The sequence below is a fragment of the Dipodomys spectabilis genome, unplaced genomic scaffold (genome assembly GCF_019054845.1).
Source record: "Dipodomys spectabilis isolate Male_0828 unplaced genomic scaffold, ASM1905484v1 ptg000125l, whole genome shotgun sequence".
Lineage (NCBI taxonomy): Eukaryota > Metazoa > Chordata > Mammalia > Rodentia > Heteromyidae > Dipodomys > Dipodomys spectabilis.
The window spans coordinates 10,201,806-10,318,833 of NW_024870802.1; the positions used below are offsets into that span (position 1 = coordinate 10,201,806).

At 44.4% G+C, this 117,028-nt stretch overlaps 6 protein-coding genes across 13 annotated transcripts in view; 4 read left to right on the forward strand and 2 right to left on the reverse strand.

Moving 5' to 3' along the window:
* The window catches only part of Calhm3 (calcium homeostasis modulator 3), a 3,557-nt gene extending 2,552 nt beyond the window's left edge, over positions 1–1,005 (forward strand). Inside the window, exon 3 of the mRNA XM_042689086.1 lies at positions 488–1,005. Within this exon, the coding sequence (XP_042545020.1) occupies positions 488–979 (492 nt within the window). The 3' untranslated portion in view covers positions 980–1,005. The remainder of the gene's footprint in view (positions 1–487) is intronic.
* Positions 1,006–10,015: 9,010 nt separating this feature from the next.
* Positions 10,016–12,861, forward strand: Calhm1 (calcium homeostasis modulator 1). Its single transcript, XM_042689657.1, has 2 exons — positions 10,016–10,567; positions 12,368–12,861. The coding sequence occupies exons 1-2, from the start codon at positions 10,016–10,018 to the stop codon at positions 12,848–12,850; spliced, it is 1,035 nt and encodes a 344-aa protein (XP_042545591.1). The 3' UTR covers positions 12,851–12,861.
* A 2,543-nt stretch (positions 12,862–15,404) lies between these two features.
* Positions 15,405–21,126, forward strand: Calhm2 (calcium homeostasis modulator family member 2). Its single transcript, XM_042689646.1, has 3 exons — positions 15,405–15,714; positions 17,440–18,157; positions 20,308–21,126. Exons 2-3 carry the CDS (start codon positions 17,603–17,605, stop codon positions 20,722–20,724), a joined length of 972 nt encoding a protein of 323 aa, XP_042545580.1. The 5' UTR covers positions 15,405–15,714; positions 17,440–17,602; the 3' UTR covers positions 20,725–21,126.
* A 1,540-nt stretch (positions 21,127–22,666) lies between these two features.
* On the reverse strand, positions 22,667–68,672 carry Pdcd11 (programmed cell death 11). Of its 6 annotated transcripts, XM_042689258.1 has the most exons (37): positions 68,613–68,672; positions 68,366–68,373; positions 66,933–67,046; positions 65,516–65,647; positions 62,901–63,068; positions 59,615–59,776; positions 58,233–58,356; positions 57,087–57,268; positions 55,602–55,709; positions 53,177–53,383; positions 51,962–52,086; positions 51,498–51,558; positions 50,789–50,935; positions 48,527–48,778; positions 47,645–47,785; positions 46,974–47,168; positions 46,380–46,550; positions 45,004–45,223; positions 44,047–44,199; positions 43,533–43,648; positions 41,822–42,366; positions 40,677–40,739; positions 38,280–38,388; positions 36,316–36,405; positions 36,017–36,119; positions 35,422–35,599; positions 30,785–30,841; positions 28,991–29,113; positions 28,450–28,572; positions 27,779–28,040; positions 27,471–27,587; positions 26,454–26,603; positions 26,037–26,287; positions 25,192–25,360; positions 24,019–24,172; positions 23,587–23,752; positions 22,667–23,008 (listed from the first exon to the last, which is right to left on the reverse strand). In XM_042689258.1, exons 3-37 carry the CDS (start codon positions 67,032–67,034, stop codon positions 22,837–22,839), a joined length of 5,598 nt encoding a protein of 1,865 aa, XP_042545192.1. In that variant the 5' UTR covers positions 67,035–67,046; positions 68,366–68,373; positions 68,613–68,672; the 3' UTR covers positions 22,667–22,836. The 6 variants fall into 6 exon arrangements, with proteins under 6 accessions (XP_042545192.1, XP_042545193.1, XP_042545196.1 ...); XM_042689259.1 differs by lacking the exon at positions 68,366–68,373 and having other exon boundaries at positions 66,933–67,044; positions 68,580–68,671; XM_042689262.1 differs by lacking the exon at positions 68,366–68,373 and having other exon boundaries at positions 26,037–26,284; positions 44,047–44,196; positions 66,933–67,044; positions 68,574–68,671.
* Positions 68,673–68,813: 141 nt separating this feature from the next.
* On the forward strand, positions 68,814–77,042 carry Atp5mk (ATP synthase membrane subunit k). Of its 3 annotated transcripts, none has more exons than XM_042689456.1 (5): positions 68,814–68,903; positions 71,484–71,521; positions 74,670–74,765; positions 74,931–75,023; positions 76,935–77,042. In XM_042689456.1, the coding sequence occupies exons 3-4, from the start codon at positions 74,679–74,681 to the stop codon at positions 75,018–75,020; spliced, it is 177 nt and encodes a 58-aa protein (XP_042545390.1). In that variant the 5' UTR covers positions 68,814–68,903; positions 71,484–71,521; positions 74,670–74,678; the 3' UTR covers positions 75,021–75,023; positions 76,935–77,042. The 3 variants fall into 3 exon arrangements, with proteins under 3 accessions (XP_042545390.1, XP_042545389.1, XP_042545388.1); XM_042689454.1 differs by having other exon boundaries at positions 68,885–68,903; positions 71,484–71,541; XM_042689455.1 differs by lacking the exon at positions 71,484–71,521.
* Positions 77,043–77,534: 492 nt separating this feature from the next.
* On the reverse strand, positions 77,535–98,134 carry Taf5 (TATA-box binding protein associated factor 5). Its single transcript, XM_042689453.1, has 11 exons — positions 97,216–98,134; positions 91,620–91,857; positions 86,331–86,646; positions 85,164–85,327; positions 84,921–85,056; positions 84,058–84,178; positions 83,227–83,356; positions 79,799–79,963; positions 79,231–79,408; positions 78,351–78,528; positions 77,535–78,060 (listed from the first exon to the last, which is right to left on the reverse strand). The coding sequence occupies exons 1-11, from the start codon at positions 97,775–97,777 to the stop codon at positions 77,843–77,845; spliced, it is 2,406 nt and encodes an 801-aa protein (XP_042545387.1). The 5' UTR covers positions 97,778–98,134; the 3' UTR covers positions 77,535–77,842.
* Positions 98,135–117,028: the final 18,894 nt, after the last annotated feature.

Below are 117,028 nucleotides of genomic sequence, written 5' to 3' on the forward strand. Positions count from 1 at the left end.
AGAAGTCTGAGTTTTGAGGATCTCAATTTGAAGTCATCCTAAGCAAGAAAGTCCATGAGACTCTTGTCTCCAATTAACCACCAAAAAAGCTGAATAGAGAGTTGTGGTTTAACTGGTACAGTGCTGGCCTTGAGCAAAACAAGCTCAGGGACAGCACCCAGGTCCTGAATTTAAACCCCAGAACTAATACCCAAAAAAGTTCTAGAAGTATGAATGGATAGGTGGATGGCTAAGAGGATGGATGGATGATGGCCAGATGAGAGGATGGCCAAATGGGAGAGACGATGGACATATAAGCAGAGGAGAGGATAGATGAATGGATCCAAGAAAGGAAGAATGGAGGGAGAATGACTGGGAGAATAGATATCTGAACAGGAAGGTAGATAGATCTGATGAAAGATGAAAGGAGAGAAGTAAAGGAAGGGACTTCACACTGTCTAGTATCCAAGCCTTGCCACGCCCCACCTTGTACCTTGTCACCCTCCAGGCCATCGGCTGGAGTATCACCCTGTTTCTGATTGTGGTGGCCTTCCTGGCTCGCTGTCTGAGACCATGTTTCGACCAGACAGTCTTCCTGCAGCGTAGATACTGGAGCAACTACGTGGACCTAGAGCAGAAGCTCTTTGATGAGACCTGTTGTGAGCATGCGCGGGACTTCGCTCACCGCTGTGTGCTGCACTTCTTCGCCAGCATGCAGAGTGAGCTGTGGGTTCGGGGGCTGCATCGGGACCCTGTAGACCAAAGCCTGGAGCCCCTCAAGTCTTCAGAGTCCCCAGAGGACCTTGAAGGAGGAAGCGGGAAGGCCCACCTGCGTGCAGTCTGCAGTCGAGAGAAGATGGACCATCTTCTAAGCACCTGGTACTCCAGCAAACCACCACTGGACCTTGTAGCATCCTCTAGGCGCTGGGGGGCTAGCCTCAACCACCGTGTCCCCATGGTGGTCCCCAGAACCAGGCTATCCCAGCACACAGATGTGTAGAGACCTCTTGAGCTTGAACAGCAGCAATGTTCCCAAGTGACACATATCTGGGGTCAGCCTACCCTTGTTGCCTCTTCAAATAGCTCAGTCGCTGCTTGGTTTTCAGAATGTGGCCTGCTGTGTAGGCATCATTCCCTTTGGGCTCTAGAGAAATGCAGGCTCTGATCCAGTGCCTCCAATGCTGGGTACCACAATTACATTTTTTTGGCCAGTCCTGGGGCTTGAACTCAGAGCCTGAGTACTGTCCCTGAGCCTGCTCAAGGCTAGCACTCTAGCACTTGAACCACAGCATCACTTCTGGCTTTTTCTGTTTATGTGGTGCTGAGGAATCGAACCCAGGGCCTCATGCATACAAGGCAAGCACGCTACCACTGAGCCACCTTCCCAGCCCCATATAATCTCATTTCTAAGCAAACTCCTAGGTCACGCCAGTGCTTCTGGTCTATAGATCAAACCTGGAATATCAAGAGCCTGCATAGATGGACAAGGGTTCTAGGTTTTAGACATCTAGTCTAAGTAATAAAAATAATAATAAGTTCCACAATGTACTGTGCTCTGTTGAAACAAGATGAAAGATTTATGTCCTCTGATGTAATAAAAGGAAAATGCTAGAGACACTTCCATTCATATTAGGAAGAACAGAGCAAATGGTCACTGAAGACGACAGTAAGACAGAAGTAGTGGCAGCTGGTGGCTCACATGTGCAATCTTAATTATTTGGAAAGTTGAGTTCTAGAAGATCAAGGTTTGAGGCCATCCCTGACAGAAAAGCTAGAAAGACTCCTTCATATAGTGTTATATGCCTATCATCCCAAATTATAAGGGAGGCTGAGATAGGAACCGACAGGAAGCTGATCAAGGTCCCAGGGCATGTTAAGTTCCTCTTAGAGCACTAGTTGGTGCTTCTTGCCAATCTCTTCACATGAATGCCTTTTCTGTGTTTGAAGGTCAGGGCAAGCTGACCCCTTGTCAGCTCCCACCTAGGTGTGTCTCGAGCTAGCATGGGGACAACCTTCTCAAGTGCAGTTTCTTCCTCAGATCTGCCTTCTGCTCCTCTCTAACCGGCAGGGCTACACCTATGCCGGACCTGTCCACCACCAGCAGCACTGACCCCCAATCTCACCATGATCCCTTTCTAAGCCTCCTTCCCAGTTAGTGCCAGGAGTGTCTGCTTGCCCCTCCCAATGAAAGGCTGGCATCTTGATGAGGATTTCTCCAGGAAGAGGGTAGGAGGTCCAGCTCATGGACAAACCCCCTCAAACACCAGTATGAGACCTGCTGGGGAAAACACTACCAGTATCTGGCAGCCCAAATAGGAAGAACTCAGAAATTCAGAATTCAGGCTTTATGCTTCTCTGGGCCTCCCTGATGACTCAACATCACAGGATGTGTGTGTGTGTGTGTGTGTGTGTGTGCATGCGCGCGTGCGCGCGCGCGCACACACACACACACACAATTCCTTTCATTAGCACAGACATATTTAGAACTTGAGTCACCCCAGATTTTTCCTCAGTGCCCCAGGCCAGTGAAGAAGCCCCTGCTTGCACCCCTGGAGTCCAGCCCTCTCCATCAGACCATATCTGCTCTCCTGGGCTCTGTCCAAGGGATTGGTTGAGACCAAAAAAATCCCTGCGGTTCAACCTCCCCACCTCCTGGCTTCGTTCAGGCTATGCAAATGTCTGAAATGGCACTGGGGTGGGGCAGGATCTAAGCAAATTGTTAGCAGAGATTGAGGGAGAGAATGAGGAAAGACTTTGGTGAACTTCCAGCCTAGGGAAAGGAGGCTGAGAGACTCTGCCTTAGACTCCAAGAAAAGCAGCGTTCAGACTAGCAAAAAGCCAACGCTATGGACACATGGGACTTTTTTTTTTTGGTCAGAGTCTTGCTATGTAGCCCAGGCTGGCCACCAATCTCAAAATCCTCCTTCCTCTACTTACCAAGGGCTAGGATTACCGGTGTGCAACATCATGCCCAGCTCACTCTTACATTCCTGTTGTGTACAGAACACCTCAGTGCATAGGAAGGGCTGCATGCAGGGAGCAGAACCTCAAGGAGCTCATTAATAGAGTAAGAGACAGATATTTGACCCCAGTTAGGTATAAAAGGCAACTGCACGCAGGCCCACACAGTGGGAAACAAAGAAAGGACATAAAGTACCCTTCTTGTTTCCTGCAAATGTGCAGAGACCAGAAGTAAAAGCAGGAGGCAAGCTCTTCCACTTTCACCCAGGATGGGAGGGGTCCAAGCAGACAAAAGCTTATATCCAATCAGAAGGACCTTCTACAGTGATTGACCACTGCTTAACAAATCAAAGCAAAGATACAGCCCCCAAGAGGGAGGGGACAAAAGACCAAATATCTAGCAAGAACAGGCAAAGATGCCTTGGACTTTCCCTCAAGGGGTGACAGAGAGGTCTCCTTCCCACTTGGGGAATCTGCTAATCCTTCCTACTTTCATGCTCTTATCTTCAAATAAACTAATTCTGTTTTCCTTAAACACTTTCCTGCCTTTTAATTCTTTAAGGGGCAGAGGAAAGAACCTGAGCTGCACCTGGACCACATCATCAGGCACAGGGCTGGGTACAGAAATACTGCTAACCTGATGGAAACGGTGCAGTGTCATAGAGTTACCAGGTGCCAGGTGCCACTGAGCTTTTGCAGTATGATGCCTAGCTGAGGAATCAGGAAAGGGCTCATTTGAATGGGTCTGGAAGATGTAGCATGTGCCATGTGGAAAGCTAAATGGAGGAGAAGGTATAGAGGAAAATCAAATGCAGAATCAGCAAGAACAAAGGCATGGAGTAGGTACAGGCCCACATCTGTTGTACTTTCCCACTTAGCAAATACTGGATGCCTCGGGGAGGGGATCAGAGAGCAATATGGATGCTATCTTGTCTTACTGGATAGTTCAGTCTAGAAGAGGAGACAGGACCATGGTAAATAAACTTTCAACCAAGTGAAGTGCCAGTCCCGCCTGACAGAAGGAAAGGACCTGACACTCTGGGCAAGTAATCCATCAAGCAGTGCTCCCTGAGCCCCAAGACAACAATACATTCCCTGGATCCTCTTCTGTTGATGACCTTCAAGTGCATCTCCCATCCTCTTTGGGCCCTAGATTTCAGACCCTAAAGATCTTTGCCATCATTCAGCCACACTACCATTGCTTGCATTCCTACAATAGATTCCTGGGGCCCAAGTTCCTGCCCCAAACCTCAACCAAGTCTGGATTTTAATTCCCCTTGGCTGAACCCTAGGTGTGGGATCTCTTCTGGAAGACACAACATCCAGCTGGGCGATGCAGAAATGTTCCAAAAACAGGCTTTGGTTGCACAAGTCAAGCTGGGTAGATGCAGTCCCACCTCCATCTGGGCTGCACCAGGAGAGGCGATGGAAGGAGACTTGAAGATTTCACTCAGGACTTACTTTGTCCCGCAAAGGCATGGCAAGTACCTGGTGGCGTACTATGAGAAGTACTCAGAATAGTGAGCAAATCCGATGTGTAGCCTGTATGGTCCAAGGGGAACCCTAGATCATAAATAAACAGTCCCTCAAAGTAATTAAGAGCAAAATCAGTCCTGTGAAGAGGAAGTCCATCGTGGGAGGATGAGAGGACTCAGCTGAGTGTTCAGGAAGACCTCTAGAATACAGGAGCATTAAATTGAGATCTTAAGGATGAAAGGGAATTTCTCAAGGGAGGGATAAGGGAGGAGCATTCCAGAAACATGCAAAGCATATGCAAAGGCTCTGAGGTAGGAAAAGGTCTGTCAGGTTTGGGGAGTTAAAAAGAGGCCGAGGAGCTGAAATGTGGAGCTGAGGGGGAGAGTTTACTAGCTCTCATGGGCTCATGTAGGTATCCTCTGAGGGAGGAAGATGGGGGTTTCCTTCCATCTCCCACTTCAGTACTAATTGAACCCCTCCACTCCCACGGCTTGTCTCAGAGCAAGCATGGGCCCAATTCCAGAATGTTGGCCACAGTCTCAGTTGTTTCCAATGAGCCACCCTTAGGAGATGGAGGGGTTTCTGAGGGGAATGGGTGGTCACAGAGATATGGGGACATGTAGCTTCCAGGTCCACATCTCAGGGGAGATTGAGCAGGAAGGTGGTAAGAGTGGGTGGGGGGAGTAGCCCCAGGAATCTGCCACTTACATGTCAGGCTGGGAATCGTGAGGAAACACATGGACTCTGACAAACACTGCCATATGTCACATATGTCACAGCCCGCTGCCCAGTGTCCTGTCCACAGGAATAGCCACATCCTCTTTTAAAAATCAGGACCCTGAGCAGGGCACCGGTGGCTCACGCCTGTAATCCTAGCTACTCAGGAGGCTGAGATCTGAGGATCATGGTTCAAAGCCGGCCCAGGTAGGAAAGTCTGGGAGACTCTTATCTCCAATAAACCACCAGAAAACGGGAAGTGGTACTGAGGCTCAAGTGGTAGAGCATTCACCTTGAGCTGAAGAGCTCAAGTGCCCAGGCCCAGAGTTCAAACCCTACAACTGACCAAGATAAAAAAAAAAAAAAAAAAAATCAGGAACCTGGGGCCGGGGTGGAGCTCAGGGGAAGAGTACATGTTCTGCCAGCCAAGAGGTCCAGCACTAAAAAAGACCGTGCCCTGCAATCACAGCCTGAGGGGACCTGAGCAGCCCGGGTAGCCACACCCTGCTGCAGCCGCCATCTCCCCCTCCCCCCCCCCCAGGCAGCTGGGTAGTGGGGGGAGGGTGGTACCCACTTGAGCACACTCCCCCTCACCCATGCAAATGAGCTATTTTCCTGAAGGTCTGGGGCACTCTCCCTGGGAGCAGCGCCCTAAGAGAGGTCTCACATAGACTTTCGATGCAAGACTAAAGAAAGCTTCACGTGAGGAAACTTCCTGTGCATCATCTCATCAAGTTCTCCTAGCGATGGCCTGGAGGGAGCTCTGTATCTCCTGTATTTCACAGATGAGAAAGCTGAGACACCAGAGGTTCAGTTGCTTAACCGATGTCCCTGGCTAGGATGTAGCAAAGTGGAGACTGCAAATCCGGGACCAGAGTGCCAGCGGGGCGGGGTTCTGGTAGGGGCCATCTTCCCAGTTACAGAAGGCCACCTCCTCAGTGCGTCCTGACATTGGTGGAGAGGGGGCAGGACAACTCCTAGGTCCCTTTTATTTCTTTTTTTTTTTTGGGGGGGGGGGTCCGGTCATGGGTCCTGAACTCTGGGCCTGGGCGCTGTCCCTCAGCTCTTCAGCTCAAGGCTAGCGCTCTACCACTTGAGCCACAGCGCCACTTCTGGCTTTTTTCTTTTTGTTTATGTGGTGCTGAGGAGTCTAACTTAGGGCCTCAGGCATGCAAGGCAAGCGCTCTACCACTGAGCCACCTTCCCAGCCCTAGGCCCCTTTTATTTCTATTTGCTTGTTTATGTCTGTTTGAGGGTTGGTTTAAAAAATTGTGGTTTTTGTGTGTGTTTGTTTAAGGGTTAGGGGGCATTTTTTACAGTCTCACTGGATCTCAGGCAATCTTCAAACTCACAGTCTTGTTGTTTCCACCTTTAGAGTGCTGAGATTACAGGTGTGCCTCATCAAACCCACTTTTGGGGTCTCTTTATGAGTGCTTTTCTTTGACTTCTTTTATTTATTTATTTATTTTTTGGTTGGTCGTGGGGCTGGAACTCTGGGCCTGGGCGCCGTCCCTCAGCTTTTCAGCTCAAGGTGAGTGCTTTACCACTTGAGCCAAAATACCACTTGCAGCTTTTTTGCTTATGTGGTGCTGAGGAATCAAACCCAGGACCTCATGCATGCAAGGCATTTATGAGTGCTTTCTACCTTCATGACCTTCTCATCTCCGGAAGACTCCACATCCTAGCACCTTGCAGTGGTGTTTATTTGAACATAAATTTTAGGGGAACACAAATGTTCAACCATAACTTCCTAGGTACTCATATTCATCTTCATTGTCACTGCCTCGCCTTATACTCATGAACACTCCCTCATTCCCACCTTCTGAGGCTCCTTCCCTTATCCCTTTACTCTTCAGAGATAGGGATCCCAACAGTCTAGGTACAGTGAGGCTATTGGTTTGACACTGGGGCAAACAGAGGGGATTGGAGACATCCATATGGAACCTAGGGAAAACAAGACAAAACAATTACATTTTATCTTATATAATTATGATAAGAAAAATGAAATACAGGCCAGGCATGGGTAGCTCACACCTGTAATCCAAGCTACTAAGGAGGCTAAGACTTGGATGGAGGATCGCTGTTAGTCCAAAGACAGCTCAGACAGAAAAGTCTTCAAGAGTTCATCTCCAATTAACCAGCAAAATGCTGGACAGGAGGCGTGGCTCAAGTGGTGGAGCACCAGCCTTGAGCAAGAAAGCTTAAAAGGGGGAAAAAAGAAATATAAAGTAGGAAAGATATTATACACTGGGCTATATAAAATATCCAAATGAAAACGTTAAAATGTCTCAAAATGAGAAACTTGTGGTTGTAATGCAACATATTGCTTTTGTTATTAAAAAAAAAATTTTTAAGCTGGGCACTGGTGGCTCATGCCTATCATCCTAGCTACTCAGGAGACTGAGATCTGAGTATTGCGGTTCAAAGCCAGCTCAGGCAGGAAAGTCCCTGAGACTCTTATCTCCAATTAACCTCCAGAAAACCAGAACTGGCACTGTGGCTCAAAGTGGTAGAGCACTAGCCTCCCACACAGGAAAGTCTATTGAAATTGAGAGTTTAAAAAAATCACTAAATTAAAGAAGTGCTAATAAAATAATTTTTTAAAAACACCAACTGGAAAAGTCACTCAATGGGGCTGGGAAGGTAGCTCAGTGGTAGAGCGCTTGCCTTGCATGCATGAGGCCCTGGGTTCGATTCCTCAGCACCACATAAGCAAAAAGAAAAAAGCCAGGAGTGGCGCTGTGGCTCAAGTGGTAGAGCGCTAGCCTTAGCTGAACAGCTGAGGGACAGCGCCCAGGCCCAGAGTTCAGGACCCACGACCGGACCCCCCCCCCCAAAAAAAAAAAGAAAAAAGAAAAGTCACTCAGTGGTAGAGCGCTTGCCTTGTATGCATGAGGCTGTGGGTTCGATTCCTCAGCACCACAGAATCAGAAAAAGCCGGAAGTGGTGCTGTGGCTCAAGTGGTAGAGCACTAGCCTTGGACTGAAGAGCCCAGACCCAGAGTTCCATAACTAACTAGCTATACATATATATATATATATATATAGAGAGAGAGAGAGAGAGACAGAGACAGAGACAGAGACAGAGACAGACAGAGACAGACAGAGACAGTCTCTATATGTGTGCCAGGCTCTGATCTCTGTCAGCCATGCTCATCTGCATTGTGGGAGACATAACCATTGCTTCCATTGCTGACTCTCCTTCATACAGTTCCCCACCTGTGGATATCCCCCAGAGGAACCCCTCACAAGGGTCTCCTGGGGACCACCAGCCTAGGGGCTCCAGTTAACCCCGGACCAGTCTGAATGCTGAGCGGGGCAATATTCTTCACCTGTATCCCACATGGACACGTTGATGTTTCCACCCCCTTCTCCACCACAGGCTCCACCTGTGAGAGCAGTTAAGCCCCTCTCCACTCACAAGCTGAGAGACCTCTAGCTGTAGAATGGGGATCCCAGTACCTTTTCCACAAGGTTGTATCCGGGTTACACATCATGCAAGGTGCTTAGCATAGAGCTAGTTCCAGAGAGAGGTGCAGACACAAAGGCCCCTATGTAGTATATACACTTACAGACCACGGCAAGCTCACACTTGGCCACAAACATAGGGACGCACAGATCTGAGGACCCTATGGACACGCCCTGTCTGGGTTTTGCCTCAGTTCCACCCCCACTCCCCTGCACCAGACAGGCGCCATCCCTTGGAGCCAGATCTGACCTGCCCTTCAGGGAGAGCTGCTCACTTCAAAGAGCTGCTCCCGCCCCTCCCCTTTGATGAGTGGATGGAGGGGCCTGGCCTGGGCCTGCAGACACTGCCAAGGCCCCACCCTTAGAGGTGGAAGGCATGAAATCCCACCTTGATCCCCCTTTACTGTTGTCCTTGAGGTTCGGGAGCTGAACCTAGAGTGTGCCTGCTAGGCAAGCACTCTACCACTAGCTACACTCTCAGTCCTAGTTTTGGTTTTATTGGGACAGGTTCTCAAAAACAAGTCAGGCTGGTCTCAAACTGACTAGCCCAGACTAGCCTCACACTCACAATCCTCCTGCTTCAGCCTCCCAAGTGCTGGAATTACAAATGTACACCACCACACCTGGCTCTCCACCCCTATATTTTTTAATCTGGAGAAGCAGAGTAAGAGATGAACCAGGAAAGTGTTGGTCATCTACAACTTATGGAAAAAAGACACAAACAATCAGGACACAAAAGACATCTTGCTGCATGATACTTACTGGTCACTGTCACTGCCCAGGCAACCTGACCGATCCAAGTCCTTAGACTCTAAGTCCAGGGCCTTTTTACCCTCTGAAATGCCCACATCTCCACTAACACAGCCCCCACCGGCCCCGCTGTATCTCACCATCGCCCATACCACCGCCATCATCACACAATCATCCCATTGGTATCTGAACCTTGGGGTCCCAACAGAGTGGAGGAATGACCCTCCCCCCCCTCCATGGAAGAGCAAAAAGAGAAGACATGCTTCCCAATCATGGATTCTCCGATTATGGAGCCACTGGAGACAGCATTTCCCTAGCCCAAGTCTGCCCTCTTCCCCTCCCTTCTGTACCCATAGATCACCGGTCCCCATCAGGTGTGGCCTGTGGCTTCCGAGGGCAGGAAGCAGCAGCTGGACGGTGGGGGGGGGGGGGGCCACAGTCCTGGCTGTACCCACAGGATTGGCCGCAGTGTGCCCTCTCAGCCAGCACCTGGCTAGAAGGTTCTTCAAAGCAACACTGACCTCGGCTAGTTTCCTGAGTGCTGCTGGCCCAGTCAGGAGGACAGAATCATGAGGCGGATGCCCAGTGGGCAGGGTAGGCCGCAAGAGCCATCTGGGAGGTAGCCGTGAGGCGGGAAGAGGCCACAGACTCCCGTGGGAGACACGATGGACAAATTCCGGATGATCTTCCAGTTCCTGCAATCTAACCAGGAGTCCTTCATGAATGGTATCTGCGGCATCATGGCACTGGCCAGCGCCCAGATGTACTCGGCCTTCGATTTCAACTGCCCCTGCCTGCCAGGCTACAACGCAGCCTACAGTGCTGGCATTCTGCTGGCGCCTCCCCTGGTACTCTTCCTGCTGGGCCTGGTCATGAACAACAACGTGTCCATGTTGGCCGAGGAGTGGAAACGACCCCCAGGCCGCCGGGCCAAGGACCCCGCCGTGCTTCGCTACATGTTCTGTTCCATGGCGCAGCGCGCCCTCATCGCCCCTGTCGTGTGGGTCGCTGTCACGCTGCTGGATGGCAAGTGCTTCCTCTGCGCCTTCTGCACGGCCGTGCCCGTGGCCACCCTGGGTAACGGCAGCCTGGCACCCAGCCTCCCTGCCCCTGAGCTCACCCGCCTGCTGGCACGGGTGCCCTGCCCTGAGATCTATGACGGGGACTGGCTGCTGGCCCGGGAAGTGGCCGTTCGCTACCTGCGCTGCATCTCCCAGGTGAGGGGCCCAGCCTCCTTCCAGACCAGGGTCCATCAGGGAAGGCCCTGACCCCCTCCTTCCTCACCTCTCAAAATGGGGCTTCCCTTCTGCAGAAGCATGGGTGGGCATGTTTTCCTGATTGCAACTGGGTCCCCCGGGAGGAAACGCTGTGACTCCTGCAGCCCAGAGGGCCTGACCTCTGCTGACCCCACTTCCTCCACCCCGAGCTCTGAGCATGGAAGCTGGGGAAATTTGCATTCTTTTTCCTCTCCGAGGCCCAGGCCAGTGGTGAGGCTGGTGGATGGTGAGGCCATTTGGCTACATTTCCCTGGCAAATACCCGCCAGTGGGTGGCTCCCTGCTAGGGGAGTGGGAGCAGGGGGTCTGGAGGTCTTGAAAAGGGGGTGTGTGATATGGGAGAAGTACTTGAGTTGTGACTTAAAGGAAACCCTGGGCATTGTGGGCCAGCCACTGGACCAGGTACTGTGGGGAGGGATTCTGTTCTGGCTAGCTAGTGTAGATTCCCCTCTACACACACACACACACACACACACACACACACACACACACACACACACACACACACACACACACACACACACACACACACACACACAGAACGCCTGTGTCCTGTGTTTCTTTCCCTATGATCCTCCAAGCCAAGATCTGCTTTCCTCCCAGACCTGCACCTCCTTTCCTGTGGGCTCTTGTGCCATTCATTGGCTCAGATCTCAGGGACTTGGGAAACTGTCCCTTCACCTGACTATTGGAGATTAAAAGGATACCCCCCCCCAAAAAAGGCTACAGGCAACTTGACATATAGATATATTTCATTTGACCTGCAAATACTGAATTCTGAAGTCAGAATGAATTGGCTTCATCTAAAACCAGAAATCTGCTGGGTGCCAGTGGCTCATGTCTGTAATCCTAGCTACTCAGGAGGCTAAATCTGAGGGTCAAGATTTGAGGCTAGGAGGGAGGGGGGAGGCTGGGAAGGGATGTGAAGGGTAAACAAAGGAGGAGGCTGCAATGCTTGGTAAGAAATGTACGCATTATCCTGCCCATGTAACTGTAACTCCTCTGTACAGTATGTTCACAAATAAAATTAAATTAAGTTAAAAAAAAAAAAAAAAGATTTGAGGCTAGCCTGGACAGAAAAGTTCATGAGGCTCAATCTCCATTTAATTAGTAATAAAAGAAAACAAGTGAAAACAAAACATAGAAAAACCTGGAAGTAGTATCTTGCCAGCTGTGATCTAAAAGAGTTCCACAAGAATGCCCTGAGTTCAAGCTCTTACAATGGTGCAAAACAAAAACAAAAACAAAACAACAAAAATCAGAAATCTTGGGGCTAAGCCGGGCGCTGGTGGCTCACGCCTGTAATCCTAGCTACTCAGGAGGCTGAGATCTGAGGATCACGGTTCAAAGCCAGCCCGGGCAGGAGAGACCGTGAGACTCCTATCTCCAATAAACCACCAGAAAACCGGAAGTGGCGCTGTAGCTCAAGTGGTAGAGCGCTCGCCTTGAGCTGAAGAGCTGAGGGACAGCGCCCAGGCCCAGAGTTCAAGCCCCACGACCAACCAAAAAAAAAAAAAAAAAAGAAATCTTGGGGCTAGAAGCCCTTGTGTTTTGAGCTTCACTCACATGATCCCATTCCTGAGAGGTAGAACCTAAGATTCCCATCTTACAGATGAGGAAACCAAGGGGAGCTCACTTCTAGTTTCTATTCTCCACCCTAAAGACCCTGGAGAGGGTTTGGAGGATCTGGACAGACTCGAGTCAGGGGCCTGTGTCTGCTGACGTGTTCCTCTCCCTGCAGGCACTGGGTTGGTCCTTTGTGCTGCTGACCACGCTGCTGGCATTCGTAGTGCGCTCAGTGCGGCCCTGCTTCACACAGGCTGCCTTCCTCAAGAGCAAGTATTGGTCTCACTATATTGACATCGAACGCAAGCTCTTTGATGAGACATGCACAGAACACGCCAAGGCCTTCGCTAAAATCTGCATCCAGCAGTTCTTTGAGGCTGTGAACCACGACCTGGAGCTGGGTCATGCCCATGGGGCACTGGCTACAGCTACCACCCATTCAGCCGTGCATAGCCCTTCTGATGGTGCTGAGGAGGAGAGAGAAAAGCTGCGTGGCATCACTGATCAGGGCACCATGAACAGGCTGCTCACGAGCTGGCACAAATGCAAACCACCTCTGCGGCTGGGCCAGGAGGAGCCACTGACGGGCAATGGCTGGGCTGGGGGTAGGCCCCAGCCTCCACGCAAGGAAGTGGCCACCTATATCAGCAAAGTGTGAGCTATGGTAGCCAACAGCCCTGTGCCCCTCAAACAAGACAGAAAGATGAAGGATTTAGGTGCAGGGGCAGAGGTGCAGGTCTGTGTACTCACCTGCCTGTGGGAAAGGGAATTTGGTGCTGATTCTTCTTCCTCCATCAGGTACACTGTCCTGGGCAACTGGCCCACAAACAGTATTAGTCAGAAGCATTCAGAAATGGCCTAGAGTACAGGGACAGAGGCCTTGAGTGTCACCTCCCAGGCCTTTCCTAGAGCTGGTACTGTCTCCCCTGGCTGATTGTCCCGTTTCAGGCCTTATAGGCTGGCCTGCCCAGTTCTAGCCCAGGCTGTTTGAGAATCTCTCTTCTCTCATTGGAAGAGAAAGTGCCAGGCACAGAGTCTGAGTCCTAGTCTTGGACCAAAAAGAAAAGGAAAGAAAAGAAAAGAGCCTCATCCAGGGACCAGGAGGGCATGCAAGCCTCTCATCATTTTGGAAGCAGCGGGAGCCAAAGTGGGCCATAAGACTATAACTGAAGGCTTCAGCTGGGGTGACACAGCTGAGGGACAGGTAATACGACAATACTGTATTCCAAGAGCTAGGTGCAAGTGAAAGAAGCCCGGCGTGCGATCACGGAGGCTACATAATTGTCCAGGTAGGCTTCGTGTTTGCTCAGTAGATGCAGAGGGCCTTCCATAGAGACCCACTGGTCATCCTTGCACCCACATCCCAAGGAGAAGTTAAACTATCCCCAGGGCCTGAAAAGTTAGAAACTGAAGCTGATGCCTCCCGATTTTCTCAAAGACTCCAGCTTCAGGGGAGGAGACTCTATCTGCTAAGGAGATGTGTAGGGAGGAGGTGCAATGGGCGTTAGCTAGGATGGAAATAAGCATAGTGGACCAATCTGGGCCAAATGCTGATTCTGCCACTTACCAAGTGTCCCTGAGCCAGGTGCTTCATTCTTCAGGGCCTCAGTTTCCTACTCTGCACAGTGGAGATGAGGGCCCCTGCCTCACAGGGTTGCTGTATGTGAAAACGCACATGTTACACGGTAGGCAGGCAGGACAGAGAGACTAATGGTCATTCCTGGTTGTGAGGGCCTCTCTCTTCCCCTGGGGAAGGGACCAGGGACATAAGGAACAGCAACACTAAAAACAGAAGACCTGATGGGTTTCTCACCCTACCCATCATATCTTTCAGCGCTAAGCCCCACCCCTCTGAACTAACTTTGGTCTTGGTCATGATTTTTGAGATTTCCATCCTCCTTCATTTCACTCTCCCTCTACTTCTACTTTTGAAACCCATTGCCCCTCTCTCGTATATGGGAGGAAGGCAGATACCTGCAGAGCTGGGAGAGCCCTGGAGGCAGTCAGTCTGGATCTGGTTCCCAAATGAAGAGGATTACAGTCCAGGGCAGAGAACCAAGGAGTCTAGAGGTATTGGGAGGGGCAAATGTGAAGCAAAGAGCAGAGCTTTGTTGTGCAAGCAGGGGTTCAAATCCCAGAGTATTGAGACCATGGCAAGTCACCTGATTTCTCTGAGCCTCCACAGTCTGTGAAGTGCTCCTTAAAAGACCTGCTTCTCAGATTGCTGTGAAGATAAAGGGAAATGGCTCCAGGGAAAGGCTTGGGACTGTGTTTTGGTGTTTGGTAGGGTCAAAAATACACAAAGCAACAAACCAACACTGGTCCCTTTCCATTTGTTCTTACCCGTGAAAAAGCCCAGCTCAGGGAGAACAACTTGTCACCCAACAGTTTCACCACCTGGAAGCCACAGCCTTGCACGGCTGATGGGGGGCCTGGAACCATGTCCCCCAGTCCTAGGGGCTATCTTAGGACTCACCTCTTTGGTACTTCTTTTGTTTGTTTGTTTTTGGGTCGGGTCATGGGCCTGAACTCTGGGCCTGGGCGCTGTCCTTCAGCTCTTCAGCTCAAAGCTAGCACTCTACTACTTGAGTCACAGCGCCACTTCCGGCTTTTTTCATTTTGCTTATGTGGTGCTGGGGAATCGAACCCAGGGCCTCAGGCATGCAAGGCAAGCACTCTACCACTGAGCCATCTTCCCAGCCCCAGCTCTTTGGTACTTCTGACTCATGACTTCAACCTGGGCTTGCACACTTCCACACTTGTGGAGCTCACAACCACTTCTGGGGACAGGCTGGGCACTAAACTGCCTCCTGGCAATTGCAACCAGGAGTGGGCTCTGCTGGCAGGTCCTCTGAGTGTTAGGCCTAGACTCCTGGATTCAATGCCAGCTGTGCAGGGAAAGGGGGAGTTAGGTGAACGGTGGACGGAAAAGCTGCACAGGAATGGATTGTTCACAGTGGCAAGATGCTCAGAGGAAGAGGAGCTCTGGGGTACTTCTGCCGGGTAGGGACAAGAAAGGGTGGGGGGCTCTTGAAATTGGCATGGAGCAAGCTGCTCAGTAGAGCTCAGCACCGTAGTGTGGACGCAGGGGGAAGGGTGGAGGGCCGGCCCCAAGCTGGCCCAGCTGCGGGCTGGGACAGGACGTGGTAGCTTGTAGCTGCTAACAAGCTCTTCCACTTCCTCTCCCCTTGCGCCTCCCTCCTCCCCCAGCCTGAGGCTGTTTTTCCATTCGCTGGCACGAATGTTCCATCCCACAGTTTCCTTTTCTCTTTTCGGGAGTTAAATTTGTCTGTAGAAGCTTGAGATTTGTCAGTGCACCCCTTGGAGTTAAATTTGTTGGTAAATGCTGGTGGCTGGTTGCACTTGGGGGGCTGCTGCCTATTGTCTGCGCCTGCACCCCACACCCGCCCCCTCGGCAGCAGGGCCTGCCTGTGCCCAGGAGTCTCCCCAAGCCAGCGATGCCTTTTCTGAGAGTGTTGTTCCGAAGAGGCCAAGGCCACAAGTGCCTGCAGCCAGCCTAAGGTAAGCATCTTGGGAGCGCCAGGTGTCAGATGAACTGGCAAGGTTGGCCTTGGGGTGGGGTCCTCCACTTGGGACCGGGCCGGTTGCTCCCACTCCTTGTAGCTGCCTGTCTGCTGTCCTCACAGATGCTAGAAGAGGCCCCACGCTCACTGGGCATTGCTTGTGCCTGGCATAATTTTCTCAGGAGGTGGCCATCCTCTGTCCCTCACCCACCCTGGTCAGATAGATATCTTCTACCCCACTTTGAGTGGGTTTATGAACACAAGGCCCCCACAGAAAGCTAATGTAGATGCTAGAAAGCAAGAAGGGAAGGGAAGGGAAGAAGTGTCAGGTGAGGCCACCATTGGCTGGTCCATTTATTTCCAACAACAGAATGAGGTTTCGTTCCCATGATGTTAGACCAGAGCTCCTGGGCAGGGAAGAATAAGACTTCTCCTCCTGGCGCCCACATGACCACATGGCCCAGCACTGGGCCCATCTGGCAGCCTTGGCACAGGCAGGCAGAAGCGGGCGTGCAGAGATCAGGCATGAAAAGAACGGGCATAGGCCTCTCCCCTCCCCACTCGGTTAGCTCTACAGCCCTTCCCTCGGCCTGGGGAGATTTTGTTTTTCATCCTTGTGTTGGTGGGGACTCGGGCCACACCCTGTCTCTCAAGCTGTGTGGGTGGAGCCTGGGGAGTTGAGCCCAACTTTGCCAGAGCCGGAGCTGCAGAGCATGGCCACTTGCTGGTAGTTCGCCAGCATTGCTGCCGCCCTGACCTAGGCTGTGGCCTTCTGGAGGGCTGAAGGGCTTAAGTCTTAGCAAGGCAGGACAATTCTCAGGCCCTGGCTCTGTGGAGCAGGGCTGATAGGAGACAGCTGGATAGAGAAATTTAGCTCAGACTTAACCATCTGTCCCTTTCCTGTCTCCCTTAGATGGTGGGCAGAGGTCCTGCCCAGGTGCCTCCATATTTGTCTGGCCTTGGACACTTTCTCCTCTTTAGAACTTCCATCCTGATCTTCGCAGCCAGAATTCTCTGTATTCTGAAGGTCTGATAGGGTGAGGACAATGCAGGGTTTCACAATTATCAGGCATCATTTATTTTTTCCCTCCAACATTCCAGAGAGTAGGGCTCAGAATGATTCATGTTCTTCACAGAGGAGGATGGAAGCCAAGCGGAAAGACATGATGTTGAGAACCCCTGAGGTCCAAGTGAAAAGCTCTTATGCTCCCAGGGCTGCTGGGGCCTCGCTGAGTCAGGCTCACCACAACTCGAGACCCCATTCCTTTCCCACTCCCCATTCCAGCCTCCACCCCTTTATTCACCAGGACAGCCACTCCAGCTCCATTCCTATGACACGCCAACCAAACGGTCTCAGACTCTTCAGCACATGACCACCACGTGGCCTCCCAGAGGGAGAACATCTTATATCCCCAGCACTCAGGGCCATCCTCAACCTATCCTGAGAGAAGGCTCAAATCTCAGCTCTGCCACTTAACATGTGACCTGACCAGTAGTTCACCCTGGGCAAGCTTTCACCTTCTCTGTATGCAAGGATATAATAGCTCAATGAGGGACTGTGGGGTGGGCAACAAGAGCTTCTGGCACACAGCAGGAACCTAGGGATGGTGACTAGCAGTTTTCTAGGGCCCAGGGCTTCTTTATTCACCAGCCGGGGCCACAGCAGCATCCTCTCAATCCCATGATCAGAGGCAAATGTTTATCAGTCATCTGTGTTCTGCAGGAAGCACCAGGCCGGCCGCTGTGGGCGATGAAATGGCACGATCGTGCCTTGCCTTGGGGTGTCTTCCAGCCTGCGCTCCTTTGTAGTCTCAGCAGGAGCCATCAGCCCTGCCCCCTCCTGCCTCCTCTCCTCCACTCAGTCCTTACCTAGCCCACCTGTCACTATGGCAGCCCTGATTGCAGAGAACTTCCGCTTCCTGTCACTCTTTTTCAAGAGCAAAGATGTGATGATTTTCAACGGGCTTGTAGCTCTGGGCACTGTGGGCAGCCAGGAACTGTTCTCCGTGGTGGCCTTCCACTGCCCCTGCTCGCCAGCCCGGAACTACCTTTATGGGCTGACGGCCATTGGAGTACCTGCCTTGGCACTCTTTCTCATCGGTGTCATCCTCAACAATCATACTTGGAACCTAGTTGCCGAGTGCCAGTATCGGAGGGCCAAGAACTGCTCAGCTGCCCCCAACTTCCTCCTCCTAAGCTCCATCCTGGGCCGTGCAGCTGTGGCCCCAGTGACTTGGTCCGTCATCTCCCTGCTACGCGGAGAGGCCTACGTCTGTGCTCTCAGCGAGTTTGTGGACCCGTCCTCACTCACAGCTGGGGAAGAGAGCTTCCCACCAGGCCACGCTACTGAGATCTTGGCCAGGTTCCCCTGTGGAGAGGGCCCTGACAATTTATCAGGGTTCCGGGAGGAGGTCAGCCGCAGGCTCAAGTACGAATCCCAGGTAAGGAACTAAGTAGATGGTAGTTGGTGGGGAGGTGCGGGGTCCCCAGTTATAAACCACTGGACAGTCATCAGGCATAACGGCAGGTTCACGTATAGGCTAGTGTTTGATGAAGATAATTGCTCGTCCCACAGATGAGGTTGTTTTGACATTGGGAATGAACCCAAGGCCTCTTGCATGTTAAGCATGCATTCTACCACTGAGCTCTAACCCTATCCCTAAGATAAACATTATGGGAGCATTCTGTCTTGACTATCACGTTAGCCCTTTGCCTTAGTTCAATGGCTTGAGCTCCTGCAGGTTACCTCAGAAGCATTTGCTGAGGGCCATGAGTTGACAGATAGCTCCAGGGATGGGCCCACATTCCTGTCCCAGGAAGAGCCTGGACCCAACACTGAGGCAGCCTGAGGGAAGCCCCTGGGAGTCCAAGAAGAAGCAGTCACTGCCTAAGTCTGCCAGCCGTTGTAGCCTATTGGAATGGAACAGACAAGAGAATGGGTAGAGCTGGATGTGTTAAAGAAACAGAGGTTGGGCTGGGAAGGTGGCTCAGTGGTTAAAGCGCTTGCCTTGCATGCCTGAGGCCCTGGGTTCGATTCCTCAGCACCACATAAGCAAAAAGAAAAAAGCCGGAAGTGGCGCTGTGGCTCAAGTGGTAGAGCGCTAGCCTTGAGCTGACGAGCTGAGGGACAGTGCCCGGGCCCAGAGTTCAGGCCCCATGACCGGACCCAAAAAAAAAAAAAAAAAAAGAAACAGGTTGAGGGCTGGGAATGTGGCTTAGTGGTAAAGTGCCTGCCTATCATACATGAAGCCCTGGGTTCCACATACACAGAAAAAGCCAGAAGTAGTGCTGTGGCTTACATGGTAGAGTGCTAGCCTTGAGCAAAAGAAACTCAGGGACAGTGCCCAGGCCCTGAGTTCAGCCCCAGGACTGGCAAAAACAAACAAAAAACCACAGAGGTTGAAGAGGGAGACAGGAAGGAAGCAACACACAATTCTCTAAAAGGTCTTTTCTCTTGGCAACACCAGAAATCAAAGTAAAAAGATCAACAGGGCTGAAGATACTGCCAGAGACAGAAGATGGTAAACCTGAAAAGTGCTGAGTAAACGTCTACAGATCTCTTTAGGAATACATGGCAGTTACTCTCCTTGGCCCTTGTCCTCAACAGGCTTCCATACAAGCATTTCAGATAAACCTATGGGTCAACTTAAATAAGGCAGATAAAGATGTGAGGAAAATACCAGCATAAAGGACTCAGAGGCAAGAGTGCTTCCAGAGGGGTCTTTAAAGGCATCCTGGGGGTGGCATCTCCTGGTGGTGGTGGTGGTGTGTGTGTGTGTGTGTGTGCGTGTGTACACACGTGGGTATCCAGGGCTGGGGGTCAAACCCAGGGCCTCCTCACAGGAACATGCTCTACATCCAAGCTACACCTGAGCCTAAGCCGAGGTATGACGAGGGGTAGGGGGGGCACCCTTGGGATTGAGTAGTAGTTATAGAAAATGTATAAGAGGTAGTTGGATGTGGGGGTCTCAAGTGTGGAAGCACATGGCTGAATAGGTGTGTCCCTATCACCCCAGAAACACAAAGCACAAATAGGATCCCAGACCAGGCTATCCTTGGCATAAAGTGAGACTGTTTCGTAAATCACCAACTTAAAAAGGGGATGGCAAATGTCAAGTGGTAGAGTGCCTGCTCAGCAAGTGCAAGGCCCTGAGTTCAAATTCCAGTACCACCAAATGACAAAATAAAACCCAGAGGAGTCAAGTCTTAAGAGTAGGGCATACGCTGGGCATTGGTAGCTCATGCCTGTAATCCCAGCTACTCAGGAGGCTGAGATCTGAGGATTGTGGATCAAAGCCAGCCTGGAGAAGGAAAGTCCATGAGACTCTTATCTCCAATAAGCCAGTCAGAAAACTGGAAGTGGTGCTGTGGTTCAAATGGTAGAGCTCCCACCCTAAGCTCAAGAGCTGATAGTGTTCAGGCCCAGAGTTCAAGCCCCACAACTGACAACAAAAGAGCCAGGCATGCGCTAAAAACGTACCACGTCGTTTCCCTCACAGCAGTAGGATCTGTTCCTCCTGCCACATCCCAGGGTGGTTGGGCTAAGTTAGCAGCTCCCTTCCCCTCCTGAACCTGCCTCTTCTCTGGCCAGCTCTTTGGGTGGCTGCTGATTGGTGTGGTGGCCATCCTGGTGTTCCTGACCAAGTGCCTCAAGCATTACTGTTCACCACTCAGCTACCGCCAGGAGGCCTACTGGGCACAGTACCGCACCAATGAGGACCAGCTGTTCCATCGCACAGCCGAGGTGCACTCGAAGGTGCTCGCCGCCAACAACGTGCGCCGCTTCTTTGGCTTTGTGGCACTTAATAAGGATGACGAGGAGCTGATCGCCAAATTCCCGGTGGAAGGCACACAGCCACGGCCGCAGTGGAATGCCATCACTGGTGTCTACCTGTACCGAGAGAACCAGGGCCTACCGCTCTACAGTCGCCTGCACAAGTGGGCCCAAGGTCTAGCAGGCAATGGTACCGCACCTGACAGCGTGGAGATGGCCCTGCTCACTTCCTAAGGGCCTGCTTGACCCCCTTTGCAAAAGGTTCTGTCCAAACAGAACCTCACTGCCTTACCCTCATGTTCTTGGCCATAGACCTTGGAGTGCATGGCCAGATGAAAGGAATCTTCAGACCTGAAGAACTCCCTCTCCTGTGGCCACTGGCCCACAGCTTTGAGGAAAGACTTCTAGTACAGAGAGGGTCTTTGGTGGGACTCCAAGCAGAGAAGACTCAGCCCACAGAGGCAGTGACAGTGGAAGTCACCAGTTTGTATAGAAATATGCACTGTGCAGTTAATTTGTGTCTAATTGCATAGAGGCAGCCCAGTGGTGCACGGCTGGGAAACTGCTCTCCACTGCTTACCTCTGGCCTAACTCTATATATTTAAATTTTTTGATAAAGCTTTTCTTTATAAAAGACTGGCTTAATGTCTATGCAACTGAATGGGCAGCACGGCTGTCATTCTGATAAGGCGCAAATCTTACACCCTGTGGGAACAAAGGGGCGGAACTAGGCTGGCCCACAGCATGGCAGCAGGGCAGGCAACATCAGGTGTCCTGAAGAGGAGAGTAAGGTTCTAGGGATGAGATGTTGGTAACTGTATTTGACGTGGCTGGTCACAGGGAGCCTGGCCTTTCTCAGAGTAGCTCAGTTGGAAATTCTGAGTCTGAGGATCTTGTAGTTGGAACTAACTTCCAAGAACCAGACAGGTGTGGTTCCTTATCTTCCTAGCCCCACCTAGCTATTTCCACCACCTCTAAACCTTTTGATGTTCTCCCTCATTTGTCCTGCGCCCTCAAGACTAAGCCATTTCCCATGGAAAAACTCAGGTCGTTTAAGGCTCCTCCAGAGAAAACTTAATTCCCTCAGGTCCAAGCCAAAAGAGAACTGGCTGTGACACCTCGGAGGGTCTACGCTGGCCTCCCAGAACCTTGGGATATACCAGCTTTGGAAGGTGAGGTCACCTGGCCAGAGATGACCTAGGATGAGACATCATGAGAAACAGACTTTCCTCAGTAACCTGTTTCCTAATTTTCACTTCTGGGCTTTGCCTCTGTCCTGACCCAGCTTCAAAGCTTCTGCAAAAGTGCAGAGGGCTAAGTGAACTGCGGTAATGCCAGACTCCCAGACTGTCCTGCTCCCTGAGCCCCACCAACACCTGGCTAGACTGCGGGCCAGCCAGGGACAAGGTGGGATCCTAACCGTGGGATTCACAGGAGTTGATTTTTTGTTCTTAGTCCTAAGGGAACATCCTGAAGGACATACACTTGTTTTTCTGGGAGCCCAACAGCGTATAACCATGGAGCAGTTCTAGAAAGGGAAAAGATTCCCACTGTTAAATAAACAAGCAAAGAGGAATTATTTAGTGGCAGAACACTGGTTTTCCATGAACCAGGCTCTGGGTTCAATATCTTTTTTTTTTTTGTCGGTTGTGGGGCTTGAACTCTGGGCCTGGGCGCTGTCCCTCAGCTCTTCAGCTCAAGGCGAGCGCTCTACCACTTGAGCTACAGCGCCACTTCCGGTTTTCTGGTGGTTTATTGGAGATAGGAGTCTCACGGTCTCTCCTGCCTGGGCTGGCTTTGAACCGCGATCCTCAGATCTCAGCCCCCTGAGTAGCTAGGATTACAGGCGTGAGCCACCAGCGCCCGGCTGGGTTCAATATCTTAAAATGGTAACATTATTTATTTATTTTTTTGTGGTAGTGATGTTTGAACTAAGAGGCCTGTACTTGCTAGACAGGCATTCTACCACTGAGATTTTTTTTTTTGTTGTTGGTTGTGGGGCCTGAATTCTGGGCCTGGGCGCTGTCCCTCAGCTCTTCAGCTCAAGGCTAGCACTCTACCACTTGAGCCACAGCACCATTTCCGGCTTTTTCTGCTTATGTGGTGCTGAGGAATCGAACCTGGGGCCTCATGCATATGCGGCAAGCGCTCTACCACTGAGTCACCTTCCTAGCTCTTGAGATTTTTTTAAATAAGAAAAATATAAACCACTTCAAATCCTTTTTCATTCAGACAGGATTATCCTGTTGTTGCTGCAGAAAAAGCAGCACTTAAGTCTTCAGGCAACAGTTGAGTGCCTAGATGTCTGGCTGGACACTGCTGATACTTCCATGAAGCCAGGCGCCACTAGTCCTCCAGCACTGAGCTCTTGGCCTCCACATATTCCAGGGCCTTCGCCTTGACTGCCTGCACATCCTTCTCGGTGCCATACTGCTTCTCATAGTCCAGGTAGCGCTTGAAAAAGAACTTCATTCTCTTGGGGGCCAGGCTCAGATGAATGACTCGCTGAAAAATGTCCCTGTAGAAAGAACAGCAAATGACGTGACATGCAGCTATGACCTTGACTGTGCTCAGCCACTTGCTCTCAGGCCCACTATCAGCCAGAGCCCCACTTCCATCTTCATCAATATGACCTCTGTGATACACCTGTCCCTCATTTTCTCAATGAGCAGATACTCGGATACCAAAGGACTAACTTGCCTAAAGTCGCATAGCTATCAAGGACCGTGATACAAGAACACACAATGATCTGTGACAGAAACAAAGGGTGAGGTACTTGAACTTCTAGGGCCTAGGTCCATCTACCTCCAGCCCTGCTCTGTGGGGATTCTGGGAACAAAAGTGAGACCCTGCCTGGGAAGCTTCTGCCTGAGAAGCAGGCACAATATGAATGAATAGTGAAGGAATCTGAAGTCTCCCAATTCCCAGGCCAGGGTCCAGGTGGCTTCCTGCCAGTGGGTTCAGACACTGGCCAAAGGTTGGCCTTTAGGGACTGGAATGAACATAGACCTGGAGGGTCATCCCAGAGCTGTTTTTTCAGGTTCTCTCCCACCCCACGCCCACTGGGATTCCGCCTAGTCTATGTTCCCCTCTTACCGGACTTCCTTCTGGCTGCCATGCTTGATGACCATGTCAATGTAGACTGACCAGACGTCTGTGCGCTTTGGGTAGGTGCTCAGCATGTTTTCAAAAATGGCTTTAGCCCGCTCTGCATCTCCCAGCTGGAACTCCAGCTGGGCAAACTTGGCAATCACATCCACATCTGCAGGGAGACGACAGCTCAGACACATGGTAAGCTGACAGTCCCCTCACCACAGAGCTAACAGGATACAGTGAGTCTCACTTCCTGCTCTTGGGCCAAGACCTATGTTATATAAGCCTCACACCCTACTCTCTAGATCTCTAAGAAGCAGGGGAGTCCCAGATGCAAAAGAATACATGCAAACTTGCTTTTAAATGAGAAGGCACCAATCCCTATGCCAGGCTATCAGAGGGCTTGTCTGTTCAGGAACTGGGAAGGAGACTCACGTTCCTTGGTGGGTAAGCACTCTAGGGCTCGCTGAAGCACACGGTGACTGGCCCCGGCCTGGTTTCTCCGCAGAACAAAGGCACCATACTTAATCCACACAACTTTGTCCTGCCGGAAACGCTTCAGCATCCGGTTATACAGATCACCAGCTTCCTATGGGAAAGACAAGGAGATAGTGGTAGAACAAAAGACAAACTGAGAAAATCGGTCAGGCATCAGAAATGTGATCCCTCCCCTTCGCCTTGTGAGTCGAATACAAACAAAAGGCAGTGTGAGATTCAAACAAACAAACAAAAAACAGACAAGCTGAAATGCTTGGAGAAACCAGATTGTGTTTGGTAAAACCAAGTCCCCACCCAGGCCTAATTCTAGAGGAAAGAGGAGGGGAGGAGGGGAGAGGAAGGAATGAAAAGGGAGGAAGGGTTAAAAAAAAAAAAAGAAAGAAAAGGGAGGAAGGGTACATAAGAGTAGGAAAGCCACTGATATCTGGGAACTGGGACTGTTACTTTTTTTCTTTTTTTGACAGTCCCGGGGCTTGGACTCTGGGCCTGGGTACTGTCCCTGAACTTCTTTTGCTCAAGGCTAGCACTTGACCACTTGAGCCACAGCACCACTTCCAGATTTTTCTGCTTATGTGATACTGAGGAACAAGCCCAGGCTTCATGCATGCTAGGCAAACAGTCTACCACTAAGCTACATTCCCAACCCTGGTGTCTTCTTATCTAGGGGTGGTATGTCTGCTACACTTCAAGTGCTGCACTCCCTAACTGCAAATCTGTCACCAAACAATGGGAGCTTCCCTACTAATCCTGCCTCATATGGAGATCCTGGACTAGAAACCAAAATGAGAATGAACGACAAGGAGACACTAGAAAGAGGAAAAGGACATGGAAGGCCTTATGCTACTTCTATCTATAATGTGGCCCAAGACATACACATAAGGGATTAATGTCCCTCTACTTCTGAAGCCATCGCTTCCCTCACCTCTACCTCACTTGCCCAAAAGAGAAAGTGCTTTCTCATTGGATGAGAAAGGCAGGGAGTGAGCCTGGGGTGGGACAGCACCCAGAATGTGGGGGTTCTCCCTGAGACTGACTGGACCTGAGATTCCCAGGATATCCTTTTAAGAAGCTGAGGGCTCTGGGCAGTCAGCCATTGGCCAAGCTTCCTACCTTGAACTTCTCAGACTTTGTGTAGATGTCAGCCAGATGGAGAAAGACCTTGAGAGGCTCATTGTATTGCACAGCCCGCTCGAAGACTTTGGTCAGGGACTCCTCAGAGCCATACATGTTTTCCAGGTTCAGCAGTGCCACCCACACATTCAGCTTCTCCTGTTCCTCTCTGGAGAAACAGTAGGCAGCACATGAGCTCCGCTGACTCAGTAAGCCCCACTTCCATCTGCAATGTTCAAGAACTACTCTTCCTCACTCCCCCACCTCTGCTCCCAGCTGGTTCAAATCATGATCCCCTAGGTCTCAGCCTCCTGAGTAACCAGGATTACAGGCATGAGCCACAGGTGTGAGCCACCAGTGCCTGGCTGCTCCCTTGGTCTCTCTCTACATTACTGGAAGGAAGTCTCCGGGATCTGAGTCTGGTTCTTTCCTCAAATGAATGCAATGAAAGAGGACTGCCTCTCCTCCACCCCCACCCCTTTCTCTGGGCTTCAGAAAAATGACCTGAACACCTGTAGGGTTCTGTCCTGAGTGAAGAGCTGTTGTCCCTATTCTACTGGTCTAAACTGGGAATCCTGTTGAAGTACAAAGACTCTAGGAAATACCATAACAGCAATTTCAGAGAAGAGGACAATAACATATTAATGCGTAACTGTTTCACACAGATGGTCACATCTAGGAGAGAAAGCCAAGGAGCCCAGGGACTGCTAGTGCAGCCATCCAGACTGCTGTTGGCCTGCCGAGGAGGAAATGACCCATGCTGGCCCACTCTGCTAGCCAGAGCTTGGGGAGATACACTATGATCTAAAGGCCCCTCCCCAGGATGGGGAAGTCAAAGTCTGGACCTGAAGGAGATGGTCTTCAGGGCCCTCTCAGCCACGGCCCGGGCCTTCTCGATCTCGGTGGCCTGCAGGTGGAAAGCCATATACTGCAGCCACAGGATGGAGCTGTTTGGGGAGCTCAGCACCAGCCGGTCAAAGTCATCAGCTGACTCTGGCTGGCGTCCAGGATCCATGAGTGCTTCCTCAATGTGGCACAGATCTTTCTCAGCCTTCTGCTTCTCCAACTCCCTTTCCTTTTTGCTTTTCTTTTTCTGCTTTGGAAGACAGAACAGTAAGTCAGTTTATCTGCTCCTTGTACCCAAGTCCATGCTAGAAGCCACAAGTTGACAGGGTAGTCCACAACCTCCATCCCACCCAGGCCAGTACAGGGTGCAGGAGTCTACTACCAACAGAGGACAAAGCTGTGGAAAAATACAAAACCGTGGCTTGGTGTGGCTTCTCCTCCTCCTCGCTGTCTGAGCTCTCTTCTCGAGGTGGCAAAGCTGGGGTCAGAGAATTGAGTCCCACATCCCAAATGAAGCCAGAAGAGAGCTGGAGCCGGGGCACTTCTGTGGAGTTGGTCTGCCTCCCCTGCAAGGGCACAGAGTTGCTGAAGGAAACATTCAGCTCACACTGTTCCTGCTCGCCAGCTCACCACACCAGAGACCCACACTAGCTGGGCCCCAGCTTGCTGAGGAAAACTTTATATAGCAGTGACAGAGAAGCTACCTTTGTAAACCAAATATTTAGGCAACAAAAAATTTTTTTGATGGTCATGGGGCTTGAATTCTGGGCCTGGGTGCTGTCCCTCAGCTCTTCAGCTCAAGGCGAGCACTCTACCACTTGAGCCACAGCGCCACTTCCAGTTTTCTGGTGGTTAATTGGAGATGAGAGTCTCATACTTTCCTGCCTGGGCTGGCTTTGAACTGTGATCCTCAGATCTCAGCCTCTTGAGTAGCTAGGATTACAGGCATGAGCCACTGGAACCCAGCTTAGGCAATCAATTTATAAAACGCAACCAGGCTCATGCATATATACATAACAGCAGCAAAATTGTGAGGGCAGAAGGGGTACGCTTGTACCCAAAAGCTGAGGAGTCCTGCCAACCTGCCCTGACTGCCCCCACCGCTCGTCCTCTCCAGTCAAGTAGCATTGCTTCTACTTGTCAGGAAGAACGCAGGCAGAGGCACCTTTCTTCATTTACCCACATCCTAATTTTATCCAATTCCTTTCCATGAACATGTGTTAGGGTTTATTTGGTATAGCCACTCTACAGATTCACAGTTCCCACCAAGGAGCTGATAACCAGCTGAGGGAACTAACCCCAATCCCTGGCTCCATATTACATGGGAAACGAGGTATGGGAGGCTAGGGCCGGAGACAGCCCAGCTCTGCGGGAGGAGGGTGAGGACCTCCCCCACTGCAGCCACTTTCCCTCCATTCAGTGGTGACCCTTACCTTGGGCAGCAACTTTGGCACCTCGATCTCCTCTTCTTCTTCCCGATAATACACTTCCACACTACTCTTGTCCTCCTCCAATGTACCAGCCTTCTTTAGCCTTTTGTTCACTCCTTCCTGAGATGGCAACAAGAAAATGCCCATGAGCTTCCTCTTGCACCCTGCTCCACACTGTCATCTTGGTCCCCATCATTTCGCCCCACGCCCACCACTATCTTCCCTTCCCCACTACCTTCATTCTAAAAGAAGCTAGGCAGCTTTTCTCAGTCAGATGAGATGAGTCTTGATCATCCCTGAGGGATTTTTACCTGCTCACTCTCAGACTGCTGGCGCTCCCGTTTGCCCTGCCTCTTCTGTGGCCTCTGGAGCTCTTTCTTCTCGCTGAGCAGCTTCACCTCCTCCTTCCCCTTCTGGCTCTTCTTCACTTTCTTTTTCTTCTTCTCTTCTTCTTCCTTTTGATCCTTCTTTTGATTCACAAGTGGCGGTTCCGGAGAGGCAGAAAATACATCTGGCTTCCCAGTATCACTGGGGAGGAATGACAGCTCTACCAGGTTCTTCTGGTAGTTTAGGCTATTGGTAGGGAAAGAGGCAGGGTAGAACGTGAAGACAGCAAAAGAAACAAACAAACAAAAACTGTACCCACAGTACCACAGGAAACTCTTCACAAGCCTGGCCCACCTACCTTGGGCCTACTCAGTATTCTCAACAAGGAATTGTGCACTTGACCTGCTTGGTTGAAAAGTTTAGGGGGTGGCTTAATGCTCTATTGCATCCCCCAAAACGGGCCATATCTGTACAGGGGCTAAGGTCAAGGCTCCAAACAACAGCTGTTCACTCATCTGAATACTATATGTGCCACTATCCAAGCCATTATATGTTCAAGTTTTGCCTTGAAATCTCTACCCAGGACTCCAAGAGAAGGGTTGTCAGTTGGAGAAGAGGTAGAGGGACAGAGAGAGCAGGGAGGGAAGGCACCTACCTTAGGATCCTGGCGGTAAGCAGCTTCCCTTCAGGGAGGTATTTGCTGTAAAGGTCTTTCCTGGGCTGGCTGCATCGAGAGACGTGTGAGTACTGGGCCAGGCCCTCAACGGAGGGGCCAAGGCTGCAAGGAGACAGCAAAGAGTCCTTGGGTCACAGATACAACAGAATCTCAGCCACATCTAGTGACTCCACTTTCATAGCATCCAAGCTGTGATGGGACTGGTGGCAGGTTTAAACTCCTGGCATTCGGCAGGATAAAGTGGAATTTGTAAAATGGAAGAATTATCAAGCATGATAAAGACATGACAAAGGATTTTGTTTGTTTGATGTACTAGCAGTAGAATCTAGGGCCTCAGGCATGCTGGGGAAGTGTCCTACATCCTGAGCCAAGTATATTTTTTATGCTACATCATAGCATAGCAGTGTAAATCACAAGCTGCTAGACAGACGCAGAGAAAAAGAGGAAACCCAATGGCAAGGAATAGTGCAGTGCTAGGTGGCTAGGAATATGAACTAAAGACAGGCTTCACACTACTCACCCTAAGAGCACACCATTCGGTTGGATGGATTTCACATAACCCCTCAGGAGTTGCCCTTCCTTAATGTCCTGGATGGAGTTAATCTCTGGATCTTCTATTTTGTTTTTTGTCTCTGGGTTTGTCCTAAAAGAGTAGAAGAAGGCTTATACGTGTACACCTTTAACTTTATTCCCTCACTATCCCCAACACACCTGCAATAATTGTGTATTGTATTTTATATGTAAGGATACACCTCTAAAAATTTAAGCAAAAAACAAATGCTGGCAAAGATGTGGGGAAAAAGGAACAGTATTACATTACTGGTGGAAATGTAAACTAGTATAACCATGCTGGAAGGTGGTTTGGAGATTCCTCAAAAAACAAAACAAAACAACAACAAAAAACCCCTCAACACAGAACCTGTGATCTAACGATACTATTCTTGGGCATCTACCCCCAGAGACTTGTAATCAAGTCAGGTTATAGTAAAGACCCTTGCACATCCATGTTCATTGCTGCACTATTCACAATAGCCAAGTTATGGAAACAGCCCAGATGCCCTACAACAGAGGAGTGGATCAAAAACTATGGTATATACACAATGGAGTTTTACTCATCCATTAGAAAGAATCTGTCATCTACAGGGAAATGGATGGACCTAGAACAATGTTATATGTTAAGTGAAGTAAGCTAGGCTTAGAGAGATAAACAACGCATGTTTTCTCTCATGTGGAAGGAAGCTAGGTCTAAAATACAACTAGACATGATAACATATAACGGAGCTCAATGCGTTTGCACACAAACTGACTAACGCAGGGTATACTTAAGGAGGAACCAAGGGCATAATTTCTCTGAACAACTGAAGTACTGTTTATCAAAACAAATACCAGGAAATGGAAACTCTTTTTTTTGGGGGGAGGGGTAGGAGGGGCTCATAGAAGAAGAAATGGAAGAAGGGTGAACCAATGCAGTCATTATATTCAATATACACTGAGTGAAAAATGAACTGTTTAACTTGTGGGTAGAAACAGGAAGGGGAAGATAGGAGAAAATAAAGGAAGGAGTGACACTGAGCAAGAAGCACTGTACTCATAACCTGACTTAGGGAACTGCAGTTTCTTTGGACAACTCCTTAACAACAACAATAATAATTTATTTGTTTATTTATTTTTGTTTAACTTTTTTTTTGGTCAGTCATGGGGCTTGAACTCTGGACCTGGGCACTGTCCCTGAGCTCTTCAGCCTAAGGTGAACGCTCTACCACTTGAGCCACAGTGCCACTTCTGAATAACAATAATAAAATACAACTCTGCACTTGTTAGACAAAGCCTTTGAAGCCCCGCCTTCTCTCTCCTCCAGACCTGGTTGGCCTCCCCTGCTGGGTCTAGGCTGGTTGTCTAGGAGCCAGCTAAGCAGAAACAGAAAAAAGCCAACCAAGACACAGAGGTCAAACCTAAAGCTGGGCCTTAGAGAACACTTAGCCAGAGATGAAGTGGAACATAGGCCAATCCTTTTTACACCAAACCCACTCCCTACCATGGTTAAACCATCTCTCCTCACCAGCACCACTATCTTGTAGCCTTGGACATCCACAATTAGATATATGAATTTCTCCTCAGGAGATTAGAGTCTAGGAAGACAGTTCCTTCTAAAAATCTGAATGACCCAGCTTTTTTGGATAGGAGCTTAGGGCATAAAATGAATGAGCAAAGAAGAAAGGTGGAAAGCCTGAAGTTCTGTGATAGATACAATTAGCCTCCCCTTGGTCCTCTCAGTGTCTTCTTCCCTTCTCGTTCCAATACCGCCAACACCCACCTGGATGATCGCAGAGACAAAGTCAATTCTTGGTCTTCAGTGGACAAGACATAACATCTGAAATGTGAACAAGAAAGGAAAAAACCATTGTCAGTATGTCTGGGGACAGCAGCGCTCCCTCTCTACAAGGCTACCTGTCAAGAACAAGAAGAGAAATGGATAAGACCCAGAAAAGATTATGTTAATTGAAGTAAGTCAGGCTCAGAGAGGCAAATGGTGCATGTTCCTCTCATGTGGAAGTTAGATCTAAAATACAAACATAAATGATAACATACACAGGATTTTATAAATACAAACAAATTGACTAAAGGGTGGTATACTTAGGGGAGAAGTCCCAATGGTGTAACTCCTCTGAATAATAAACTGTTTAACAAAATGAATACCAGGAAGAGAGGGCAAAGAGGGGCACAATGTACTCTATGTAAGAACTGAACTGTAAAACTCAAGAGTAGGGATGAGAGGGGAAGATGGGGGAGAATGATGAAAGGGGTGACACTGATCAAGATGCACTCTTTTTGTAACCTGACGTATGGAATGATAAACTCTTTGTATAACTACCTAATTTAAAAAAAAAAAAAAAGAACAAGTAGACATGAGACTTGGCTTCAGTTTCTTCATTCTGATGAAAGCCTGCTGAGGGACTCTCAATGGGTCAATAGTATTACCTACTCCTCTTGCCCAACAAAAGAGAAGAAACTACGAGGAGACATGAAAGGCTTCTAGTTGACTCACAGAGCCAAAGATGGTGTGTACATGGTCCCTGACTTACAATGGTTTGTGATGTTTTGACTTTGCAATGATATGATGGGGAGACACATTCAACAGAAACCATATTTTGAATTTTGACCTTTTCCTGGGCAAGTGAAATGCAGGAGGATACTCCTTCTCTCTACTCAGTAGCAGCAGCAAGTTGTAGAGGTGCTCATAATCACAAGGGGAAACAAAGAATGCTCTATAGCTTTGGCTGTTCAAGAGTTTAGGTATATTCAAATGCATGTTAAACTGAAGGTATTTTCAACATACAATGGGTTTATGGGAACAAAACATATACATGAGAAGCATGTATATTTCAGAGATAAGATGAGTACTACTTTATGTCTTGAGAATGTCTGATCTCCACAGAGAAACAGAATAACCACAGAAAACCACAACCAAGGATGACCTATTGAAGACATAAAACAGCAGTTCAGATAGATTAACAAGGCCTGAGCTGGAGAGGTTTTGAAAAAAGGTTGATTCTTTTGTCAGATTTTCAAAGAATTTAATCTAAAACTGCAATTTAAATCATTAAAGTATAGAATCTTAGAGGTAGAAAGATCTCAGCAACAATATAGTCCAGCTTTTTCCCATGACAGATTTCTGCCTTTTCTTTCTTTCTTTCTTTTTTGGTCTGTCATGGGGGCTAAATTCTGGACCTGGGTGCTGTCCCTAGCTCTTCAGCTCAGGGCTAGTGCCCTACCACTTGAGCTACAGCACCACTTCCAGCTTTTATCTGCTTATGTGGTGCTGAGGAATTGAACCCAGGGCCTCATGTATGCGAGGAAAGCACTCTACCACTGAGCCAGCTTCCCAGCCCCAGATTTCTGCCTTTTCTAACAGGTACCAGAGCCTTCATAGCTGGAAAGGGCATAAAGAGACCATCTGCCTTGAGGGCCCCTTGAGACCATCCATACCTGATAGACAAGGGGAATTTTAATTTAACATTACTCACAGGGCTGGCTGTCATAGTCTTTAAAATAACAACACTGCTTAAAAAAACAACAACAAAAAACCCACACCCTCATTTTGTAAGCCTTAGGAAACAAAGCAGAGATAATTCTGGATGTCTCTAGGATGCATTCTTTTTCTTTCCCCAGGCTCTTAGTATTTTTGTGATGCTTAGCTTTGAGAAGTAACCAACAATTTAGACAGTTGCCAGTGCCTAGGACATTGGAAATGAGAGAGGGCAATGACTATTTTCAGCATCTGCCTTCTGAAGTACCTATTCTTCTAGTAAACTTCATTCTATCAGCTGAAATTTGGACTTAGAACTGAAGCAGGTACACCTTTAGGCATTTGAAATATCTTATAAACAAAGCTCTTCCAAATTCCAAAAGTTTACAGAAAATACCTATAGTTAATTTTAATGCAAAAGCCAGGGACCAGTGGCTCATGCTTGTAAGCCTAGCTACACAGGAAGCTGAGATCTAAGGGTCACAGTTTGAAGCCAGCCCAAGCAAGAAAGTATATGAGTCTCTGATCGCCAATGAAACACCAAAAAGGCCAGAAAAGGAGCTGTGGCTCAAGTAGTACAGTGCTAGCCTTGAGCAAAAAAGCTCAGGGATAGCACCCAGGCCCTGAATTCAAGCCCAAGGACCACCACACACACAAAATTAATAATAATAATGCAAAGCACAGAACAAATATAAAGAATAAAAAAATGTTGGGAATTGGTGGCTTGTACTTGTAATCCTAGCAACTTAGGAGGGTGAGAGCTAATGATCATGCTTCTAAGACAGCCCAGGCAGGAAAAGTCTGTGAGACCCTCATCTCCACTTAACTAGCAAAAAGCCAAAAGTAAAGGTGTGGCTCAAGTGGCAGAGAGCCAGCCTGGAGCAAAAAGGTAAGGGACAGTACCCAGGCCCTGAGTTCAAGCCCCAGTATTGGAATACACACAACAAAAGAACAAACAGGCATGAAAAATGACCAGCATGCAAAGTACAAATTAGAGATCAAATGACTAAGATAAAAATGAAGAATATCTGGTGTTGGTATGGATGTGAGAAATAACCACACACTGTATGTTTTTAGTGGAATATAAATAGGTACAGTTCTTTTAGAAAACAGAATTAGGAAAAATTTATACCATCATCTGACTCATAAACTTTGCTTCTAGGAATTTATTTCCAAGACATTTTGTATCAGTACCAATATATGTATAAGATCTGTATTGTCTATCAAGGGAATTGGCCAAATAAATTTTGATTAAAAAAACGAGGTGCCGGGCACTGGTGGCTCACGCCTGTAATCCTAGCTACTCAGGAGGCTGACATCTGAGGATCACAGTTCAAAGCCAGCCCAGGCAGAAAAGCCCGTGAGACTCTTTTTTTTGGGTCCGGTCATGGGGCCTGAACTCTGGGCCTGGGCACTGTCCCTCAGCTCTTCAGCTCAAGGCTAGCGCTCTAGCGCTTGAGCCACAGCGCCACTTCCGGCTTTTTTCTGTTTGCTTATGTGGTGCTGAGGAATTGAACCCAGGGCCTCATGCATGCAAGGCAAGAGCTCTACCACTGAGCCACCTTCCCAGCCCCGCCCGTGAGACTCTTATCTCCAATAAACCACTACAAAAAACCAGAAATGGCACTGTGGCTCAAGCGGTAGAGCACTCGCCTTGAGCTGAAGAGCACAGGGACAGTGCCCAAGCCGAGTTCAAGCCCCATGACTGACCAAAAAAAACCCCCAAAAAACCAAGAGGTAATGAAATACTAGTATTAAAAATAAGGAAAGAGTGGGCTGGGAACATGGCTTAGTGGTAGAGTGCTTGCCTTGCATGCATGAAGCCCTGGGTTCAATTCTGCAGTACCACATAAACAGAAAAGGCTGGAAGTGATGCTGTGGCTCAAGAGGTAGAGTGTTGGCCTTGAGCAAAAGAAACTCAGGGACAGTGCCCAGGCCCTGAGTCCAAGCCCCAGGAGTAGCCAATAAATAAAATAAAATAAGGTAAAAGATCAAGGTATATTTATTTATATAGGAAAGGAGAAAGTCATGATTACCTGCTTTGAAATAAAAAGCAACTTGCAAAATAACATATAATATGAAGTTCTAAGGGCTAGGGATCCAGCTCAGTGGTAGACTGCTTGCCATCCATAGACTCAACATCTAACATCATCATTAGTCAGTATTATTATTATTTTTTTTTTTTTGTCGGTCATGGGGCTTGAACTCTAGGCCTGGGTGCTGTCCCTCAGCTCTTCAGCTCAAGGCTAGAGCTCTACCACTTGATCCACAGAGCCACTTTTCTGAGTGGTTTATTGGAGGCAAGAGTCTCACGGACTTTCCTGCCCAGGCTGGCTTTTGAACTGTGATCCTCAGATCTCAGCCTCCTGAGTACCTAGGGTTACAGGTGTGAGCTACCGGCGCCCTACCAGTGCCCGGCAATATCATTCTTTTGTGTGTCTGTCCTAGAGCTTGAATTCAGAGCCTGAGTACTATCCCTGAGCTTCTTTTGCTCTAGGCTAGTGCTCTACCACAAGAGCCACAGCTCTTCCACCTTTTTTTTTTGTGATTAATTGGAGATAAGAGTCTCACAGACTTTCTTGCCCGGGCTGGCTGGCTTCAAAAGCGATCCTCACATTTCAACTTGCTGTGTAGCTATAATTACAGGTGTGAGCTATGGGCACTTAGCAAAAATATCTTATTACTATATTAAGTAAAATTATATCCACATATGGGATAAAGTCTGCAAACATTAGAAACCCAAGTATAACTGGTAAGAGCAGTAGGAAATAAGAGGAATGATAGAAATTTGTGTTTTCTATTTTATATATTTTTCTTTTTTTTCCAGCTTAAAAAAGTTAGGTATTATAGAGGATGGGAGGGGAGGGGAAAGGAGGGAACTCCATTAATTCCACAGTTAGGTTCAAGAGGAAGAACTGACTTACCTAACAACCTTCTGGGGGATGAACTCCTCCAAGGGAGCCTCAGAGTAGGAGTCACTCACATCAAATATACTGACTCTCCCCATTTTCCCAGAGGGGAAGGAGACAGTTAGTCCCTCGTTGGGTATCACCGTCACCACTTGGCCCATGGCTACTTCCCCTCTCTCAAGCTTGTGAGGACCTGGTAGGAGAGTGACTGATTCAGGCAAAAGGAAATAACAAGCTGAAACACTGACCCATCAATAGCTTGCAGGATGGGAGGCCACCTAGACTTGGACATTCAGGCTGAGTAGACTAGAACCACTAGATTATGAAGAACCAGCTTACTACACCCTATAACCAAGAACTGCAAGACCATGTGCTAGATAACTCTCTAAGGGGCTTGGGAAAACCAATGATAGATAACAGTAACCCAGAGAGTGGCAGAGTAACACAGGGTAAAGAGCAAAGCCTCGAGACAAAAGAGATCCCAGAAGGTCCTATACCCAACTTCCTCAGGCTTCCAACACTAAAGGCATCCCTCAAACTGAAGAAAGACCCTGTCCTCATATTTTTCCTACCCTCCTTTCCCCGACCAGGCACCATTTCATCTCCATACCTATGAGCGAGAGACACAAGAAGGCCTTAGAGGAATTTGAACTGACCACCATGGCCTTCAAGGCTTGGCCAATCCGGAAATTCTTATCTGGGTGTTTTAGGACCTGGAAAGTTAAAAAAAAAAAAAAAAAGATTCTTCTGATACTTCCAGAAAGGTTTATCATTTACTTAAAACCCTAGTATTTAAGTCTTCAGGTAAGTGCCTCTCAAACCAATCACTACGTAAGTGCAGAAGGACACACATCAGAGTCCAACTTTGGGAGCCGAGGTCTCCCCTCCAGGGATCTCATGCACACTGACCTTGAAGCTAAGTGAAGTGAGCAGCAAGGGAATTCTCCCTCGGATGTCCGGTGCAATCTCCACCTCAAGCCATTTCTTAACCACATTGAACTGGGGGGACAAAAACACAAGTAGGATAGAGAAGATACAAGCTTCCCTTCTTCCCCCCGCTAAAAAGCAGATTCTCCCCAAGCCACAGGCTGCTGGATATGGTAGCACACTCCTGTAATCCCAAAACTCAGGAGGCTAAGACGAGAAGATGGAGAGTTCCAGTCCAGCTTGAGTAAATAGTGAGACACTGTCTCAAAAATTTTTCTAAAAGGCTAGAGTTTGTGGGTCAACTGGTAGGGTACATGCCAAGTACCACCAAAGACAAACAAAAGGACCTCAAAGACATTCCTGTGCATTAGGACCAACCCCACTAACCTTTCTACTTTCTTCCACACTTGGCTGTGCCCACTGATCATTAACCATCTCTAGTGGTCAACATTGTAGTTCTTTATCAATTAAGATTTTGTACTTTAGGGGCTGGGAAGGTGGCTCAGTGGTAGAGCACTTGCCTTACATGCCTGAGGCCCTGGGTTCAATTCCTTAGCACCACATAAGCAAAAAAAGAAAAAAGCCGAAGTGGCACTATGGCTCAAGTGGTAGAGCGCTAGCCTTGAGCTGAAGAGCTGAGGGACAGTGCCCAGGCCCAGAGTTCAGGCCCCACGACCGGACCAAAAAAAAAAAAAAAGATTTTGTACTCTACAGCTCACATTGTGCTGCCTTAAACAAAGGCAACAATTTTCAACTCAATTTTCAAATGCAATGGAGGATTTACTAAGAAGCCATATCTAGAGATAAACAGAAGCCAAGCTTTACTAGCTTCAAGGAGATTACAATCCAAATAATAGCCATACAACTTATTACATAAGTAACAGGAGCTGCAAGCAACATTTATAAAGTACAGCTTGCTATCAGAGTACAAAAGAGACTAGTAGTTGGGAAGGTGATCTATGTTGAACCTTGAAGGGGAGTAGGTAACAGAAATAAAAGGGTACTTCATGTATACACAGCAGCAGAGCACTCATAAATTGACATGAAGTGAAACCCCTTTGTACAACTACTTAAAAAAATTAACGAAACCAGCATAGAAAAAAAAGGATATAAGAGAAAAGACAGGGGCTGGGAAGGTGGCTCAGTGGTAGAGTGCTTGCCTTGCATGCATGAGGCCCTGGGTTCGATTCCTCAGCACCACATAAGCAAAAAGAAAAAAAGCCGGAAGTGGTGCTGTGGCTCAAGTGGTAGAGCGCTAGCCTTGAGCTGAAGAGCTGAGGGACAGAGCCTAAGCCCAGAGTTCAGGCCCCACAACTGGAACCAAAAAAAAAAAAAAAAAGAGAAAAGGCAGGTTCCAGCGTGATTGGTACATAAAGCTGTAAAGTCTGATCATGAAGAACCCTAAATGCTACTTTAAGGCATCTGGAGAGGATCAATGTCTACAGGCAGTATGTGACTAAAGGGATCAAGCATCAGAAACATGCTCAGAGATGTTTGTGGAAAAGCAATTTCGTACCAATGAAGAAATGTTATTCCTCAAGGTCAAGGCCAGTCTAGCTTCTTTTCTTATATGCACCAATTATATAATATGCACAAGTTACACTTAATCACTTTCTTCTGGAATGCTTGTTCCACTTTGGGTTCAGAATCCATAACCTGGCTGGCACTCAATTAGACTGCTCTGCAGCACAGCTACATTTTATGTATGCCCTATCGTACCATTAATTTGTAAACATGTTGAATTATGAACTGTTTGCCATTTTGAAAGCTTCAACTTAGCTCCCTGATGAGACAAGCTTTCTAGAAGCAGAGGCCATGTGTCACTGCCCATAAGCCCAGTATGGAAGCATACAGAATCAAAGGCCAAGTGCTAACAGCTTTGGTTTCCAGCTTCTACCCCACTTCTTCTCAAGGATGATCTGTATTGCTGGCAGGCAACTACTCACCTTCTTTAGGAAGCAAATCACAGTCTGGCCAGCCTGGAACTGCTTAATCTTCTCCATAGGGCTGACTGTATATGTGTCAAGAGCAGTGTGGCCATCCTTCTCCAGATCACTAATGCATAAAGATGGTGGAAAGAGTAAGTCAACCTCTGGGTAAGACTTCTGGCTTCATAGTATCTCCCTTGAGTGGTCACAGATCAACAATAGGGCTCTATTACTCTCACACACCTTCCATGACAGGTCTCTCTTTTTTTCTCCTCTAAGGCAAATTTTTCCCATGTTATTTACGTATATATGAAGCATCTGTGAAGTGGGTAGCTCATGATAATTTTTATTTAAAAATATTTTTGAACTGCTTTCATAATATTTTAGCTTTTGCTTTACAGTCTGCAGAAATGCCTTCACAAATAATTTTACTGAACTTAACATGTGGGGATCCTATTGAACCAAGAGTTGAAGTCAGGGCTCTACTCAAAAAAACCAAAGGTCAGCAGGGTGCTGGTGGCTCATGCCTGTAATCCTAGCTACTCAGGAGACTGAGATCTGAGGATCGTGGTTCGAAGCCAGCCCAGGCAGGCAAGTCCATGACACTCTTGTCTCCAAATACCTATTTAGAAAAAGCTGGAAGTGGTGCTGTGGCTGAAGTGGTAGTTCAAGCCCCAGAACCAGGAAAAAAAATAAGAAAATTAAAAACAACAAAACCCAAAAAGTCCCAGAACTCTAAGCCAATGTTATACTATAATTATCATTTTCTTTTCATAAAAGCAACAAGTGAGTGATCTCAAAGTTCAGTCCATACACAAATCACTCCTTCCTGCAAAAAAAAAAAAAAAGGAAAAAAAAAAAGAAAAATCAGAACTGCTACCCGTTTACCAATTCAAATAATTTCTAAAACCAACCCAATTTCTTAAATCCATCAATAAAATGGCACAATTAATGCTGGTAAAAATGCAAAAAGAGGACAGGCGCCCATGACTCACGCCTGTAATCCTAGTTATTCAGGAGGCTGAGATCTGAGGATCATGGTTCAGAGCCAGCCCAGGCAGGAAAGTCCCTAAGACTCTTTTGTTGTTGTTGGTGGTAGTCCTGGAGCCTGAATTCTGCGCCTGGGTGCTATCTCTCAGCTCAACTCAAGGGTAGCACTCTACCACTTGAGCCACAGCACCACTTCCAGCTTTTTCTGTTTATGTGGTGCTGAGGAATCGAACCCAGGGTCTCAAGCATGCAAGGCAAGCACTCTAACACTAAGCCATCATCCCAGCCCATCCTTGAGACTCTTATCTCCAATAAACCACCAGTGCTCAAATGGTAGAGCACTCACCTTGAGATGAAGAGCTCAGGGATAAGCACCCAGGCCCAGAGTTCAAGCCCCACCACCAATAAGAAAAAAAAATTAGATAAATAAGTAAACAAATAAAATTAAAGCCAGGCACTGGTGGCTCACACCTGTAATCCTAGCTACTCAGGAGGCTGAGATTTGAAGATCACAGTTCAAAGCCAGCATAAGCAGGAAAGTCTGTGAGACTCTTATCTCCAATTAACCACCAGAAAACCCAAAATGGCACTGTGGCTCAAAGTGGTAGAACGCTAGCCTTGAGCTGAAGAGCTGAAGGACAGCGCCCAGGCCCAGAGTTCAAGCCCCACAACTGGAAAAAAATAAAATAAAAATTAGGGCTGGGAAGGTGGCTCAGTGGTAGAGCGCTTGCCTTGCATGCCTTAGGCTCTGGGTTCGATTCCTCAGCACCACATAAGCAAAAAGAAAAAAAGCCGGAAGTGGCGCTGTGGCTCAAGTGGTAGAGTGCTAGCCTTGAGCTGAAGAGCTGAGGGACAGCGCCCAGGCCCAGAGTTCAGGCCCCACAACCGGACCAAAAAAAATAAAAAATAAATAAATAAAAATTAAAGTAGAGCTTCTCACCAAGCAGAAATGCAGTGTACTGAGGAAGAATATTCTTAGCTATATGTTCATAACGAGGAACTACTGAGTTCTAGAAAACTGAATTGAGAGCAGAAATGTTTCCTTCTATGAATGCTGACAAACAGAACTATAATCAGCTTTTGAAGTTGTTTTTAATTCTTACCAGAAAAACAATGTAATTTGGAAATAGAAAAAAAGACCTAACACTGACAGGATGAAATGCCAAAGCAGAGGGTACTTTCCACAAGACATTGCTCTTGGGCTGGAAAGGTAGCTCAGTGGTAGAGTGCTTGTCTTACATGCATGAGGCCCTGGGTTCAATTCCTCAGGACCACATATGCAGAAAAAGCTAGAAGTGGCGCTGTGGCTCAAGTGGTAGGGTGCTAGCCTTAAGCTGAAGAGCTGAGGGACAGGGCCCAGGCCCAGAGTTCAGCCCCCACAACTCACAAAAAAAAAAAAAAGAGATTGTTCTTAGGGTCCCTTACCTTGGCCGGACACTCAGCTCCAGGATGGTTCGAATGAATCTGGGGTGACTTATTGGGAGAAACCTAGAGAAACAAATAAGTCAAATCAATTATCTTACTCTAATACAGTGATCAAAAGATCAGGATTTCTCTATTCCACCCCAAACCAATTTTACAACTACCACCATCTTCTTCCATTGCCATTACTGATGGGAAATTCAGGCTGAGGGTCTCATTCTCACTCTTTATAGTAAGTGGCAAAGTGCTGGCTTGTCTGACCTTTCACAATTGTCACATTATACTCTGAAAAGAATTTCCCTTACAGATTACAAGCTCTAAACCTTTCATTTTAGACACAGGGGAAACAAGGTCTAGAGAGAGTATATGACTTACCAAAGATCACAGAGCTAGTTCCTGAAATTAATATGCCAACTATCTGCTAGGCTTTCAATGGCTTTTTTTCCTTTCTGGTTATAACAAGAATTTCTACTATAATAGCATATACTATATAACTAGATTTAAAGTGAGTATACCCAAGGTGGAGGACAGATTATGATAACTGAAGACATATACCAAGCAATAACCACGAACCAGGCACCTACTAAATACTTAACATGCATGTCCTCTTTTTCAGTCTTTCCAGTAGCCATGAGGTAGAAGACTACATGACTCTTATTTTACAAATTAGGGAAATAAAATTCAGAGAGCTACATGTCCACCAGCATTTGCCATTCACACCCAAGTCTGACTCTAAACTCATGTTTTCAAGCATTACCCTCTATTTTTAAAATTAAATGACTCATTTGTAACTTTTTAACACCTACCTTTTTTTTTTTGGTTGGTTATGGGGCTTGAACTCTGGGCCTGGGCACTGTCCCTGAGCTCTTCGGCTCAAGGCTAGCACTCTACCACTTGAGCCACAGCGTCATTTTGGGTTTTCTGGTGGTTAACTGGAGATAAGTATCTCACAGATGTTCCTGCCCAGGCTGGCTTTGAACCATGATCCTCAGATCTCAGACTCCTGAGTAGCTAGGATTACAAGTGTGAGCCACCAGCACTGGCTTTTAACACCTACTTATATCCCTCCTACTCCTGACCCTCTCCCCCCCTCCTTGCAAAGACAACAATCTCCCCTCAAAGTCAGCCATCCCTTAACACCTCCATACTTAGATGTCTTCACATCTCGTCCACCAATCACTCGGGCAGTGACCGTCTTCCCAACTTTCAGCTTTGTAGTAGGAGAGGAGCCAACTGGAACATCATCTAGAATATTGGAGGCATGGATACAGCCAATGATGTCATCTTCCAGTGTCACGACCACATGAGTGGCCTTAATAGACTTGATAGTCCCAGTGACTATGTCCCCAATAGCCAGGGAGTGCTTCTTTTTAGTCCCTGTAGTCAGAGCTGGGTCATCATCCTCTTCCTCCTCATCAACTGCTTCCAGATTCTTCTGGATCTGTGTCATGGTCCTCTTAGCAGCTGGCCCCTCAACAGCTAGAAGAAGGCCAGTCACTCCTGGTTCTGTAGTCTTGAGGGTTAGGCAGACTCCCTGTCCCACCTGCAACTTCTCGGAGTCAAATCGGAAGGTGTCATTGAGGTGGGAGGTCAAGGAGAAAGCTGCTAGTTGGCCAGTCTCTACTAAAGAGGCCACTGCAAAGGACTCTTCTAGGTGCTGCACAATTCCTTGGTACCTGCTGCCTTTCTTCAGCTAGAAAAGAGAATATCAGTTATTTCTCTCTCCTTTCTCTCTCTCCTCTCTGTTCCTCTGTCTCTATCTCTGTCCTTCTCTCTATTAAAACTAGAACTCAGGGGGCTGGGAAGTTGGCTCAGTGGTAAAGTGATTGCCTCGCATGCATGGGCCCCTGGGTTCGATTCCTCAGTGCCACATAAGCAGAAAAAAGCCAGAAGTGGCGCTGTGGCTCAAGTGGTAGGGCGCTAGCCTTGAGCTGAAGAGCTAGGGACAGCGCCCAGGCCCAGAGTTCAGCCCCCGGGACAAAAAAAAAAAAGAACTAGAACTCAGCCATACTAGAACCAGCACATGGATTCAAAGTCATTCCTATGCAGAAGTATACAAGAAACAGGCACCAGTAGCTCAAGCCTATAATTCTAGTTATTCAGAAGGCTGAGATCCAGAGGATTGTGGTTTGAAATCAGTCTGAGCAGAAAAATCCATGAGACTCTTAAATCTAGTTAACAATCAAAAAGCCAAAGTGGAGGCATAGCTCAAGTGACAGAATACCAGTAATGAGCAATAAAGCCAAGTGAGTGCATAGCCTTGCGTTGAAACTCTGGTACTGGCAAAAACCAAAAAGGGTGCAAGATGCACGGCAGGAGAAGGATGTGGATATGCTGCTGCCTGGATGTCAGAAGTAACCACACTCCAGTTTTGTCGGGTTCATATAAATTCTGCCTTCTTTTGAAAACCAAAGACTTAAGCCAGCAGTGGGAGTATACATATTAATGTCAGCGCTTGAGAGGGTGGGGAAGAATTGCAAGTTCATGGCTGCTCTGGGCTAGAAAGTGAGTCTCTCTCAAAAATAAACAAAAATATTCCCAGCTGGTACCAACTGGCTGGCAAACAAGTGGCTCTCTATGCTGCACACAGGCAGGGCACCCATTCACTAGTCTGTCACGGTCAGACCTTCAACTTGCTGGCTCACTTATCTAAATTACCTGTTTGGCCCTAAAGACAGAACGACTGTATAATTCATCACTTCAACCCACATGAGAAATTAGTCCTCTACCATACTAGAACAAAATGAAACTGGAAATGTCCTTTATAGATGTAGGCACTTATTCTATCTACAGAGACCTGGGATAAAACCCCTGAGCTGTGAGTATAATATAGAAGAAATCAAGTCACAGCAAGCTTACCCTTTTAGCTTTTCTATTCACCAAATGCTGGCTGAGGGAAACATGTACTTCCAACTTCAACATATCAACACTGAGGACCACAACCTTCTTCTTCTGCCCAGGTTCCACCTCCTGCCCTACAGTGCAGAACCAAATAGTGCAATTATCTTCATGAAACACAGAAAAGGAGAACAGTATCTAAACTGGGTACCTTTTACCCCACAAAGCAAAGATGATGTATTTCTTGGGTTTATATGGACATTAGGGAAGCCAAAGTGGTTTACTTCCCATAGCTAGGGTTAGGGTAAGTCTTAATTCATGCAACCTGATACATAAACGTTTAAATTTACCTTACCATACTAAGCTCTTTTAGCATATTGTCAGCTATCCTGCTTTGAAATCATACAAGTTAAGTATATCAAAAGCTTCACTAGCATCAACACATCTACTGTTGGGAATTCTGTATCTAGCAGAGGAAACAATTAGCATAGGGGTCTCTCCAAAAAAACCAAACAAGCAAGACAATTGCACTCACCTGTCCGGTGGTATCTGCTAGCTCTCACGACCAGGTCAGGCACAGGACCTCCACTGAACACCACTGAGCCATCCTCTAACACTTCCTGTACCACCAGGTCAAGGACCATTCCTGGGGTCATCTCAGCCAGCGTCTGGATCAGCACAGAGTCTGCCATAGGCCCAAAGGCAGCAGGGATTAATAAAAGGAAAGAACATTCTTACCATCCCTTTCTTCCAAAGTATGTTGGTACCAAAGAGGGCAGTGGAGTGTTCAAAGTCACTGACAAGGTAAAAATCACATTTTGCAAAAATGTCCAGTATTCATGAAAACTCTTGTTATAGGTAGAGAGTTATACTTCTTGCTAATTCTACCTGGCCATAATTTATGAAATTAGCCAACAAGTGACAGGAACACAGGCTTTCCTTTAGATCCTAAATTTTCATTGTTTCTGTTTAGGAACAGATCCTGCATCATGGTTCAGTCTATAACACCTTACAGACTACAGGTATGTCTGCTCCATTTTACTACCTACTACTTACTTATCTGAGATGAAAGGGAAGAGATTGAAGACTCTGGGACAAAGGGAAATTTTGGTTGGGGAGGGAGGGAGGGATGGACAATGAAAATTTCTAGGCTACTTATAATGACCTTTATCTTAATCTAGGTGGGAAATAGAGGTGTTCAGGTTTTCATTACATAAACATTTACTGGACTACTTACTGAATGATTTGTGCACTTCATGCAAGTCACACTTCATTAAAAACCAAAAACCAAGGCTTACCAAGCCAGGTATGGTGCTGTATACCTGTAATCCCATCTATCGTGGAGAATAAAAACAGGGAAATTGCTTGGGCACCAGTGAGACACTTTCACCAAAAAAAGCTGCTTCTAATTTTCTTTTTTCATCTTAATACTGGGTACAACTATAGCACATGCACTCTTTTGCTTCCCTGTAACAGATCCAGAGGTCCCCACCTCGGTTGCTCATGAGGCTGCGCACACCCTGCAGCTCCTCCAGGCACTGGCTCAGGAGGAGGAGACTGGTACTGGCCAATTTCCCCAGAGTGCAGTCTGACAGCCGCAATGACAGCAGCATGCGCTGCTTCTCCTCATCCACGTTGGTCACCTTCGCAACCACGGTCTGCCCCTCGACGAAGTGGTCACTTGGGGTGGTCACAAACTTGTCACTCATGAGCTGAAGAGTGGAAAGAAAATGAGGAAAGGAAAGGAAGTTTCCAGTAAGACAATCCACTTAATGTGTCCAGAGATGGGATGTTGGGAAGGAGAGAAAGGGACCCCAAGGAGCTTTCCACAGCCTTCTTTGACCTTTCTGTAAAAATGTAGGAGAGGCCCTGGCTGCCCAACTCCGCCTTTGAAGAGGACACCCAGCTAAGAAGGTACATCATATCCAAGCCAGCAGGTCCAGGACATCCCTGTCTCTATCATCCAATGACAACCTTCTTTCTCTATATACATTTCTGGGGTATTCCTCTATGCCTCCATTTAAACTTTTATTTGGCAAGAAGTACAATGTGACTTTTCTGGCATAAAATACAAGACCAAGGTCTGGAAAGAAGTAACTATGGACAATTGGTGGCCATTTATTTGGTGTTGTCTTACATTCATTGGTCTAAGGCTCCATCCCATTAGGTCTTAGCTCCAACTATGGGGTTGCTAGGATCCTTTTCCTATCTGAAAGGCTTACGATTTAATGGCATGGAGGAGAAAAGAATGTCAAGGATATTCCACTGCCCTAACACCTTGAAAACCCCAGCGGACTCTAAAATCTCTATTGGGCTGCTTAGGAAAATCTACTTTCAAATCTGAACATGCTAAGTATAACTACAAGCTCAGTTTTCTTTACACTAGAACTTAGTGTAAAAGATGAAAGAGAACAGGGGCCCTTTTCTCCAGGATGACGTGCAGCAGGCAGGAAGAGTACAGCCTGGGTCAGTGTTCTACTCACTCTCCACCAAGAACCTTCAGGTTACTCATACCTTAAGTGGTGCCCCCTTAACCTCTTTTATTTTTTTGTTTTTGGTCAGTTGTGGGGCCTGAACTCTGGGCCTGGGCACTGCCCCTCAGCTCTTCAGCTCAAGGCTAGTGCCCTACCACTTGAGCCACAGGGACACTTCCGACTTTTTTTCTGCTTATGTGGTGCTGAGGAATTGAACCCAGGGCCTCATGCATGCGAAGCAAACATTCTACCACTGAGCCAACTTCCCAGGCCCCCTGCCCCCCACTTGGTCTCTTCTAAAGCAGTAAAGCTTCTTGCTCCTTCCCACCCTGAAAGGTCTTATAATCCTTGTATTTTATCTTCAAAGGCCCCTGTGCAATGAGGCAGAACTTACGGCTTTGGGGGCCAATCCACTGAGTCCTGAGGGGAACTGGACGAACACACCATAGTCCATGATGCTCCTCACAAAACCAATGAGAAGCATTCCAGGCTGTATTTCTGAGAAGCTTTTGGGATCCTGGCCACCTTCTACTGTAGAGACCAAAGAAGGCTTCCTACAGAGGAGCTAATGGTACTTTATCAAGGACTATTTCAGAAAAGCCTGTGGAAACATCCATCTCTCCCATTTCCTTTTTCCTTTTATTCTGCTACTGCAGAGTGTGCAGACCCACAGCAGTAGCAACACCTAGAGCTCACGAGTTTTTGTTTTGTGCCAGTCCTAGGGCTTGAACACAGGGCCTGGTGCTGTCCCTGAGCATTTTTGCTTGAGATTGGTGCTTTTAGCCTTTGAGCTCCACTTTCAGCCTTTTGCTAGCTAACTGGGAGATAAAAGTCTTACTGACTGAAGGCTGGCTTCAACCCTCAATCCTTGGATCTTGGATCTCAGCCTCCTAAGTAGCTAAGAGTAGCTAAGATTATAGGTGTGAGCTTAAAAACCACTTTAGGGCCCTCCCATCTCCCACTGCCCTCAGATACCAGTCAAGGATACAAGGTGTTTCTCACTCTGGCTCAGACACAACACTCGGTGAAGGGTGTCACCTGCCTGGAGCCAGTGGTACAACAGAGGGCCATTGGTGACATGGTCTGATAGATGAGGCGTGGGAAGGAAAGCAGGAATGTTGTGGGGCAGGACTGCCACCTCCAGGCCATCTCTGGTCTTCTCTAAAACCTTCACATCCACCAACTGTGCAGGGAATAGGAAGACAAAACCAGCATTTGTCCCCAGCAGACAGCAACCTTGTCTGGATAAGTTCCAAATCCCAGTACCAGGGCCACTGAGTGGCTGACAGTAGAGGGGCCCTTTCCTCCAGAGCCATCCTGCCACCCCAGGACCCAGATAATGACACATCTGTAGACTCCTATCACTTCTTGCCAGTCCCTCCACTGGGTCTCAGAGGAAGAGGAAACTGCAGCCTGGCCCTAGTGACCAGAGAAGGACACACAGAAGTGCTTTACTAGAAAGCCACATTGGACACTATTTTCTTTCATAATGGCTTTCACTGACACTGACACATAGGAAAGAACACGCACAAAGTCCTCTCTCAGGAAGCCCTCTAGTTCTAGAATCTTAAAAGCCCCTTTTCTTTCCCCCTCATGTATCAGTGGCCCCTTGTCACTGTTAAGAGAGAAGTTGTCTGGAGAAGTCCTATAGAGAGGTACCTGCCCAATGTTAACAGCGCGTTTTTTCTTCTGACTGTGTCCAACACTCTCATTCTCTGGCTCTGGCTCACTCAACAGCTTGAAGGATAAGAGCATCCTCTCTTTGGATGGCTCACAGTTCAGCACTGCAACCTTCACCACCTGGCAAGAAACCACATGTGCTTGGTTGTCTTCAGCAGCCAGGTGGTACCCTCCCCAGTGCTGCAGGGGCATTGGGAGGTCTACCAATACTCTGGACCAGATCAGAGATAGGGAAAGAAGAAATGTAGAGATGACACAGAAACCCCACAAAGTAACCATCTGAATAAAAAGGAAGACATGAATAACTTTCAGTACAACCCAAGACAGGCTGAAACCAACTAGCATTATAGCACTGCACTGCCTCACAGCAGTATTTGATGGAACACTCATTTGTTACAGGTAATGACTGACTTCTTTCAGTCTGTGGGCCTGAGTCCATTAGTATTCCAGTGGGAGGTTCTCTGTTCTGTTGCCCCTGCCTCCACTGCATGATTACGTAGGTCTATTTGTGCTCTCTTCCTCCTTCTATTCAAGCAGCCCTTGTTCTACTTGAGGTAGAGCCACTTATCCAGCAAGCACAAGACCAAATTCAAACCTCAGCACCACTTCTGCCCTGATAACGGGTTCTGTTAAGAGTGGCACATATAGGTCAACTTGACTGCTGTTCGTGCAGAACTGATATCAAGAGATTCCAGAAATATGATTTGGTAAATGGAAAGTTGGTGATCTTTAATTCTTATACTCTTACCAAAAAAACCCCACAAAAAACAAAAACAAAGCAATCCTCTTGATCACTGCTAGTTCACATCTACAAATGTGGAGTCACCAAAGGTAGGAAGTCTGGTCCAGAGGAAAGGTTACCTGGCCGGTGAAAAAGACCTTCTCTGGGTCAGGGATATACTGCGCACTGAGTTCAGGCTTGGGCACCAGTCCCTGAACATCATTGTAGAACTTCACAATACAGCCATAGTCCCTGGCCCTGAGGATGACACCATGAGTCTGGAGACCAGGCTTGGCATCGTTATAGGAGGTGATGATAGGCAGTTTGGACATGATCAGGGTTTTCTTCAGGGTCATTATCAGTTTCTTGGCTTCAGGGTCACAAAGTAAAACCTAGGGAAAGGATAGCAACCATTAACAAGTTACCTGTTATCAAGAAAATTTCTGAGCTTCTCTCTGCAACTCTCAAACTCAAAGTCTATGGATCATTCCCCAGGGGACTGTCATCTCTTCTTCCCTGAATAATTTCCAGCTTCCGGCAGGATGATCATCCAAAGCACAGAAATTTCTTTTTCAATGCATCCCTCCCACACTCTCTTCTGGCCATATAGCAATAGGATTACCTTACAGCAGCCCCCAGGCTTGAGGAACACTATACTACCCAGCTTTGCAGACCCAATATATCACCTGAGTAGTGTTACTAGGTATAATCTAAGACTGCAAATTCCTCAGAGGCTTATCTTGAGGGCAGAGAAACTCCTTTTTAGTCATCCATTGTCACTATATAGACCTGCACCAATGAGCATCTGCTGTCTTTGTGGAGTTAATGACAAATTACTGAGCATGTGAGGCTCTGAATTCAATTCCCAGCATCAACCAACCAACCAACCATACATTAAACCTTTAACATATCAAGTACCTGCACATACCAGGCCCTATGTAAAGTACTCCATATTATCATGCTTAATCTTCACAACCATGTAAAGTTCTTAGGATATAAGCCTTGGTTAAATATCACTCATTTTGGTAGCTTTATGAGTTATTTCTGTGCCTGGAGCACAACCCTTCCTAAATCCTATCCATCCTTTCTAGTGCAAAGTCCCCTCAGAACCGGGAACCTGTGGCTCATACTTGTAATCCTAGCTACTCAGGAGGTTGAGATCTGGGGCTCACAGTTCAAAACTAGCCTGGGCAAGACAATCGTGAGACTCTTATCTCCAATTAACCACCAGAAAACCAGAAAGGGCTCTGTGGCTCAAGCGGAAGAGCTCTCACTTTGAGCTGAAGAGCTCAGGGACAGTATCCAGTCCCAGAGTTCAAGTCCCATGACTGACAAAAAAAAAAAAAAAAAAAGGTCCTGTTAAGATTTCCCACCAAAGCTGGGCACTGGTGACTCACGCCTGTAATCCTAGCTACTCAGGAGGCTGAGATCCTAGGATCATGGTTAAAAGCCAGCCTAGGCAGGAAAGTTCATGAGACTCTTATCTCCAATAAACCACTAGAAAGCCATAAGTGGTACTGTAGCTCAAGTGGTAGAGCACTAGCCTTAATGCCTAGAGTTCAAGCCCCATGAAGGGGGGGGTGGGGGGGGGGATGGGGATATGATTTTCTGCCTGAAATCCAAAGGCATTATTGTCATATAGAGCTAAATTTGCAAACTGGTTCAGGCATTTATGTGCTATGTGATTTTGGGCAAGCTATCTAGCTTTCCTAAGCTTTAATTTTTCCATCTACAAAATGGGGATAATATGGTTATAATACAGGGTAGTTCTTTTGTTTTGTTTTTTGTCAGTCTTGGGGCTTGAACTCTAGGCCTGGTCATTGTCCCTGAGCTCTTCAGCTCAAGGCTAGCACCCCACCACTTGAGCCACAGCACCACTTAAGGTTTTCTGGTGGCTAATTGTAGTTAAGAGTCTCATGGACTTTCCTGCTGGGGCTGGCTTTGAACCACGATCCTTAGCTCTCAACCTCCTGAGTAGCTGGGATTACAGGCGTGAGCCACTCATGCCCGGCTATACAGGGTAGTTTTAAGGATTAAATGAAATAATGTGTGCCTAGCATAGCAAGCACTTCAGAATATACAATGCAAGATCATTGTTATTGATTACATCTGTCATTCTACTGCTCCAGCCCTTCCCCTCTTCTTTCTGAGCTATAAACATGGCATATAGTCTGCAGTAAACGATGTGGTGAAAGGTTACACACTGACTTACTCTTTCTATATGGATATTTTAACTCCTGATTATATAATTTTCAAGGACAGGGACACACTTTTCCTAAGGCCAGGCAGAGCATTGGACACTGCAGATGTGGGATTCACTTTATGGAAAAAAGTAGAAACTGAGGGCTGAGAACTGCCCTCTTCTAGCCAATGCCCTAACAAAGACCCTTCAGGAGGCTTACCCGGCACTTGACCTCATCCCCAATGTGGTACTTCTTCTCTGGATTCTTGATCAGGATGTCAGCCAGGTGCATGGTGGGTACCAGGCCTTTTATTTGCTCCCCTACCTTCACCAGCATCCCAAATGGTTTTATGGTTAGCACTGTACCCTAGTAAATCCAAACAAAAGACATTATGATGCCTTCAACGATCTTCCTTCCACATCCTACTAAAGAGTCATCTCATCTCCCTACAGCCCAATTTCTCAGTTTAACTATGTCTATTATTACACGTCTGATGTTGGTAAGCACACACTCCCTCACATCAATCTGGATTCACTCAGGCATATTTGTGGATACTTCACATTTCTTTGGTGGAACATATACTTTCTATAAGTATATTTCCTAAGAAACAAACTATAGCTAGGAAGGGAAGCTACTCAATTAGAGCTACATGGCTAGAGGAGAGAGGACTTGAACCAGCTTCCTGCTAATATTCCAGGGAGCTCAATTACCACAGAACTAACTTTCAATCTGCTCTAGTAACCACCACCAAATCTGCCTCTGTAAAGCTGAGTGGTGTTAGTATGAACTTATATTGAAATTAATGCAGAAAGAAGAACATGACTTCCCCTATGTTAAGAGGATGAATAATGTGCTGACAGCTAACTTATGACAAATTAAAGAATACCTGATAGTGGAAGATTCCCTAGGTATATATATAGGGTCTTACCTTTACCACTGCTCCAGTTTTGATGTCATGATATCTAAGGTACTGAGCTTTAATTATAGATCTAGAACAAAAGAAAAATACAGGATTAAATAAACTAGGGCAGGGCTGCCTAAAATTCGGAACTATAACATCATTCAAACAAGAATGCCCTTACCAGCCGGGCGCTGGTGGCTCACGCCTGTAATCCTAGCTACTCAGGAGGCTGAGATCTGAGGATCACGGTTCAAAGCCAGCCCGGGCAGGAACGACTATGAGACTCCTATCTCCAATAAACCACCAGAAAACCGGAAGTGGCGCTGTAGCTCAAGTGGTAGAGTGCTCGCCTTGAGCTGAAGGACAGCGCCCAGGCCGAGTTCAAGCCCCACGACCGACAAAAAAAAAAAAAAAAAAGAATGCCCTCACCTGGGAAAGCCATGAGAAACGCATCTAGAAACACACTTCTACACCCTACTAATGATACTTACGTTTTCAGAGACAGCAAGGCCAGCTCGTCCATTTGGCTGTAATCAATAATTCTACATTTGTGAGTGTTTCCTGGCTTGAAGGCATCAGGATTGAAAACTTTCTTAGAATCAGAGAGATGGCTGAGCTGTAAAGTACAAAAGTGATTAAGACAGTGATAACAAATCTGAGCCAATCAAGACTTCAACTCACACTGAAAGACTGAACACATTTATCACCACCCTTAGGTTTATACTTTGTTAAAATAGTAATTCTCACTCCTTACTATCACAAAATCTCAGTGAGGCCAAAGAACAGACTAATTCATAAGTCAGAAAACTGCACTCATGTACAAAAGTTTATACAAATAAGCCAGGAGCCGGTGGCTCACGCCTGTAATCCTAGCTACTCAGGAGGCTGAGATCTGAGAATCGAGGTTCAGAGCCAGCCCGGGCAGGAAAGTCTTTGAGACTCTTATCTCCAACAAACCACTAAAAAACCAGAAGTGGCGCTGTGACTCAAGTGGTAGAGCACTTGCCTTGAGCTGAAGAGTGCAGGGACAGCACTCAAGCCCAGAGTTCAAGCCCCACAACCGACCAAAAAAAAAGGAAAAAAAAAAGTTTATACAAGTAGGTGACATGGCTATACCTATTCAGTTATATAGATGGTACTACTCTCATGTTGCAACAAGAACATTTAAGATACAGAACCACACAGCCCATAAGCCTAAAATATACACCACCTGGCCCTTTAAAAAAATTTGCTAAGCCCCAGTCTAGATCCTAACTCATTCCTGTATATATATACCACTGGCCAGGTATCAAATATAGCACGTTGGTTCTAAGGCATTCTAACCTAACACACAGACTTAATTCTGATTCTTACAGTGTTTTATACTAGAAGTTATCTTTTTTTTTTTTTAATTGCCAGTTCTGGGGCTTGAACTCTAGACATGGGCACTATCCCTGAGCTTCTTTTGCTCAAGGCCAACACTCTATTACTTGAGCCACAGTGCCACTTCCACTTTTTCTCTGTACTTGGTACTGAGGAATCAAACTCAGGGCTTCATGTATGCAAGGCAAGCACTCTACCACTAAGCCACCGTCCCAGCCCCCACTAGAGGTTATCTTAAAATAAGAAAATAATAACAAGGGATGAAGGGAGCAGAAAAAATGACTTTTGTCCTCACAAGTCCTTTCAGTGATGAGATCTCTGACCAAATAAATAAAGCGCCTTACGCGGGCATAGGCCAGAGCTCCATCCTTCAGTGTGAAGGTGGCTCCAGCCTTGTTGAAAAACCCCCGGACAGGAACATCATCCAACACAGCTCCTAGGTGTTGACAAGAGAGCCGGGTGAGTGGGCGTCCAGGCTGCAGGAAGATGGGACGCAGGCTCAGACGCACGATTCTGGTCCGAGGATGAACACAGAGGATGCATGCCCGCACCTAGACAAAAGGGCAAAATGAGCAGGAGTTGATGCACAGGTCGAGACTCCCCATCAGTTATCCAGGTATGTCAATACTAAAACTTCAGTAAGTGCGAAGGTCAGCTTTTGTATAATTAAGCTTCATGCGGAAAAGGTAAACAAAATGTCCCAGAGGGACCAAGTTTGACTAAATCAAACTAATATTTAAGGACAGTAACCTCAATGCCAAGCTTAACTTAAATGCCAAGTTTCACTTCAGGGAAAGCTCATCTGAAACAAATCCCCAAACTTGATGTTGTCACAAGGTTAAAAGGTTGGGTACCAGTTGTTCATGTGTCTAACCCTAGCCACTCAGAAAGCTGAGATCTGAACATCTCAATTCAAAGCTAGACCAGACAGACAAATACAGGACTCTTAACTCCAATTAACCAACAAAAAGAAAATAAACAAAAATTCAAACAAAAAAAAATCAGAACTGGAGGAATGGTTCAAGATGTAGGGTACAAAATAGCCAAGTGAGCAGGGAAAACCCTTAGTTCAAGAGCCAACAAACACAAACACACACACACACACACACACACACACACACACACACACACACACACACACACACACGACTCAGTAAACATAAGCAGCTGAGATCAAAAGGATCACATTTCCAGCCAACAAACACACACACACACACACACACACACACACACACACACACACACACACACACACACGACTCAGTAAACATAAGCAGCTGAGATCAAAAGGATCACATTTCCAGCCAACAAACACACACACACACACACACACACACACACACACACACACACACACACACACACACACACACACACACACACACACACACACACACGACTCAGTAAACATAAGCAGCTGAGATCAAAAGGATCACATTTCCAGCCAGCCCAGGCAAAAAAGACTTTTATTGAGACTTCCATCTCAATAAAAAAGCTGTGGTGGTATGAGTCTGTCAGGAGATATGGTGGGAAGTGTAAATAAGATTAGGAGCCAGGGGCTGGGAAGGTGGCTCAGCGGTAGAGCGCTTGCCTTACATGCTCATGCTCGAAGCCCTGGGTTCCATTCCTCAGCACCACATAAGCAAAAAGAAAAAAGCCGGAAGTGGCACTGTGGCTCAAGTGGTAGAGCTCTAGCCTTGAGCTGAAGAGCTGAGGGACAGCGCCCAGGCCCAGAGTTCAGGCCCCACGACCGGACCCAAAAAAAAAAAAAAGATTAGGAGCCAGGCGTCAGTGGCTCACACTTATAACCCCAGCTACTCAGGAGGCTGAGATCTGAGGACCACAGTTTGAATCCAACCCAGGCAGAAAAGTCTCAATTAACCATTCAAAAAAAAACAAAAACAAAAAAAAAACAAAAAACCCTGATGTGACACTATGGCTCAAGTGGTAAAAGTTGGCCTTAAGGACAAAGAGGCTCAGGGACAACAAACAAACAAACAAACAAAGATTATGGTCCAAGATGGCTCTACCAAAATAAAAAGTGAGGCCTTATCTCAAAAATAAGCAGAGGAAGCCAGGTGCTGGTGGCTCACACCTATAATCCTAGCTACTAAGGAGGCTGAGATCTGAGGATCTTGTTTCAAAGCCAGCCCAGGCAGAAAAGCCTGGGAGATTCTTATCTCCAATAAACAACTCAGAAAACTGGAAGTGGTGCTGTGGCTCAAGTGGTAGAGTGCTAGCCTTGAGCTGAAGTGCTGAGGGACTGTGCCCAGGCCCAAGTTCAAGCCCCATGATTAACAAAAAAAAAAAAAGCAGCAGCAGAGGAAAAACAAAAGGGGGTGAGCAGGTGAAGTGAGAGGCTTTGCTAGAGTCATGGCTCAAAGTTGTAGAGCACTTGTTTAGTATGCGAGAAGCCCCAAGTTCAAACCCCAGTATAACTAAAAAATCGTGTGTGTATGTGTGTGTGTGTGTGTATAGGTAGATTGTATGTGTGTGTGTGTGTGTGTGTACCTATATATATACATATATATATAGGTACACACACACACCCCACTATACAGATTTATTACCCCTTCCCAAGTCAAACCATACAAAGAACTCTGATCTCAGTCAAATCACTACTATTTCTTCTGAGCCCTCTAAAATTCTTTGTATCATTCCCTCACCTGAGTGCACACCTGTATACATGTAGTCCTTGACCTGCCCTGTGACAACAGCAGATTGAGACCCAGTTGGAAATCAAGAAAAGATGGGTGTAAAATTTCTTACTGTTTGTTTTGAGATGTATGTCCCAACTTTCTTGGGTTCCAGGTGCATAAAGTCAACCACGCCCGTGAAGAATGTGAGGAAATTTAGTTTAAGGCCAAATGGAGTCACCTAAAATAAACAGAACAAACTAGGAAAAACATTTCTCTGAAGGAGAAGACACTCATCTTTAACAACAAACACTCAGTACCATAATATTCACAATAACTGTGGATCTCTCCTCCCATAAAGTGGCAAGATGACTCCAAGCACTGGCTGTTTAGTTAGTAAGTTTCATCTCCCAACCTAAAAGCAGACATCAATTCTCCCACCCTTTGGGATTTCTCAATGGGATACAGGAGCTTTACACAAGCATCCTACCATTCTGGGACCCCCTACCTAGACAGTAAAGGCACAATAATGAAAGCAATAAAGATTAGAGGTTTGGCTTAAGTGGCCCTGAGTTCAAACTCTATACACCAACAAATAAAAAGATAAAAAGACAAGAACTGGGTGCTGGTGGTTGACACCTGTAAACTCAGTTATTAGTAAGGAAGCTGAGATATGGAGGACTGTGATTTGAAATCATCCTGGCAGAGAAGTCCACAATACCCCACTTGAAATTAGCCAGCAAAAAGCAAAAGCCAGCCATAAGCATAAAAGTCAGCTCTTGGGTTCAAGCCCTGACACTGGCATAAACAAACAAATAAATAAAATGATAGACAATCTAATTTTAAAATAAGCAAAAGACTTTTAAATTTCTTGAAAGAGGATACACAAACGGTCAATAAGTTCATCATGAATATTAAAGATAATTACTAATTAGGGCTCTGGGCATCACAAGAATGCACACCCTGTTCACATATACACACACAGAGATGACCACTCATTAATAGGAAAATACAGAGCAAAAACACAATTAGATCCCACCTCAAAACTACCAGCAGAGTATAATAAAAGATAAAAGATAATACTGCCAGCACTTTTCCTCAAAATGTTAAACTGGGGCTTTGGAATATATACACAAACCCGCAATACCTAAAAATGTATAAATCAAGACACATTAGCAAAAGCTTGGAATACAGAAATACAGATAGCAAGGGGTATAGCTCAGGTGCTAGTAGTAGTAACAGTAGCAGCAGTAAAAGAATGGAGGAAAATTTCCAAAACTAAAGCTAAAAAATGTAGGATTTAGAAAGAATGAGACAGTTTGATAGTTCTTCATTTCTAAGCCTTTTGCACCATTGGTCTTTCATAATTTGTTTTTATTACTCATTTAAGACCGCCTCTTGCAGTGTAGCTCAAGTTTGTCCGGTTCTTGATTTTCCTACTTCAGACTGGCTCACCACATTCCAAGTGTTCAGTGGCCTCAATGGACTAGTGGCCACTCTACTTGACAGCAGTTTAGATGACACACCTGCTGTACAGTAATACTGTTTCATAAATGTAAAACAAAAAGAAAAAAATTACATTTTAGAAATAATAGTAACAATGCACTAAACTTCTTACCTTTTGTACCTGAGCTTTGACCACCAGCCCTGGTAGCAAGTTACTCAGAGTCCAGTTTTGCTCCTCAGTTGCCAAGGCAGTAGAAATCTCTGAATGTCCTATAGACAGGCTAACAACACCTCCATTGCTTTTCACCTCGTCAACAATGCACGTCAAATACTGACCCAGCTTCAGTTTGGCACCTGTAAGCCCAGTCCCAGTACCCAAAAGGAAAAATACATATGTGAGAAGAATTTTTTTTTTGGGGGGGGGGTAGGGGGGGGGCGTTTTCAGTCGTGGAGCTTGAACTCTGGGCCTGGGCACTGTCCCTCACCTCTTCAGCTTAAAGCCAGCGCTCTACCACTAGAGCTACAGCACCACTTCCAGTTTTCTGGTGGTTTATTCCCTGCCTAGGCTAGCTTTTGAACCATGATCTTCAGATCTCAGCCTCCTGAGTAGCTAGGATTACAGGTGTGAGCCACTGGTGCCTGGCTGAGAAGGATTTTTGACATGAGCCCAAACAACACTTGAAAGTATAAAATTAGTGCCTGATAGTTTCCACGTTCCTAATCTATAAGGGACCAACTATAAGAAGGAAATAAAGTTACCTAGGGATATGGGTAGAATTCAACTATCTCACAGAAATTTAAAAAAAAAAAATCCTCAACAAGCCAGGAAAATGCTGGTTCAGAAACCCCAAGGATCCAAAATCAGTGGAATCTTTTTTTTTTTTGGTCAGTTGCAGGGCTTGAACTCTGGGCCTGGACACTGTTCCTCAGCTCTTCAGCTCAAGGCTAATGCTCTACCACTTGAGCCAGTGCCACGTCCAGCGTTTTCCTGCTTATGTGGTGCTGAAGAATCGAACCAAGGGCCTCATGCAGGTAAGGCAAGCGCTCTACCACTGAGCCACCTTTCCAGCCCCTCAGTGGAATCAGTAGATGAGGAAAACTGAAACTAATCAATCCAATCATACAACGACAATGACATTCCCTGGCTCTTCAAACAGCTTCTCTTTCTCTTGTCAGCTGGGATTGGCCACTGATTTCCCCCAAACCAACAGTCTTTATGGTCACCATTCTGTCACGCCACTTGTTAAAAGGGCATTAAATATAAGAACACACACCACCTACTGCCATATACCAGCCAGCCAGTCTCTGCTTCCCTCACCTTTGTTCTTCTGGCGGATGTAGTCTTGTGCTTTTGGCAGTGGTAAAAATGCTCTGGTCCCACCAACACCGATGTCCACTAGGTAGCCATGGTCTTCCAGGCTTGATACAGTGCCAGTCAGCAGCTGGAGGAAGAGGAAACAACCCCTAAAGTTCCAAGTCAAACGTAACAAGGCACTTCTACCAAATATCAATGTTCTCACCACTAATCTTGACACTGTCGTACTCACAGCCAGCACTTTTAACTTTAAACCACATTTCCCAACAGAGGACAGAAGGGAAAATATCAACTTTATTCTCTAAGGGCTTGTAGGATCTTCCTGTTTCCAGAGAGTGAGAAATGTTATACACAATTGAGGTCTACAGAGGGGAGTCTCTTCTTGCCTGGGGATTTTTCAGAACTCAGGAAAGACTTTAAGGTTATGAAAAGAGGAATGAGCAGGGTCAGTGAGTCATCTGTGTCAGGATGTGAGCTGCACAGTTATTCCTGAATCATGATTATCAAGAGAATCCAGAAGTGCTCTTCTAGATCTCATTATCTTTTCTAATCACTTCTGATACATTAGAAGAAGAAAAAATACTGTCAACCTCCTGTATACTTCACAGGAAACAGTGTGCTCTGACACTAGCTACTTAAGTCTTTGGTAAATAAATCACTGAGATCTTTGAGACCATTTTCTCACATGTAGAAAAGGAAGAATATGTACCCACCTCCCAGGTTTACTCTAAAAATGCATGAGATAAAAGTGCCTGAATCAGCACCCATCATGGAGCAGATTCAACACCTGTCAAATTCCCACAATTTGGCTTACTTTATTTCCTTTTTACCCAACTAAATCCTACTGAACTTTCTGGCCCTTTCCCAAATGCCACTGTGCTGAAACCAAATACTGTAAGATCCATCTCCTGCCCCTTCATTACCATAGTATTTATACAAGTGCAGCTTATTCTTCTGTAGCTAGTAGTTTGGCAGATTGAATCTCCATGGGACTAGATACAAAGCATTGGATTATCTATCAACATAGCAGGAAGACTTAACTTCCCTGCCTCTCTTACCTCCTGCTCTGAGAGAGAGCAGCATTCCACACAAATGGCCAGCAACTAAAAAAGACTTAGCCCACAAACGTTTCGGTAAAATACTATAAGTAGTGCATCTTTAGCATCAGCAAGTACCCCATGAAGGCTTCCTGTTGTAGGCACCTGAATGAGCCACCACTGGGCTTGCTTTCCCTTTCTCCTCTCCAAAGTAACAAAATGAGGTTCAGTCTTCAATGCTCATTAAGCACCCAGGAGATTTTTCCTGCAGATCAAGCAGCCATTAAGCTCAACATGAAAGACGGGGAGAAGCATGTGACAACTCCTCTTCCAGTCCCAGGTACGTACCATGCCAGACTTCAGGGCCTCCGCACTTAGCACCCGGTTGACATTTTTGGGGTTTAGTGAGAGCTTGACACTCTTTTTGCCATTCTCTGTGATGTTCACACTCCTCACCACACATCTCACCAGCATTCCAGGTGAAAAAAGTTCAGTTAATGGGAGCAAGTCCTGCACAACACCAATGAGAAAGACTTGATATACACTCCTTCTGAATCAAGAATCCACTGCCTAGCCTTGGCTCTTTTCCTTAAACCCTAAAGAACCAAAAAGTGAAGAAAAGCAACCACTTGCCCAAAAAGGAAGATGTGTCTGTGGCCAAGTCAGTCCTCAATGTTAGCACAGGACTCCAAATATCTTTATGCAACATGTTAATTATTGGTGCAAACTGCTGCATTTAAATATATAAACACACATACACAATCTCCATTTCATCTCTTACTCACTACATACTATTTTCCACCTTTTTATCTTAACTCCCAAGAAAATCTCAAGTAAGCTTTATCTTGCTAAATCCAACGGTCTGTTTTGTACTCCTTTGTCAGTTGTGGCATTTGAACTCGGAACCTGGGTGCTTTTCGTGAGCTCTTTTAAGTCAAAACTAGCACTCTACCACTTTGAGCTACAACTCCACTTTGTTTCCTTGTGGTTAATTGGAGATAAAAGAGTCTCATGGACTTTCCTGCCTGGACTGGCTTCCAACTGCGATCCTCAGATCTTAGTCTCCTGAGTAGCTAGGATTATAGCGTGAGACACCAACACCTGGCTTGTAGTCCTGGTGCCTGACATGCCAAGCACATTCTCTACCACTAAGCTATATCACAATCCCTCCTATAAGACCTTGAAAAAGCACTTAACGCTATAATACTATTCCTTTCCTTAAACACTACCTTGCTGGCTTCCAGTATTCTTTATTTGATGGTTTTCTTCCCGTTTCTCTATCCTCTCCTGCCTTTTCTGACATCCTTCAACTCAGCACTTATTCTAAATTCACGTATGTCTTTTAGTCTCTTAAGCAACTTCTTCCTTTATAGCTTCTCTTCCCATCTTCTCCCCAAGTTCTAAGGCTTGAACTTAGGGTCTCATTGTCTTGCTTAGCTTTTTGTTCAAGGCTGGTACTCTGTCACTTGAGCCATACTTCCACTTCTGACTTTTCTGCCCAGATGGGCTTCATATCTTAGCTTCCTGAGTAGACAGGAGTACAGGTGTCCTCCACAAGCACCTGGATCTTTATAGCTTCTTTTACCATCTATACAATGGTATGTCTCAGGCTTTTTTTTTTGGGGCGGGGGGGGGAGCGGCAAGGGTTGGCTGTGGGGCTTGAACTCAGGGCCTAGGCACTGTCCCTGAGATTATTTTTTTTTGGGTACAGTCGTGGGGCCTGAACGCTGGGCCTGGGCACTGTTCCTCAGCTCTTCAGCTCAAGGCTAGTGCTCTACCATTTGAGCCACAGCGCCACTTCTGGCTTTTTTCCTTTTGCTTATGTGGTACTGAGGAATCAAACCCAGGGCCTCAGGCTTGCAAGGCAAGTGCTCTACCACTGAGCCACCTTCCCAGCCCACCCTGAGATTTGTTTTGCTCAAGGCTAGCACTCTGCCACTTTGAGCCACAGCACCACTTCTGGTTTTCTGGTGGTTAATTGGAAGTAATAGTCTCTTGGACTTTCCTGCCTGGGCTGGTTTTGAACAAGGATCCTCAGACTTCAGCCTCATGAATAGCTAGGATTACAGGTGTGAGCCATTGGCACCTGACCTGTCTCACACATGTCTTCATCCTAAACTTCCCTAAGCTCAGCAATCACCTGTCAAGTTGATGTCTTAAGTATACCTCAAACTCAACCTATCAGATAGCCAGATCATGTCATATACAACAAAAACATACTCTCTCTGCCTCACTACACCTATCAAATCTACTAACCGTTTTATCTTCTCAGTGCTTGGTAAATGCTGGTTCCAAGCTGTCATCAGTACCTTAGTACTCTCTTACTTGATCTCTAATCAACTACTCATGCCTTTTCTGTCCTATCCAATGAGAACATTACAAGGATATCCCTTTTATTCTACAATTTAAAACCAATGCTTGCTTAGGCCGGACGCTGGTGGCTCACACCTGTAATCCTAGCTACTCAGGAGGCTGAGATCTGAGGAATGCGGTTCAAAGCCAGCCAGGGCAGGAAAGTCTGTGAGACTCATTTTTTTTTTTTTTTTGTCGGTCATGGGGGTTGAACTCTGGGCCTGAGTGCTGTCCCTCAGCTCTTCAGCTCAAGGCGAGCGCTCTACCACTTGAGCTACAGCGCCACTTCCGGTTTTCTGGTGGTTTATTGGAGATAGGAGTCTTACAGTCTTTCCTGCCCGGGCTGGCTTTGAACCGAGATCCTCAGATCTCAGCCTCCTGAATAGCTAGGATTACAGGCGTGAGCCACCAGCACCCGGCCCGTGAGACTCTTATCTCCAATAAACCATTAGAAAACCAGAGGTGGCGCTGTGGCTCAAGCGGTACAGCGCTCGGCTTGAGCTGAAGAGCGCAGGGACAGCACCCAAGCACGTAGTTCAAGTCCCACAACCGACCAAAAAAAAAAAAAAAAAAAGCTTAGCCAGGTGTCAAAGGCTCATTATTGTTCAAGCGGTAGAGTGCATGCTAGCCTTAAGCAAAAGAAGCTAATAGGATAGTGCCCAGGCCCTGAGTTCAAGCCCTGGCAAAAAAAAGTCTCATTCCTGTAATCCTACTTATTCAGCAGAGGACTGAGGTTCAAAGCCAGCCCAGGCAAACAAATTAAGAGATTCTTATCTTCAATAAAGCAGAAAAAAGCTTAAAAAAGAAGTGAAGATGTGACTCATGTGGTGAATATGAGCCTTCAGCAAAAAAAAAAAAAAAGCCATGCAACAGAGTAAGGCCCCAATGCAAGCTTCAGTTCTGGCACACAACACACACACACACACACAATAACCTATCTTAATACAGTCTACAAGTTCCACTCAGCTCTCTGGCACCATTCAACATCACATTATGCCTTGCTCTTTCTATTCTAGCCATACCAGTCTTCTCAGTTTCACAATGTTCTTCTTCTGCATGATTTCCCTGCATCCTGTACCCAGCAAACCATTACCCTTCAGATCACAGCCCTGCATCCCTTCCTTACACAGGCTTTCCAGGCTCCCTGGATTAAGTCAAAAGTCATCTTATCGTTTAACAAACCAACTTTAATTATAAATTTCTTGTAAACTATCACGGAACATACATTTCCTTTCGATACCACCTATTCCTAAGAATAGTTTTTCACCCAGATTTCCCTTACCTGCAGAGGTTCTTCTTGTGCTACCTGCTCATTCAGCTTTTTGTTGTAGGCATCACAGATTTCAGTCACTTGTACAAATCCCTGGAGGCCATTGGGGAGACTGACCACCAGTTCCAGCTCATTTACCTCTTTCACACAACCCAAAATTCGCATCCCCTCACATAGAGACTAGAAGAGAGAGAAATGTGTATGAAATAGTGGGATCCAATTTTAAAAGCTACCGGAATTTTGTAAATGAAAATAAATATATACATTTGTGTATCTCTGTACATTTATCAGATATGTAACTGAGCATTGTAAAAGGTCTAGACCAAACAGTACTGAGTGGGATTTTACAAGCTTTACCATATACCAAGAAACACAAACATATGCCTGGTAGTCAACACTGCAAGGGCAAGAGGCCAATAGAAACAGTGCCTGTCAAGATTGTACATGGGGCAGGGGGAAGGGGGGGATGGGAGGGCAGGGATGGTAAGGACAAACAAAGGAGATGCAGCAATGCTTGATAAGAAATGTATTCATTACCTTGCTCATGTAATTGTAACCCCTCTGTACCGTATTTTCACAATAAAAAAAACATTAATTAAAAAAAAAAAAAGATTGTACATGGACAGCTGGGAATGTGGTTTAGTGGCAGAGTGCTTACCTAGCATGCATGAAGCCCTGGATTCAATTCTTCAGTACCACATAAACAGAAAAAGCCAGAAGTGGCTCTGTGGATCAGTGGTAGAACACTAGCCTTGAGCAAAAGAATCTCAGGGACAGTGCCCAGGCCCTGAGTTCAAGCCCCAGGACTAGCAAAAAAAAAAAAAAAAAAAGATTGTACATGGTGATTTTTGAAGCTATCACCACCATATAGCTCCTTGTGATCACAAAAGAAAACGGGCTTTGCATTGTCACCATGTTCAAATTTCCATGATGACCCAGAATCCTATTTTTATGTGAAACGTCTTTTTTTGCTTTAGTTTTGGCAGTAACTCGGCGCCTTGAACTTGTCAACTAGTCTAACATCTGAACCATTCCTCCAGCTAAATTTCTAGTTTTCTATCATTGGTACCAATATTATTATTTGTTTTTAATATCATCCATGACAAAAAAAAACTCCTGCAGGCTACATCTGACCATCTGACTTCTCTTTTCTCCTTTATACCTAACATATACTGGAAGTTATAACCTAAAACGTTTTTGAGCGGGAAATATAATCTAAACCTTTAAAAGAAACATAAAATCAAATCTCTCTGAAGTAATGTCACATCTATAAAATGACTTCTTAAAGTTACCCTTAGTTCTAATCTTTGAATGTATTAAAACACAACTATGAAAACACAAGGCCTGAACCCTGGGCCTAGGCACTGTCCCTCAGCAATTCAGCTCAAGGCTAGTGCTTTACCACTTGAGCCACAGCACCACTTCTGGCTTTTACTGCTTATGTGGTACTGAGGAATCGAACCCAGGGCCTCATGCATACAAGGCAGGCACTCTACCACTGAGCCACCTTCTTAGTCCCCAGACTATAACATCTTAAGAAAATAAACAGACCTCATGCATTGGTTAACATTAAAAGAAATACTTGAAAATTATCAGCACAATCAAGTTTCTACAGACATATAGACAAACATGAAATATATATGTGACAAAAGAATGAAGGATGGCTGGGAAGGTGGCTCAGCAGTAGAGTGCTTGCCTCACCTTCATGAGGCCCTGGGTTCAATTCCTCAGCACCACATAAACAGGAAATGCCAGAAGTGGCACTGTGGCTCAAGTAGTAGAGGGCTAGCTAGCCTTGAGCTGAAGAGCTCAGGGACAGTGCCCAGGCCTAGAATTCAAGCCCCATGACAAAAAAAAAAAAAAAAAAAAAAGAAGGAAAGGGGAAAGAAGAACATATATAGCTGGGTGCCAGAGGCCCATGCCTGTAATCCTAGCTATTCAGGAGGCTGAGATCTGAAGATTGTGGTTTAAAACTATCCAGGAAGGACAATTCGTAAGATTCTTATCTCCGATTAAAAGATCAAAAATAGCTGGAAACAGAACTGTGGCTCAAGTAGTAGACAGAGCCTTGAGGACAAAAGCTCAGGGAGAGCACCCAGGCCCTGAGTTTAAGCCCTAGGACCAGCACAAAAACAAATGAAAAAACAAAACATAACCAAAAAAAAAAAAAAAAAAAAGATACAGAAACTTAAACAATCATGGTAGTATGTTTAAAGCAAAACAAAAAAACAACAACACAACAAGGGGGGGGTACCAGTAGCACCAGTGGTGCACGCCTGTAATTCTAGCTACTTGGGAAGCTGCAATCTGAGGATCATGATTCAAAGCCAGTTGGGGCAGGAAATTCTGTGAGACTCTTATCTCCAATTAATCACCAAAATGTTGGAAGTAGAGCGGTGGCTTAAGCGGTAGAGCTCTAGCCTTGGTCAAAAAAGCTTAAGTACACACACACACACACACACACACACACACACACACACACGCACGCACGCACGCACGCACGCACGCACGCACGCACGCACGCACGCACGCACACACAGCTTAAGGACAGTGCCTAGGCCCTGAGTGCAAGGTCCAGGACCAGCACTAAAAACAAACAAACAAAAATACAACAAATGTTAACATACCTCAACACTAAGGATTTCAAACTTTTCTTTTTTAGACTTGCTGCTTTCTCGCTTTTCAATTTTCAACCTTTTTGTTTTTGTTTTCTCTTTCTGTATCTTTTTCCTTTTGGTGGATTCTTCTTCGGTGGAAATCTAAAAGGGGAAAAAACATCCATGAAGATTCAAAAGAAAGAGAAACAGCAATTTTAGCTTTCCTTTTGTTACTCTTACCCCACCTCACTTTCAACTGCTTTTTTAATTCCTACTATGATCCCAGTTCTCCCATTCAGCCAACAATGTTGCCTTTGCCCAAAGTCTGTGAAATTTTCTTCATGTTCCCTATGTTTTCTCTCTGCTGGCTTCCTCCTTGGACTGGTTTGAACATCTGAATTCCCTAGCTTGAGAAGCAATGTGGATGTTTTATACATGAAAATGGTTTTAAGTAAATATACAGCCTTCCTCATCTTGGTTCCTCATCATGGAATTGCAATCTCTACTTCATAGTATACTTGGAAATCCTAAGACCATATATTCAAATATTAGTTCCCTGCCTATTCTAAGTGAGACTAAAAACTGTAATGCAAATTCTGACCATTTTATGAGGCAAAGACCCCATTTAAAAATGCAATGATTTAAGGTTCGGCTGGAAGCCTGTAAATCTAGCTACTCAGGAGAATGAGATCTGAGAATCAAAGTTCAAAGCCAACTAGAGGAGGAGAAAAACCGAAGACTATTATCTCCAATTAACTACCAAAAAAACCAGAAGTAGAGCTATGGCTCATGTGGTAGAGTATTAGCCTCAAGCAAAAAAATTCAGGGACAACTCCCAGGCCCTGAGTTCAAGACCCAGGACAGAAACAGACACACAGCCAGACACAGAGACAGACAGCGACTGACAGAGACAGAGACAGAGACAGAGACAGACAGACAGACAGACAGACAGAGAGACACACATACACACACACACACACACACACACAGAGTGATCAAACACTTTTTTCTCCATCCTTAATCAAATGGCACAAAATTACTATGGAAAAGATACAAACTCAAATAAAATGAATTTCCTGGGCTGGGAAGGTGGCTCAGTGGTAGAGCGCTTGCCTTGCATGCATGAGGCCCTGGGTTCAATTCCTCAGCACCACATAAGCAAAAAAGAAAAAGCCGGGAGTGGCGCTGTGGCTCAAGTGGTACAGCTGAAGAGCTGAGGAGCAGGGCCCAGGCCCAGAGTTCAAGCTCCCCAACTAGACCCAAAATAAATAAATAAATAAAATCTTCAAAAAAAAATAATAAAATAAATGAATTTCCTCAAAGACAAGGCCTTGAAATGGTATAAACTCTCTAATAAGTTCAATTTACAGAAGCAGATTTTAACAAAAAACAAATATGGAAAATAATGTAAGTCTCAACAGGCTCACTAAAGAAGCATATCACTTACATCAAATAAGTTGTCTTGTTCAACTGACTGCTGGAAAGATTTCTCTGGTTTGTGGGTTTTCCTTGTACCCCCTCGGGGGAAACTTTCTTCTAGGGTTGCCATGTTTGTTCTCCTAAAAAATAATCAAAAATAATAATGGGTAAATGCAGCATGAGGAGCAGGCTTCATAAAGGCTGTGACCACTAGGTAAGACAATTTTCTACCAAGAAGCTAGACAAGATACAGAACTATCACCTGGATAGTTCAGATGTCAGGTCCCTGTTAATCCATTTTTCATCTTTCCAAAGGGGTCTGATTCAAAATTACAAACCTTCCTCCAGGAAAAACAATGTACGAAATACTCATTAAGCAAAGTCTTTACATCAGAAATATATTAATGAATATATAAACCGTTACTTTCAACTGAACATTTTAGAAGGGAAATCAACTACATAAAAAAAAAAAAAAATATATATATATATATATATATATACATATATACCAGAGTATAAACCATAAACAAAAAGGAAGTGAGTTTCAAAAGGAAGATGCTTTGGAATTGAATGTTAAGTTGGATAGATATAAAAACAATGTGCTGAACAGTAATGTTAAAAAAAAAAGGAAAAGTCTATTATTTCAATAACCAATAACATACTTATTGAACAATTACTCAAAGACTTAACTTTGAAGAATTATTCTTTCTTTGAAGAATTAGTCAACTAAACCACACAGAGATTAAAACATAATTGGAGGTTAATTTTAAAAGACAGGTTGGGCTTTATGTGGAAGATATTAAATTACAATAAAATAGTTTATCTTGCAAATCAAAGACTTGCATAAGGGAAGTGACAGAACATTAACTGGAAAAATACTGTAATCTCAGCGACCCAGAAAGTGGAGAATGGGAGGCTTTTGGTTTGTGACCAGCTCTAACAGCCTAACAATCCTAACAACACCCACCCCCATTCCCCCCCCCAAAAAAAAATCTCAGCAAACAAGCGTGGCATGCTGGCCAAGCTTTTAAGGAAGCTGGAAGTAGGAATATCACAGTGCCAGGACAGCCTAGGCAAAAACCACAAGACCTTACTTGAAAATTAAAGCAATAAAATGGATGTGGACGTGGCTCTGAGTTCAAACTTCAGTAAAGAAAATGGAAAGAAAGCTATACTACTTCAGGCTGTAGATTTCAACAGGAAAAGAAGACTGCAGGGAAGCAAATCAGGAAGGATCCAAATGAAATACAGCGGGGAAATCATGAGAACCAGAACTAGGTATAAATGAGGACGGAAGACAGGTGTTGGTTCTGAGAGATGCTTTGTGAATAAGAATCTAGGAGAGTTTGAGACTGGAGAAGAGGTGACAACTGAGAGGGAATTTAGGATTTCGCATCAAGTATGGGAAAGGGCGTGTTTCACAGAAACAGGAAAGTTTAAGTGCAAGGGGTCCAGCGTGTGGGAGTCCAACCCCTTTCGGACCAGAGAAAACCGAGGTTCCAAAGGTCACGGCGATCAGGGGCAGGGGATTGAGACTTCTTCCCAAGGAAAGAATAGGACCCACTCCGATCGGAAGATGCCTGGGCAGGGGGGCCAGGGGACCTGGCTCCGGAACAGACCTAAGAGCAAAAAAGGGTTACTGACGTCTTGTTTGCGTCTCCTCACTCACCCGTACCAGGACGCAGGCGCCTCACTAGCCCAGACCGCAGGCTGAATCTTCTCACACGCGGAATTAAGACCCGTGCACCTACCGCTCCATGCTGCTCTTCCGGAAGTTGGGGCGGGCTTAACGTTACTTCCGTTCTCTATCGGCCGGCTCCAGTGGCTACCGGAAGCGGAAGGGCGGGACTTAGCGCTCTATCTAATCAGCTCAAGAGACCCAGTCTTTGGGTCCGTTGGGTGCGAGAGGCGGGGACAGGCGGACTCTTTCCGGTTAGGCTAAGTCGGTGTCTTCGTTGTTTGAAGGACGTCGGCCGTCGAATTTGTGACTTTGGCAAAGGTAAGTGCAGAGGGGCTCTCGGGCTCAGACCTTGCGCCTTGGCTTTGAGGAGCAGATTTGATATTCTGACGGTTTCAGATCCGGTAAACACCGCGAGATCTTCCCTGGGCATGGGGACATGATGGGATCGGTGAGGGACCGGAGAGGCAGGGAAAATGAGGGTCGGGCCAGAGGACGCGCTCAGCCGCCGAGCGACCTCAGGCCCCCGAACTCGCCAGGCTCCCGAAGCCCTTTAGATTATATTTTGCAGTGGAGAGAGAGACAGAGAAAAACAGAGACAGACTCGCCACGAATAGAGTTCCCCAAGGTCACTCAGTGACCGAATGTTGGACTAGAACTCGGGCTTTCGACCCCATCGCTGGCCGGGAGTGCCTCCTTTGGTGTGAATGGCGAATGGCCCGGGTGGCTGGCTTCCACGACGAGGAAGATGGCAGCCTTTAAGCAGGCCTCAGCCATGGTCCATCGTCCAAGTGAGAGTGACGCGAGATTCGGCCGCTGACGGCGCACGGTCCTTAGGTTCGATTTCAGTCTGTAGGTGATCCTCGGGAAGAAAGGCTTTTTTCCTTGGAGAAATCCAGAATTGTCTGGATATATTTTTGGCTGTAAATGTTTGTCATGCTAGAGATTGTTCCTGGTCCCCGAGCGCTTCTCTTTGCCTTTTACCTTTACCTAGTGATCTTACTGTCCCGGGTAGATAGATGTTCAATGAGACGGGACAACAGTGACAGAAGACCTAGCAAGTGCAACTGGCCACCATTGGCCTTTAATGAAACGCCTATTTCACAGGCAGACAAGGGCATGTGGTTGTATTTAATAATGGTTAACGGCTTAGAAACTGGCACTTAATTAGCGGCCAAACTGATATATAACTATATTTCACTAACCTGTGAGGCTGAAGTTGAAGGATCGCTAATTGAATACTATACCAGGCTCTGTCTCCAAAAAATAAAGACAAAAACATACAAAAAAAAAAAAGGAATCCCTATCTATTTTCTAGCAGTTTGTTACTTAACATTAATTCACAAGTTGACAAGTATGAATCTTAGGTGATTTTTCTCCTTAATATGTCTTAAGAAAACCAAATTATAGGGCTGGGAAGGTGGCTCAGTAGTAGAGTGCTTTCCTTGCACGCATGAGGCGCTAGGTTCGATTCCTCAGCACCACATAAGCAGCAAAACCCAGAAGTGGTGCTGTGGCCCAAGTGGTAGAGCGCTAGTCTTGAGCTGAAGAGCTGAGGGACAGTGACCAGGCCCAGAGTTCAGGCCCCATGACCGACCAAAAAAACAATAAATTAGGGGCTGGGAAGGTGGCTCAGTGATAGAGTGCTTGCCTTGCATGCATGAGGCCCTGGGTTCGATTCCTCAGCACCACATAAGCAAAAAGAAAAAAGCCAGAAGTGGCGCTGTGCCTCAAGTGGTAGAGTGCTAGCCTTGAGCTGAAGAGCTGAGGGACAGCGCCCAGGCCCAGAGTTCAGGCCCCACGACTGGACCCAAAAAAAAAAAAAAAAATTATAATTCGCTGATCCTCAGGGCATTGGTAGCACAAACTGTTGTGATCTTAGTCCTGATCTTTGTTGAAGGGTTCAGGCTAAGATTTCAGCTTTCACTGTTGTTTTATTATCCCACCTCACTGTTTTTATTATTAGAAACATCCCACTCCTTGCCATCCCAGCCTCTCGTGAGTCCTTTAAGACCCCCACTAAAATTCAATTTTGTACCACGTCCTTTTCTAAAGAATTGGTAATCTGTGGAATATTGCAAACATCAGCCTGCAGTATTATGTTCACTAGAGTAAATTTTAAAATAATCTCCTAAAGTTTAGGAGCTGGATGAACTGACAAAGTTAAGGTTGATGAATTCTAAAATTGAAGCCTTATTTGTTGTTGAAGCCTGGTTTCCTTATTAAAGCATCATGAAATGAGTAAAAAAATATATAACTTTAGTATGTTTAGTAAGATGAATTAGTAAGACAGAAAATTTACATCATAAAAGTTTCTCTGTATGGTGTGTGTGTGTGTCCGTCCGTCCGTCCATCCATCCATCCATCCATCCTTGTGCCCATCCATCTCTCTCCTAGGGTTTGAACCCAGGACATACATACATCTGTCCTAGTGTTTGAACCCAGGACCTAGGCACTGTCTCTGAGCTCTTTTGCTCAAGGCTGGCACTCTACCACTTGAGCAACAGCTTACTTCCAACCTTTTGGAAGCTAATTGGCGATGAGTCGCATGGACTTTGCTGCCTAGGTTGGCAGGATAGGTTAGCTGATCCTCAGCTTCCTGAATAGCTAGGATTACAGGTGTGAGCCACCAGCATCCAGCATAAAGGTTTCATTTAATGGAGATTGTGCTACTTTGGCTAGATTGCCCAGTAGTTATGAAGGGTCCTAAGGAAGTTTAGATTTTCTTTATTGTTCCAAGAGCCTTTTTGAAAGTATCCAAAAAAAATAAGTTCTCAATTTTTATTGTCAAATCTTCCCACATGACAAGCCTCTGAAGACCGTTGAATAATGAACAGGGGAGTAATAGTTTCCGTTGCAATGACTTCCCTTTCTGTTCTCTCCCTCTTCCATTTCCTCAAGACTTTCCTGGGAAGTCCACCAGACCTCACCCAGCTCTTGTAAGTTACCAATCAAATAGGTATGTTATTGTAGACAGGTGGTCACACCTACACATTTTCAACTGTTCTGGTGTATTTTTTGAAGATGTGTCCCCTAGGTTTTTGGGGGGTTTTTTTTGTGCACCAGTCCTGGGGCTTGAACTCAGGGTCTGGGAACTGTCCCTGAGCTTCTTTGGCTCAAGGCTAGCACTCTTAACACTTGAGCCACAGCTCCACTTCCAGCTTTTTCTGTTTATGTGGTACTGAGGAATCAAACCCAGGGCTTCATGGATGCTAGGCAAGCACTCTACCACTAAGCCACATTCCCAGCCCTGTCCACAATTTTTTTTTTTCCTCCTTTTGGTGGTACTACAGTTTGAACCTAGGGACTTGTGCTCACAAAGGCATATAATCATTAGAACCATGTCCCAATATCCCAGCCCTTTTATTTTTTATTTTTTTCGTAACATCAATTAGTTGTATCAGGGGCTTTCATTTTAACATGTCTTTTTTTTTTTGTCGGTCATGGGGCCTGAACTCGGCTTGGGCACCATCCCTCAGCTCTCCAGCTGTAGACTAGCGCTCTACCACTTGAGCCTCAGCCCCACTTCTGGCTTTTTCTGCTTATGTGGTGCTGAGGAATCGAACCTAGGGCCTCATGTGTGCAAGGCAAGCACTCTACCACTGAGCCACCTTCCCAGCCCCAACATGTCCATTTTTTTTTGGGGGGGGGGGGTCCGGTCGTGGGGCCTGAACTCTGGGCCTGGGCGCTGTCCCTCAGCTCTTCAGCTCAAGGCTAGCTCTCTACCCCTTGAGCCACAGCGCCACTTCCGGCTTTTTTCTTTTTTGCTTATGTGGTGCTGAGGAATCGAACCCAGGGCCTCAGGCATGCAAGGCAAGCGCTCTACCACTGAGCCCCCTTCCCAGCCCAACATGTCCATTTTTTAATACAGTGTATCTTCTTGGTCAGAGTTGCTCTGTCATCCTTTTCCCTTTCATTATTTTAATAGGGTATTGCCTTTATGCATAGCACAGCCTGTACCTTGATCATCCTATTTGTATTTCCTACTCAGAATGACAGGCACATTCTGTCATGTTCAGCTTTTTGTTGTTGTTGAAATGAGGCCTTGAGAACTTTTTACCCAGGCTGGCCTTGAACTTTGATCCTCCTGATTTCTGTCTTCTGGGTAGCTTGGATTAGTGAGCTATAACACCTGGCCTGTTATCACTTAGAAAAATGAAATACATGTCTTTATAAAGTACACAAACAATTTGGGGGGGGGGGGGAGGGCGTCAGTCGTGGGGCCTGAACTCGGCCTGGGCGCTGTCTCTAAGCTCTTCAGCTATAGACTAGCACTCTTACCACTTGAGCCTCAGCCCCACTTCCGGCTTTTTCTGCTTATGTGGTGCTGAGGAATCGAACCTAGGGCCTTATGCATGCAAGACAAGCACTCTACCACTGAGCCACCTTCCCAGCCCTATATTGCAATTAGTCTTTTTTCTTCTCAACTTTAGTGTGCATTGAATGTAGCTATAGATAGCTGGGTCCCAGAGTTTCTAAATCAGTAGGCCTATGGTAAGGTCTGAGAAGTTGCATTTCTATCAAGTTTCTGGTGAAGCTGGTGCTGCTGGTCTAAGGGTCAGATTTTGAGAACGATTGATGTGCTCTACATAGTCCAGAAATGGGATTTTTTTAAACATTTAGCATTACTTGGAAACTGATCTCTTTCCATCATGTTATGCAAAGATCTTTGCATATTTTATTTCCCTTATTGGAAATCACTGCTTATCAGTCTTGATAATGGGCATTTATTTTTCCAGTTTTTACCTTTCATGAACAGTATTTCAGTGACTTTGTGTGAATCAGATAATATATTTCCTTTTTTTTTTTTTTTTTTTTGTCGGTCATGGGGCTTCATCTCAAGGCGAGCGCTCTACTGCTTGAGCCACAGCGCCACTTCCAGTTTTCTAGTGGTTTATTGTAGATAAGAGTCTCACAGACTTTTCTTGCCCAGGCTGGCTTTGAACCATGATCCTCAGATCTCAGCCTCCTCAGTAGCTAGGATTATAGGCGTGAGCCACCGGGGCCGGCAGGCTCAGATAATATATTTCTACCTTGTGATTCTCCTGGAGAAAAGAACCAGCTAGGTGGAAGAGTATACTATATAATTTTCTAGATACTTTAGGAAGGCTTACCAGTTTACACTCCAAGTAATAGAGAGAGAATTCTAAGTCCTAAGTTAATAACATTGCTTGTTAACAATTTAATTGTGCCAGTTTGATAGTTAAATATCAGTCCATTTTATATTACATTCTTCTATTTTGTTACACAAGGAGTAATAATTCCAGATTCCGTACCACCAATCGCTTTTGTCAACTCCCTTTAATAAATGATCCTTCTCCCCTCTTCCACGGAAATCTTAAGTGATTTATGATAAGAAAAATTATTTAAAGTAGCATTTTTAAGTCATTGTTTAGATGGTGGTCATTTTCCTGAGATTATGGTTTGAGAAACATCACAAATTCCGACTTTGAAGTAGTCTGGAAAGTTAACTCAGTGTGGATAGTCAGAAATAAAAATATTAAGGTATACCACAGTCTAGATAATTGGCTTTTGACTCTTGTTCTCATCATATGCTGAATGATTTGATCTTTCCTGGAAAGTCTGAAATAGTAACCAGGGTAAAATTCTACTTCCAAAAATTCCTCGTAACAAGGCTCTTCTACCATCTTTTTACAATGTAGTTAAAAACCGTAAAGTTGGGCTGAGAATGTGGTTTAGTGGTAGTGTTTACCTAGCATGCATGAAGCCCTGGGTTCTATCCTCAGTACCACATAAACAGAAAAAGCCAGAAGTAGCACTGTGGCTCACGTGGTAGAGCACTAGCCTTGAGCACAAAGAGGTTCAGGGACAGTGCCCAGGCCTTGAGTTTAAGCTCCAGGACCAGAAAAGGAAAAAAAAAAAAAAATATATATATATATATATATATATATATATATACATATATATACATATATATATACACATATATATATACATACACATACACACACACATATGTATATGGTTATAGTGAGTTTTTACTTTTTAAACTAAAATTTTTTTTAAAAAAAAAAACTTTTTCTTTTTCACCCAAACCAATTTATTGCTTGCTTTTTTCCTTTTAAGATTGACATCATGGCAGGCGCAGAAAATGAAGGCCAATTCCAGTTCACTGGTATTAAGAAGTATTTCAACTCATACACTCTCACGGGTAGAATGAATGTAAGTATTATATGTATATATATGGTATGAGGAATGGAACCCAGAGCTTCATGCATGCTAGGCAAGCACTCTACCACTAAGCCACCTTCCCAGCCCTAAGCAGTTATGTGTTAAAATATAGATGTAATGATGATTCTCCTTTTCTCCCCTACCCCCACTCCACAGTGTGTACTGGCCACATATGGAGGCATTGCTTTGCTGGTCTTATACTTTAAGTTAAGGTCTAAGAAGACTCCAGCTGTGAAAGCAACATAAATGGTAAGGAATTTAAGTTTTTAATCATTTTAATATTAGTTTTTCTTCCCAATAGTTTACTATAAAAAGTAAATGCAAGCATTGGGTGCAGGAGCACACACCTATGTAATCCTAGCTTTTAGGAGGTAGAGATGGGAGGATTGTAGTTTTAAATAAGAGCTAACTTGTGAATTTCTGTGAACATTTCGTGTGTGTGTGTGTGTGTGTGTGTGTGTGGTGTGTATCTCAGTGTCTCGTTCCTGGGACTTGAACTTGGCACAGAGGTGCTGTCCTTGAGCTTTTTGGTTCAAGTATAGTCTACCTCTTGAGCCACAGCTCCACTTCCAGATTTTTGGGGGTAGGGTTAATTGGAGATGAGTTTCAGGGACTTTCTGCTCACATTTGGCTTCAGATCAACCTCCTGAGTAGCTAGGATTACAGATATGAGCCACTAGCACCCAGCTGATCAAACTTTTTTAAAATGTGGTTGGTTTCCAGTGGTTTTGATGATTGTAATTTCATAAGTATTTTTCTAATGATTGGACTTTTGCTGTTCATAGATAGGTGGACTATTTCATAGGAGTAATCTGTCTCATAAGTTCTGTAGCAAAAGCTTTAAAGCATGAAGTATCTATATGAATGTTTCCTTAGGTTAAGATGCTTTCCCAAAGGATTATGAAACAACAATAAGCTTTAGCTTTTGCCAATACGGAGTATCAGTTTCTTGGATATATGAATAAAAGATAGGTCTTGTGCTTTTTTTCTTTTACCATTTATTTCTGTAGTGTGGTTTTTACAGTACTGGGGTTTAAACTTGGGACTATAACAGTACACTTGTGTGCGTGCATGTGCTCGCGTGTGCATGGACACACTTTCAGATAAGGTCTTGCAATTTTTGCCAGGGTCAGCCTGGGACCCATGATATTCCTACCTATGCCTTCTATAGCTGGGATGAGGGCTGAGCAACTGGACCCAACATGATGTACATGTTTAACAACTGGGTGGCTGGCTGGAGGGGAGATATGCAGATGCATATTAGGCAAGCTAGGCTCTGAAACAGAACTATACCCTAGCCCCAACCATTATATGCATCTGCAAGTAACTTGTTATTTATAGTTTCAGGCTTCCTTTATATATGTGTATGTGTGTTTTGTTTTTGTCATTGGTTGTGGGGCTTAAACTCTGGGCTTGGGCACTTGCTGTCCCTGTGCTCTTCAGCTCAAGACGAGCACTCTACTGCTTAAGCTACAATGCCATTTCTGGTTTTCTAGTGGTTTATTGGAGATGAGTCTCATGGACTTTCCTGCCTGGGCTGGCTTTGAACCATGATCCTCAGATCTCAGCCTCCTGAGTAGCTAGGATTATTCCCACCTTGGGCTCTTTTTAGCTACCTATCCTTAAGTAAACATCTTTGGTGTTGACAATAAACAACCATAATCCCCAAATCTACATTTTCAGCTAAAAGTTTTTCAGAAAATTTCCAACATATCAGCCCAAAGGGACTACATATCCCAAAATGCAGTGGTCTGAAGCCTGTTCCTGACAAAACAGGCAGTATTTTCCAAATCTCCATGTAACTTTTAACTTTGAGGAGGTAGCATCTCCACAAAAATGGGAAGCTGTATTCAGATATTAAATTTTAAAATGTGTGTTTTTCTTTAAATGTTACTTTCTATAGTAGTTTTTCCAGGAGTTTGCCTTTAGGCATATACCAAATTGTTTAGCAATTTCTTTGTTAAAGGTAAAATATTACACTGAAACATACCAATTATGAGAGAAGTCTTGATTTTTTTTCCTTATTGACTTTTTGAGAATATTATGAGTTTATGTTCTGTTTCTGAAGGGCTCATGATTAGTACTGTCATAGTATTTAACGAATATCTTAAAAGTAGAACTGAACACATTTGTGTCAAACTGTTTTTGCTTTGTTTATAGGATTCTAAATTTTCTGAGCTCATCTGTTAAATTCCCAAGCCTGGAGAAGCTAATGTCAACTCATCATGTAATATTCAATTTGTACAATAAATTATGAACCTGGAAAAAGCTGGTTGTCTTTATTTACAAGATATCAAAAATATAAAAACTGTACAAAATGCAACAAAGGCAAAAACTGGCAGTGACTTGGTCTAAATCTTAGTTTTCCAAAGCAAGGCTCAGTACTGGAGGTAAGCAACTGAAATGTCCGTCTGACTTCAAGTGTACTAGGTTGTATGTATTTTAGCTGAAGTAGAATATGGAAGCTAAACTTCTTCACCACGTTTATAGTGTTTAGTGCACTCAAATAGTTTAAATTGAGATGTCAGTGGATGGTTGTACTTCTCTAGATCTTGAGAAGGAATTGTTCTCTGTACTCATTTACATATATTCCACTAATTATAGGTCAAGAAAAACATGTTAGTGGATCATTTAACATAGTACTTGAGTGCATACAGTAACTTCATTTTACAGCAGAAAATACACATGCTCGTAGAAGTCTTCAGCTAAAATTCAAGATGGTATTTCTTAATTTGAATCTTGAAGCAGGATGAATTTCCTCAAACTTCTTTTTTCTAAACATAATAAATTAAAATAGCATTTGAACAGAAAATGCATAGTTTCCACACAATCCGAAGCACCATAATGTCTCTTCCACGAACGTAATACCTCTTATTCAACTAACGGAAATTAGTTAAATGTGGTTGCTATAAAAACGTGGAACTATCCTGTTCAGATTTTCAAAGCAGCATACTTCAAGATCCATATAGACAACATTCTTTGTAGCTTAAATATTAAACACTGAGGTATTTGCTTTTAGTCTCCCTTTTTCAAACAGTAGCTTCCAAAAGGTCTTTAATACCGTTGATTTATTGCGGACTATAAGCTCCTGCAGCCAGAACCAAGTTTCTTCGAGTAAAATGGAGGTGTACAACTGGTGTTGATTTGGTCATATATGTACCCAATAATAACTCCTGTGAATTCTCAGGTAAATTTATATGGCCAGTGGCTGTAGTAAAGTCATCAGTCTCTAAATCTTCAAATGCTTTTATGGCATCCCATAACCGGACCGTATTATCCATTGAACCTAGGAAGAAGGCAAAGGAAACCTTTTTGTTTGTCAGTCCTAGGGTGAACTCAGGGCTTGGGCTGTCCCTGAGCTGCTTTCACTCAAGGCTAGCAGTCTACCATTTGAGGAACAGTGCCACTTTTGGCTTTTTCTGCTTATGTGGTACTGAGGAATAGAACCCAGTGCTTTGTGCATACTAGGCAAGCACTCTACCACTAAGCCACATTCCCAGCCCCTATGTATTTATAGTTCATGCTAAAAAAAAAAAAAAAATGTAAACCTTTATCCCAAAGCCATTAATCATTTACCTGAGGCCAAAATTTCACCATCTCTACTAAATCTAAGTGAACAGACTGTATCAGTATGGCCTTTTAATTCTCCAACCATCAAACCATGTCCAATATCCCAAAGGAGTACTCTGCCATCTGTTGCTCCTGTAGCCAGGAATCTCCCATTGGGAGAAAATGTCAAGGAATGAATTGGTCCCTAGGAAAGAAAAGATCAAACTAGAGTTAAGTATATCCAAAGACCTAAAGCACAATTTTAATGTTATGAATATTATCTTTAAAATTATTTATCTTTGGTTAAAAGATATTTTTGGTCCAGGCACAAGTGGCTTACACCTGTAAACCTAGCTACTCGTCTAGATGAAACTTGAGGTTCTAGATTTGAAGCCAGCCCAGGTAGGAAAGTACATGAGACAGATTTCTAATTAACCAACAACAACCAGAAATGGAGCTATTGCTCCAAGTGGTAGATTGCCAGCCTGGAGTAAAAAAGCTAAGGGACAGTGTTAGGCCCTGAGTTCAAGCTCCAGTACTGACACACACACAAAATGTTTGGAATTGTAAGTATGGCTCAAGTGGTAGAGTGCCTGCCTAGAAATCACAAGGCCCTGAGTTCAAGCCCAGAAAAAAAGAGGCATGTCTGTCAATCTTCCCATTGAGAGTTGGAGACCTATCCTTCAAGCAATGATTAATATTAATATCTAAAAGGTTCTTAGACATTAATCACTTGGAACCAATAAGACAGGAAGAAGTAAGGTTGAGTGACCTCCAATGCTAGGCAGTAGGCAAAGAAAACTTCTATTTCTAGCCAGGCTATAAAACTATCGTGGACATCCCTCTACACAAACAACAAAAGACCATTTTTATCTTGAAAAGTGCTGGAATAATAAAGGTAAAATACCTTGTGTCCAGTGAAGATCCTTACACAGTTACCATTCAAAACATCCCAGAGCCTCACAGTTCTGTCTGCAGAGCCCGTAGCCACATAATTTGAATTGGGATGGAATCTTGTACAATTCACATCAGCAAGATGGCCAGCAAATATCCTTAAAGGCTGATAGTGGTCTGTGGCCCAGAGTCTTTTAAAGTTATAAAAGCAAGAAATCACAGTTAGTAGAATAATATTTCACCATAGTTTTGGCTATTTCCTAATTAGTTTCTAACCTGTGCTACCTCATCTGGAACTTTCAAGGAAATGACAGAGACAAAGGTATTCACAATCGTAGTGGCAAAAAAAGAATATCTGACAGGAGGAGCATATAAAATAGCCCCCCCCCCAAAAAAAATAAAAATAAAATAAATAAATAAATAAAATAGCCAAAAGCAGTGCTTTTGCTAAAGACATGATTGCAGATACAATAACTCCTGTCCTAAATTCATTTTCAAACAAAAGCTACAAATACTGATATTTTGAATAAGTTGAAGTAGAAATGAACAGACCCAATCAAAAGATTAAACTGATATCTTACCGAGCAACTCGGTCATGGCCCCCTGAAACAAAATAATATCCATATGGAGAAAACTGTGTGTCCCATACTGGGTAGTTGTGTCCTTTATATCCCACCAAGCAAGTAAATGTTTGAAGGCTCCATAATCTAACAGTTCCATCCTCTGAAGAGGAAAGCAGGTAATTCCTGAGAAGAGAATTTGATAAAATTGATTTCCCAGAATTAACTTTAGACTACTTTCAAGTTTCTTCTTATATTTGAATTTTTTAAATATAGCTAACTAATGCTACATCTCACTTGTAATTTATAGACAGAACCCACAATAGATGCAAAGCTAAACAAATGTTAAAACTAAATGTTGCTGGGTGCCAGTGTCTCATGCCTGTAATCCTAGCTACTCAGAAGGCTGATACTTGAGGATCTCAGTTCAAAGCCAGCACAGGCAAGGAAAGTCTATGAGACCTTTATCTCCAATAAACCACCAGAAAACCAGAAGCAGTGCTGTGGCTCAAGTGGTAGAGTGCTAGCCTTGAACTGAAGAGCTGAGGGACAGCACCCAGGTCCAGAGTTCAAGCCCCACAACGGGCCAAAAAAATTAAAAAATTAAAAAAGGTGAATGTTAGCCTTGACAATAAGTATATTCTGACCACCTAATGATGTTAGATTTTATATGTATGTATGTACATGTGAATATATGAATGTGTATATGCATTTTAAGATAAATTGAGACAATCTACAAAATGTGATAACCTCACTTAATTTTTGACTATAAAATGGAGATGCTATTTTCCAATCTTGTATGAGTTGTAAAAAGGAGAGGATTGGGGAGTGTCGCAGTAATAGTCCTAACTTAGCTCATGCTTAAGGCACTATAGATTCAACCCCCAGCACAAAAGAATGAAAATAACTACAAACATGTTGCTAACTTTTTCATGGATAAATACAAAAGCTAGCAGTTTTATTTTTCTGAAATCACATTTCCTCACGTAAAATGTATCATCTGGCTAAACCCTACCAAATACTACTACTACCAATAATAATACTCAAAAGTTTTGTTTCCATACATAAAAAAAAATTGGGGGGAGGGGTTACCCATTCTGTGGCTTGAAATCAGGACCTGGGCACTGTCAGCTTTTTTGCTTAAGGCTAGTGTCGTATTACTTGAGGCACAGCTCACTTCTGGCTTTTTGGTAGGTGACTGGAGATGAGTCTCACTAACTTTCCTGCCCAGACTGGCATTGAACTGTGATCCTTGTATCTCCGACTCCTAAGATAGGATTATAGGTGTGAGCCACCAGCACCTGGCTAAACATGAAAACTTAGATGGACTGAAAGCTATTATCTATCCAAGAAAAATACAGATGATACTGTGGTTGTAAAACACCCTCCTCCCTTTTTTTTTTTTCTGTCAGGTGTGGGGCTTGAACTCTGGGCCTGGGCCCTGTCTCTCAGCTCTTCAGCTCAAGGCAAGGGCTCTACCACTTGAGCCACAGTACCACTTCCAGTTTTCAGGTGGATAATCGAAGGCCAGAGTCTCACAGACTTTCCTGCCCAGGCTGGCTTTGAACCACAATCCTCAGATCTCAGCTCCTGAGTAGCTAGGATTACAGGTGTGAGCCACTAGCACCTGGCTCCTCCTCTCACTTTTTTTTTTTTTTTTTTTTGGGGGGGGGGGGTCTGGTTGTGGGGCTTGAACTCTGGGCCTGGGCGCTGTCCCTCAGCTCTTCAGCTCAAGGCTAGCGCTCTACCACTTGAGCCACAGCGACACTTCTGGCTTTTTTTTTTGGGGGTCCAGTCGTGGGGCCTGAACTCTGGGCCTGGGCGCTGTACCTCAGCTCTTCAGCTCAAGGCTAGCGTTCTACCACTTGAGCCACAGAGCCACTTTGGCTTTTTTCTTTTTGCTTATGTGGTGCTGAGGAATCGAACCCAGGGCCTGATGCATGCAAGGCAAGCACTCTACCGCTGAGCCACCTTCCCAGCCCCCGGCTTTTTTCTTTTTGCTTATGTGATGCTGAGGAATCGAACCCAGGGCCTCAGGCATGCAAGGCAAGCACTCTACCACTGAGCCACCTTCCCAACCACTCCTCCTCTCACTTTTATAGAATGTTAGAAATCATTAAAAAACAAGTAAACAACTAAACACAGCAATTTCAAATTTCCCTTTTAGTACCTGGTTTAATGTTTTCTTGTTACTATTTTTCCCTGAGACGGTCTCATTGTGTTGCCTAGACAAGCATTAAACTCACAATTTTCCTGTCTCAGCTTCCTGAGTAGCTAGAATTACAGATGTGCACACTGCCACACCTAGCTTTCTTTATTTTTAAAACCATATAGCGGGCTGGGAAGGTGGCTCAGTGGTAGAGCACTTGCCTTGCATGCCTGAGGCCCTAGGTTTGATTCCTCAGCACCACATAAGCAAAAAGAAAAAAGCTGGAAGTGGCACTGTGGTTCAAGTGGTAGAGCGCTAGCCTTGAGCTGAAGAGCTGAGGGACAGTGCCCAGGCCCAGAGTTCAGGCCCCATGTCTGGACCCCCCCCAACAAAAAAACATAACTTTAATTGATAGCTATTATGCCATTAATATCAAGAAATTGTCTTATGAAGTACCATAAGAACAATACAGAAGACTCTAGCAATTTAACTCTTACACAAAAAACTAATTTCTTTTTTTTTTTATTTTATTTTTTTGTCAGTCATGGGACTTGAACTCTGGTCCTGAGCACTGTCCCTCAGCTCTTCAGCTCAAGGCTAGTGCTCTACCGCTTGAGCTACAGCACCACTTGCGGTTTTTCTGGTGGGTTATTGGAGATAGGAGTCTCACGGACTTTCCTGCCCGGGCTGGCTGGCTTTGAACTATGATCCTCAGATCTCAGCCTCCTGAGTAGTTAGGATTACAGGCATGAGCCACCAGCGCACAACAAAAAGCTAATTTTTGAAACCACTGCATCTTGAGTCTGTAAATTCAGTTATAAAGTTGTTTTTTTTGCACAGTTCCCCAAGATGAATTAGCAAATGACAAGATTTTAGTAGATTAAGGACTGACAGCCATGAGATTTTTTCTTTTTTTTTTTTTGGTTGGTCGCAGGGCTTGAACTCTGGGTTTGGGCGCTGTCCCTCAGCTCTTCAGCTCAAGGACGGTGCTCTACCACTTGAGCCACAGCTCCACTTCTTGTTTTCTGGTGGTTTATTGGTGGTAAGAGTGGTGATAAAAGTCTCATGAACTTTCCTGCCTGGGCTGGCTTTGAACCATGATCTTCAGATCTCAGCCTCCTGAGTAGCTAGGACTAAAGGTGTGAGCCACAGGCAACTGGCTGAGATTTTTTTTTTTTGGTGAGATTTTTTTTTTTAAAAACAAAATTTTCTAGATATTTGCATTATATTCCCAGTGAACTTTTACATAATCTCAACATAGAAATACCTCAGTATTAAATTATTATCATTTGTATTTTACCTATCGGGACTGAAGCTGGCTCCATAGACAGGCCCACTGTGACCATACAAAATCTTCAACTCACTTGCAGTTTTCTCATCCATGATTCTTTCTAAGACATCATCTGATTCTTTGTCTATGAGGCTAAGATCTAAAATGGTCCAGAAATAGTTTTTAAAGGATATTCATCAAAACAGGTTAATGCAATCATATCACAGTTTAGGAAACGAACAGGTAAATTCTTCCTATACCAACCACTGTACTAAAACCTCTAAGTGATGTCATCCCAATGTACAGGAGAAGAAACTGCAGATCAGAACAGTTAATCATTTGCTACCATACACACAGCTACTCAATATGGGAATCAAGATTAAAACTCAAGTTTGACCATTGAATCACATGTTTCACAAAAATGAAAATATTAAAACAATTTTAAATACAGCAAGATAATATAGCTAATAGGGAAAAAACCTTCTAAAATAAAATCCTGACTTTATTGTTCTTTTTTAGCTATTTTTATGACTACAATAAATTTTTTCTCCTATTTTAAGGTCTCCCACTAAAGTTTTTTTTTTATTTACAAGCAAACAATCATAAAATGTTAGAGTTTTAACTTTTAAGGAGCTTTTATAGCCTAATTCCTTCGATTCCATTTATGAGAAAAGACCAGAGAATTTAACCCAGTCTCCTGATTGCCACCCCAGGACTGTCTTCACTATGGGGAACGTTGAGAATCTTGAGTTAAAATGAAATTTTTTATCTGCAGAGATCACAACCTCCTTTCTGTATTCTGTGGATTCAAGATTGTTGCAGACTAACTTCAAGTTTACACCAACAGGTCATCTGAGTTACCTGATGCTTGTTTAACACTACGAAGCTTTTTGGGTGTCACAGACCACACTCTGACAGTTGAATCTGCAAAACCTCCAGCAATCAGACTAGAATCATCAGTGACATCCACTGCAGTGAGGCCCTGCCAGTAAAAAAAAGTTTTACACTAAACAATACTTTTGTGGGGGATTCAAATCACATCGTAGAATATTGTTCTCATAAAAGATCACTTGAGATTACATTCTCCTATAAAACCCAATGTGTGAAAGCACATACTTGAGTGTGTTGTCACTTACCTTTTTGTGCCCTCCATATTTGGAATGCATGATGGGAAGCAAATGTTAATCATGTTTATAATTTACTAAATATATCCTCAGTAACCTATTACAAGGAGTCTGTAAAGGTATATAGAATTCTTTTTTTCTAAGTTTTAGAAAGGATTTACTTTAGCATAATAGGATAAAGTAGGGAGAAATGGAAAAGAGAAACATTTCCTGCTCCCCATCCAGGAAACAGGAATTAAAAACTAAAAAATGGTGGTTCCTATCTATAGCCTTTCTACATTTTAAGCTGGAAGAATTTATATAGTCAAGGATATATATAATTCTTAATCAGAAAGTTCACATTAATACTTCACAAGAAGAATTGGCCTTACTCAAAGGCTGTGATCAGTGAAAACAGAGATGAAGTATAAGCCAGATTTGGGAATCTGCAAGTTTCTGAAGGCCTTCTAAACAGCCTCCATCTACTCTGTGCAGCATCAGTTCTCATCTTGTTCCTTAATTATATCAAGAGTTTACCAAGACTCCACTTGAATACATTTAAGATTGTAAATTGCCATTTTACATGACTCTCGGCAAAAATTATCCAATTACTTTACCAACCTGGTAAGCATTTAGGAATGTATAGAAACAAATAGAAGGTAAGCAGTCTGGCCCAAGTCGCACTCGTTTGGTGGTTTCTTTCATATTCATGATCTTATCCAATTTATCTGAATCTTTCAGCTCAGGAAGAGGAATTCTGTGAAGGAAAATCACTGGGAATTATTCTTTGAATATTATTAACAAGCTTATCTCCTCTGTATCCTAACTGACACCTCCTTAAAATTCTGGAAATCTCCCCCCCACCTGTTTTGAGGTGGAGCATTGGGATCTTGTTTTTTGCTTTTGGATCCAATACTATCTTTTTTGGGCTTCTTCTTTTTAGGTTTTCCTTCTTCATTTTCTCCTTCTTCATCTTCATCATCCAAAGGCACTTCAATTTCTGGTTCTTTTAACAAGCCAAAAAATACCTACAATCAAAAGAACCAACATTTTAAAAATAAATTTTGTTCATTAATATTCCCTTTGAATATATTGATAGGATAAATCACAATTACGATATTGTCATTTATACCCTGAAGCGGGGTTCTGAACTTGTCTAACAGTTATTTTTCCTGTTTGCCTTGCTAATAGAACCCTGGTTTTATTGGAGCAGCATTGTGCTTAGTTAGTTACTTCTGTTCTCAAGCTTCCTTGAAGCTAGCAATAGCCGTACAACATAATTCTGGTCAGCAGATAATACAAAGAAATATGCTAGGTATGTTTGAATTTTTTTAAGAAAAAAAAATGTCTTCCTGATAAAAAGCAAGAGACTCAAGCAGGCTTTTCATCCTTTCCATTATCCCATCTTGGACTGTAGTTGCAATGCTGGAGCTGCAACAGCCATCTATGACCACAAGGAAGAAAGTCATTCTAAAGATGATAGACCAAGCTGAGTGCCAGTGGCTCACACCCGTTGTCCTAGCTACTCAGGAGGCTGAGATCTGAGGATAGAGGTTCAGAGCCAGTCTGGACAGGAAAGTCCATTAGATTCTTATCTTCAGCTAACCACCAGAAAACTGGAATTGGTGTTCTGGCTCAAACTGGTAGAACACTAGCCTTGGGCTATAGAGCTATGGGACAGTGTTCAAGCCCCATGACCGACCAAAAATAAATAAATGAATAAAGGTGACAGACCAGAAACTAGAAGCCAGGAACACTGACAACATTGTAGAGCTATCATGCCAGCCCTGGAAAGACTCCCAAATTCATTTCATGTGAGGAAAATCAACTTTTTTGATATACTAAAGTCAGGGTTCTGTTAAATGCAATCATTCCCAAGTCCTCACACAGATTCACTATCCTTAGAACACGAAATTTTAAAAACAGTATAAAATTATTTCCAAGCTAGCTATAAGAAAAATTTAAATTATGTGGACCGAAATGCTACAATTTTTCATAATCTACATTATATAGTTCTTATTATTCCCATACCTTTGATTTGTTTGCCTCTCGTTTAGCCTCTCCTGCCAAACTTCCCACCATCGCATCTATCTGTTGCTTACTACGCGGCATCCCATCAAAGATGTCAATGTAGAGGTGCTCCTGAACTATGTTCCATATCTGATTGTTCTGTTTCTCCTGAAGATGCCTCTTCAAGAGTTGGTACGAGTCACGGGAAATACGCAGAACAAATTTACTTGTTCGAAAATCCAACATGGTTTCATTCCCTTTCATGTGTTCCTTTTTGGTAAGACTAGATAATACTCGTAGGTCATCCTGGTAATAACATTCCTGATCTCCATGGAACCTGTTTCAGTGATTTTAAAAAGTCATTTTTCAATGTAATCATTAAGGGATCCGCCTCTCCCCCAAATATTTATAAGCCACCCCAGAATATCTTAAATGTAGTAGTTTAAATCATTTTAAACTGTATCTACAGGTAAATCACTGATTATAAAGTAGTTTCTGAATTCATCCTTAAAGTGATCAATTTAATTCTCTAATTAAATAAACATTTTAAAAGAACAATTTGAAATAATTATCACATGAATGAAAGACATTTACTACTGGTAGACAATTTCTTTGGAATACCAATTTTGGTCAATATTTGAAAATGTCTGAACCTTTACTCTTACTGCATGCTTTCTCAAAATCCCACTTTTAAACTTTTATTATGGAAAATTTCAAATGTGTATGAAGCAGAAAATGTATTGTAATTCTATGAACCTATCATAGCTCTCTACAATAACACATGGATTCTCATTGGCCCCACCATTTTAATGATTTCCCAGGTTCACAATATCAGACATTTATTAAATGTCAATACTTTAACATTATAACTAATAAACAAATGTTAGTATCAAACAATGAATACTTGTATTTACTATTACCAAAAGCAATTTAATAAAGCCATCAGCCATGGTGGCAACTAGTAACTTTTAATACTTTTGTTTTTATAAATTGTAGCTTTCCTTAAAAAAAAAACTATTAAAGATATAGATTTGGCATTTACTAAGAACAGTAATCAATGCAAAATATTGAGAAAACAATGACTGACTAAAATTAGATAAAGCTCTAGCTCTGAAAGACACAAAGCCAATGGATTCCTATATTGTTACCCATTTGGATTCATCAATAAGCAGACTAAGGGTTTTGCCCTAGATTTAAAGTAAAGTAGAAATCTCAGGCAGTTAAGTATTTTTATCACTTCTTATTATTCTCATCATTTGGGCATGGGGTCCTCTAAGACTGTCAATAATAGGGAAACAGAATCCTCTACAATATTTCAGCTTCCTAACCAAGGAGATTGTTACACTATGAATTTGGAAGGGGAGGGTTTTTTTATGACAGTAGTATAAGAAAAATTATTAAGCTTCTAGAGAAGTTGTATGATCATTGGCCTTTTTAAAAAGTAAAAAACTCTGAGCCAAGAACATTTTGCTTCCTGTTTCTTCTCTTAGTTATCTTACTATAATGAATGAATATTACGGCATAAGGGTTCTATTGTTCTTCTCTCACTAGTATCTGCGTTATCTGACAAGTCCTAGCTTCAAGCTCTATTGCTTGAACTAAAGAACTGCCATTCAAACATTAAGCACTATTTCCTTCTCAAATATGGCTTGATACTCTTAGTTTTCTTACTATTTCTTTAGCTTTTCTGTCTTACAGTCTTACACTTCACACTATCTTTATATCTTACACTTGGCCATTGAAATGTTGGAGCTCTCTCAAAGCATGAGTTTAGCTCCCCTATTTCATAAGACAATGTAATTCATATCTTTATCCATCAATATTGCATATAACTACTCCAGGAACCAGTGGCTTATGCCTATAATCCTAGCAACTCAGAAGGTGAAGATCAGGAGAATCACAGTTTCAGGAAAGCCTAGGAAAAAGTTTGAGAAAACTTAACAGAAAGAGCTGGTGTGGTGATATGTTCCTGTTACCCCAGCTATGGTGGGAAGAGTAAAATAGGGCTGTGGGTCCAGGCTGGGCTGAATTTATCTCAAAATAAACCAGTTGCCAAAGTGGCTCAGGCAAGCTAGATGTCAGTGGCTCATGCCTGTAATCCTAGCTATGGAAGCCGAGTTTCAGAGGATACTCAAGGCCACCCCAGACAGAAAAAGTCCAGTTGACTCCATCTCCAAAATAAACAGTAAAGGTAGAGAGATGGCTCAAGCAACACGGCACCTACTTGTTAAGGCCAAGAACTGAGTCCAAACTCCAGTACTAGGGAAAAAAAAAAAAAGGAAGGGGCTGGGAACGTGGCTTAGTGGTAGAGTGCTTGCTTAGCATGCATGAAGCCCTGGGTTCGATTCCTTAGTACCAGATAAAAACAGGGGAGGGGGGGCTGGGAAGGTGGCTCAGTGGTAGAGCGCTTGCCATGCATACCTGAGGCCCTGGGTTCAATTCCTCAGCACCACATACAAAAAAAGCCAGAAGTGGTGCTGTGGCTCAAGTGGTAGAGTGCTAGCCTTGAGCTGAAGAGCTGAGGGACAGCGCCCAGGCCCAGAGTTCACGCCCCACAACCGGACCAAAAAAAAAAAAAGAAAAGAAAAACGGGGGGAGGCGGGAAGGGGGGAGGTGGAAGTGGCACCGTGGCTTAAGTGGTAGAGCATTAGCCTTGAGCACAGAGAAGCTCAGGGATAGCACACAGGCCCCGAGTTCAAGTCCCAGGACTGACAAAAAAAAACTTTATGACTCAAGTTCCTACTTTTCCTCTAAACCCTCACAGCAGGAACAAACAGTTGATAGGGACATATGAGTGACTATTGACTAATTTTAGAGGTTACTGAATGGCTGTCTACAGGAATGGTAGCTCGACAGGTCAGAGGCATATTGAAACTGGAACTAAAAATTATTCCTCCACCACACAGAGTAAGCCCTGTTCTAGGATTTTCTGTCGGTGAAGGGCATCCCTATCTGACTGGGGGACCAGAAACAGGATTATCATTGATAGCTCTCGTATTTATTAAGTACCAAATTAATCTGCCTTTTTATTCGCCTCCACCAATACAACCCAGTTCAATATTTGTCAGCGTGAATACTACTGGAATTTTGGGCAGGACAATTCTTTGCCAAGGAGAACTACTTGCACATCCTAAAATATTTAGTATTTCTGCTCCTCTAACCAGTCAGTATGAAAACCAAAAGAAGCCTCCATGTTTGCTAATGGAAGAAGGAATACCATTCCTGTTGAGAACCACTCAATCTCCAAATTGATCAAGTCATTCTGTCTTTCATTCTTTATTTGCCGCTTGCATAAAGGTTCTTTTTGTTTGTTTGTTTGTTTTTGGGTCTGGTTGTGGGGGCTGAACTCTGGGCCTGGGCACTGTCCCTCAGCTCTTCAGCTCAAGGCTAGCGCTCTACCACTTGAGCCACAGCGCCACTCTGGCTTTTTTTTTGCTTATGTGGTGCTGAGGAATCGAACCCAGGGCCTCAGGCATGCAAGGCAAGCGCTCTACCACTGAGCCATCTTCCCAGCCCCCATAAAGGTTCTTTTAAAATACCTATTTAGGGGCTGGGAAGTTGGCTCAGTGGTAGAGTGCTTGCCTTGCATGCATGAGGTCCTGGGTTCAATTTCTCTGCACCACATAAGCAGGAAAAGCTGGAAGTGGCACTGTGGCTCAAGTGGTAGAGCACTAGCCTTAAGCTAAAGAGCTGAGGGACAGTGCCCAAGCCCAGAGTTCAAGCCCCACAACCAACCAAAAAAACAAAAAACTACTGATAATATAGTTCTCCAATGACTTCTGTGACCAAGATGCTTCACTGTCCTCCAAATCTATCTCTCCTTTCTTCCTCCAAAGCAGAACCCCTGAAGATTAGCCGGGCACACAAACACCTGAGTTAGACCACATTCCTTTGTAGCTAGGTATAGTGACTTACAAAAAAATCTGTAAAGAGTAGTGTATCCATCTTCCTAGAAGAATGTGTGCCTTCCCCGCCGTCTAAAACACTGGTGTAAATGCTTAGAGCTAGACAACCATTTTGCACTATAAAATAGAAATGGTCTAACAAGAGTGGCACAGTAGGGCTGGTAATGTGGCTTAGCAGTAGAGTGCTTGCCTAGCATGCATTAAGCCCTGGGTTCGATTCCCCATTACCACATACACAGAAAAAGCTGGAATTGGTGCAGTGGTTCAAGTAGTAGAGTGCTAGCCTTGAACAAAAGAAGCTCAAGGACAGTGCCCAGGCCCTGAGTTCAAGCACGGAGACTGGCAAGAAAAAAAAAAGTTCAAAGCCAGCCTGGGCAGAAAAATCTATAAGATTCTTATCTCCAGGGCTGGGAAGGTGGCTCAGTGGTAGAGTGCTTGCCTTGCATGCATGAGGCCCTGGGTTCAATTCCTCAGCACCACATAAGCAAAAAGTAAAAAAGCCGGAAGTGGTGCTCTGGCTCAAGTGGTAGAGCGCTAGCCTTGAGCTGAAGCGCTAAGGGACAGCGCCCAGGCCCAGAGTTCAGACCCCACGACCAGACCCCCCCCCCCCAAAAAAAAAAGGATTCTTATCTCCAGTTAACCACTAGAAAACCAGAAGTAGACCAGAAGTGGAGCTGTGGCATATGGCAGTAGAGCACTAGCCTTGAGCAAAGAAGAGCACAGGGAGGGTGCCTAGGCCCCAAGTTCAAGCCACATGACTGAAAGAAGGAAAAAAAAAAAAAAAGAAGAGTGGCAGAGCAACAAGACTGAAAGAGCCTGTGACTTTGCTAATCAAGGACTCACCCTATAGTCTTATACTTTCCACCTTTGTAAGAAGTAAACTTCTATTATATTTAAGCAGTAAGCTTAAATATAATAAGCTTCTAGAATAATAAACTTTTATTATATTTAAACCTACTACTTTAATAGAGATTCTCAGTCAAGTCTAATCCTACTCAATACAATTCCCTATTGATCTTAGAACAAAAACCTTCAACTTGGCCTAAGAACTTGCCTGTTATTTCAGTGTCTAACCAATTGTTACATCACAACACACGCTATTCTCAGCTCCAGCTACTGTGGCCTCCTTTTAGTCTCTGTAACTATTAAGAACTTTCCTCCCAGTTTTCAAACATGCTTTTCCCTCTTCATCTGGTTAAGTCTCAATCTTCAGGTTTTACTTCAAGTATGGTTCATCTGGAAGCCTTCCTTGTCAGTTCCACTAGATACACACCCCCTGCCCCCAATTAACTTCATATCATCCCAGGTACCTCTCCTCCGTAAAGTACTTCCTGAGTTGCAGCCTTAAAGTTGTATGGTTGTAGATATATAGGGGTAAACAAAATATATGTAAAATTTCACATACTTCTCAAAGAATGATTTTGCTTCATTTTCATGTTGATTATAGACTAGCTCCAAGTACATGTGTACAAACAGAGGATAAAAGAGTTGGGATAATTCTGCCCGATGGCAGTCCAGAGAACATTCAATGAAGTGTTTCAGTCCACTATAGTACTCTTCATACATTGTGGGGTCTCCTTGTTGGTTGTAGGCCGACAAGACAGCACTGACATCTGGCTGGTCTTCCACAGCTACACTTCCAACTGTTTAAAAAAATGAATGACAACTTTTAAGAAAATGATTGATATCTACATGTGACTGAGACTCAGAAGTGAACTATTTGTCAGTTTGTCCCTTTCCTCAGCAGAATCATTTACTCTTTTAATGGGCTTTGTACTTGCTTGACAAAGGCCAAAATACCTTTAAGTACTCACATCTCAAGGTAAAACTTCAAATCAGTATAACAAAAAGTCTGCTACTTTTTCCTCAATCTACCTTAAAGACAAACTGTGTAAAGGTACATGAAGCACAGGGATGTGGCTAAGTGGTAGACTGCTTGCCAAGCTTGCACAAGGTCCCGGGCTCTGGTGGCTCATGCCTGTAGTCTTAGCTATTCAGAAGGCTGAGATCTGAGGATCACGGTTCAAAGCCAGCCCAGACAGAAAAATCTGAGACTTTTATCTCCAATTAACCACCAGAAAACCAGAAGTGACACTGTGGCTCAAGTGGTAGCGTACTGGCCTTGAGCTGAAGAGCTTACATACAGCGCCCAGGCCCAGAGTTCAAGCCCCATGAATGACAAAAAAAAAAAATTTAAGTGCAAACTAACAATTATATTGATCTCTCTGAAGGTTTCGTCCAAGTGACACCCACTACCACCAAGCCATGCAGCCATGCTCTAGCAGGAATGAGAAATGGTTTTCTCTGCCAATGACCATTTGGTTATTTACAACATCATTTACCAGCCATACAAAATTATCAATACAGGCAAGTGAGTGCCAGGCAGTTGATGAGAAGTATACCTGTCTGTCCTGTCAAATACTAAGTTATTTCAAGGGTCTCATACAGCCTCACAAGGGTAGAGAATGAAAAGGTTTCCAACCCTTACTCTGGATTAACAATTCTAGCTTCCTTAGCACTCCTGTTTAATATTCTATACTGTTACCTACACAGGTGCATATCTACCACCTGATATAAAATATCAGCATTTGAGGGCTGGGAAGGTGGCTCAGTGGTAGAGCGCTTGCCTGGCATGCATGAGGCCCTGGGTTCGATTCCTCAGCACCACATAAGCAAAAAGAAAAAAGCCGGAAGTGGTGCTGTGGCTCAGGTGGTAGAGCGCTAGCCTTGAGCTGAAGAGCTGAGGGACAGCACCCAGGCCCAGAGTTCAGGCCCCACGACCGGGCTCAAAAAAAAAAAAAAAAAAAAAAAAATTACAAAAAAATATCAGCATTTGAGAACACCTGGAAATTAGCTCTAGGGATTTCTTGAACTAATTGGGATAACTTTAAGATAACTGAGTATCCACACACTTTTAGATGGGAACTCAGCTGCGAAGTACTGTCATGTAATAGTTTTTGTTTTGTTTTTGTTTTGTTTTGTTTGTTTTTGGCTAGTCATAGAGCTTGAACTCAGGGCCTGGGCACTGTCCCTGATCTTCTTTTGCTCAAAGCTAGCACTCTACCACTTGAGTCATAGTGCCACTTCTGGCTTTTTCTGTTTATGTGGTACTGAGGAATTGAACGTAGGGCTCCATGCATGCCAGGCAAGCACTCTACCACTAAGCCATATTCCCAGCCCAATTACCGCTAGGCTAGATGGCTAGACAGGCAGAAAACTGATTTTGCATCATTGTGTCTTCTCTATATTCTATGATTGGAAGACCTAAAAATAAAACCGGAATACTAGGAAAAAAATACCAGGGGCTGGGAAGGTGGCTCAATGGTAGAGTGCTTGCCTTGTATGCATGAGGCCCTGGGTTCGATTCCTCAGTACCACACATAAGCAGAAACAATCGGAAGTGGCGCTTTGGCTCAACTGGTAGAAAGCTAGCCTTGAGCTGAAGAACTAAGGGACAGCATTCACGCCAAGAGTTCAGGCCCACAAAAAAAAAACAAAAAAACAGAATTTGAAAGACCATGCCTTTTTATATCTCTAAGAGATAACTATAATTCAATTGTATATGCTTAACAACAACAATTTCTATAACTATCATTTCACAGCAAAAAACACATGAGTACTTATTTATGATATACTAATACCAAACAATATATCTCTCAAATTAAGAGTTTAGTCCAGGCACAATGGCTCATACCTGCAATCTCAACTACTCAAGAGGGAGCGATTAGGAGGATCACAAAACTGGGCAAAAAGTTACTATCTCAGCCGGGCACCGGTGGCTCATGCCTGTAATCCTAGCTACTGAGGAGGCTGAGATCTGAGGATCACGGTTCAAAGCCAGCCCAGGCAGGAAAGTCCGTGAAACTCTTATCTCCAATAAACCACCAGAAAACCAGAAGTGGCATTGTGGCTCAAGCAGTAGAACACTAGTCTTAAGCTGAAGAGCACAGCGCCCAAGCCCAGAGTTCAAGCCTCACGACTGACAAAGAAAAAAGAAAAAAGTTACTATTTCAACAAGCCAGCTATAGTACACTATAATCCCAGCTAATCAAGAGGCATAGGTAAACTGTCCAAAAAGAAAAATACTCCTTATCTATACATCACCTTTATAATAACAACTTAATAATGATAATAATAATAATGAGGCATAGGTAGGTCTAGTCATAGACCTGATTCAAAAAGCAAAGTCAGCTGGGTGCTCATACCTGTAATCATAGCTACTAAGGAGCCTGAGATTTGAGGATAGAAGTTCAAAGGCAGACCAAGCAGGAAAGTGAGACTCCTAATCTCCAATTAACCACTAGCAAACTGGAAGTGGAGCTATGGTTCAGTGGTAGACCACACAGGGACAGTGCCTATACCATGAGTTCAAGCCTTACAACCGAAGGGGGAAAAAGTCAAATACAGTTGGAAGTAGGGCTCAAGTTGTAGAGCCAAGCACACTAAGTTGAAACTCCACTAAATAAATAAATGAATTTGGCCTTTGGAAATTTTGGTAAGCTATACTATGGTTCTGCTCCATACTGCAGAAATGTTTGATTTTGTTTATCATTCTGATGGCCTCTTTTCTACCTTTTTGTATTCTCAGGTATAATCTAAATCTGAATCCAATTTTTGAAGAAAATGAAAACCAACACACATCTTATAATTAATCCACAAAGTACAGTATTCAGAAAAAATTCTTCTCAATCATATATTTTAAGGATGGAGCTATAGCTTAGTAGTAGAGTGCCTGTCTTCTAAGCATAAGACCCCGATTTTGCAGGGTGGTGGCTCACAAACTTGTAATCCTACCTACTCAGGAGGCTGAGATCTGAGGATCATGGTTCAAAGCCAGCATGGGCAGGAAAAGCCGTGAGACTCTTTTCTTCAATAAACCACTCAGAAAACTGGAAGTGGCACTGTGGCTCAAGTGGTAGAGTGCTAGCCTTGAGCTGAAGAACTGAGAGATAGTGCTCAGGCCGAGTTCAAGCCCCATGACTGACAAAAAAAAAAAAAAAAAAAGACCCTGAGTTTAAACTGGAGAACAAGAGGAAGAGGAAGGAGGAGGAAGAGGAAGAATGGCAGACTCAAGGATTTTTTTTGCATATTTCTGGTTATAAATTACAGTGCTATGTGTTCAAACTTCATCTCTGGCAATCCTGCAAAGAGTAAGTCTCATAAATACAAATTCATTGGCTAAAGCCACTTAACTAGATAATTTAATTCAACACATTTTCTGATCTCTGTATGTGAGTTTTCCTGTGTTGACTGGACAAGAACTGCTGGGAGAAAGGGGTCAGGATCAATGATAGTACAGAGACATAAACTTTTCAATACAGGGCATTTTTTCATAGACATTTGAGCCTTATTACCTCATTTAATATGAAAAACTCAATCTTAGGGCTAGAGGCGCCACACAAGTAAAATCAGCAGAGACAAAAAAAAAAGTGTAGCAGTGTGCTGGTAGCTCATGCCTGTTATCCTAGCTAGTCAGGAGGCTGAGATCTGAGGATGGCAATTCAAAGCCAGCCCAGGCAGAAAAGTCCCCGTGAAACTCTTTTTATCTCCAATTAACCACCAGAAAACCAGAAGTGGCACTGTGGCTCAAGTGGTAAAGCTCTAGCCTTGAACTGAAGAGCACAGGGACAGCACCCAGACCTGGAGTTCAAGCCCCACAACCAAAAAAAAAAAAAGTGTAGCTGGGTGCTGGCGGCTCACACTTGTAATCCTAGATATTGGGATCTTCAGTTCATAGCCAGCCAGGGCAACAGACTGTGAAACTTTTATCTCCAATTAACCACCAGAAAACCGGAAGTGGAACTGTGGCACAACATGGTAGAACTCTAGGATTGAACAAAAGAACTCAGGGACAACACCCAGGCCCTGAGTTCAGGCCCCACAACCCAAAAATAAAAAGTGTAACCCACATCTATTCCCATATTTACAGTCCTCCAATTATTATTAATTTTTTTGTCAGTGGTGGGGCTTGAACTCTGGACCTGGGCGCTGTCCCTTAGCGCTTCAGCTCAAGGCTAGCACTCTACCACTTGAGCCACAGTGCCACTTCCGACTTTCTGGTGGCTTATTAGAGATAAGAGTCTTATGGACTTTCCTGCCCGGACTGGCCTTGAACCGTGATCCTCAGATCTCTGCCTCCTGAGTAGCTAGAATTAGAGGCGTGAGCCACAGGTGCCCAGCTGAGTCCTCCAATTTTGCCTCCTCACTCGTATTGTAGATGCTGAGAATGTGGCTTGGTGGTAGAGTGCTTGCCTAGCATGCATGAACCTCTCGGTTCAATTCCTCGGCACTACATAAACAGAAAAGTCCAGAAGTGGTGCTATGGCTCAAGGGGTAGAACGCCAAAAGAACCTCAGTGACAGTGCCCAGGCCCCTGAGTTCAAGCCCAAGACTGGGGAAAAAAAAAGAAAGAGAAAGAAAGAAAAGAATCCCATATTGTAAATGCCCACAGCATCTACCTCTTGAGAGTCAAAGTCTGAACTGGTGCCCAGGAATGCGCATCCTCAGAAAACACATGGTGAAACTTTGCTCCTATTTCGAGAAATGCTCGCTACACGGTGCGCCTGGCTGTGGTCTCAAGCAAGTTCTTTTCCAACAAATCTGTCTGCCCCGCTCTATATTACAGAGGTAATATACCTCCCTGTGGAAAGTCAAACCCGAGGTACACACACAGTACGAACTGCACAAAAACATGTGCATCTGCCCCGGGCTGAAAAGCTCAAGTAAGAGGGGAAGAAAGAGGGTGCTGAAGCCCGAGGTGCCCGTCTCCGGGCGCCCCTTTTCCCTACACATTGCCCACGCCCGGCAGCCCGGCTCAGCCTCTCCCGGGAACTGACAGCTCAGAAGAGGGTTTGACTGCGCAGCCGGCGCAGCCGAGAAAGGGGCGGGCGTGCGCACGGCCCCAGAGGCGGGCCCAGGAAATTCAAAACAAGCCCGCAGAGGTGCAGGCCCGCCAGCCCCTGCTTCCCAGCCGGCTCCCCTCCGCGCCCGCCCGGGCTCACCTTTCCCCGACGCGGCGGGACCTGAGGCTGAGCCCGAGACGACCGTGACTCCCGAAGCGCCGGTGCCCGGAGGATCGGGGCCCGCGGAGCCGGGGGCCGAGGCCGTGACCCGGCTGAGGAGCGAGCTTGCCGCCTCGGCGCCGGCCCCGTCCACCTCTCCCGGGGCTCCGGAGCCCGCCGCTGCCTCCTCCAGCAGCCGGGCCTCACGCCGCAGCGCCTCCTCGGCCTCCCGGAGGTTGCTCTGCCGGAGGAACTGCAGCACCGCCAGCAGCGTCTGCCGGTCGTGAGGAGAGCCCGACTCCGCCGCGGCGCCGGGCACCGGGGCCGCCCCCGCTGGAGTAGCGGCGGACACGGCCACCACGGGCTTGGGGGTCCCGCCATCCCCGCCGGCCGCCGCTGCCGCCGCCGCTACATGCCCGCCGCCGCCGTTGGGGCCGTTGTTGGGAGCGCCGCTGCCGCCCTCGCCCGCGCCATCGCCCGCCTGAGGAGGCAGCAGCGTCGGCGGACCCTCGGGTTCTAGCTTGACCGCCACCTCCGTCTGCTCCTCCGCCAGCGCCGCCATCTTGCGGCTGAGCCACCTCGTGCCGTCAAGCGTGACTGCGTTTTTGCCACCCGGAGGGCGGGGAGAAGCGTTTCACGACAGTGAGGGCGGGGAGAAGCGTTTCACGACAGTGCGGGCAGATCACTTACGGCAGCAGGCGGAGCAAAGAGGAAAAAGAGGTGCGGCATGGTGGCTTTTTGGAATCAGTGGAAGGCAGGAAGTGACAACTGGCGAGTGTCCTATACATTATTTGCAGGCCAGCTCTATTCAGGTACTAATATAGACATTTATAGATGAAATTCAACCACTTTTAAGGTTGTATTTTTGTCGGTCGTGGGGCTTGAACTCTGTCTGGGCACTATCCCTGAGCTCCTTTTGCTCAAGGCTAGAGCTCCACTTCCGGCTTTTGGAGGAGTGATTAATTGGATCACAGGTGTGAGCCTCCAGATCGCGGCTAAAGTTGTTTCGTTTTGCCAGTCCTGGAACTTGAACTCAGGGCACTGTCCTTGAGTTTCTTTTGCTCAAGGCTAGCACTTCACCACTTGAGCCACAGTGCCACTTCCAGCTTTTTCTGCTTATGTGGTACTGAGGAATCGAGACTTCATGTGTGCTACCCAAGCACTCTACCACTAAGCCACATTCCCAGCTCCCGCCTTGAATTTTAATCTCAGGGATTTGGGGCTCTGGAACCCCAAAAGAAGGTTATAACATACCTTGCAAAAACAAAAACACTCAAGAGTAATAAGTGTCAAGACTCTAATCTAGGTTTTTTTTAACTCAAAAAGCAAACACCATTTGCCAGAGACAGGCTTCTGAAATACTGGGAAAGTTTCAATTGTGAGCTGCTACTGGTTACTTTTTATTTTATTCCTGTAACTATGTAGTTTTGTGAACTTTATGCATATTAAATTTCATTTAAACCGCTTTTAAATATCAGTTTTGTGGCTGTGAAATGTGCATGAATAAATGGTTGCAAACTACATTTTAATCATTTTTATTTTCGTTTTAATTGTGTATTTTTAAATCATACACGTTTCATTGGTTATAAGATCCTATCTCCCCCACCTGCTTGCCTTGCCCTAGAGCTTGAACTCGGGACCTTGTCTCTGTCCCTGAGCTCTTTTGCTCAAGACTAGCACTCTACATTTGTAGAGCCACAGCGCCACTTCCAAATTTTATCTTTTCCTAAACTAAACCTGACCTTAACCCTAATTCCAAACCTGAATACTCATGGTACTAAAATACTTCAAACTACTTCCATTTCACTTGTAACTCTTCAAAGCAATTTTAGATTTGCCCTAAACCTCTTTTCCTGAACTGTAAGCCCTAACACTCAGCAGAAACTTGACCCTAACCCCAAATATACCTCAAATAGTAAAGCAGACACTAAAATTATATTTATGCTAAGTTTTACTTCACTTTTAACTCTTCAATTTTAATTTTACCCTAAAACTTATCTTTTACCAAACTCTAACCCACAACAGAAACCTAACCTTAACTCTAAATATACCTCAAAAGGAATAGTAAAGCCGCTGGGAATGTGGCTCAGTGGTAGAGTGCTTGCTTAGCATGCATGAAGCCCTGGATTCGATCCTCAGTACCACATACACAGAAAAAGCCAGAAGTGGCGTTGTCACTCAAGTGATAGAGCACTAGTCTTGAACACAGAAAAAAAGAGGGAAAAAAACGGAGAGGAATCCCACCTATCCTGACTTTAAGCCCTTTATTGGAGTCACAGCACCATTTATGTTAGGTTTTTAAAAAGAGGTAGCCAAGTAAGAACAGCACCACGCACGTAGTGTTCAGGTAAGGGGTAGGTTGCCACCAGGCCATGTTGCCCTCCATGGGGAAAGGCCTGCGAAAGACCTGGGAAAAAGCTGGGAAAGAGACAGCTGGGAGAGAGCTGGTAAAGAGTCCCTGGGACTCTTATCTCCAATAAAACTACTAAAAAAAAAAAAAAAAAAAAAAGCTGCAAAGTGGCATTGTGGCTCAAATGGTAGAGCGCTAGCCTTGAGCCAAAGAAGCTCAGGGACAGTGCCCAGGCCCAGAGTTCAAGCTGTAGGACTGGCAAATGATAATGATGATGGTAATAACAATAATAATAATTGTTTTTTTTTTTTTTGGTTTGGTCATGGGGCCTGAACTCGGCCTGGGTGCTGTCCCTCAGCTCTTCAGCTCAAGGCTAGCACTCTATCACTTGAGCCACAGTGCCACTTCTGTTTTTTTCTGCTTATGTGGTGCTGAGGAGTCAAACCCAGGGCCTCATGCGTACAAAGCAAGCTCTCTAACCATTGCTACCTTCTCAGCCCTCTTTTGAAGAATTTAAGGGCAATAAAATTAGGAAGAATGTAATTTTGGTGTCTGCTTTACCATTCATTTTTGGAATACTTAGGATTAGGGAAAAAATAAGGTTTAAAGTAAAATTAAAATTGCTTTGAAGGGGCTGGGAAGGTGGCTCAGTGGTAGAGCGCTTGCCTTGCATGCATCAGGCCCTGGGTTCGATTCCTCAGCACCACATAAGCAAAAAGAAAAAAGCCAGAAGTGGTGCTATGGCTTAAGTGGTAGAGTGCTAGCCTTGAGCTGAAGAGCTGAGGGAAAGCGCCCAGGCCCAGAGTTCAGGCTCCACGACTGGACCCAAAAAAAAAAAAAAAAAAAGACTTAAAAGTGAAATCAAAGTTACAATGTCCAGCCGGGCGCTGGTGGCTCACGCCTGTAATCCTAGCTACTCAGGAGGCTGAGATCTGAGGATCGGGGTTCAAAGCCAGCCCGGGCAGGAGAGACGGTGAGACTCCGATCTCCAATAAACCACCAGAAAACCGGAAGTGGCGCTGTAGCTCAAGTGGTAGAGCCCTCGCCTTGAGCTGAAGAGCTGAGGGACAGCGCCCAGGCCCAGAGTTCAAGCCCCACGACAAAAAAAAAAAAAAAGTTACAATGTCCAAAAGTTTAGTGTCTACTTTATCATTTGTTTTGGGGTTTAATTAGGGTGTTCGTGTTTGGGAAAAGATTAAAAAAAAATAAGATTTTTTAAAAAGATAAAAAAGCATAAAAATAAAATAAACCTACCCCTTACCTGAAAAGAAAAAAAAAAAAAAAAAAGAGTCCCATGGACTTTGCTGTCCAGGCTGGCTTCAAACCATGATCCTCAGATCTCAGGCTCCTGAGTAGCTAGGATTAGAGGTGTGAACCACTAGCATCTGGCTCAAAACAATTTTAATTTTACCCTAAATCTTAACATTTTCCTGAACCCTAACCCTAACCCTCAGCAGAAAACTGACCCTAACCTTAAATATACCCCAAAACAAATAGTAAAGCTAACACCAGGGCTGGGAATTAGCTTAGTGGTAGAATGCTTGCATGAAGCCCTGGGTTTGATTCCTCAGTACTGCATAAACAGAAAAAGCCAGAAGTGGCACTGTGGCTCAAGTAGTAAAATGCTAGCCTTGAGCTAAAGAAGCTGAGGGACAGTGCCCAGGCCCTGAGTTCAAGCCCAGGACTAGTAAAAAAAAAAAAAAAAGCTGACACCAAAATTAAATTTATCCTAACTTTTCTTGCACTTTAACTCCTCAAAACAATGTTAATTTTACCCTAAACCTTACTTTTTCCTGAATTCAAACCTTAATCCTATACAGAAACCTGGCCCTATCTCTAACCCTAATTATATCCACATGCTAATGTTTGTGCAAATACTCCAACTTAAATTCACTCAGTTTTACTCAACTTTTAATTCCTCGATGCAGTTTTATTTTTTTTCCATAAACCTTATCTTGTTCCAAATCCTAACAATCAATAATCCTATGCCATATTCTTTATTTATTTTTTTGGGGGGGGGGTCCGGTCATGGGGCCTGAACTCTGGGCTGGGTGCTGTCCCTCAGCTCTTCAGCTCAAGGCTAGTGCTCTACCACTTGAGCCACAGTGCCACTTCTGGCTTTTTTCTTTTTGCTTATGTGGTGCTGAGGAATCGAACCCAGGGCCTCATGCATGCAAGGCAAGCGCTCTACCATTGAACCACCTTCCCAGCCCCTTTCCCCACTTTTAAATCTTCAAAACAGTTTTAATTTTGCCCTATACCTTGTCTTTTTGTAAACCTTATCCCTAACCTAAGAAGCAGAAACCAGCCCTCACTTTAACCCTAATTATACTGGAATAAAACTGATAGTATAAATACCCCATGTACATTCTTCCTAACTCTTACTCCACTACTAATTCTTCGGTTTCTTCGCCCCCACCCCCACCCAACAAAGCCTAGCCCTAAGCAGAATCCTAAGCCTAACCCCAGTTATACTAAAAATTAATGTTAAAGCTGATACTTAAACTTACATTCATCTAACTTTTACTCACTTGGTAATTTGTAAACTTAGTTTTACTCTAAACCTTATTATTTCTCCAAACCCTAACCAGAAAGAAACCTGTATCATAATACTACTGATAGTGCAAATTGTCCAATTTACATACCTCCTATCTTTTACTTTTAGATCTTCAAAAAGGTTGGTTTTGTTGGGTTTTTTTTGTCGGTCAGGAGGCTTGAACTCTGGGCCTGGACGCTAGCTATCCCTCAGCTCTTCAGCACAAGGCTATTGCTCTACCACTTGAGCCACAGCGCCACTTCCAGTTCTCTGAGTGGTTTATGGGAGCTAAGATTCTCACAGCCTTTCCTGCTTGGGATGGCTTTGAACTGTGTTGCTCAGATCTCAGCCTCCTGAGTAGCTAGGATTACAGGCATGAGCCACCAGGGCCCGGGTTGGTGTGTGTGTGTGTGTGTGTGTGTGTGTGTGTGTGTGTGTGTGTGTGTGTGTGTGTGTGTGTGTGTGTGTGTGTGTGTGTGTGTGTGTGTGTGTGTGTGTGTGTGTGTGTGTGTGTGTGTGTGTGTGTGTGGTTTTTGTTGTTATTGCTGTTTTGCCAGTCCTGGGGCTTGAACTCAAGGACTGAGTGTTCACTGAGCTGCTCAGTCCCTGAGCTGCTTTTTGCTCAAGGCTAGCACTCTACAACTTGAGCCACAGTGCCACTTCTGGCTTTTCAAAAAGTTTTCATTTTAATTTTACCCTAAACCTCTTTTTCTAAACCCTAAGCAAAATCCTAAACCAAACCCTACCCTAATTTTCCCAAAAATAGTGAAGCAGATACTCCAATTTACATTCATCCTTTTACTCACCTACTATTTTGGAACATCAGTTTCAGTTTTACCTTAAACCTTATGTTTTTCCAGCCCGAACCTAAACAGACACCTGAGTTTAACCCTTACTCTAAATATATCCGAATGTTAATTGTAGTGCATTTATTTATCCTTTTTTAAATTTTCCTCTAAACCTTATCTTTTTCCAAATCCTTACATTAAGCAGTGTCTTAAATTTAACCCTAACCCTAATTATACCTGAAAACTAATTGTAAAACAGATACTCTAATTTATATTCATCCTTACCTTTATTCATCCTCACTTTTTTTTAGTAAACTCAGTCTGTTTTATCCTAAACCTTAACTTCCTCAAGACTCTAATCCTAACCCTTTGCAGAAACCTAACCCTAATTATACCTGAATACTAATGATAGTGCATGTTTTCCCTCATTTGTAATAGTATATGCCTAGGATAGTTCTAGCAGAGATTCACAGTAGCCCAATAGCTATGTACATAAAATTATGCTAATTGAAACAATCTCTTCGAGATATATCATTGTTTTTCTTTTTTCTTCCTATTTTGCAGTTATTTCTTTTGTCTTTACTTTTTCTCTCTTCTGTTTTATTCCCCATGGTCACTGTTTCTGATTTGGGTACCCTTTGACTTGTATATACGTTTGTCTAATTTGGGGAAGGGTAGGGGAATCACAAAAACTATGGGACAAACTATGGGACAATGCCACAGTGATACTCACTACATATTATGTTGGAAATGAACTTTACAACTTGGGGGAGTGGGGAGGTGGAGTAAGGGGAGGGAGAGTGGGAGAAAATGAAGGAGGGGTAACACCGCTCCAAAAGAAATGTACTCATAAGCTGGGTGCTGGTGGCTCACCCCTGTAATCCTAGCTACTCAGAAGAGATCTGAGGATCCCAGTTCAAAGCCAGCCTAGGCAGGAAAACCCATGAGACTCTTTTTTTTTTTTTTTTGGGTCCGGTTGTGGGGCCTGAACTCTGGGCCTGGGTGCTGTCCCTCAGCTCTTCAGCTCAAGGCTAGCACTCTGCCACTTGAGCCACAGCGCCACCTCTGGCTTTTTTCTTTTTGTTTATGTGGTGCTGAGGAATCGAACCCAGGGCCTCAGGCATGCAAGGCCTTCCCAGCCCCCCATGAGACTCTTATCTCCAATAAACCATTCAGAAAACTGGAAGTGGCGCTGTGGCTCAAGTGGTAGAGCACCCACCTTGAGCTGAATAGCTTAGGGACAGCACCCAGGCTGAGTTCAAACCCCATGATCAACAAAAAGAAGGAAGGAAGGAAGGAAGGGAAGGAAGGAGAGAAAGAAAGAAAGAAAAAAAGAAAGAAAGAAAGGTACTCATTACCTTACTAAAGTAAGTGTAACCCCTCTGTACATCACCTTTACAATAAGATAATAACAAAATAATAACGCAAGGGCTACACTCTAACAAGCACACAGGTTACCTCCTTATATATGTTAGCTTTTATAACCTGGGAAATAGCATTACTATAATATTATAATGGCCCTAACTACCACTGAATATATGTTTAAAATTTCTGAGTATGTATAATATAAAAATATAGAAAAAAGAGTGATAGTGAAAATACTTCAACTTACATTTATCCTAACTTTTATTCAATTTTGAATTCTTCAAAATACTTTTTTGTTGTTGGTAGTCATGGGGCTTGAACTCTGGGCCTAGGTGCTGTCCCCTGAGCTCTTCAGCTCAAAGCAAGCACTCTACCCCTTGAGCCACAGCACCACTTCTGGTTTTCTGGTGGTTAATTGGAGATAAGAGTCTCATGGACTTTACTGCCCAGTCTGGCTATGAATTGTGATCCTCAAATCTCAGCCTCCTGAGTAGCTGGGATTACAGGCATGAGCCACTGATGTTGGGCTAATTCTTCAAAATACTTTTTTTTTTTTTTTGGTCTGGTCCTGGGGCCTGAACTCTGGGCCTGGGCACTGTCCCTCAGCTCTTCAGCTCAAGGCTAGCGCTCTACCACTTGAGCCACAGCACCACTTCTGGCTTTTTTCTTTTTGCTTATGGGGTGCTCTACCACTTGAGCCACAGCATCACTTCTGGCTTTTTTTCTTTTTGCTTATGGGGTGCTGAGGAATGGAACCCAGGGCCTGATGCATGCAAGGCAAGCGCTCTACCACTGAGCCACCTTCCCAGCCCCTTCAAAATACTTTCAACTCTCAACCCATCTCTTCTCTCCTTTTCTTAATTTTTTGAGGATATGTATTGAATTTTTTGGGTTTGTTTTTTTTTTTGCTATTTACCAAAGCAGTTACGACTGGTAATTCTTAAATTCAGATTTAATTTTACCCTGTACATTATCTTTTTAAAACTCTAACCTTATCCCAATCCTGTTATTTTACCTAATAGTAATAGTAAATGCCAATACTCCAATTTACATTCACTTTTTTTTTTGTTTTGTTTTGGTCATGGGGCTTGAACTCTGGGCCTGAGCATTGTCCCTCAGCTCTTCAGCTTAAGACTGGTGCTCTACCACTTGAGCCACAGAACCACTTCTGGTTTTCTGGTGGTTAATTGGAGATAAGAGGCTCATGGACTTTCCTGACCCAGATGGCTTTGAACTGTGATCCTCAGATCTCAGCCTTCTGAATAGCTAAGATTACAGGCATGAGCCACCAGCGCCCGGCTCCTACATTTACTCTTACTTTTTACTCAACTGGTAATTCTTTTTTTTAAAAAATGTGTTATTTTTATTCTTTTTTTTTTAAGAACACACATACAAAAAAATTTTTTTTGACAATCCTAGTGTTTGAGCACTGTCCCTGAGCTTCTTTTGCTCAAGTCTAGCATTCTACCATTTAAGCCACAGTGCCACTTCTGGCTATTTCTGTTTATGTGGTACTGAGGAATCAAACCCAGGGCTTCAGGCATGTTAGGCAAGCATTCTACCCCTAGGCCACATTCCCAGCCCTCTTAAAAAATATTTTTATTATCTAAGAAGTTGCCATTCACCAAAACAAAAAAAATTATGAATACAGTGCATGTTTGCATGTTGATCGATGTTGCCCCTTTCAAAAGTTTTCTTTTTCCCAGTCCTGGGGCATGGACACTGTCTTTGAGCTTCTTTTGATAAGGCTCTATCACTTGAGCCCCAGAGCCCTTCTAGCTTCTTCTGTTTATGTGGTACTGAGGAATCAAACCCAGGGCTTCATACGTGCTAGGCAAGCACTCTACCACAGCCCTGGCCTTTTTCTTTTCATTTTATTTTATTTTATTTATTTTAGATCACTTGTGGGGCTTGAGCTCAGTACCTGGGCACTGTCCCTGAGTTTCTTTGTGCTCAAGATAGCACTTTAGATTCGTAGCTCAAGACTACCACTTACTTGATGCACAGAGCCACTTCTGGTTTTTGAGTGGTTAATTGGAGATAAGAGTCTCACAGGGATCCTCAGATCTCAGCCTGCTGAGTAGCTAGGATTATAGGCATACACCCCCCCCCCCTCCCCCCCAGTGCCTGGCCCCTTTTTCTTTTGAAGTAAATTTATCTAAAGGGCCATACTCCACATCCTTGAGGAATACAGTAGGTTAAGATGAACTCTGCCAGAGCCTTTGCCACTTTCCTTGAAGGAAGCCTCCACCCCAGTCCCTTCAGATCAGCAGTACTGCAGTCCCTGCATCATGATTCATGAGTAAAATTTCTTTTCTAGCCTTCCATACAGTTAGGGAAGGCACCACATTCAGTTTTCACCCTGATCTATCTAGTGTGATTGTAGTGTCTGAGGGCAAGATGAAGTTGTTTGGGGGATATTTGGTATGTGTGTTCTTAAAAAAAAAAAAAAAGGATAAAAAATTTTGAATAACATGTTTTTTGTTGGGGCTGGGAAGTTGGCTCAGTGGTAGAGCGCTTGCCTTGCATGCTTGAGGCCCTGGGTTCGATTCCTCAGCACCACATAAGCAAAAAGAAAAAAGCCGGAAGTGGTGCTGTGGCTCAAGTGGTAGAGTGCTAGCCTTGAGCTGAAGAGCTGAGGGACAGCGCCCAGGCCCAGAGTTCAGGCCCCACGACCGGACCAAAAAAGAAAAACATGTTTTTTGTTGGTCGTAGGCCTTGAACTCGGGACCTAGGTGCTGTCCTTAAGCTCTTTTGTTCAAGGCTAGTGATCTACCACTTTGAGCCACAACTCCATTTCTGGTTTTTGAATGGTTAATTGGAGATAAGATTCTCATAGGGACTTTTTTGCCTGGGCTGGCTTCAAACTGAAATCCTCAAAGTTCAGCCTTGTGAATAGCTAGGATTACAGGTGTAAGTCACCAGCACCTAACCTCTTCACTATTCTCTCTCTCTCTCTTTCTCTTTCTCTCTTTCTCTTTCTCTTTCTCTCTCTCTCTCTCTCTCACACACACACACACACATTTCTTTGACCTACCCCTTTCCTTATAGTTCTCAATTCTGTGGTATAGACAATGAATTCTTACCTGCATTCTCTCCATTCCCTCATGTTCCTTCTCCTTCTTTCTGCTTAAATACAGACAAAAAGCTCAGATTACAACAGCCATCTTGTGACCATGATGTGAACATTTTAGGCAATGAGCATATTTATCACAGAGGTACTATCCCTCATATAAGCCACCAAAACAGTACAATCACAACATCCTTCCAGACATTCTGCACAGAAAAAAAAAACCCAGGAGCTAGGAAGGTGGCTCAGTGGTAGAGCGCTTACCTTGCATGCATGAGGCCCTGGATTCGATTCCTCAGCATCACATAAGCAAAAAGAAAAAAGCTGGAAGTGGCACTGTGGATCAAGTGGTAGAGCACTAGCCTTGAGCTGAAGAGCTGAGGGACAGCGCCCAGGCCCAGAGTTCAGGCCCCAGGACCGGACCCCCCCCCCAAAAAAAGAAAAAAAAAACACCTATTCTTTAAAAATATTTAGGAACTATTAAGAAAAAGGTTGGGGGGGGGAGGCTGGGAAGGGATGTGAAGGGTAAACAAAGAAGGAGGCTGCAATGCTTGATAAGAAATGTACGTATTATCCTGCCTATGTAATTGTAACCCCTTTGTACAGTATGTTCACAAAAAAAATAAAATTTAAATTAAAAAAGAAAAAGGTTGGGGGCTGGGAATGTAGTTTAGTAGTAGAGTGCTTGCCTAGCATGCATGAAGCCTTGGATTTCCATTCCTCAGTACCACATAAACAAAAAAAGTTGGAAGTAGCCGGGTGCTGGTGGTTCACACTTGTAATCCTAACTGCTCAGCTGGCTGAGATTTAAGGATTGCAGTTCAAAGCCAGTCAGGGCAGGAAAGTCTGTGAGACTCTTATCTCCAATTAACCACCAGAAAACCAGAAGTGGCGCTGTGGCTCAAGTGGTAGAGCACTAGCGTTGAGCTGAAAAAAAAAAAAAAAAGCTGGAAGTGGCACTGTTGCTCAAGTGGTAGAGTGTTTCCTTGAGCAAAAGAAGTCAGCGACGGTGCCCAGGCCCTGAGTTCAAGCCCTAGGACTGGCAAAAGAACAAAAAGCTCTCCATCGTCTACTATACTTCAACTGGTAATTCTTGTTTGTTTTTTTTAAATTTGTTTATTGAGATTAAGTGATTACATAAATTTCACAGCATTGTAGGATAGTGATACTTAGCTAAAGTCACAAACACATTTTAACCTTCACAAGGAGAATTGTCAGTATCATGGTCTGTAAAGCTTGTGAACTCTACAAACTTTAACAATCCAACTATTTCTTCCAAATCGTGTGATATGTACATTTCTTCCTTTTGCTTAGTGTAAGCTGTCCTCTCTTTCTCTCTCATTCCCTCCCTCCCTCCCATCGCTGCCCTTGAGTTGCTTAGTTCACTTTCATCAGTGTCTAGTGCAGCTGATGGGCCCCTCTGCTGTATTTTTTCACCCATTTCCCTCTGATTCTGTGCCTCCTCCTAGCTCCTCAGATGTGCACATGTATACGCCATATGTGGGGAAAGAACATAGAGTCATCTAAAAATGATGAGACAAATTAAGAAGTCCTTTCTTTTTTGAGTTTGTTTATTTTATCATATCTTCTTGCGTTTCAAATTTAATATCCATGTATCAGGGAGATCATGTGCCATTTGCCTCTCTGACCTTGGCTTATTTCGCTCAACATGATTGTTCTAGTTCCTCCATTTCCCTGCGAATGCCATTATGTTGTTCTCTCTAATGGCTGCATATTATTCCATTGTATATAGGTACCACAATTTTTGGATCCACTTAGTAGTGGGGCATCTGGATTGTTTCCATATCTTGGCTATTGTGAACAGTGCAGCAGTTAACATGGAGGGACATGTGTTCTGTATCCTGGTTCCTGTTGCTCAGGGTAGACGCCTAGGAGTGGTACTGCTGGGTTGTAGGGAAGGTCTATGTTTAGTTTTCTGAGGAACCTCCAGACTGCTTTCCAGAGTGGTTGCATTAGTTTACATTCCCACCAACAGTGCAGTAGAGTTCCTCTTTCCCCAAATCCCCACCCCAGCATTTGTCATCTGAATCAACTGGTAATTCTTAGTTTCTTTTTTACCCTAAACCTTACTTTTTTCCCCCCAAACTTTAACCCTTACTGTAAGCATAATCCTAAACCTAACCTTAACCCTAATTATACCTGAATACTAATTGTGCTTTTCTCTTGTTTCTAGATTTTCTATTCTATCTGTTTTTTCATTTATCTTGCAGCTGTGAGCCACAGGCTCCTGGTTCTTTTCGTATTTTAAATGCTGGCTTTGAAATCCTGTGTTCAAACAAGAACCAAAGACACATGCACCTCCATGTTCACTGCAGTACTGTTCATAATAGCCAAGATTTGGAAACAACCTAGATGCCCCACTACTGACGCGTGGATCAAAAATTGTGGTACCTATATACAATGGAATATTATGCAGCCATTAGGAAAGACAAAATGATGGCATTTGCAGGGAAATGGATGGAAGTAGAGCAAATTATTTTGAGCAAGGTAAGCCAAGAACAAAGAGACAAACGGCACATGGTCTCCCTGATATGTGGATGCTAAAGCCAAAATGCAAGAAGATATGACAAAGTAAACATGACTTGAGAAACAAAGGACAGCCATTCATTTTGTCATATCATTACTAAATGACTCCATGTTCTTGACCAAATATATGGTAAGTATATGCACACAACGGAGGGAAGACATGAGGAGGACACAGAATAAGTGGGAAACGGAACAACATACAACAAAGTGGCCCATCAACTGCACTGTACATAGAAGAAAAAGAACTGGGGCTGGGAAGGTGGCTCAGTGGTAGAGCGCTTGCCTTGCAAGCATGAGGCCCTGGGTTCGATTCCTCAGCACCACATAAGCAAAAAGAAAAAAGCCGGAAGTGGTACTGTGGCTCAAGTGGAAGAGCGCTAGCCTTGAGCTGAAGAGCTGAGGGACAGTGCCCAGACCCAGAGTTCAGGCCCCACGACCGGACCCCCGCCCAAATAAAAAAAAAAGAAAAAGAACTGAGCAACCTAAAGACAGCGATGGGAAGGGAGGAATGAGAGGGAAAGAGGGAACAGCCTACACTAAGTAAAAGGAAAGAAATGTAAACATCACCTGGTGTGGAAAAAATAATTTGTATTGTCAAAGCACATAGAATTCACAAACTGTAGGGGGAAAACAATGGAGGGGGTAACAATGTTCAAGAGGAAGTGTACTCATTACCTCACTCATGTAACTGTAACCCTCTGTATAGTATCTTTACAATAAAAAAAAAAAAGACTTAATCTGGACCGGGGCTCACTATTATGTCCATTGTTTTAATTCATTTTACAGAAATAAAATCTAAGGTCTACCTTAAAAAAAAAAAAAAGAATTCACAAACTGTATAGACTATGATAATGAGAATGTGCCTTGTGAAGGTTAAAATGTGTTTGTGACTTTAACTATCACTATTCCACAACACTGAAATATGTGAAATTTATGTAATCACCTAATCTCAATTTTTAAAAAAAACTGAGAGAAAGGATGGGTTAGGAGCAATGTGTGACAATGTTTTCAGACACCTTGAATTCATATACTGTTTCATAAAGTGGGAACTTCTTTGCACTACTACTTAAAGATATAATCATAAAAAAAGAAATCCTGTGGTCAAGCAATCTTTCTTCCTCAGCTTTCTGAGTAGCTAGGACTAAAGGTGTTTGCCACTACATTTGTCTAAGGCCCTGAGTTCAATCCCCAGGGCTGGGGGAAAAAATTACATAACAGAAGAGATAACAAGGAAAAACAATATTCATCCTAATGCTCTAACACAACTGTTGGTAGAATTTTGCTACTTTTTCTTCCTTTTTTTGTGGCTCTATAGATCAAAACCAGGGCTAGGCCAGTGGTCTACCTCTGAGTTGTGTCCACAGGCCTACTGCTATATCTGTATAGTGTCTTTTTACACAATTGTAACTGTGATGTATGTGTATGTACACAGGTACACATACAATACTCCTATAGTCCTTAAAACCATAAGTGTAATGACTGTATAACATGCCAAAGTGGTAAAAATTACTTTTTATGACATTTATTCCCATATCAAAGAATATTTGTTATGTCAATTTTAACTATTATAAACAATTCTATAATGTTGGATTTTTTACTTATTTCCTTGGAAAAGATATACACATTTTTTTTTTGAGACAGGGTCTTGTTTTGTAGCCCAGGCTGATCTTAAATTCACTATGTAGCTAGGCTAGCCTCAAATTGAAGACCCAACTCCCTCAGCTTCCTGAGTGCTGGGATTCTAGGTGTGTATACACTATATCCAACTAAGTGTGTACATTTTTGTCTCTTTATACATGCTAACCAATTACTTTCTTTAAGCTTGCATTAAATTGTCACCAGAAATAAAACAGCCCTTTCTGAATCCTCACCTTCATTAGTACCCTGGTATTGTGTGACTTGACCTAAAAGGGGTTAAAAGAATCATATGCCTCCAAATCAGGATTGTGCTGACAGCCTAACAATAATACGAATCTAGTTTGATGAGTGAGTTTAGGAGGGGCTTGTTACAGAGCAATGAATGGCTGCATTCACCTGAAAGTACCTGTCATCAAAGTCACAATCATTCTATCAAGCTTCTATTTTGTGTTCTGTCTTTAAGAGAAATCTGGACTTAGAGCACCCCCTAGTGTCAATGTAGCAAAAGTAACAATAGTCTCCAATAAGATAAGACACAAAACCTGATGGGAAAGGGCCTGGCCCTTCCTTCTCAGGAGTTCTGTTGGTCTACACAAACATGCAACTTATTTTCCTGCGGGGAAGCACACAGAACAGCCAAATAACAACTTATTGCAAGATGGAATTCTCTGGCTAGTATTTGGGGATTGGTCTCACTACACGTGACTTAAAACAATAACTTGAGCCGAGCATCGGTGGCTCATGCCTGTAATCCTAGTTACTCAGGAGGCTGAGATCTGAGGATCACGGTTCAAAGCCAGCCGGGGCAGGAAAGTTCATGAGACTCTTATCTCCAATAAACCACTAGAACACCGGAAGTGGCATTGTGGCTCAAGCAGTAGAGCGCTAGCCTTGAGCTGAAGAGCCCAAGGACAGCACCCAAGCCCAGAGTTCAAGCCCCACAACCAACATAAAATAATAAAAATAAATAAAAAATAAAAAACAGTTACTTGTCCATTAAGACATGTAACCAAAATGTAAATGTTTATACTTTCTGACTCATTAATTCCACTACTAGAAATATGAAAATAATAATCAGCCACACATTGATATGAAAAGAAGCCACTGTACAGTATGATAGAGGAATATCAGGGATTTAAATTCTTAAGTGTGTTAAAGTTTGTGAACAGAGGATTATGGGACATCTATATTTTAGTTCATACACATTGTGTTGCTTTAATTCTTTACAGTGAACATGCATTACTTTTCTAATTCAGTATATATTATACATATATATCACTTCTCACACATGATGTATATCACAAACTGCCATTTTAACTTTTTCTTTCTTTCTTTTTTGTTGGGTGTGGGGCTTGAACTCAGGGCCTGGGTGCTTTTATCACTCAAGGCTAGTATTTTACCACTTTGAACTGCAGCACCACTTCCAGTTTTCTGGGGGTTAATTGGAGGTAAGAGTCTCATGGGCTTTCCTGCCCAGGCTGGGTTTGAGTTGTGACCCTCAATCTCAGCCTCCTAAGTAGGTAATATGACAGGCGTGAGCACCTGGTGCCCAGCATTTTAACCATTTTTAAATTTACAGTTAAGTGACATTTGAACACATTCACGCTGTTGTACACCTATCACTATCCATCTCTAGAACTTTTTCATCTGCTAAAATGTGTTAGAAAAAAATCATAGAAAAACGGCCATGATGAACTTTTTTTTTTGGGGGGGGGGGCCTGGGGCCTGGGCGCTGTCCCTGCGCTCTTTAGCTGAAGGTGAGTGCTCTACCGCTTGAGCCACAGCGCCACTTCTGGTTTCCTAGTGGTTTATTGGAGATACGACATTCCTGCCTGGGTTGGCTTTGAACCTCGATCCTCAGATCTCAGCCTCCTGAGTAGCTAGGATTACGGGTGTGAGCCACCGGCGCCCAGCTTTCATGATGAATTCTTAAAGACAATTTAATAAAATCTCACCTCTTCTTTTCATGTAAATATATGGGCTTTATGCAAGATTTTTTTTCCCATATTCGTGATAATATGGTTATTTAATTACTTGTTTCTAATTATACTTTAATAACATTTCGTGACCTTTGTTGAGACTCTCTGTAACTTGGTTTTTTGTTTTTTGTCAGTCCTAGGGCTTGAACTCAGGACCCAGGCACTATCCCTGAGCTTATTTTGCTCAAGGCTAGCACTCTACCATGGCCCACTTTTAGCTTCTTCTGTTTCTGTGGTACTGAGTAATTAAATCCAGTGCTTCATCCATGCTAGACAAGCACTCTACCTCTAAGCCATATTCCCAGCCCTGTAACTTTATTGATTGATTGATTGATTGATTGCTGGTCCTGGGGCTTGAACTCTGAGCTTGGGTGCCGTCCCTCAGCTCTTCAGCTCAAGGCTAGTGCTCTACCACTTGAGCCACAGCACCACTTGCAGCTTTTTCTGCTTATGTGGTGCTGAGGAATTGAACCCAGGGCCTCATGCATGCAAGGCAAGCACTCTACCACTGAGCCACCTTCCCAGCCCATTGATTTTTTTTAATAATTTTTTTTTTTTTTGTCAGTCATGGGCCTTGAACTCTGGGCCTGGGTACTGCCAGCTCTTCAGCTCAAGGCTAGTGCTCTACCACTTGAGCCACAGTGTCACTTCGGGTTTTCTGGTGGTCTCACAGACTTTCCTTCTCAGGCTGGCTTTGGACCGTGATCTTCAGATCTCAGCCTCCTGAGTAGCTAGAATTACAGGCATGAACCACCAGCACTCAGCACTTGATTTTTTTTTTTTTTTGGTCGGTCATGGAGCTTGAACTCTGGGCTTGGGCACTGTCCTTGTGTTCTTCAGCTCAAGGTGAGTGCTCTACCACTTGAGCTACAGTGCCACTTCTAGCACTTGAGATTTTTAATTTTTTTTTGGGGGGGGGTCCAGTCGTGGGGCCTGAACTCTGGGCCTGGGCACTGTCCCTCAGCTCTTCAGCTCAAGGCTAGTGCTCTACCACTTTGAGCCACAGCTCCCTTTCTGATTTTCTAGTGGTTAATTGGAGATTAGAGTCTCACAGACTTTCCTACCCATGCTGGCTTTAAACTGCAATCCTCAGAGGTCAGCCCCCTGAAAAGCTAAGCTTATAAGCATGGGCCACTAGTGCCCAGCAGTTTTTGTTTTGTTTTGTTTTTGTTTTTGCCAGTCCTGGAGCTTGAACTCAGAGCCACAGTCACTTCCAGGTTTTTCTGTTTATGTGGTACTGAGGAATTAACCCTGGGGCTTTATGCATGCTAGGCAAACACTCTACCACTAAGGCACATTCTTAGTCCTACTTTCTTATTTAATAGAGGAAGGGGAGGGAGGGAAGGAGAGGGAGAGGGAATTAAGATTCATTCTGTGCCTTTAATTGGATTTGGGATGGTTCTTACAAAGGTCTACAATGAAATTTTCAAGGAAACTATTTTGAGATGGGGCACATGGAAAGACAAAAAACACATTTTAACTTATGAAGGGTCTCATAACACATAGAATCTTTGAGACTTGGTTTCAGAGGACTTTAAAGTTCTATTTAACTTCACAAATACAATTGTTGTTACCATAAGAAGACATGAGTTCTAGACCCAAACAGCAATCCAAGTTCTAGGTCAATAGCATATTGTCACTGGAATCTAGACAAGCTGAGAATGTTAAGGGCCCTCACTCTGATAGCAAATCAGCACAAGTATAAATTATACTATCCAGAAACCAACTTCAGTCTTTTTTTTTTTTGGGTGCAGTTGTGGGCTTGAACTTTGGGCCTGGGCGCTGTTCCTCAGCTCTTCAGCTCAAGGCTAGCGCTCTACCACTTGAGCAACAGCACCACTTCCGGCTTTTTTCCTTTTTGCTTATGTGGTGCTAGGGAATCGAACCCAGGGCCTCATGCATGCAAGGCAAGCGCTCTACCACTGAGCCACCTTCCCAGCCCCCCCCAACTTTAGTCTTTGAATGGAGTATATATTCTTGTTGAAAGTGGTAATATCCATTATAATTATAATCATTGTTATTATTTTATGGTTTGGGGAATTGAACCCATGGTCTTGTCCATGCTAGGAAAACATATTTGCCCCAGACCATCAATATTTGATAATACTTTCAAGTTGGATAATATGGATACCTTACAGCACCTTGTTTTTCATTTGCTTTAAAAATTTTTGTTATTTGTTTATTTATTCTGGAGACACAGTCTCAATATATAGTCCAGGCTGGTCTTGAACTTTGATACTCCTGGGATTACAGGTATAAACCACCACACCAGAGAAATAATTTTATGTCTTTGATGAACTAGTTATTTAAAAGTCAAATGTACCAAGAAAACCAAAGCTCTGAGGGTGTTTATGGATAGCTTGGTACTCCAGCCAGCCCATCATGTTGGTTATACTTGTGAACAAATGAATTAACTTTTTTTTTTTTTTTTTTTGGTCATGGGGCCTGAACTCTGGTCCTGGTGCTGTCCCTCAGCTCTTCAGCTCAAGGCTAGCACTCTACCACCTGAGCCATAGCATCACTTCCGGCTTTTTCTGCTTATGTGGTACTGAGGAATTGAACCCAGGGCCTCATGCATGCAAGGCAAGCACTCTACAACTGAGCCACCTTCTCAGCCCCTGAATTACCTTTATTTATTTATTTTAGCATTTTTGTGTCCACTTTTCACAGCCAACCAACCTTCACTGTCTTGGAATGGTAGGTTTGTTTGGTTTTGCTCTGTGTGTGTGTGTGTGTGTGTGTGTGTGTGTGTGTGTGTGTGTGTGTGTGTGTGTGTGTGAAGCCTACATGGGGGGATTTCACTGTTACATTTCCATACATTTCCAATATATTCCAATCAATCTTACTCTATCACCCTCCCTTCCTCTTTTCCCCTTAAAACAATTTCAGCAGATTTCACTTTCTTTTTCTTCCCCTTCCCTCCATTCTTCTTCTTCTTTTTTTTCATGTCATGCTGGGACTTAAACTCAGTGCTATTCCTTTGCTTCTTTGCTCAAGGCTAGTATTCTACCACTTGAGCCACAGCTCCACTTCTAGTTAACTGGAAGTCAGAGTCCCATAGACTTTCCTATCTAAGCTGGCTTCAAATGGAGAACCTCAAACCCCAAACTCCTGAGTAGATAGGACTACAAGCCAGAGCCATTTTCCCATATACTTTAAATCATCTCTAGTTACGATATGTGAATCTTGGTATACCATTTTATGGAACTAGGCTGGGCAGCCATTAACAAATGAAAGGAAAATGCAAGTATATACCATATAATACTATTCAGCCACAAACAAGACTAACATTAGGTCTTTTGCAAGAAAATAGATGGAAGTGGAGATAATCATGCTCAGCAGAAACTGAAAAATACTACTTTTATATGTAGAATACAGGTCTAAAAGGGGGAAAGACATGAATATAAAAGGAGGGCTTACTGGGAGAATCAGAGGAAGGAGAAAAAAACAATATGATCTAAGTGTGCAAATGCAAAACCTCGTAATACGCAAAAAACAAAAAATGGGGATGAAAGGGAAAGTATTAGAGATAAACATGAT

Excerpts from the sequence above, each read along its gene's own strand:
- Taf5 (XM_042689453.1), bottom strand. The coding sequence starts at position 97,777 with ATGGCGGCGCTGGCGGAGGAGCAGACGGAGGTGGCGGTCAAGCTAGAA. Across the intron at positions 86,647-91,619 it reads GCAAAATCATTCTTTGAGAA|GTTCCATGGAGATCAGGAAT; the intron begins GTATGTGAAATT and ends TCACTGAAACAG. Across the intron at positions 79,409-79,798 it reads GGCCATGACCGAGTTGCTCG|ACTCTGGGCCACAGACCACT; the intron begins GTAAGATATCAG and ends TAACTTTAAAAG.
- Pdcd11 (XM_042689258.1), bottom strand. The coding sequence starts at position 67,034 with ATGGCAACCCTAGAAGAAAGTTTCCCCCGAGGGGGTACAAGGAAAACC. Across the intron at positions 50,936-51,497 it reads AAACTGGAGCAGTGGTAAAG|GGTACAGTGCTAACCATAAA; the intron begins GTAAGACCCTAT and ends TGGATTTACTAG. Across the intron at positions 45,224-46,379 it reads GTGGATTGGCCCCCAAAGCC|CTCATGAGTGACAAGTTTGT; the intron begins GTAAGTTCTGCC and ends TCCACTCTTCAG.
- Calhm2 (XM_042689646.1), top strand. The coding sequence starts at position 17,603 with ATGGCAGCCCTGATTGCAGAGAACTTCCGCTTCCTGTCACTCTTTTTC. Across the intron at positions 18,158-20,307 it reads GGCTCAAGTACGAATCCCAG|CTCTTTGGGTGGCTGCTGAT; the intron begins GTAAGGAACTAA and ends TTCTCTGGCCAG.
- Calhm1 (XM_042689657.1), top strand. The coding sequence starts at position 10,016 with ATGGACAAATTCCGGATGATCTTCCAGTTCCTGCAATCTAACCAGGAG. Across the intron at positions 10,568-12,367 it reads ACCTGCGCTGCATCTCCCAG|GCACTGGGTTGGTCCTTTGT; the intron begins GTGAGGGGCCCA and ends CTCTCCCTGCAG.
- Atp5mk (XM_042689456.1), top strand. The coding sequence starts at position 74,679 with ATGGCAGGCGCAGAAAATGAAGGCCAATTCCAGTTCACTGGTATTAAG. Across the intron at positions 74,766-74,930 it reads CTCTCACGGGTAGAATGAAT|TGTGTACTGGCCACATATGG; the intron begins GTAAGTATTATA and ends CCCACTCCACAG.